The sequence below is a fragment of the Poecilia reticulata genome, chromosome 9 (genome assembly GCF_904066995.2).
Source record: "Poecilia reticulata chromosome 9, P_reticulata-male-v2, whole genome shotgun sequence".
In the NCBI taxonomy this organism is placed as follows: domain Eukaryota; kingdom Metazoa; phylum Chordata; class Actinopteri; order Cyprinodontiformes; family Poeciliidae; genus Poecilia; species Poecilia reticulata.
In genome coordinates this window covers 26,160,752-26,304,930 of record NC_088838.1, presented here as the reverse complement: position 1 = coordinate 26,304,930, position 144,179 = coordinate 26,160,752, and the positions used below count along the sequence as shown (strand labels likewise).

Here is a 144,179-nt window from a genome sequence, read left to right as displayed (position 1 = left end):
TGCATGAAAACTATTTTATTAGAGCTGAAACAAACAAATTATTTTAGTGATTTATTAATCTATTATTCTGACGATTAAGCACTTAATCTTTAAAAAAAAAAAGTTGGAATTTTCTCCACATTTTTCATTGACTGCCTTTTTACTCAACATTAGAAATACATTTAATTTTTAATTTAATTTTTTATTTTTTTAGTAATAATTTCTATGTCATTATAATATAAAAAAAACCACACAATTTCGCGATTAAGTGATTTGTTTTTTACAATAATATATATTTGATAATGTATGTAGAAATTATTTTACTGATAAAACAAACAAAAAAATTGCTCTTGGGGCCCCCTGGTGGCCGCGGTAGGTACCGCACGCTTCACCGGTTTCATAAGCTGCCATGCAACGTGTGGAGCATCCAAACGTCCAAGTCAGAAGTTAAGAAAGCAAAACAATGTCTCAAAAAGGGGCTTATCCTCCAGGGAGGGAGAAAAGAAAGAGGAAGAATAGAAAAAAAGCCAAGATGTAATGATTTGTAAAAGATTAGTAAAGCTGCTGATAGAAAATTAGCTTTCAGGGTCCAATTAGCTTTCAACAGCCAAACATTTTTGCTAGGGTCTTTGTGTTTGTGTGAGACTGAGTTTAAACTCTAAATGAGTTGATTCTCATGGTGGCTCTGTATATTTCTGAGGTATTTTTGGCGGCTTTGATAATGTTTTATAACAATAATTGAAACTTCTCAATGTTTGACAAGGTCTAGCAAAATGTTTTCACGTCAGGCTACATGGCTGCTACATCGACGAGCTGCTCTATGCTGTAGTTGGGGATTTGTTGTTTACTGCTGAGCAAAATCATTTTGTGGCTAAAACAAACATTTTTAAATTTTTTTTCAACTTCTCAGTTATGTGAAACTTCTGTTAAAATCATTTGAAGGCATAAAATCAGTCCAGTACCGGCACCGGTCCACATTCTCAAGGGAGAAAGACTCACCTGGTATAAATTACATTTTTAGCTATTGGAGTAACGCTTAATTTAATTTATTTAATCAAAGAATGTCATGAATATGTAAATCAGTAAATGTCTAAATAATTAACAAAAACCTTGAAGTATAATCATCTCAGGATGAATTATTGTTCTTAACATTCAACAGACGTAAAGGAGATAATACTCTGAATATTAATGTCTCAATATGACGCAAAATGTATCAATAAAAACAGACTGATTTTAAAAAATGTCTAAAGAAAAATAAAGTTTTTAAAAGACAAGCTGCAGTCTGAGAGCTTCTTACCTCTCAGGTGAGTCTGAGGAGAAAACCTGGAGCTGCTCTTCTGTCCAGATGATAAAATGTTTCTGAAAACGGTTCAGACAGGTGGGTATTTACCCACTTTACTGAGTGGGCACTGTTACGGCCCAAGGCCTTTTCCTCTGGGTCTCTAACATCCATGTCTTTAATTGGTGCTGATTGGAAGTAGAGGCAGCTGGCCAGTGTCTCCAGATCCACCTTAAGACTCACTACTTCCTCTGACTGATCAGCTCTTTTCTTTCTGTCTCCCTGCCACTCTCTCCCTTTGTCCCTTTCTTTCCCAACCAGTTATGACTTTTGTTAAATAAATTCCTTTTTAAGTTATTCCATGCATTGCTTCCCTTTCATTTGTTATGGTTTAAGAGCCAGACCATAACAAATTGGGGGCTCGTTCAAATTTATGTTAGTTTTGTTGAGTTAGTTAAGTGGTAAACATTGTTTGTTAATTTAACTGGGAAGCTAGTGTGGAAATCTTGAGTTTAGTTTTGGGAAAATGATTTTTTTTTTTCTCTCTCTTCTCTGGTTTGGTGTAAGTTGCCTGATTTCGTCCTTTCTGATGAGCTCATTGGTAAGTTTTAATTGTTGACTGATTTGTGCAATTCATTATGTCTCATCTGAACTGATTCCCCTGTAGGCCTCAGCGTGTCTCCCCTTTGGGATTCATGTGCTCAAAAACAGTAGTGTGGGATCATATGGTTGGAGCAGTTGTCTCGGGGGCACGGCCATAGTGTTGGGGGGGTTGCCAATTTTCTTGGCGCCTTTTCCACTCTATTGGTATTAAGTGCATAAATACCCACCGTCCCTGATCTCTGAAGACTAGGGTTGAGCTAGAAAGTTTCTGATAGGCAGTTAGAGGGGAGGTTTGGGTTGATTGGTTTGTGTTGCACAGATTGTCAGCAATTAAAAGTTTGAAACACTGTTTTGTGATTAAGACTTTAGTCATGTCTGTGGAAGACTTTAATAAATCTCCATCGGCAGGATTTTTGGAGCAGTGTTCTAGAGAACAACTAGTAAAAATTGCTGAACACTATAAAATAAGTGTCGGTGATAAAAGGTTGAAAGACAATGTTAAAGCAATTTTAAGGGAGAATTTAATTGAGATGGGTGTTTTGTCGTCACCTTCCAGACCTGACGATTTGGGTGCTCAGGTTGTAAAGTCTGACGTTTTGGATTTTGAACAACAAAAGAGATGTTAAGGTTGAGAATGCAACTGGAGAAAGAAAAGGAGTTGGCTTTAGAGAGGTTACGACAGCAGGCAGATTTGGATAAGGCTCTTGCTTTGGAAAAAATGAGACAGGAAATTGAATTGGCAAGAATAAATTTGGAAAGTGAGAAATTAAATCTGGTGAAAGATGGCAAATTGTCTGCGGAATCTTGTGTTGGGGACTCAAAATGCAAACCCTCTGATGTATTAAATGACTTGCGTTTGGTGCCTAAGTTCAGTGAAAAGGATGTTGATACTTTTTTCACTTTGTTTGAAAGGGTTGCACACACAAGAGATTGGTCTGATTCAGACCGCATACTTTTGCTTCAGTGTGTTTTGATTGGTCGTGCTCAGGAAGCGTTTTCTATGTTGAGCTTGAATGATGGCCAAGATTATGCCAAGGTTAAAGCTGCAATATTGAAAGCTTATGAATTAGTCCCTGAAGCATATAGACAAAAGTTTAGAAACTGGAACAAAGGTGACAAAACTTATGTGGAGTTTGCAAGAGATTTGGAAATTCATTTCAACCGATGGTGCACTTCCTCTGAGGTTAAGACACTTGGTGATCTCTGTAATTTAATGGTTTTGGAACAATTTAAAAACTCTGTTTCTCATAAAATTGCAGTGTACATTAATGAACAGAAGGTTAAAACTGTGTCAGAAGCTGCAGTCTTGGCTGATGATTTTGTTTTGACACATAAAGATGCAAGTGGAGAGCACGCAGAGAGCACACATTCTGGAGGTTCTTTTTTGGATCGCAGTAACCATGATCTGGACAAAATTTGTAATTATTGTCACAGAAAAGGTCATTGGAAAAAAGACTGTGCTTTGCTGAAATCCAGAAATAAAAATGGAACTCAGGTTAAACCAGCAGCGTTGCTGCATCAGTTTCTGTGAATGTTCCTCACAAAATGGCTGAAGTGTCATCTTCTGGGAAACCTGACTTGAGTTCTTACAAACCATTTCTGTTGGAGGACATGTTTCTTTGGTTGGGAGTGACGTTAAGATGCCAGTTACAATCTTAAGAGATACTGGTGCATACGATTCATTCATTTTGGCATCCGTTTTACCTTTTTCAGATGAGTCTGACACTGGATTATCTATACCTGTGTTGGGTATGGGCATGTCTGTGTTTTGTGTTCCAGTACATAAACTTGTGCTCCATTCAGAGTTGTTTGAAGGAGAAGTAAGAATGGGTGTGAGACCAGCGCTGCCTGTGATGGGTGTTACAGTTATACTGGGGAACAATATAGCTGGAGGGAAAGTCTGGCCTGATCAACCAGAGTCTCCAGTTGTTGTTTCAGTACCTTGATCAGCAGTGGTCCTGATGAAATGAAAAATCACACCCTGACATTTTTCAAGCATGTGCTGTGACACGGGCAATGAAAGCATCCAGTGATGTACATCAGGATGAAGATGTCAGAAAAGATGAACAGATTTCCTCTTGTCTGTCTAATATTCCTCTGTCTATTCCACAGGATGATCTGGTGCAGGAGCAAAGATCCGATCCCACCATACAGCATTTATTTCAGTCTGCATTACCTGTTGAAGAGATGCAGAGCCATGCTCATGGATACTTTGTTGAAAACAAGATATTGTTAAGGAAGTGGATGCCATGTGGTGAGAATGGTATTGGGGAGCCAGTTTATCAGGTTGTGGTACCTTTGAAATGGCGTGACATGGTCTTGCAGGTGTCCCATGATGAATCAGGACACATGGGAGTTAGGAAAACCTACGATCGCATTTTGAGAAATTTTTTTGGCCACGACTGAAAAAGATGTATCATCTTATATTAAAACTTGTCACACCTGTCAGCTCACTGGTAAACCCAATCAAGTTCTAAACCGGGCACCACTGCATCCTATTCCAGCTATTGGTAAACCGTTTGAGCACTTAATAATTGATTGTGTGGGTCCTCTTCCCCTTCACGTTCAGGTGCAAAGTACCTGTTGACTGTTATGTGCCAAAGCACCAGATATCCAGCAGCATACCCATTGCACACACTTACTGCAAAGTCTGTGGTGCGGGCTCTTATGCAGTTTATTGGCATTTTTGGGATACCTAAAGTCATTCAGAGTGACCAAGGATCTAATTTCTCCTCTCATTTGTTTGCACAGATTTTGAAGCAGCTGCACATTAAGCACAACCAATCTACAGCATACCATGCGCAGAGCCAAGGAGCACTGGAACGATTTCATCAAACATTAAAATCTTTGCTCCGGGCTTATTGTGTTCAGATTGATGCTGATTGGGAGGATGGTCTGCCTTGGTTGTTACTTGCAGCAAGAGAAGTAACACAAGAGAGTATGGGCTTTAGCCCTAATGAATTGGTGTTTGGTCATACTGTGCGTGGTCCGTTAACAGTTTTGAGAGATGAGTGCCAGGATGCTGCACCGCCACAAAACCTGTTGAGTTATGTTAATGGGTTTAAGCAGAGACTCTTTACTGCTACTCAGTTGGCAAAAGAGAATCTATCGTCTGCACAGGAAAAAATGAAGCGTTTGTATGATAAGAAAGCTGAACGTCGTGTTTTTCTTTCAGGTGACCAAGTACTAGCTTTACTTCCTGTTGTGACTTCACCATTTCAGGCCAAGTTTCTGGTCCGCACACAGTTTTGAAACAGCTGTCTGATCAAAACTATCTTATTGCGACTCCAGAAAGGCGGAAGAAACAGCGAATAATTCATGTTAATCTATTGAAACCTTATCATGTTCGTGCTGATAATGTCTTGGTGGATGAAGTTCACCCTGTGTGCATTGCTGAAACAGGGACATCTGCTGGTAATGAAGGGAATGGTGATGGGTTGCCTGTTCCAGATTCAGCCATTTTAACTGGTCGACTCAAGAATTCTGAATTATTGGAAACATAGATGCTGTGCTAAGTTATTTGCCAGAATCTCAATGCTTTGAGTTGATTCAGTTGATAAAATCCCATCCTGATTTGTTTGCAGATGTCCCATCCTGCACGCACCTGATCGAACATGATATTGAGGTGGGTGATGCACAACCCATAAACAACGGTTCTACAGGGTTAACCCAGAAAAACGTAAACATCTGGATGCTGAGGTTGACTACATGTTAAAAATGGCATCGCTCAAGCATCATGTTCAAGCTGGTCTTCACCTTGCTTGCTAGTACCAAAATCAGACAAAACCTATAGATTTTGTTCCGATTTCAGAAAAGTCAATAGCATAACTAAGCCTGATTCATTTCCTCTACCTCGTATGGATGACTGCATTGACCAGATTGGTAATGCTAAATTCATCAGTAAGATAGACCTACTAAAAGGTTATTGGCAGGTCCCTTTAACCAAAAGGGCACAAGAAATATCTGCCTTTATTACACCAAGTGGATTATATTCATACAATGTTATGCCTTTTGGCTTGAGAAATGCGCCAGCAACTTTTCAGCGCTTGATGAATAAAGTTGTTGGGTGTTTAGAAGGCTGTTCTGTGTATTTAGATGACGTTGTTGTCTATTCTGATAGTTGGTCATCTCACATGGAACGACTCACTGCTTTGTTTGACCGTTTGCGGAATGCACATTTGACAGTGAATCTGGCCAAATGTGACTTTGCCCGAGCAACTGTTGCTTATCTTGGTCATCAAGTGGGTCAAGGTAAAGTATGTCCGGTTAGTGCAAAAGTTGAAGCGATTGCAAAATATCCACTACCAACGACTAAAAAGGAACTCATGAAATTCTTGGGTTTAGTGGGATATTATAGAGCCTTCTGCAGAAACTTTTCCACTGTGGTTGCACCTCTGACAGACCTTTTGAAAAACAATGTGAAATACATTTGGTCCTCTGCTTGTCAGCAAGCTTTTGAGGATGTGAAGATGATGCTGTGTAATTCTCCTGTCTTGCTGGCTCCTGATATGACTAAGCCTTTTCAGCTCCAGGTCGACGCTAGTCATGTTGGTGCAGGGGGAGTCCTTTTGCAACTGGATGACTTTTCAATTGAAAGACCTGTGAGTTTTTTTCTAAGAAATTTAACAGACACCAGCTGAATTATTCAGTCATTGAAAAAGAGACCCTTGCTCTTATTTGGTCTTTACAGCATTTTGAGGTCTATGTGGGTTCAGGGCCTCTGACTGTATTTACGGATCATAATCCTTTGACCTTCTTAAATTCTTTTTGCTGCCCAAATCAAAGGCTTGTGAGATGGTCATTGTTTCTGCAATCTTTTTCCTTAGATATTTATCATATCAAGGGGAAGGATAATGTCATCGCGGATGCCTTGTCAAGAGCACCAAGACAGTAACATTTTTTTCTTTCTTCTCTCCTACCTGTCTAATAGTCACTTCAAGGTGCCAGTGGTTGTGTATGGATGGGATCGGAGAGAATCTAAGTTTTGTTTCATTTCAGCTGGTCTGAGATATTAGTGCACTTAATTTTGTTTTTCTCTATTTCCAGATGTTAATGCACAGGTTGCCCAGGGTTCCAGTGGGGACCCTGTCTTGAAGAGGGGGGGTGTTACGGCCCAAGGCCTTTTCCTCTGGGTCTCTAACATCCATGTCTTTAATTGGTGCTGATTGGAAGTAGAGGCAGCTGGCCAGTGTCTCCAGATCCACCTTAAGACTCACTACTTCCTCTGACTGATCAGCTCTTTTCTTTCTGTCTCCCTGCCACTCTCTCCCTTTGTCCCTTTCTTTCCCAACCAGTTATGACTTTTGTTAAATAAATTCCTTTTTAAGTTATTCCATGCATTGCTTCCCTTTCATTTGTTATGGTTTAAGAGCCAGACCATAACAGCACACACCCAGTCAGGGAAACACCTGAGTGGGTGTTACCCTGACTTCATTTAAATCTTTGAAGATGGAAAACAGTTTTACTTTCTTATTAACATGTTTTGTAGAAAATAAGAAGTTAAATTGTGTTTTTAATGTTTGTTTTTTAGTAAAACTCAGAATAAACTGATTTCTGTGTTTATTTTATGAATAGAAGATAATCCAAAATTATACATTTACAAACAAAAAATTAAAACATTTTATTATGGTTATGGTCAGATAACAGCTGAAAATTAATCTTTTAATTTTAAATTTTCTTATTTTTATAAAATATAGTCTTTTTGTCTTTATGCACAAATATGTATTCAAATTATGTAGTTTTTAAAATCCTACATAGTCGCACATTCCTTAGATCTGATAACATAAAATCATAACTTTGTTCTTACTGTACATGTTGGTTTTTGTTGGTTTTTTATTTTTTATATAAATAAATTTTTAAATCTTTCTGTGATTCCTCTTTGCTGAGTTTTATGTTGGAGGCTGAAATCCGGTTGAACAGGTTTAGATATAAACAAACTGGATGATGATGATGATGTTGGAATTCCAAAGAAATTCCCGAATGAACCTTCCCATAAATCCGATGATTTCTTGTAACTCAGCATCTTTCTCCTCTCCACGGTTTGGATTATTTATTTTAGTGATCAGGTCTGAATCTTATTGGTTTTTACCAAAGATTCTCAGTCAGATCAAATAAAATGTCTCTTTATCTCAAGTGTGTTTGAATATTTAGCAACTAAAGTGTAAAAATTAAAAAGCAGAAGGATCCACAAAGTGTCACAAGCTAAAAATGTGGAAGTGATGGATTTTTTATTGCAGAGATTTCAAAGGACCAAAGTGAGGAAAAGTTTACAAAGTACGAATACTTTTATGTGGCTTTAGCTCTACAGACTTTATTGAAAGATTAAGTAAATGTTGATTATTATGGCTTGGACTCAACAGTAACTTTAATCAATCAACACGTCAATCAGAACATTTCCAGCTCCAGACTGAATCTGGGAAGGAGGAGCGACTCTCAGTCCTTTACATTAAGGTCAGCTGCATCAGTCCAGCAGAAAGCAAAGGTTTCCTCTGACAGGTTCTGCTCACCCATCTGGACCTCTGTTTGCTCCTCAAACATCTCTCAGGTCAGCAGAGTTTATATTCACATTTTAATCAGGTCTTTGGCTGCAGCTGCTTTCATGGTTTATTTTATTTTGATCCTGAGATAAGAAGAAGTTCCAGCTGACAGAGAATAAAACCATCAGAGCAGCAGGTAACTCACCAGGTTGTTTATGATTGGTGTTTTTGCTTGATCAAGATTTCAGGAGAAGAAACTTTGTCTTGGAAGTTCGTTCACTTAAAGACGACGTCTGACGTCTAAATGTTGAGAAAAGTTAAAGATGCTTCCTGTCATATATCTAATTCAACACAATAAGAATAAAATCAACTGGAATAAGTTAAATGGTCTTCATCAGAACAGTAACTTGGTATCAAGTGATGATGAAGAAAGACTCAGACTCAGCTGAAATATTTGCCAGCCTCTATGAAAGTTCAGGAGCCGAGTCCAGTGTGTCCAATCTTCACCGCTACCTGACAGTGGACAGCACGTCTCTTTAGCGGCTTGTTCTGGAAGGGGATGTTTGTCAACCACTTCTACTGGAAACTGATGGGTTTCAACACAATGAACAAAGATGATGAACATGTAGAGATGTTCAGGAAGGTTTATGAAGCTCAGTATGCAGCCATAGACTTCTGCCTGCAGAACTATACAGATTACATGAAGAAAGATGTGGAGGAGACAGCCAATTGACTCAGTGCTGATGACAAAATGGCCATTGCTCTTAAGGTGACAAACGAACCTGCAGTGCCATCAAGTGGTTAAACTGCAGCACTGCAGGACATTTTCAGATGAAATACAAAAATGTAAGTTTGAACTTTGTTATGTATATTTTATAAATATTGAAACCTTAATAAGTGGAGCTGGATGAATCCGTCCAAAGCAGTTTACCGTCTGGATAAGAAAGACTTTTCCCCCTCCACCAATCACAGCCGCTCTGTGAGGAAAAACCCGCCTGATAAAAGACACTTTGCGGCCGCATTTGCGCAGAATCGCGGTGCCGCGGCTGCGCAAATGATCAATTTTCTGGATCGTTTGTAGTAAGTTCGGTTATTGAAGTAATCTGAAAACAATCCTGCTTGTGTTTACTGCTGCTGTGTGTCAGTCCTGTCTCAGTCAAGCACTTAAATCTTTTTTTCGCGCTACATCATGGAAAGAGTGGAAGTATTCAGTGAGTGGCGGGGTCCTTCTCAGCCTCAGAGCCTCTAAAACATGTAAACTTTCACTTTTCCCCCTTTAAATTAGACTTTATTTCTCTGAGCTGCACACAGCTGGTGACTCCTAGCAACGGTTGCTGAGCTGACGCAACGTTCTTGGATGGAATCTGGTCCTTTATGACATCACAGAGTTTTCTGAGTATTTTGTCTTTCCTTCTGCCACTTTCTTTGTGAGAGACAGTTGAAGTTTGGTGAGAGACTGAGATAGTTTGCGATTTAAACAAAATTTGCTTTACCTTCCGTTACAAATCCAAGAAGCTATGAGCCACTTAAAGAATCCAAAGCCTCTTGCATTACCGGCTTTAACCGGGGATATGATCACACCGATGATGGAGGAGTTCTTTTGTCCTTTTCATTGGATCAGATAATGGATTTGGCCATGGGGAAACCTGATTGTGACACAAAGTCCAGCTTGAAGGATCTGTTGTTGAAGTTACTGGATAAATGTTACACTTTTATTCTCTGCAATATCCCTAAACAGGACATCAGATCCCAAGATGTGGACACGATCTTGGGCAATGCGCTCCTAACATCATTTTCAGACATCTTTTCGATTACAGGGAAGATTCATCCCATGAGCTTTGACATTTTCAATGAGTTATTCATTAAATATGTCAAAAAATCATTGAGCTCTGTCTGCTCCACGCACGATCCTGATACTTCTGTGGTCTGCCACTTGTCTTGGTCGGAGGCCGTGGATTCCATCTTTCCACATGCACTCCAGCTGACAGAGGAATTATTACTGATTTACCTTGAAGAAATATTGAGACAGAACTAGAATTTGCTAAATACCTGCAACGGAGAAAAGAAATCAGGAATCAGACTTGGAGATGGTGAATGAATTCATTTTGGAGGAACTTTCAAAGACCACTAATGAGAGGGAATCAGATCTAAAGATGGTGGAGGAATTTATTTCTCAGGAGTTTTCAGATCCCAGTTTAGAAATCTCAGATGATTCATTGGATGCTCTTCCACCAGCTGATAACCAAGGTTCCAGAGATGAAGAGGCTTCTGTTGTGCTATCGGAAGAGGCACCAGCTGAAAACCCAGGGTCCAGAGATGAAGAGGCTTCTGTTGTGCTATCGGAAGAGGCGCCAACTAAAAACCCAGGGTCCAGAGATGAAGAGGCTTCTGTTGTGCCTCTTCCCATAGCACAACAAAAGAACGAAGCAGCTGGAGTCGAAACGAAGAACCACCTTCAAATGACGGAAAAGATCAAGGCAAGGGAGTTTCACCAGCACCAGGACATAAAGAAACAAGAGTTTCATCAGTGGAAAACGTTGTTTCCACTGAGCAGCATCTCTCAGAGGAATCAACCCTCTCAAAAGGGATTCGGTTAGTTGATGCAGAGCTGGAGTCAGTGGTTACCACAGAGCTTGAGGAACCGCTGCCAGTGACCTCAGACGCAGAAAAGGAGGAGCAGCAGTCATCCATCATGCTGCTTATTAATACCATCGTTACCAAGGCCATAACAAAATCTAGGACAACCTGCAAGTACAAACACCTCCAAAAAATCACAGAGAGGTTGTCTGAGAAAATCTGGGCCGAGGTCAAAGAGCAAGACCTGAAGAATATTCAAAGTAAACTGGACAGTCTCAGCAAAGACATTCTGAGAGAAGTCACCAAAAAGATAGGCTGCTCAAGAAAAGACATTTTCTTACTGTTGGGCTTAAACAACTCTATGGTAGACGAGGCATTAATTTCTATTTGTAAAGAAAAAATAGTAAAAAAAAACAAGAAACCCAACCTCATCAAACATTTCTGGACCTCTATAGGCAAGACTTTCAAGTCCCTATAGATAATTTTCTTATTTTTATCCCATCCTATAACACAAATGTATGTTGGTGTTTACTGTTTCCCCTGAGACAGACTGGCGACCTGTTATGTAGCGACTTGTTATGTATTTCTCATTTGCACAATATTTTGGTCAATTCAAACACAAAGGGTTCAATTGTTAGGGGCTGCACAGTGACACAGTTGTCTTGCAGCAAGAAGGTCCTGAGTTTCATGCGTGGGTTCTCTCCGGGTGCTCCGGCTTCCTCCCACAGTAAAAAAAAAAAGCCTGTCAGGTTAATTGGTCTGTATAAATTATCAGTGTGTGTGTGGACATTTGTCCAGACTGTCTCTGTGTTGCCCAGAGACAGACTGGTGACCTGTTATTATATAAATCTAATTTGCCCAATTTTTTGGTCAATTCAAACAAAAAGGGTTCAATTGTTAGGGGCTGCACAGTGATGCAGTAGAAAGAGCTGTTGCATTGCAGCAAGAAGGTCATGGGTTCAAATCCTGGGCCGGTGTATTTCTGCATGGAGTTTGCATGCGTGGGTTCTCTCCGGGTGCTCCGGCTTCCTCCCACAGTAAAAGAAAAGCCTGTCACATTAATTGGTCTGTATAAATTCTCAGTGTGTGTGTGTGTGTGTGTGTTTGTCCAGTCTGTCTCTGTGTATAACCAGCAGAGCAGGAGTTTAAAATAAACTAATCAACCACCGCTGTGTTCAGGGAGGCTTATTAATAATTGGAAAATAATATCAAATATATATACTTTTCTACTTATGTATATAAATAACTGGCTGAAATATTTGCCAGCTACTATGAAAGTGTGTATATATATACACTGCTCAAAAAATAAAGGGAACACTTAAACAACACAATATAACTCCAAGTAAATCAAACTTCTGTGAAATCAAACTGTCCACTTAGGAAGCAACACTGATTGACCCGACGAGGGACCCTGTTGTCAATCAGTGTTGCTTCCTAAGTGGACAGTTTGATTTCACAGAAGTTTGATTTACTTGGAGTTATATTGTGTTGTTTAAGTGTTCCCTTTATTTTTTTGAGCAGTATACTTATGTATATAAATGAACTGGCTGAAATATTTGCCAGCTACTATGAACGTATGTATATTATATATATATATATATATATATATATATATATATATATATATATATATATATATATATATATATATATATATACATACACACACTTTCATCATAGTGTGTGTATATATACACACACATATATATATATTAAAAAAAAATTCCCTTCTCACCTCCGCGGGTAGTCTGTTTCATCCTCTGAGCTCGGGTCCTCTACCAGAGGCCTGGGAGCTTGAGGGTTCTGCGCAGTATCTTGGCTGTGCCTAGAACTGCACATTTCTGGACTGAGATGTCTGATGTTGTTCCTGGGATCTGTTTGAGCCACTGCTCCAGTTTGGGGGTGACTGCCCGAGGGCCCCAATGACCACAGGCACCACTGTGGTCTTCACCTTCCAGGTCTTTTCCAGTTCCTCCCTGAGGCCCTGGTATTTCTCCAATTTCTCATGCTCCTTTTTCCTGATGTTGTAGTCACTTGGTATTGCTACATCCACCACAACGGCTTTCCTCTGTTCTTTATCCACCACCACAATGTCCGGTTGGTTCGCCATTACCATCTTGTCTGTCTGGATCTGGAAGTCCCACAGGATCTTAGCTCGGTCATTCTCCACCACCTTTGGGGGTGTTCCCCACTTTGATCTCGGGGCTTCCAGTCCATATTCTGCACAGATGTTCCTGTACACTATGCCCGCCACTTGGTTATGTCGTTCCATGTACGCTTTCCCTGCCAGCATCTTGCACCCTGCTATTATGTGCTGGACTGTCTCAGGGGCCTCCTTGCACAACCTACACCTTGGGTCTTGTCTGGTGTGGTAGATCTGAGCCTCTCTGGTGTTTAGGGCCTGTTCCTGGGCGGCCAGGATGAGAGCCTCTGTGCTGTCCTTGAGTCCAGCTTTCTCCAGCCATTGGTAGGTTTTCCTGACATCAGCCACTTCAGTTATTTGTTGGTGGTACATCCTATGTAGGGGCTTGTCCTCCCATGATGGTACTTCCAGCACCTTGTCTTCTGTTCCCCATTGCCTGAGACATTCGCTGAGCACATCGTCCGTTGAGGCTTTGTCCTTGATGTATTTATGGATCTTGGATGTTTCATCCTGGACAGTGGCTCTCACACTCACTAGTCCTCTGCCTCCTTCCTTACGGCTCGTGTACAGTCTCAGGGTGCTGGATTTGGGGTGGAACCCTCCATGCATGGTTAGTAGCTTCCTAGTCTTAACATCCGTGGCCTTCATCTCTTCCATTGGCCAGCTAATTATTCCGGCAGGGTATCTGATTACTGGTAAGGCATAGCTGTTTATTGCACGGATCTTGTTCTTGCCATTGAGCTGGCTTCTCAGGACTTGCCTTATTCGTTGGAGGTATTTGGCTGTGGCTCCTTTCCTTGTGACCTCATCGAGGTTGCTATTTGCTTGTGGTATTCCCAGGTACTTGTAGCTGTGCTCTATGTCTGCTATTGTTCCTTCTGGGAGTGAGACCCCTTCTGTGTGGGCGACCTTCCCTCTCTTTGTAACCATCCGACCACACTTCTCTAGTCCGAATGACATCCCAATGTCAGTGCAGTAGATCCTGGTGGTGTGGATCAGTGAGTCGATGTCTCGCTCGCTCTTGGCGTACAGCTTGATGTCATCCATGTAGAGGAGGTGACTGATCGTGGCCCCATTCTTGAGCCGGTATCCGTAGCCAGTCTTGTTGATGATTTGGCTGAGAGGGTTCAGGCCTATGCAGAACAGCAGTGGGGACAGAGCATCTCCTTGGTATATGCCACATTTGATGGACACTTGTGCAAGTGGTTTGCAGTTGGCTTCAAGGGTGGTTTTCCACAGCCCCATCGAGTTTGCAATGAAGGCTCTTAGAGTCCTATTGATGTTGTACATCTCTAAGCATTCAATGATCCAAGTGTGTGGCATTGAGTCGTAGGCTTTCTTGTAATCAATCCAAGCGGTACACAGGTTGGTGTGTCGGGTTTTGCAGTCTCGGGCAACTGTGTGGTCTACAAGGAGTTGGTGTTTGGCTCCTCTGCTATTTATGCCTATGCCCTTCTGTGCCTTGCTCATGTATTTATCCATGTGCCCGCTTATCTTAGCCGCTATGATGCCTGACATGAGCTTCCATGTTGTAGAGAGACAGGTTATTGGCCGATAGTTGGATGGGACTGAACCCTTCGAGGGTTCCTTCTGTATCAGGATTGTGCGCCCTTCAGTTAACCATTCAGGGTGAGTCCCATTTTGTAGAAGCTGGTTCAGTTGAGCTGCCAGTCGCTCATGGAGGGCAGTGAGTTTCTTAAGCCAGTAGGCATGGATCATGTCAGGTCCTGGTGCTGTCCAGTTTTTCATACCCGAGACTCTGTCTTGGACATCTGCCACAGTGATGGTTACCGGGGCTTGTTCCGGGAGGTTGCTGTGGTCCTCTCGTAGAGAGGACCACAGCAACCACTGTGCATTGCTGTTGTGGGACGCCTCCCTTTCCCATATGCCTTTCCAGTATTGTTCAGTCTCCAGCCTGGGTGGGTCTGCTCTGTTGTTATTACCCTGCCATTGAGAGTACACTTTAGCTGGTTGGGTGGCGAAGAGCCGGTTAATCCTCCTGGCTTCATTCTCTCTCGTGTATCTCTTTAGGCGGCTGGCCAAGGCTTGGAGCCTTTGTTTGGTAGTTTCGAGTGCTTCAGGTATGGGCATCTAGGTGTACTTCTTGGGTACTGATCTTTTCATTGCACCCCTTTGGAGCTCTGACAGTTGACTCACTTCCCTCCTTGTTATCTTGATCTTAGCCTCTAACCGTCTTTTCCATGGTGGGTATTGGGTCTCATGGTTGCTCTTATAACCAAGCATCTCAAGGATCACTGATGCTCAGTTGTATATCAGCTCATTGGTTTCTGTTATGGTGTTGGTAGGGATCGATCTCAATGCTGCATTCACATCTTCAATGAGACTTTCTGATGGTACTTCACTCAGCCGTTGTAATTGGCGTCGGGGTCGTCTGGTGTTCATTCGGGCCATGATTCTCTCTCTCAGGTCATATATATATATATATATATATATATATATATATATATACACACACACACACTTTCATAGTGTGTGTATATATATACACACACACACTAAAGCTACTTTCACCCCTGCCTGGAACATTAGGCACCAGCGCCTCCAGACTTTATTAAGGGATAAAGGGTGTACAGAAAATGGATGGGTTCAGTTTTTAAGTTTTGTCTAGACCTTTTTGAGATTAATTTCAAAATTTCTGAGTTTTTGGCAGGCGTTTTTTTTCTCTATCTACTATGGCTCTAATATGCCATCATAACTGGCATATTAGTTATGCCAGTTATAACTAATATGCCCAGAACCAAGAAGGTCCTGGGTTCAATTCCTGGCCAACGCCTTTCTGCATGGAGTTTTTATGTTCTTCCTGTGCATAGTGGGTTCTCTCCGGGTACTCCGGCTTCCTCCCACAGTCCAAAAACATGACTGTCAGGTTAATTGGTCTGTATAAATAAAGACGCAGCCAGAAATGTTTGAAAGATTTAATAATTTTTCATGTTTCTCCAGAACTTTCTCTCAGTCTCATTTCCTCAAACCAGTTTCCAGGTTTTCCACATGAACCACAGATAGTTCGTTGGGGTTGACGTCTCACTCTGACAGGAATCCGTGGACTATCCTCTGCCTCCCCCTGGTGGTGGTTGTCAGTTCCTGCGCTGCTCCTGGTCTTTTCTGCGCTGTTTTTCCTTCTGTTTCTCCAGTTTGTCCAGAGCTTTCCTCTCTTTCTCCGCCGCAGTTTGGACGTCTTTGATGCGGCGCTTCAGAGCACTGCGGTCGGTCGAACTGAGCATGCCCAGACCCTGCAGGGGAAAGAGACAGCAGAGGGTCAGAGTTCCTCTGGAGGGGTGATCACATCATCAGCACCCTCCTCATCGTCACCTTCAGCTTGGTGCTGTCCATCTGCAGGAGCTGCTCTCCATCAATGTCTCTGGCGCTGAACTCTGGGATGTACTGCTCCATGTGGAGTCCTCGGAGCCACTGACAAACCTCCTGGGTCGACCAGGAGGAGATGGAGGAGGAAAGCTCATCACAGGGCTGAGGAGGAGGAAGAGGAAGAGGAGAGGTTTGTAAAGTTACACACTAAAAAGTCTGTCATTGAGGGCTGCACAGTGATACAGTTGGTGCTGCCTTGCAGCAAGAAGGTCCTGGGTTCAATTCCTGGCCAACGTCTTTGTGCATGGAGTTTTCATGTTCTCCCTGTGCATGGTGGGTTCTCTCTGGGTACTCTGGCTTCCTCCCACAGTCCAAAAACATGACTGTCAGGTTAATTGGTCTGTATAAATTCTCTCTAGGTGTGTGTGTTTGTAATACCTTGTGGGGATGATTTTCCTGACACATACTATGTTGTGGAGACCAGTTGCTCCTTGTGGGGACCGAAGCCTGGTCCCCACAAGGGGAAACCCTGTTTTGGGTCAGGGGTCAAAGTTAGGACTAAGGTGGGAATTGGTCAGGGTTAGGAAAAGGGCAAAGGTGGTTTAGGCTGTAGAAATGAATGGAAGTCCACTAGGGACAGGCGTGCGTGCGTCGTGCGTGCGTGCGTCGTGCGTGCGTGCAGACGGATGGAGGGTCTGTCATTCTGTCATTGAGTAAAAAATGTCAGTGTTCATCTTTCAAAGTCATATTTTCACCATATTATTCCTACATTTATAAATGTCAGAAATCCAAACTAAATATTTAATTCACAAGCTAAATATTTAGTTTACAAACTGTACATTTAACTGTCCAATCAAACATTTAAGAAACTCTTTAGTTTCCAGCTAAGGGTTTAAATCTGAGCTAAATACTTAGTTTTCAAACTGTTTGTTTCAGATTCCAGCTAATCATAATCATTTCATGCTGATGTGCTAAAAGTTTTAGTATTTCTATTTAATATTAACTGCAAACTTATATCAAACTATCCCAACATAAGATGCTCAACATTCTCGATTTTGATTTATTACTGTTAAGATTTATTCTGTTATTTATTACTTTGTTCTTCTAATATTATTATTTTGACTCCATTATCACATGACAGTATTCTTGTCATATTATGACGTTATTCTCATAAATAAATATATTTAAAATCCTGGCCTGGCCTTCAGAGCGTCACCTCATCAGAGGACTGGGACAGGGTGTGGTACGGATGGGAGGATCTGGAGGACGACTCTGGAGGAGGAGAGGTGGAAGAGGAGGTGGGAGGAGGAGAGAACTCCTCACTGAGAGCCGACTCCTGGACAGAGAGCAGAAACAACATCAGTATAAATTATATTCAGTTTTTAATTGCAAGTCATTTAAAAATCACAATTTCTTCTGCATGAAAACTATTTTATTAGAGCTGAAACAAACAAATTATTTTAGTGATTTATTAATCTATTATTCTGACGATTAATCACTTAATCTTTAAAAAAAAAAAGTTGGAATTTTCTCCACATTTTTCATTGACTGCCTTTTTACTCAACATTAGAAATACATTTAATTTTTAATTTAATTTTTTTTTTTAGTAATAATTTCTATGTCATTATAATATAAAAAAACCACACAATTTCGCGATTAAGTGATTTGTTTTTTACAATAATATATATTTGATAATGTATGTAGAAATTATTTTACTGATAAAACAAACAAACAAAAAAATTGCTCTTGGGGCCCCCTGGTGGCCGCGGTAGGTACCGCACGCTTCACCGGTTTCATAAGCTGCCATGCAACGTGTGGAGCATCCAAACGTCCAAGTCAGAAGTTAAGAAAGCAAAACAATGTCTCAAAAAGGGGCTTATCCTCCAGGGAGGGAGAAAAGAAAGAGGAAGAATAGAAAAAAAGCCAAGATGTAATGATTTGTAAAAGATTAGTAAAGCTGCTGATAGAAAATTAGCTTTCAGGGTCCAATTAGCTTTCAACAGCCAAACATTTTTGCTAGGGTCTTTGTGTTTGTGTGAGACTGAGTTTAAACTCTAAATGAGTTGATTCTCATGGTGGCTCTGTATATTTCTGAGGTATTTTTGGCGGCTTTGATAATGTTTTATAACAATAATTGAAACTTCTCAATGTTTGACAAGGTCTAGCAAAATGTTTTCACGTCAGGCTACATGGCTGCTACATCGACGAGCTGCTCTATGCTGTAGTTGGGGATTTGTTGTTTACTGCTGAGCAAAATCATTTTGTGGCTAAAACAAACATTTTTAAATTTTTTTTCAACTTCTCAGTTATGTGAAACTTCTGTTAAAATCATTTGAAGGCATAAAATCAGTCCAGTACCGGCACCGGTCCACATTCTCAAGGGAGAAAGACTCACCTGGTATAAATTACATTTTTAGCTATTGGAGTAACGCTTAATTTAATTTATTTAATCAAAGAATGTCATGAATATGTAAATCAGTAAATGTCTAAATAATTAACAAAAACCTTGAAGTATAATCATCTCAGGATGAATTATTGTTCTTAACATTCAACAGACGTAAAGGAGATAATACTCTGAATATTAATGTCTCAATATGACGCAAAATGTATCAATAAAAACAGACTGATTTTAAAAAATGTCTAAAGAAAAATAAAGTTTTTAAAAGACAAGCTGCAGTCTGAGAGCTTCTTACCTCTCAGGTGAGTCTGAGGAGAAAACCTGGAGCTGCTCTTCTGTCCAGATGATAAAATGTTTCTGAAAACGGTTCAGACAGGTGGGTATTTACCCACTTTACTGAGTGGGCACTGTTACGGCCCAAGGCCTTTTCCTCTGGGTCTCTAACATCCATGTCTTTAATTGGTGCTGATTGGAAGTAGAGGCAGCTGGCCAGTGTCTCCAGATCCACCTTAAGACTCACTACTTCCTCTGACTGATCAGCTCTTTTCTTTCTGTCTCCCTGCCACTCTCTCCCTTTGTCCCTTTCTTTCCCAACCAGTTATGACTTTTGTTAAATAAATTCCTTTTTAAGTTATTCCATGCATTGCTTCCCTTTCATTTGTTATGGTTTAAGAGCCAGACCATAACAAATTGGGGGCTCGTTCAAATTTATGTTAGTTTTGTTGAGTTAGTTAAGTGGTAAACATTGTTTGTTAATTTAACTGGGAAGCTAGTGTGGAAATCTTGAGTTTAGTTTTGGGAAAATGATTTTTTTTTTTCTCTCTCTTCTCTGGTTTGGTGTAAGTTGCCTGATTTCGTCCTTTCTGATGAGCTCATTGGTAAGTTTTAATTGTTGACTGATTTGTGCAATTCATTATGTCTCATCTGAACTGATTCCCCTGTAGGCCTCAGCGTGTCTCCCCTTTGGGATTCATGTGCTCAAAAACAGTAGTGTGGGATCATATGGTTGGAGCAGTTGTCTCGGGGGCACGGCCATAGTGTTGGGGGGGTTGCCAATTTTCTTGGCGCCTTTTCCACTCTATTGGTATTAAGTGCATAAATACCCACCGTCCCTGATCTCTGAAGACTAGGGTTGAGCTAGAAAGTTTCTGATAGGCAGTTAGAGGGGAGGTTTGGGTTGATTGGTTTGTGTTGCACAGATTGTCAGCAATTAAAAGTTTGAAACACTGTTTTGTGATTAAGACTTTAGTCATGTCTGTGGAAGACTTTAATAAATCTCCATCGGCAGGATTTTTGGAGCAGTGTTCTAGAGAACAACTAGTAAAAATTGCTGAACACTATAAAATAAGTGTCGGTGATAAAAGGTTGAAAGACAATGTTAAAGCAATTTTAAGGGAGAATTTAATTGAGATGGGTGTTTTGTCGTCACCTTCCAGACCTGACGATTTGGGTGCTCAGGTTGTAAAGTCTGACGTTTTGGATTTTGAACAACAAAAAGAGATGTTAAGGTTGAGAATGCAACTGGAGAAAGAAAAGGAGTTGGCTTTAGAGAGGTTACGACAGCAGGCAGATTTGGATAAGGCTCTTGCTTTGGAAAAAATGAGACAGGAAATTGAATTGGCAAGAATAAATTTGGAAAGTGAGAAATTAAATCTGGTGAAAGATGGCAAATTGTCTGCGGAATCTTGTGTTGGGGACTCAAAATGCAAACCCTCTGATGTATTAAATGACTTGCGTTTGGTGCCTAAGTTCAGTGAAAAGGATGTTGATACTTTTTTCACTTTGTTTGAAAGGGTTGCACACACAAGAGATTGGTCTGATTCAGACCGCATACTTTTGCTTCAGTGTGTTTTGATTGGTCGTGCTCAGGAAGCGTTTTCTATGTTGAGCTTGAATGATGGCCAAGATTATGCCAAGGTTAAAGCTGCAATATTGAAAGCTTATGAATTAGTCCCTGAAGCATATAGACAAAAGTTTAGAAACTGGAACAAAGGTGACAAAACTTATGTGGAGTTTGCAAGAGATTTGGAAATTCATTTCAACCGATGGTGCACTTCCTCTGAGGTTAAGACACTTGGTGATCTCTGTAATTTAATGGTTTTGGAACAATTTAAAAACTCTGTTTCTCATAAAATTGCAGTGTACATTAATGAACAGAAGGTTAAAACTGTGTCAGAAGCTGCAGTCTTGGCTGATGATTTTGTTTTGACACATAAAGATGCAAGTGGAGAGCACGCAGAGAGCACACATTCTGGAGGTTCTTTTTTGGATCGCAGTAACCATGATCTGGACAAAATTTGTAATTATTGTCACAGAAAAGGTCATTGGAAAAAAGACTGTGCTTTGCTGAAATCCAGAAATAAAAATGGAACTCGGGTTAAACCAGCAGCGTTTGCTGCATCAGTTTCTGTGAATGTTCCTCACAAAATGGCTGAAGTGTCATCTTCTGGGAAACCTGACTTGAGTTCTTACAAACCATTTCTGTTGGAGGGACATGTTTCTTTGGTTGGGAGTGACGTTAAGATGCCAGTTACAATCTTAAGAGATACTGGTGCATACGATTCATTCATTTTGGCATCCGTTTTACCTTTTTCAGATGAGTCTGACACTGGATTATCTATACCTGTGTTGGGTATGGGCATGTCTGTGTTTTGTGTTCCAGTACATAAACTTGTGCTCCATTCAGAGTTGTTTGAAGGAGAAGTAAGAATGGGTGTGAGACCAGCGCTGCCTGTGATGGGTGTTACAGTTATACTGGGGAACAATATAGCTGGAGGGAAAGTCTGGCCTGATCAACCAGAGTCTCCAGTTGTTGTTTCAGTACCTTTGATCAGCAGTGGTCCTGATGAAAATGAAAAATCACACCCTGACATTTTTCAAGCATGTGCTGTGACACGGGCAATGAAAGCATCCAGTGATGTACATCAGGATGAAGATGTCAGAAAAGATGAACAGATTTCCTCTTGTCTGTCTAATATTCCTCTGTCTATTCCACAGGATGATCTGGTGCAGGAGCAAAGATCCGATCCCACCATACAGCATTTATTTCAGTCTGCATTACCTGTTGAAGAGATGCAGAGCCATGCTCATGGATACTTTGTTGAAAACAAGATATTGTTAAGGAAGTGGATGCCATGTGGTGAGAATGGTATTGGGGAGCCAGTTTATCAGGTTGTGGTACCTTTGAAATGGCGTGACATGGTCTTGCAGGTGTCCCATGATGAATCAGGACACATGGGAGTTAGGAAAACCTACGATCGCATTTTGAGAAATTTTTTTTGGCCACGACTGAAAAAAGATGTATCATCTTATATTAAAACTTGTCACACCTGTCAGCTCACTGGTAAACCCAATCAAGTTCTAAACCGGGCACCACTGCATCCTATTCCAGCTATTGGTAAACCGTTTGAGCACTTAATAATTGATTGTGTGGGTCCTCTTCCCCCTTCACGTTCAGGTGCAAAGTACCTGTTGACTGTTATGTGCCAAAGCACCAGATATCCAGCAGCATACCCATTGCACACACTTACTGCAAAGTCTGTGGTGCGGGCTCTTATGCAGTTTATTGGCATTTTTGGGATACCTAAAGTCATTCAGAGTGACCAAGGATCTAATTTCTCCTCTCATTTGTTTGCACAGATTTTGAAGCAGCTGCACATTAAGCACAACCAATCTACAGCATACCATGCGCAGAGCCAAGGAGCACTGGAACGATTTCATCAAACATTAAAATCTTTGCTCCGGGCTTATTGTGTTCAGATTGATGCTGATTGGGAGGATGGTCTGCCTTGGTTGTTACTTGCAGCAAGAGAAGTAACACAAGAGAGTATGGGCTTTAGCCCTAATGAATTGGTGTTTGGTCATACTGTGCGTGGTCCGTTAACAGTTTTGAGAGATGAGTGCCAGGATGCTGCACCGCCACAAAACCTGTTGAGTTATGTTAATGGGTTTAAGCAGAGACTCTTTACTGCTACTCAGTTGGCAAAAGAGAATCTATCGTCTGCACAGGAAAAAATGAAGCGTTTGTATGATAAGAAAGCTGAACGTCGTGTTTTTCTTTCAGGTGACCAAGTACTAGCTTTACTTCCTGTTGTGACTTCACCATTTCAGGCCAAGTTTTCTGGTCCGCACACAGTTTTGAAACAGCTGTCTGATCAAAACTATCTTATTGCGACTCCAGAAAGGCGGAAGAAACAGCGAATAATTCATGTTAATCTATTGAAACCTTATCATGTTCGTGCTGATAATGTCTTGGTGGATGAAGTTCACCCTGTGTGCATTGCTGAAACAGGGACATCTGCTGGTAATGAAGGGAATGGTGATGGGTTGCCTGTTCCAGATTCAGCCATTTTAACTGGTCGACTCAAGAATTCTGAATTATTGGAAAACATAGATGCTGTGCTAAGTTATTTGCCAGAATCTCAATGCTTTGAGTTGATTCAGTTGATAAAATCCCATCCTGATTTGTTTGCAGATGTCCCATCCTGCACGCACCTGATCGAACATGATATTGAGGTGGGTGATGCACAACCCATAAAACAACGGTTCTACAGGGTTAACCCAGAAAAACGTAAACATCTGGATGCTGAGGTTGACTACATGTTAAAAAATGGCATCGCTCAAGCATCATGTTCAAGCTGGTCTTCACCTTGCTTGCTAGTACCAAAATCAGACAAAACCTATAGATTTTGTTCCGATTTCAGAAAAGTCAATAGCATAACTAAGCCTGATTCATTTCCTCTACCTCGTATGGATGACTGCATTGACCAGATTGGTAATGCTAAATTCATCAGTAAGATAGACCTACTAAAAGGTTATTGGCAGGTCCCTTTAACCAAAAGGGCACAAGAAATATCTGCCTTTATTACACCAAGTGGATTATATTCATACAATGTTATGCCTTTTGGCTTGAGAAATGCGCCAGCAACTTTTCAGCGCTTGATGAATAAAGTTGTTGGGTGTTTAGAAGGCTGTTCTGTGTATTTAGATGACGTTGTTGTCTATTCTGATAGTTGGTCATCTCACATGGAACGACTCACTGCTTTGTTTGACCGTTTGCGGAATGCACATTTGACAGTGAATCTGGCCAAATGTGACTTTGCCCGAGCAACTGTTGCTTATCTTGGTCATCAAGTGGGTCAAGGTAAAGTATGTCCGGTTAGTGCAAAAGTTGAAGCGATTGCAAAATATCCACTACCAACGACTAAAAAGGAACTCATGAAATTCTTGGGTTTAGTGGGATATTATAGAGCCTTCTGCAGAAACTTTTCCACTGTGGTTGCACCTCTGACAGACCTTTTGAAAAACAATGTGAAATACATTTGGTCCTCTGCTTGTCAGCAAGCTTTTGAGGATGTGAAGATGATGCTGTGTAATTCTCCTGTCTTGCTGGCTCCTGATATGACTAAGCCTTTTCAGCTCCAGGTCGACGCTAGTCATGTTGGTGCAGGGGGAGTCCTTTTGCAACTGGATGACTTTTCAATTGAAAGACCTGTGAGTTTTTTTTCTAAGAAATTTAACAGACACCAGCTGAATTATTCAGTCATTGAAAAAGAGACCCTTGCTCTTATTTGGTCTTTACAGCATTTTGAGGTCTATGTGGGTTCAGGGCCTCTGACTGTATTTACGGATCATAATCCTTTGACCTTCTTAAATTCTTTTTGCTGCCCAAATCAAAGGCTTGTGAGATGGTCATTGTTTCTGCAATCTTTTTCCTTAGATATTTATCATATCAAGGGGAAGGATAATGTCATCGCAGATGCCTTGTCAAGAGCACCAAGACAGTAACATTTTTTTTCTTTTCTTCTCTCCTACCTGTCTAATAGTCACTTCAAGGTGCCAGTGGTTGTGTATGGATGGGATCGGAGAGAATCTAAGTTTTGTTTCATTTCAGCTGGTCTGAGATATTAGTGCACTTAATTTTGTTTTTCTCTATTTCCAGATGTTAATGCACAGGTTGCCCAGGGTTCCAGTGGGGACCCTGTCTTGAAGAGGGGGGGTGTTACGGCCCAAGGCCTTTTCCTCTGGGTCTCTAACATCCATGTCTTTAATTGGTGCTGATTGGAAGTAGAGGCAGCTGGCCAGTGTCTCCAGATCCACCTTAAGACTCACTACTTCCTCTGACTGATCAGCTCTTTTCTTTCTGTCTCCCTGCCACTCTCTCCCTTTGTCCCTTTCTTTCCCAACCAGTTATGACTTTTGTTAAATAAATTCCTTTTTAAGTTATTCCATGCATTGCTTCCCTTTCATTTGTTATGGTTTAAGAGCCAGACCATAACAGCACACACCCAGTCAGGGAAACACCTGAGTGGGTGTTACCCTGACTTCATTTAAATCTTTGAAGATGGAAAACAGTTTTACTTTCTTATTAACATGTTTTGTAGAAAATAAGAAGTTAAATTGTGTTTTTAATGTTTGTTTTTTAGTAAAACTCAGAATAAACTGATTTCTGTGTTTATTTTATGAATAGAAGATAATCCAAATTATACATTTACAAACAAAAAATTAAACATTTTATTATGGTTATGGTCAGATAACAGCTGAAAATTAATCTTTTAATTTTAAATGTTCTTATTTTTTATAAAATATAGTCTTTTTGTCTTTATGCACAAATATGTATTCAAATTATGTAGTTTTTAAAAATCCTACATAGTCGCACATTCCTTAGATCTGATAACATAAAATCATAACTTTGTTCTTACTGTACATGTTGGTTTTTGTTGGTTTTTTATTTTTTTATATAAATATATTTTTAAATCTTTCTGTGATTCCTCTTTGCTGAGTTTTATGCTGGAGGCTGAAATCCGGTTGAACAGGTTTAGATATAAACAAACTGGATGATGATGATGATGTTGGAATTCCAAAGAAATTCCCGAATGAACCTTCCCATAAATCCGATGATTTCTTGTAACTCAGCATCTTTCTCCTCTCCACAGTTTGGATTATTTATTTTAGTGATCAGGTCTGAATCTTATTGGTTTTTACCAAAGATTCTCAGTCAGATCAAATAAAATGTCTCTTTATCTGAAGTGTGTTTGAATATTTAGCAACTAAAGTGTAAAAATTAAAAAGCAGAAAGATCCACAAAGTGTCACAAGCCTGTTATCTGTTATTTAAAAATGTGGAAGTGATGGATTTTTTTATTGCAGAGATTTCAAAGGACCAAAGTGAGGAAAAGTTTACAAAGTACGAATACTTTTATGTGGCTTTAGCTCTACAGACTTTATTGAAAGATTAAGTAAATGTTGATTATTATGGCTTGGACTCAACAGTAACTTTAATCAATCAACACGTCAATCAGAACATTTCCAGCTCCAGACTGAATCTGGGAAGGAGGAGCGACTCTCAGTCCTTTACATTAAGGTCAGCTGCATCAGTCCAGCAGAAAGCAAAGGTTTCCTCTGACAGGTTCTGCTCACCCATCTGGACCTCTGTTTGCTCCTCAAACATCTCTCAGGTCAGCAGAGTTTATATTCACATTTTAATCAGGTCTTTGGCTGCAGCTGCTTTCATGGTTTATTTTATTTTGATCCTGAGATAAGAAGAAGTTCCAGCTGACAGAGAATAAAACCATCAGAGCAGCAGGTAACTCACCAGGTTGTTTATGATTGGTGTTTTTGCTTGATCAAGATTTCAGGAGAAGAAACTTTGTCTTGGAAGTTCGTTCACTTAAAGACGACGTCTGACGTCTAAATGTTGAGAAAAAGTTAAAGATGCTTCCTGTCATATATCTAATTCAACACAATAAGAATAAAATCAACTGGAATAAGTTAAATGGTCTTCATCAGAACAGTAACTTGGTATCAAGTGATGATGAAGAAGACTCAGACTCAGCTGAAATATTTGCCAGCCTCTATGAAAGTTCAGGAGCCGAGTCCAGTGTGTCCAATCTTCACCGCTACCTGACAGTGGACAGCACGTCTCTTTAGCGGCTTGTTCTGGAAGGGGATGTTTGTCAACCACTTCTACTGGAAACTGATGGGTTTCAACACAATGAACAAAGATGATGAACATGTAGAGATGTTCAGGAAGGTTTATGAAGCTCAGTATGCAGCCATAGACTTCTGCCTGCAGAACTATACAGATTACATGAAGAAAGATGTGGAGGAGACAGCCAATTGACTCAGTGCTGATGACAAAATGGCCATTGCTCTTAAGGTGACAAACGAACCTGCAGTGCCATCAAGTGGTTAAACTGCAGCACTGCAGGACATTTTCAGATGAAATAACAAAAATGTAAGTTTGAACTTTGTTATGTATATTTTATAAATATTGAAACCTTAATAAGTGGAGCTGGATGAATCCGTCCAAAGCAGTTTACCGTCTGGATAAGAAAGACTTTTCCCCCTCCACCAATCACAGCCGCTCTGTGAGGAAAAACCCGCCTGATAAAAGACACTTTGCGGCCGCATTTGCGCAGAATCGCGGTGCCGCGGCTGCGCAAATGATCAATTTTCTGGATCGTTTGTAGTAAGTTCGGTTATTGAAGTAATCTGAAAACAATCCTGCTTGTGTTTACTGCTGCTGTGTGTCAGTCCTGTCTCAGTCAAGCACTTAAATCTTTTTTTCGCGCTACATCATGGAAAGAGTGGAAGTATTCAGTGAGTGGCGGGGTCCTTCTCAGCCTCAGAGCCTCTAAAACATGTAAACTTTCACTTTTCCCCCTTTAAATTAGACTTTATTTCTCTGAGCTGCACACAGCTGGTGACACCTAGCAACGGTTGCTGAGCTGACGCAACGTTCTTGGATGGAATCTGGTCCTTTATGACATCACAGAGTTTTCTGAGTATTTTGTCTTTCCTTCTGCCACTTTCTTTGTGAGAGACAGTTGAAGTTTGGTGAGAGACTGAGATAGTTTGCGATTTAAACAAAATTTGCTTTACCTTCCGTTACAAATCCAAGAAGCTATGAGCCACTTAAAGAATCCAAAGCCTCTTGCATTACCGGCTTTAACCGGGGATATGATCACACCGATGATGGAGGAGTTTCTTTTGTCCTTTTCATTGGATCAGATAATGGATTTGGCCATGGGGAAACCTGATTGTGACACAAAGTCCAGCTTGAAGGATCTGTTGTTGAAGTTACTGGATAAATGTTACACTTTTATTCTCTGCAATATCCCTAAACAGGACATCAGATCCCAAGATGTGGACACGATCTTGGGCAATGCGCTCCTAACATCATTTTCAGACATCTTTTCGATTACAGGGAAGATTCATCCCATGAGCTTTGACATTTTCAATGAGTTATTCATTAAATATGTCAAAGAATCATTGAGCTCTGTCTGCTCCACGCACGATCCTGATACTTCTGTGGTCTGCCACTTGTCTTGGTCGGAGGCCGTGGATTCCATCTTTCCACATGCACTCCAGCTGACAGAGGAATTATTACTGATTTACCTTGAAGAAAATATTGAGACAGAACTAGAATTTGCTAAATACCTGCAACGGAGAAAAGAAAATCAGGAATCAGACTTGGAGATGGTGAATGAATTCATTTTGGAGGAACTTTCAAAGACCACTAATGAGAGGGAATCAGATCTAAAGATGGTGGAGGAATTTATTTCTCAGGAGTTTTCAGATCCCAGTTTAGAAATCTCAGATGATTCATTGGATGCTCTTCCACCAGCTGATAACCAAGGTTCCAGAGATGAAGAGGCTTCTGTTGTGCTATCGGAAGAGGCACCAGCTGAAAACCAGGGTCCAGAGATGAAGAGGCTTCTGTTGTGCTATCGGAAGAGGCGCCAACTAAAAACCCAGGGTCCAGAGATGAAGAGGCTTCTGTTGTGCCTCTTCCCATAGCACAACAACAGAACGAAGCAGCTGGAGTCGAAACGAAGAACCACCTTCAAAATGACGGAAAAGATCAATGCAAGGGAGTTTCACCAGCACCAGGACATAAAGAAACAAGAGTTTCATCAGTGGAAAACGTTGTTTCCACTGAGCAGCATCTCTCAGAGGAATCAACCCTCTCAAAAGGGATTCGGTTAGTTGATGCAGAGCTGGAGTCAGTGGTTACCACAGAGCTTGAGGAACCGCTGCCAGTGACCTCAGACGCAGAAAAGGAGGAGCAGCAGTCATCCATCATGCTGCTTATTAATACCATCGTTACCAAGGCCATAACAAAATCTAGGACAACCTGCAAGTACAAACACCTCCAAAAATCACAGAGAGGTTGTCTGAGAAAATCTGGGCCGAGGTCAAAGAGCAAGACCTGAAGAATATTCAAAGTAAACTGGACAGTCTCAGCAAAGACATTCTGAGAGAAGTCACCAAAAGATAGGCTGCTCAAGAAAAGACATTTTCTTACTGTTGGGCTTAAACAACTCTATGGTAGACGAGGATTAATTTCTATTTGTAAAGAAAAATAGTAAAAAAAACAAGAACCCAACCTCATCAAACATTTCTGGACCTCTATAGGCAAGACTTTCAAGTCCCTATAGATAATTTTCTTATTTTTATCCCATCCTATAACACAAATGTATGTTGGTGTTTACTGTTTCCCCTGAGACAGACTGGCGACCTGTTATGTAGCGACTTGTTATGTATTTCTCATTTGCACAATATTTTGGTCAATTCAAACACAAAGGGTTCAATTGTTAGGGGCTGCACAGTGACACAGTTGTCTTGCAGCAAGAAGGTCCTGAGTTTCATGCGTGGGTTCTCTCCGGGTGCTCCGGCTTCCTCCCACAGTAAAAAAAAAAAGCCTGTCAGGTTAATTGGTCTGTATAAATTATCAGTGTGTGTGTGGACATTTGTCCAGACTGTCTCTGTGTTGCCCAGAGACAGACTGGTGACCTGTTATTATATAAATCTAATTTGACCAATTTGTTGGTCAATTCAAACAAAAGGGTTCAATTGTTAGGGGCTGCACAGTGATGCAGTAGAAAAAGCTGCTGCATTGCAGCAAGAAGGTCATGGGTTCAAATCCTGGGCCGGTGTATTTCTGCATGGAGTTTGCATGCGTGGGTTCTCTCCGGGTGCTCCGGCTTCCTCCCACAGTAAAAGAAAAAGCCTGTCACATTAATTGGTCTGTATAAATTCTCAGTGTGTGTGTGTGTGTGTGGACATTTGTCCAGACTGTCTCTGTGTATAACCAGCAGAGCAGGAGTTTAAAATAAACTAATCAACCACCGCTGTGTTCAGGGAGGCTTATTAATAATTGGAAAATAATATCAAATATATATACTTTTCTACTTATGTATATAAATAAACTGGCTGAAATATTTGCCAGCTACTATGAAAGTGTGTATATATATACACTGCTCAAAAAATAAAGGGAACACTTAAACAACACAATATAACTCCCAAGTAAATCAACTTCTGTGAATCAAACTGTCCACTTAGGAAGCAACACTGATTGACCCGACGAGGGACCCTGTTGCCAATCAGTGTTGCTTCCTAAGTGGACAGTTTGATTTCACAGAAGTTTGATTTACTTGGAGTTATATTGTGTTGTTTAAGTGTTCCCTTTATTTTTTGAGCAGTATACTTATGTATATAAATGAACTGGCTGAAATATTTGCCAGCTACTATGAAAGTATGTATATATATATATATATATATATATATATATATATATATATATATATATATATATATATATATATACACACACTCTTATTATAGTGTGTGTATATATACACACACATATATATATATTAAAAAAAATTTCCCTTCTCACCCTCCGCGGGTGGTCTGTTTCATCCTCTGAGCTCGGGTCCTCTACCAGAGGCCTGGGAGCTTGAGGGTTCTGCGCAGTATCTTGGCTGTGCCTAGAACTGCACATTTCTGGACTGAGATGTCTGATGTTGTTCCTGGGATCTGTTTGAGCCACTGCTCCAGTTTGGGGTGACTGCCCCGAGGGCCCCAATGACCACAGGCACCACTGTGGTCTTCACCTTCCAGGTCTTTTCCAGTTCCTCCCTGAGGCCCTGGTATTTCTCCAATTTCTCATGCTCCTTTTTCCTGATGTTGTAGTCACTTGGTATTGCTACATCCACCACAACGGCTTTCCTCTGTTCTTTATCCACCACCACAATGTCCGGTTGGTTCGCCATTACCATCTTGTCTGTCTGGATCTGGAAGTCCCACAGGATCTTAGCTCGGTCATTCTCCACCACCTTTGGGGTGTTCCCACTTTGATCTCGGGCTTCCAGTCCATATTCTGCACAGATGTTCCTGTACACTATGCCCGCCACTTGGTTATGTCGTTCCATGTACGCTTTCCCTGCCAGCATCTTGCACCCTGCTATTATGTGCTGGACTGTCTCAGGGGCCTCCTTGCACAACCTACACCTTGGGTCTTGTCTGGTGTGGTAGATCTGAGCCTCTCTGGTGTTTAGGGCCTGTTCCTGGGCGGCCAGGATGAGAGCCTCTGTGCTGTCCTTGAGTCCAGCTTTCTCCAGCCATTGGTAGGTTTTCCTGACATCAGCCACTTCAGTTATTTGTTGGTGGTACATCCTATGTAGGGGCTTGTCCTCCCATGATGGTACTTCCAGCACCTTGTCTTCTGTTCCCCATTGCCTGAGACATTCGCTGAGCACATCGTCCGTTGAGGCTTTGTCCTTGATGTATTTATGGATCTTGGATGTTTCATCCTGGACAGTGGCTCTCACACTCACTAGTCCTCTGCCTCCTTCCTTACAGCTCGTGTACAGTCTCAGGGTGCTGGATTTGGGGTGGAACCCTCCATGCATGGTTAGTAGCTTCCTAGTCTTAACATCCGTGGCCTTCATCTCTTCCATTGGCCAGCTAATTATTCCGGCAGGGTATCTGATTACTGGTAAGGCATAGCTGTTTATTGCACGATCTTGTTCTTGCCATTGAGCTGGCTTCTCAGGACTTGCCTTATTCGTTGGAGGTATTTGGCTGTGGCTCCTTTCCTTGTGACCTCATCGAGGTTGCTATTTGCTTGTGGTATTCCCAGGTACTTGTAGCTGTGCTCTATGTCTGCTATTGTTCCTTCTGGGAGTGAGACCCCTTCTGTGTGGGCGACCTTCCCTCTCTTTGTAACCATCCGACCACACTTCTCTAGTCCGAATGACATCCCAATGTCAGTGCAGTAGATCCTGGTGGTGTGGATCAGTGAGTCGATGTCTCGCTCGCTCTTGGCGTACAGCTTGATGTCATCCATGTAGAGGAGGTGACTGATCGTGGCCCCATTCTTGAGCCGGTATCCGTAGCCAGTCTTGTTGATGATTTGGCTGAGAGGGTTCAGGCCTATGCAGAACAGCAGTGGGGACAGAGCATCTCCTTGGTATATGCCACATTTGATGGACACTTGTGCAAGTGGTTTGCAGTTGGCTTCAAGGGTGGTTTTCCACAGCCCCATCGAGTTTGCAATGAAGGCTCTTAGAGTCCTATTGATGTTGTACATCTCTAAGCATTCAATGATCCAAGTGTGTGGCATTGAGTCGTAGGCTTTCTTGTAATCAATCCAAGCGGTACACAGGTTGGTGTGTCGGGTTTGCAGTCTCGAGCAACTGTGTGGTCTACAAGGAGTTGGTGTTTGGCTCCTCTGCTATTTATGCCTATGCCCTTCTGTGCCTTGCTCATGTATTTATCCATGTGCCCGCTTATCTTAGCCGCTATGATGCCTGACATGAGCTTCCATGTTGTAGAGAGACAGGTTATTGGCCGATAGTTGGATGGGACTGAACCCTTCGAGGGTTCCTTCTGTATCAGGATTGTGCGCCCTTCAGTTAACCATTCAGGGTGAGTCCCATTTTGTAGAAGCTGGTTCAGTTGAGCTGCCAGTCGCTCATGGAGGGCAGTGAGTTTCTTAAGCCAGTAGGCATGGATCATGTCAGGTCCTGGTGCTGTCCAGTTTTTCATACCCGAGACTCTGTCTTGGACATCTGCCACAGTGATGGTTACCGGGGCTTGTTCCGGGAGGTTGCTGTGGTCCTCTCGTAGAGAGGACCACAGCAACCACTGTGCATTGCTGTTGTGGGACGCCTCCCTTTCCCATATGCCTTTCCAGTATTGTTCAGTCTCCAGCCTGGGTGGGTCTGCTCTGTTGTTATTACCCTGCCATTGAGAGTACACTTTAGCTGGTTGGGTGGCGAAGAGCCGGTTAATCCTCCTGGCTTCATTCTCTCTCGTGTATCTCTTTAGGCGGCTGGCCAAGGCTTGGAGCCTTTGTTTGGTAGTTTCGAGTGCTTCAGGTATGGGCATCTAGGTGTACTTCTTGGGTACTGATCTTTTCATTGCACCCCTTTGGAGCTCTGACAGTTGACTCACTTCCCTCCTTGTTATCTTGATCTTAGCCTCTAACCGTCTTTTCCATGGTGGGTATTGGGTCTCATGGTTGCTCTTATAACCAAGCATCTCAAGGATCACTGATGCTCAGTTGTATATCAGCTCATTGGTTTCTGTTATGGTGTTGGTAGGGATCGTTCTCAATGCTGCATTCACATCTTCAATGAGACTTTCTGATGGTACTTCACTAAGCCGTTGTAATTGGCGTCGGGGTCGTCTGGTGTTCATTCGGGCCATGATTCTCTCTCTCAGGTCATATATATATATATATATATATATATATATATACACACACACACACACACTTTCATAGTGTGTGTATATATATACACACACACTAAAGCTACTTTCACCCCTGCCTGGAACATTAGGCACCAGCGCCTCCAGACTTTATTAAGGGATAAAGGGTGTACAGAAAATGGATGGGTTCAGTTTTAAGTTTTGTCTAGACCTTTTTGAGATTAATTTCAAAATTTCTGAGTTTTTGGCAGGCGTTTTTTTCTCTATCTACTATGGCTCTAATATGCCATCATAACTGGCATATTAGTTATGCCAGTTATAACTAATATGCCCAGAACCAAGAAGGTCCTGGGTTCAATTCCTGGGCAACGCCTTTCTGCATGGAGTTTTTATGTTCTTCCTGTGCATAGTGGGTTCTCTCCGGGTACTCCGGCTTCCTCCCACAGTCCAAAAACATGACTGTCAGGTTAATTGGTCTGTATAAATAAAGACGCAGCCAGAAATGTTTGAAAGATTTAATAATTTTTCATGTTTCTCCAGAACTTTCTCTCAGTCTCATTTCCTCAAACCAGTTTCCAGGTTTTCCACATGAACCACAGATAGTTCGTTGGGGTTGACGTCTCACTCTGACAGGAATCCGTGGACTATCCTCTGCCTCCCCTGGTGGTGGTTGTCAGTTCCTGCGCTGCTCCTGGTCTTTTCTGCGCTGTTTTTCCTTCTGTTTCTCCAGTTTGTCCAGAGCTTTCCTCTCTTTCTCCGCCGCAGTTTGGACGTCTTTGATGCGGCGCTTCAGAGCACTGCGGTCGGTCGAACTGAGCATGCCCAGACCCTGCAGGGGAAAGAGACAGCAGAGGGTCAGAGTTCCTCTGGAGGGGTGATCACATCATCAGCACCTCCTCATCGTCACCTTCAGCTTGGTGCTGTCCATCTGCAGGAGCTGCTCTCCATCAATGTCTCTGGCGCTGAACTCTGGGATGTACTGCTCCATGTGGAGTCCTCGGAGCCACTGACAAACCTCCTGGGTCGACCAGGAGGAGATGGAGGAGGAAAGCTCATCACAGGGCTGAGGAGGAGGAAGAGGAAGAGGAGAGGTTTGTAAAGTTACACACTAAAAAGTCTGTCATTGAGGGCTGCACAGTGATACAGTTGGTGCTGCCTTGCAGCAAGAAGGTCCTGGGTTCAATTCCTGGCCAACGTCTTTGTGCATGGAGTTTTCATGTTCTCCCTGTGCATGGTGGGTTCTCTCTGGGTACTCTGGCTTCCTCCCACAGTCCAAAACATGACTGTCAGGTTAATTGGTCTGTATAAATTCTCTCTAGGTGTGTGTGTTTGTAATACCTTGTGGGGAGGATTGTCCTGACACATACTATGTTGTGGAGACCAGTTGCCCCTTGTGGGGACCGAAGCCTGGTCCCCACAAGGGGAAACCCTGTTTTTGGGTCAGGGGTCAAGTTAGGACTAAGGTGGGAATTGGTCAGGGTTAGGAAAAGGGCAAAGGTGGTTTAGGCTGTAGAAATGAATGGAAGTCCACTAGGGACAGGCGTGCGTGCGTTGTGCGTGCGTGCGTCGTGCGTGCGTGCAGACGGATGGAGGGTCTGTCATTCTGTCATTGAGTAAAAATGTCAGTGTTCATCTTTCAAGTCATATTTTCACCATATTATTCCTACATTTATAAATGTCAGAAATCCAAACTAAATATTTAATTCACAAGCTAAATATTTAGTTTACAAACTGTACATTTAACTGTCCAATCAAACATTTAAGAAACTCTTTAGTTTCCAGCTAAGGGTTTAAATCTGAGCTAAATACTTAGTTTTCAAACTGTTTGTTTCAGATTCCAGCTAATCATAATCATTTCATGCTGATGTGCTAAAAGTTTTAGTATTTCTATTTAATATTAACTGCAAACTTATATCAAACTATCCCAACATAAGATGCTCAACATTCTCGATTTTGATTTATTACTGTTAAGATTTATTCTGTTATTTATTACTTTGTTCTTCTAATATTATTATTTTGACTCCATTATCACATGACAGTATTCTTGTCATATTATGACGTTATTCTCATAAATAAATATATTTAAAAATCCTGGCCTGGCCTTCAGAGCGTCACCTCATCAGAGGACTGGGACAGGGTGTGGTACGGATGGGAGGATCTGGAGGACGACTCTGGAGGAGGAGAGGTGGAAGAGGAGGTGGGAGGAGGAGAGAACTCCTCACTGAGAGCCGACTCCTGGACAGAGAGCAGAAACAACATCAGTATAAATTATATTCAGTTTTTAATTGCAAGTCATTTAAAATCACAATTTCTTCTGCATGAAAACTATTTTATTAGAGCTGAAACAAACAAATTATTTTAGTGATTTATTAATCTATTATTCTGACGATTAAGCACTTAATCTTTAAAAAAAAAAGTTGGAATTTCTCCACATTTTTCATCGAATGCCTTTTTATTCAACATTAGAAATACATTTAATTTTTATTTAATTTTTATTTTTTTAGTAATAATTTCTATGTCATTATAATATAAAAAAAACCACACAATTTCGCGATTAAGTGATTTGTTTTTTACAATAATATATATTTGATAATGTATGTAGAAATTATTTTACTGATAAAACAAACAAACAAAAAAATTGCTCTTGGGGCCCCCTGGTGGCCGCGGTAGGTACCGCACGCTTCACCGGTTTCATAAGCTGCCATGCAACGTGTGGAGCATCCAAACGTCCAAGTCAGAAGTTAAGAAAGCAAAACAATGTCTCAAAAAGGGGCTTATCCTCCAGGGAGGGAGAAAAGAAAGAGGAAGAATAGAAAAAAAGCCAAGATGTAATGATTTGTAAAAGATTAGTAAAGCTGCTGATAGAAAATTAGCTTTCAGGGTCCAATTAGCTTTCAACAGCCAAACATTTTTGCTAGGGTCTTTGTGTTTGTGTGAGACTGAGTTTAAACTCTAAATGAGTTGATTCTCATGGTGGCTCTGTATATTTCTGAGGTATTTTTGGCGGCTTTGATAATGTTTTATAACAATAATTGAAACTTCTCAATGTTTGACAAGGTCTAGCAAAATGTTTTCACGTCAGGCTACATGGCTGCTACATCGACGAGCTGCTCTATGCTGTAGTTGGGGATTTGTTGTTTACTGCTGAGCAAAATCATTTTGTGGCTAAAACAAACATTTTTAAATTTTTTTTCAACTTCTCAGTTATGTGAAACTTCTGTTAAAATCATTTGAAGGCATAAAATCAGTCCAGTACCGGCACCGGTCCACATTCTCAAGGGAGAAAGACTCACCTGGTATAAATTACATTTTTAGCTATTGGAGTAACGCTTAATTTAATTTATTTAATCAAAGAATGTCATGAATATGTAAATCAGTAAATGTCTAAATAATTAACAAAAACCTTGAAGTATAATCATCTCAGGATGAATTATTGTTCTTAACATTCAACAGACGTAAAGGAGATAATACTCTGAATATTAATGTCTCAATATGACGCAAAATGTATCAATAAAAACAGACTGATTTTAAAAAATGTCTAAAGAAAAATAAAGTTTTTAAAAGACAAGCTGCAGTCTGAGAGCTTCTTACCTCTCAGGTGAGTCTGAGGAGAAAACCTGGAGCTGCTCTTCTGTCCAGATGATAAAATGTTTCTGAAACGGTTCAGACAGGTGGGTATTTACCCACTTTACTGAGTGGGCACTGTTACGGCCCAAGGCCTTTTCCTCTGGGTCTCTAACATCCATGTCTTTAATTGGTGCTGATTGGAAGTAGAGGCAGCTGGCCAGTGTCTCCAGATCCACCTTAAGACTCACTACTTCCTCTGACTGATCAGCTCTTTTCTTTCTGTCTCCCTGCCACTCTCTCCCTTTGTCCCTTTCTTTCCCAACCAGTTATGACTTTTGTTAAATAAATTCCTTTTTAAGTTATTCCATGCATTGCTTCCCTTTCATTTGTTATGGTTTAAGAGCCAGACCATAACAAATTGGGGGCTCGTTCAAATTTATGTTAGTTTTGTTGAGTTAGTTAAGTGGTAAACATTGTTTGTTAATTTAACTGGGAAGCTAGTGTGGAAATCTTGAGTTTAGTTTTGGGAAAATGATTTTTTTTTTTTCTCTCTTCTCTGGTTTGGTGTAAGTTGCCTGATTTCGTCCCTTCTGATGAGCTCATTGGTAAGTTTTAATTGTTGACTGATTTGTGCAATTCATTATGTCTCATCTGAACTGATTCCCCTGTAGGCCTCAGCGTGTCTCCCTTTGGGATTCATGTGCTCAAAAACAGTAGTGTGGGATCATATGGTTGGAGCAGTTGTCTCGGGGGCACGGCCATAGTGTTGGGGGGGTTGCCAATTTTCTTGGCGCCTTTTCCACTCTATTGGTATTAAGTGCATAAATACCCACCGTCCCTGATCTCTGAAGACTAGGGTTGAGCTAGAAAGTTTCTGATAGGCAGTTAGAGGGGAGGTTTGGGTTGATTGGTTTGTGTTGCACAGATTGTCAGCAATTAAAAGTTTGAAACACTGTTTTGTGATTAAGACTTTAGTCATGTCTGTGGAAGACTTTAATAAATCTCCATCGGCAGGATTTTTGGAGCAGTGTTCTAGAGAACAACTAGTAAAAATTGCTGAACACTATAAATAAGTGTCGGTGATAAAAGGTTGAAAGACAATGTTAAAGCAATTTTAAGGGAGAATTTAATTGAGATGGGTGTTTTGTCGTCACCTTCCAGACCTGACGATTTGGGTGCTCAGGTTGTAAAGTCTGACGTTTTGGATTTTGAACAACAAAAAGAGATGTTAAGGTTGAGAATGCAACTGGAGAAAGAAAAGGAGTTGGCTTTAGAGAGGTTACGACAGCAGGCAGATTTGGATAAGGCTCTTGCTTTGGAAAAATGAGACAGGAAATTGAATTGGCAAGAATAAATTTGGAAAGTGAGAAATTAAATCTGGTGAAAGATGGCAAATTGTCTGCGGAATCTTGTGTTGGGGACTCAAAATGCAAACCCTCTGATGTATTAAATGACTTGCGTTTGGTGCCTAAGTTCAGTGAAAAGGATGTTGATACTTTTTCACTTTGTTTGAAAGGGTTGCACACACAAGAGATTGGTCTGATTCAGACCGCATACTTTTGCTTCAGTGTGTTTTGATTGGTCGTGCTCAGGAAGCGTTTTCTATGTTGAGCTTGAATGATGGCCAAGATTATGCCAAGGTTAAAGCTGCAATATTGAAAGCTTATGAATTAGTCCCTGAAGCATATAGACAAAAGTTTAGAAACTGGAACAAAGGTGACAAAACTTATGTGGAGTTTGCAAGAGATTTGGAAATTCATTTCAACCGATGGTGCACTTCCTCTGAGGTTAAGACACTTGGTGATCTCTGTAATTTAATGGTTTTGGAACAATTTAAAAACTCTGTTTCTCATAAAATTGCAGTGTACATTAATGAACAGAAGGTTAAAACTGTGTCAGAAGCTGCAGTCTTGGCTGATGATTTTGTTTTGACACATAAAGATGCAAGTGGAGAGCACGCAGAGAGCACACATTCTGGAGGTTCTTTTTTGGATCGCAGTAACCATGATCTGGACAAAATTTGTAATTATTGTCACAGAAAAGGTCATTGGAAAAAAGACTGTGCTTTGCTGAAATCCAGAAATAAAAATGGAACTCGGGTTAAACCAGCAGCGTTTGCTGCATCAGTTTCTGTGAATGTTCCTCACAAAATGGCTGAAGTGTCATCTTCTGGGAAACCTGACTTGAGTTCTTACAAACCATTTCTGTTGGAGGGACATGTTTCTTTGGTTGGGAGTGACGTTAAGATGCCAGTTACAATCTTAAGAGATACTGGTGCATACGATTCATTCATTTTGGCATCCGTTTTACCTTTTTCAGATGAGTCTGACACTGGATTATCTATACCTGTGTTGGGTATGGGCATGTCTGTGTTTTGTGTTCCAGTACATAAACTTGTGCTCCATTCAGAGTTGTTTGAAGGAGAAGTAAGAATGGGTGTGAGACCAGCGCTGCCTGTGATGGGTGTTACAGTTATACTGGGGAACAATATAGCTGGAGGGAAAGTCTGGCCTGATCAACCAGAGTCTCCAGTTGTTGTTTCAGTACCTTTGATCAGCAGTGGTCCTGATGAAAATGAAAAATCACACCCTGACATTTTTCAAGCATGTGCTGTGACACGGGCAATGAAAGCATCCAGTGATGTACATCAGGATGAAGATGTCAGAAAAGATGAACAGATTTCCTCTTGTCTGTCTAATATTCCTCTGTCTATTCCACAGGATGATCTGGTGCAGGAGCAAAGATCCGATCCCACCATACAGCATTTATTTCAGTCTGCATTACCTGTTGAAGAGATGCAGAGCCATGCTCATGGATATTTTGTTGAAAACAAGATATTGTTAAGGAAGTGGATGCCATGTGGTGAGAATGGTATTGGGGAGCCAGTTTATCAGGTTGTGGTACCTTTGAAATGGCGTGACATGGTCTTGCAGGTGTCCCATGATGAATCAGGACACATGGGAGTTAGGAAAACCTACGATCGCATTTTGAGAAATTTTTTTGGCCACGACTGAAAAAGATGTATCATCTTATATTAAAACTTGTCACACCTGTCAGCTCACTGGTAAACCCAATCAAGTTCTAAACCGGGCACCACTGCATCCTATTCCAGCTATTGGTAAACCGTTTGAGCACTTAATAATTGATTGTGTGGGTCCTCTTCCCCTTCACGTTCAGGTGCAAAGTACCTGTTGACTGTTATGTGCCAAAGCACCAGATATCCAGCAGCATACCCATTGCACACACTTACTGCAAAGTCTGTGGTGCGGGCTCTTATGCAGTTTATTGGCATTTTTGGGATACCTAAAGTCATTCAGAGTGACCAAGGATCTAATTTCTCCTCTCATTTGTTTGCACAGATTTTGAAGCAGCTGCACATTAAGCACAACCAATCTACAGCATACCATGCGCAGAGCCAAGGAGCACTGGAACGATTTCATCAAACATTAAAATCTTTGCTCCGGGCTTATTGTGTTCAGATTGATGCTGATTGGGAGGATGGTCTGCCTTGGTTGTTACTTGCAGCAAGAGAAGTAACACAAGAGAGTATGGGCTTTAGCCCTAATGAATTGGTGTTTGGTCATACTGTGCGTGGTCCGTTAACAGTTTTGAGAGATGAGTGCCAGGATGCTGCACCGCCACAAAACCTGTTGAGTTATGTTAATGGGTTTAAGCAGAGACTCTTTACTGCTACTCAGTTGGCAAAAGAGAATCTATCGTCTGCACAGGAAAAAATGAAGCGTTTGTATGATAAGAAAGCTGAACGTCGTGTTTTTCTTTCAGGTGACCAAGTACTAGCTTTACTTCCTGTTGTGACTTCACCATTTCAGGCCAAGTTTTCTGGTCCGCACACAGTTTTGAAACAGCTGTCTGATCAAAACTATCTTATTGCGACTCCAGAAAGGCGGAAGAAACAGCGAATAATTCATGTTAATCTATTGAAACCTTATCATGTTCGTGCTGATAATGTCTTGGTGGATGAAGTTCACCCTGTGTGCATTGCTGAAACAGGGACATCTGCTGGTAATGAAGGGAATGGTGATGGGTTGCCTGTTCCAGATTCAGCCATTTTAACTGGTCGACTCAAGAATTCTGAATTATTGGAAAACATAGATGCTGTGCTAAGTTATTTGCCAGAATCTCAATGCTTTGAGTTGATTCAGTTGATAAAATCCCATCCTGATTTGTTTGCAGATGTCCCATCCTGCACGCACCTGATCGAACATGATATTGAGGTGGGTGATGCACAACCCATAAAACAACGGTTCTACAGGGTTAACCCAGAAAAACGTAAACATCTGGATGCTGAGGTTGACTACATGTTAAAAAATGGCATCGCTCAAGCATCATGTTCAAGCTGGTCTTCACCTTGCTTGCTAGTACCAAAATCAGACAAAACCTATAGATTTTGTTCCGATTTCAGAAAAGTCAATAGCATAACTAAGCCTGATTCATTTCCTCTACCTCGTATGGATGACTGCATTGACCAGATTGGTAATGCTAATTCATCAGTAAGATAGACCTACTAAAAGGTTATTGGCAGGTCCCTTTAACCAAAAGGGCACAAGAAATATCTGCCTTTATTACACCAAGTGGATTATATTCATACAATGTTATGCCTTTTGGCTTGAGAAATGCGCCAGCAACTTTTCAGCGCTTGATGAATAAAGTTGTTGGGTGTTTAGAAGGCTGTTCTGTGTATTTAGATGACGTTGTTGTCTATTCTGATAGTTGGTCATCTCACATGGAACGACTCACTGCTTTGTTTGACCGTTTGCGGAATGCACATTTGACAGTGAATCTGGCCAAATGTGACTTTGCCCGAGCAACTGTTGCTTATCTTGGTCATCAAGTGGGTCAAGGTAAAGTATGTCCGGTTAGTGCAAAAGTTGAAGCGATTGCAAAATATCCACTACCAACGACTAAAAAGGAACTCATGAAATTCTTGGGTTTAGTGGGATATTATAGAGCCTTCTGCAGAAACTTTTCCACTGTGGTTGCACCTCTGACAGACCTTTTGAAAAACAATGTGAAATACATTTGGTCCTCTGCTTGTCAGCAAGCTTTTGAGGATGTGAAGATGATGCTGTGTAATTCTCCTGTCTTGCTGGCTCCTGATATGACTAAGCCTTTTCAGCTCCAGGTCGACGCTAGTCATGTTGGTGCAGGGGGAGTCCTTTTGCAACTGGATGACTTTTCAATTGAAAGACCTGTGAGTTTTTTTTCTAAGAAATTTAACAGACACCAGCTGAATTATTCAGTCATTGAAAAGAGACCCTTGCTCTTATTTGGTCTTTACAGCATTTTGAGGTCTATGTGGGTTCAGGGCCTCTGACTGTATTTACGGATCATAATCCTTTGACCTTCTTAAATTCTTTTTGCAGCCCAAATCAAAGGCTGGTGAGATGGTCATTGTTTCTGCAATCTTTTTCCTTAGATATTTATCATATCAAGGGGAAGGATAATGTCATCGCAGATGCCTTGTCAAGAGCACCAAGACAGTAACATTGTTTTTCTTTTCTTCTCTCCTACCTGTCTAATAGTCACTTCAAGGTGCCAGTGGTTGTGTATGGATGGGATCGGAGAGAATCTAAGTTTTGTTTCATTTCAGCTGGTCTGAGATATTAGTGCACTTAATTTTGTTTTTCTCTATTTCCAGATGTTAATGCACAGGTTGCCCAGGGTTCCAGTGGGGACCCTGTCTTGAAGAGGGGGGGTGTTACGGCCCAAGGCCTTTTCCTCTGGGTCTCTAACATCCATGTCTTTAATTGGTGCTGATTGGAAGTAGAGGCAGCTGGCCAGTGTCTCCAGATCCACCTTAAGACTCACTACTTCCTCTGACTGATCAGCTCTTTTCTTTCTGTCTCCCTGCCACTCTCTCCCTTTGTCCCTTTCTTTCCCAACCAGTTATGACTTTTGTTAAATAAATTCCTTTTTAAGTTATTCCATGCATTGCTTCCCTTTCATTTGTTATGGTTTAAGAGCCAGACCATAACAGCACACACCCAGTCAGGGAAACACCTGAGTGGGTGTTACCCTGACTTCATTTAAATCTTTGAAGATGGAAAACAGTTTTACTTTCTTATTAACATGTTTTGTAGAAAATAAGAAGTTAAATTGTGTTTTTAATGTTTGTTTTTTAGTAAAACTCAGAATAAACTGATTTCTGTGTTTATTTTATGAATAGAAGATAATCCAAAATTATACATTTACAAACAAAAAATTAAAACATTTTATTATGGTTATGGTCAGATAACAGCTGAAAATTAATCTTTTAATTTTAAATTTTCTTATTTTTTATAAAATATAGTCTTTTTGTCTTTATGCACAAATATGTATTCAAATTATGTAGTTTTTAAAAATCCTACATAGTCGCACATTCCTTAGATCTGATAACATAAAATCATAACTTTGTTCTTACTGTACATGTTGGTTTTTGTTGGTTTTTTATTTTTTTATATAAATATATTTTTAAATCTTTCTGTGATTCCTCTTTGCTGAGTTTTATGCTGGAGGCTGAAATCCGGTTGAACAGGTTTAGATATAAACAAACTGGATGATGATGATGATGTTGGAATTCCAAAGAAATTCCCGAATGAACCTTCCCATAAATCCGATGATTTCTTGTAACTCAGCATCTTTCTCCTCTCCACAGTTTGGATTATTTATTTTAGTGATCAGGTCTGAATCTTATTGGTTTTTACCAAAGATTCTCAGTCAGATCAAATAAAATGTCTCTTTATCTGAAGTGTGTTTGAATATTTAGCAACTAAAGTGTAAAAATTAAAAAGCAGAAAGATCCACAAAGTGTCACAAGCCTGTTATCTGTTATTTAAAAATGTGGAAGTGATGGATTTTTTTATTGCAGAGATTTCAAAGGACCAAAGTGAGGAAAAGTTTACAAAGTACGAATACTTTTATGTGGCTTTAGCTCTACAGACTTTATTGAAAGATTAAGTAAATGTTGATTATTATGGCTTGGACTCAACAGTAACTTTAATCAATCAACACGTCAATCAGAACATTTCCAGCTCCAGACTGAATCTGGGAAGGAGGAGCGACTCTCAGTCCTTTACATTAAGGTCAGCTGCATCAGTCCAGCAGAAAGCAAAGGTTTCCTCTGACAGGTTCTGCTCACCCATCTGGACCTCTGTTTGCTCCTCAAACATCTCTCAGGTCAGCAGAGTTTATATTCACATTTTAATCAGGTCTTTGGCTGCAGCTGCTTTCATGGTTTATTTTATTTTGATCCTGAGATAAGAAGAAGTTCCAGCTGACAGAGAATAAAACCATCAGAGCAGCAGGTAACTCACCAGGTTGTTTATGATTGGTGTTTTTGCTTGATCAAGATTTCAGGAGAAGAAAACTTTGTCTTGGAAGTTCGTTCACTTAAAGACGACGTCTGACGTCTAAATGTGGAGAAAAAGTTAAAGATGCTTCCTGTCATATATCTAATTCAACACAATAAGAATAAAATCAACTGGAATAAGTTAAATGGTCTTCATCAGAACAGTAACTTGGTATCAAGTGATGATGAAGAAAGACTCAGACTCAGCTGAAATATTTGCCAGCCTCTATGAAAGTTCAGGAGCCGAGTCCAGTGTGTCCAATCTTCACCGCTACCTGACAGTGGACAGCACGTCTCTTTAGCGGCTTGTTCTGGAAGGGGATGTTTGTCAACCACTTCTACTGGAAACTGATGGGTTTCAACACAATGAACAAAGATGATGAACATGTAGAGATGTTCAGGAAGGTTTATGAAGCTCAGTATGCAGCCATAGACTTCTGCCTGCAGAACTATACAGATTACATGAAGAAAGATGTGGAGGAGACAGCCAATTGACTCAGTGCTGATGACAAAATGGCCATTGCTCTTAAGGTGAAAACATTTCTGGACAGTAAGTATCACTGATATAACTGACTGGTGATGGTAACAACAAGGCAGACAAAAACAATCATGTTGTGTTTGATGCAACTGAGATTGCAGCGGGAGAAATCAATTTGCTTGTGAGCCACACACTGCTAATCTGTCAAATGAAACATGTATTAGGAAAACTACAGAAACACGTTTCAGCAATAAATGCTGCACAGAAATCAAAATAGACCAATGTGTGGAAGGCTATGGAGCCGCATATCCCGAATTCACTGAATATGCCAAGGCAACACATGTCACCTACAATGAGGACTTTGCAGAGGTGCCGATGCCTCTGCATCAGGTGGGATGTGTAAGGATTTCCATACATTTCTCCAGGAAGTTGCCCACCTGCACAGATTATCTATGCCACATATGTCAAAGTCAAGGCCCGCGGGCCACATCAGGCCCGCAAATCAATTATCTATGGCCCCCTGAATGATATTTAATATGAGAACCGGCCCGCAAGCCAGAGCCGCCCGCTCGTGTTTTGCCCGCAAACACTACATTTCCCATAATGCAACGGTAGCCCGCTAAGTGACTACAGCGCACCCAAACGGCTTCATTATTCATTATTCAGAGACACACCCCGAACATTGATGAACTTGTACAAAAGATGAGACACCTCCAAGTATCAGGCTCAGCCTCAGACAAGTGAGCATCACAGAGCAGCAACGTATTTTCAGTTTATAAGTTTCAGTTAAATTTTTACATTTGTTTCTACAAGACGTGATTTTTCTTTGAATGAAGTATTGTTTTGTCTGTGTGCCATATATTTTTGTATTTTATTTTATTTTATTTATTTTTCAGTTGAATGGATTCAGGTAAAATTGCAGATAAGAGCCATGAGAAAGAATACAACTGATTTGATTTATTTTTTTACTTTACTATTTGAAAGCAGTGATCGGTAGGATCATAGAGCAGCACAGTAATGCATTTTCAGTTTATAATGCATGCACTTTGATTTATGCATTTATCTTGATATTAAGAAACATATTTTGTTTTTAAAAACAATAAGGGTTATAAGGGTTTTACAACCCTCCTTGGAAGAGAAAATTCTAACAAGAATTGGCACAAATGGATTACTGTTTGTTTTCTGTTTCAGTTATTAGGCATTTTGATTAAACGGATAAATCTTGTTGAAGTTTAAGCTCATTTAATTGCCCTAAAACGCACCCCTCCTTCTTCGCTCCGGTTACATAACATTTACGCCTTAAACACAAGGCTACCAGTACATTAGATCCTGGTGTTGTGCAGAGAAACGCATGCCTGCCGAGAATTCCATGCCCAGTCGCGGGAACGCGCATTGTTCTAAAAACTCTGGTAGAGAGAAAATATGACCGAAGAGACTACTTTTGTTACATTATGTTTCTTAACCATGAAAGCCCTAAAACGGTGGGTTTTATTTCGCAGACGAATTGAAATAGATATGGCTTTGACACCTTTATTGAGACATGTGAGTCGAACAGTTTCTGATGAATATGGCTAATGGTTTGCTATTGCTGGGCTTCAGATGACGTAGCATCGAAGTCACCCAATGCAGCCCGTTTACTTCTGTTGATCAAAACGCCTAAAGTTGTTCTAACCGTTCTAATAGAGAGAAAGGTAAACGTTATTTTTGTGTTTCGAAGGTAATTCGAAACACAAGGTAGTCACAAGGGAGTTGATTTTAAAAACTTGCCGAAAAAAAAAAAAAGTCAAGAAAAGTGGATCAACAATCTACGGCTAAAAACACAAGGTGCGAAAGCTAACAATGCCAGAGTTTGCAGCGCCCACTTTCTCAAGGAAACGATCGCATTGTTTAAATTGTATTTCAGATATTTTATTGGACAGTTACTTAGAAGGACAACAATTAAAATGTAAGGTAAGATATTTTATTTTTACTCCCTGGCGTGGTAGTCCCCAGAGTGCTAACTTTGTTAGCATCTAGCTCAGTGCTGAGTCCCGGACAGAAAACATGTTTATTTAGCAGGACTTTGATGCGGAAGAAGAAAAAAAAGCTGAATAAATTAAATTTAACCTACCCAGCCATACAGTCGGTCAGTCAAGTGAGCTGTGACTATTCCCCACATGGTTCGTGTCTGGACACGACATGGGGTTTCTGTACATCACAGCGAATAGTTGACCTAAATTGGACCTGAATCCAGCGACCTACAACTCAACATTACCATACAACTCCAGCATGCAAGCCAGCATTTCCAGCATTTGGTTTTCTGTGTGTCAGTTTAGTTCCTGTGTTGCTAAGCTGCCCTTGATTGCTTCCAGCTGTGTCTCTTGTTCCCTGATTATCCCTTGTGTATTTAATCCCACCTGTGTTCTCTGCTCCTTGTTGGATCCTGGTCTTGTCTGTCGTTGACAAGTTCTGTTCCAGTTGCTACCAGTGTTTGAGTTCCTTGCCTAAATGCAAGGAAATGTGCTGCCTGGACTTTTTGTGCCCTTTGTTTTCACCATTAAAACCATCATTTACTCTGCAACCTGGGTCCACTGCATCCATCCTTACCATCATCAAAACCACAAATCATGACATAGATAAAGCTATCTATACAGATATAGATGTATGTGGAAAGAGGGAGCACAGTAGACATTAAAGTTATATAAATTGACTTTACATATAAAATATAAGTAATCCTAGTCAAGTACACATTTTGGTTGACAAAGGCACATTAAGAGCAAACGCACCACGTGAAATATCTTGCTGGATGGCACGTTGGACTGTTTCACATTTCCACCTTGAAACTTTCATCCCTTTGCTTCTCATAAATGCGCTTGGTGAGGGGATAAAATGTTAACATTCTACTGAACCAATTATTACATTTTTGATAACACATTTTTTCTTGTTTTACTCACCTTATTGCCTCCAATGGTGACTTTATTAACAATCCCCACAATTACCTTGAATTTTTCTGAATCAATCTAAGAAAAAAATAGACAAGTAGAAAAAATAATTACAACACTTTATAAACCACAAACTGATGTAACATCAAATGTCATTAACATTTTTAAAAGCCTTCCACACAAACCTTTAACCTGGAACTTTTTTTGAGCCAAACCCGTGACATTTCAAAGCTGTCAATTAGTGTGGCTTGCTGCTGTTGATTCCAATTATTGACCATGAGATGAAGGTAGACATTAATAACCTGAAAAGAAAGATTCATGTTTTAAAAAGAACAAGTTTAATGCATAGCTCCATCTATCCATCCTTCATCCATCGTCTTAAGTTTTATTGAAATTAAGGTACCTCACTCTCCAGCTCTTGTCCAGGACAAATTCTGACAAAGTCCCAGCAAAATAATTTGTATTGTCCTATCTTTGACAGGAGGACATGTGTGCCTTTATGTGTTCCTCTCCATACCTTGTTTAACACTAAGAAATATTTCATAAAAAAAAAGTTAGACATAAATGCAGAAGTACATTTAAAATATTATGCCAATGTAGACATTTCATAATTACATATTTTATCTAAAAGTTTGAAAATGTCAAAACACACATTCTACCACTGAATTGCTGGGCTTCAGATGACGTAGCACTGACATCAACCAATGCAGATGGAGGGCACGAAGTAAATGCAGCCCATTTATTTCTGTTGATCCAGCATCAAATGTCTAAACTTTGTGTTCTGTGCGGTTGTTCCAACGGTTCTAATGGAGAGAAAGATGAACGTTATTTTCGTATTTTTAAGGTAGTTGGTCACAAGGGAGTTAATTTTAAAAAACAGGAAAAAAGTGGATCAACAACCTACAGCTAAAAACAGGAGGTGCGGAAACTAACAACGCCAGAGTTTGCAGCTCCCACTTTCTAACATGTAAAGATTGCATCGTTTAAATTGTATTTTCAGATGTCTTATTGGACAGTTACTTGGAAAGACAAGCATTCATATATAAGATAAGATATATTATTTTTACGCCCTAGTGTGGTTGTCCCCATAGTGCTAATGTTGTTAGCAGCTAGCTCAGTGCCGAGTCACGGACAGTGGGACTTTCATGCTAAAAAAAAAGCTAAATAAATTAAATATTACCTACCCTACCCAGCCATACCGTCGCTGTGAGCTGTGACTATTCCCCCACATGCTTCGTGTCTGGCCACGAAGCATATTCGTGTCCAGACTCAAACATATCTACATACATCTGTAGATCATTTGAATAGTTGACCTACATTGGACCTGAATCATACTTGACCCAATTGGAAACTAAATGGCTGTATTCTCCAGGTTTTTGAAAACTTTCTTCTGGCTCGTGGTATAATATAAGGTCTGCAGCTCCAGGTAGTTATGTGAATCGCCTAGACACCGGGTAAATTCTCAAGATTATAATAGAAGTACTTTTTCAAGATGTCTTGTCTGTTCCAGTCCATTTAGGGAATTAGCGTACTTGTTGTGATCAATTTTGCTTTGTTTTGAACCGGAGAAATCCACTTGCGGCCCTCCATCTGAATTTCACGCGTCATATGGGTCACTTGTCTGAAATCCAGCAATAGATTATGCAAGGTCAACGTAATCTCTACATGACATAATACCTGTGGAAATCGTGTCAGATAAGGTGGTTGGAGGGAGTGTTGGAGCCGAATCGATTGGAAGGAATGGAGCCGAGGTGGTTGGAGGGGCTGGAGCCGAGGTGGTTGGATGCACTGTAGGAGCCGAGTTGGTTGGAGGGACTGTAGAAGCCGAGGCAGTTGGAAGGAATGGAGCCGAGGCGGTTTTAAGGAATGGAGCCAATGTGGCTGTATGGGGTGGAGTCGAGGTGGCTGTACGGATTCGAGCCGTGGTGGCTTGGGAGGAACCGAGGTGGTTGTAGGGAGTGGAGTCGAGGTGGCTTGAGAGACTGTAGGAGCTGAGGTGGTTGGAGGGGCTGGAGGAGCTGATGTCGGGGCTTCTGTTTTTGGTATTGTTATCTTGTGTGGAGTTCGTGGCTTTTCTAGTTTAAAGTGTTTGAGGTGATCAATGTTGATGTTTTTATACAGTGCTCCATTGTCTGCAATAAGGTCAGCATTCTTTCCCTGGAGGGCTGAATGCTGACAAATGGTCCATGAAAGTCAGACTCCAACTTACTCCCTTTTCTTTGTTGGCTTCTTACATTTTGTCTCAACACCAACTGTTTCACACTTTCTGCTAGCTGAGTGCAGACTTTTCTCTGTCAAGGTTTGTGATCTGGTCATATTTTCCTTGATGAGATCTTTTATGGCATCCAGATGCTTTGCATTCAGTCACAGTCTCTTCCTCCATAAACTGTTGGCCTCTGTTGTTGTCCTGTAACACACATCAATGTGGAGTTGATATGTAATTGTAATACAATTGAAACTTCACTTTTTAATGTTTCAAACCTCATATTTCTCAATGATCTCAAATGGATACCGAGCTTCCCTTCCAAACATTAAAAAGAAAGGTGAAAACTTTGTGGTCATTTGTTTTTTTTGTCCTAAGTCCAAACATTACTGTGTCCAGATACTCGTCCCAAGTTTCTGGTTTGGACCCCACAAGTTTGTACAGAGATCTGAAAAGAAACAGTTTAATATTGACATTATACTATGATTTAACTTGTGAAATTGGGACTCTAATTGTAGATGAGTATCGGTTACCAGTGGGTAGTGCCGTTCATCCTTTCTACCAAACCGTTTGTCTGTGGATGGTAGGGTGCGCAGAGACTCGTTTTAATCCCAAGTTTTTCACAGACGTTCTTGTTTGTCTGTCACAACCATTAAAAAAAAACATAACTCAAAGAACTGCATGTCATATTTATAAAACAGAAATGTTGATGAAATAAAACTTTACCGAATTCACAAACACTGTGCCTTGGTCTGTTAGAATTCTTTTTTGTGCCTCAAATTGAAAGAGAAATTTAAGTATTTGTTTTGTGACCTCTTCTGCTGTTTTTTAGGTAATTGGGTATGCCTGTGTCCATTTGGTCTAGTAGTCAGTCATCACACAGATGTATTGATTTTCACTTTCTGTGGTTTTCAGTTTCCCTATTAGGTCCATTCCAACCAGCTCAAACGATTGTGAAACCAGTATTGAAAGAGAGGAAAAAACGTATAACAGATTGGATTTAAACATTTTATTTAGCGTTATGTTATGGTTGTCAAAGTAGAGTAACAGACTATAGTCCTTTTTAATTATTTCGTTACGACCGATACCTTTATATATACATGTATATACTCACACACGCACACACACACACACACACACATACATATATTATATAAAAGCAGTCAGAGGTACGATGAAATACATTTGTTGTTAAAGGGGAGGCTAAAAAAATTTTCCCCTGACTGATACAAATGAAGTATGCTTGGTGAGAAAGCAGAGAATAACCAAAACATTAATGCTATCTTGTGAAAGTGCACGAAAGGTCCGTCTGGGACAGACGCACGGTCGAGACAGCCATACAGAAACATCCATTCTTACAAAGGTAAGTTGATGCTTTTAATTGCCTCCAAAGTCTCCAGAAGTGGATCTTTATCTGCCGCCATCTTTACATTTCTCAATGTCTTCCTTAATTCAAGAAAAAAAAAAAGCCAGAGTACAAGCGTGGGTGCATTGGAACAAAATGACCTCACAGTGCAAAAAAAATAAACACAGTGAATGGTATTCACATGGATCCATCACTGATTTACAGCAGTGTTAGTAGAAATCTATTAGAGATTAAGCTGGTAATAAAATGTGCATTCCGGGAAAATGTAGATCTATTCAACATTTTTTAAAACCTATGTCTTACAGATATTAAAATATTTCATCCCACTATATGCTGTCACCATGCAATGACCAGACTGACTCCCTTTTCCTCCCTGCCTCTCTATATGCTCCCCCTCCCCGCCCTCCTTCATCTCAAATCTGACATCCAGAGTAGCGCTGAAACGGACGGACGGCTCTTCCCCCTCCTTCTCACGCAAACGCCCGGATGAGAGCAGTAGCAGCAGGCGACATTCAGGGCACCATGGTCGCATGATTTGGCCGAGTCGAGAGGGTAATCAACCCTGGTTGGACTGGAGCGACAGAACCGTCAGCCACTGCTGGAATCTTGACATTTTCGACGCAGCCCACGTAGACGCTGTTCTGAGAAAATACACGCAGAAGACAGACAGGCGTGGAGAAGTAGGAGGCGGATAGAGAACGGTGGCACATTTCTCCGCTTGCAGTGTCTTATTTCGTTGGTAAGTACATTTTGTTTAACGTTAGAAACTCCCGCTGGCCATGTGGATTTGTGCTTTCGGTGGGATTTCTGTCGCGGTTAGCGGCTCTTGTGTGCTTGGCGTCTGTGTGGGCTATATTTTAGGAAGGAAACGGGCCTGCTGAGTGTGAATACAGCGTTTAAATGCACAAATATTCAAATTAGCTGGCCACAATAACCACAGTGAGATATTACATTTCTCTGTTGCTTTTTCAAACTCCTCGCCATTTTTGCACGTTTAAGATCTAATAAGTGTCAATCTTTCATCTCCCTATAATTTTAGTGACAAATGTTTCCAAATATGCGTGAATGGAGTTGCACGTGTGTTGACTCTACAGCTGACAATAGCACCAACTCATTTCCCTTAATTTATAGCTTGTCTGCTGAATTTTAACGATTAAGAGAAGCTGCAAATTCCGACTTAAGACGAAACCAAGCATCCAAGAGATGCATCCACCTCCTATCAAGTCAATTAGTTGTTTATCACTCGAGTTTATTTCCCTCTGTTGGGCTTTTCGGAGTAATCTTTGTTCTGGGCATGCGCACTAAGTGACGCCGAAGTCTCCCCGTTGCCCAATAATAGTAGTGACATAAGAGAAGACTGTTTAAGTGCCAGAAATGTTTGAGGAGACTTTCCCTTGATCTTTCTGTCTCCCAAAACCGGAATGTTACTGTCTCAGTGTTTTAATAATGTCAGTTTGAATTGTTTTCGGGAGCTCCAAATACACAGGCAAGCAGGACATCATATGCAGTATAACAAGTTTGTCATTATTGCGTCTCATTATTTCAGTGGCCATTTTCTTCGAAGCATATCCACACCCAGAGTACAGGGTTGGGTAAAGAATAGGCACGGGCCAGTTACCTGTATCAAGGTATATTGATTTTTTAATTTAATTTTATTTTACTGGAATAAAATAAAACGGCTAAAATTATCTATGATGCTATTGCTATGGTTTAAACTCATTTTAGTGCCCTAGAGGAAGTACCATATTTTGTTTTAGTTGAGTGTTTTTGTGAATTGTGGAGATAAGTCGGAAAATGGTTGCATATAATTACATTTTGTTATGTATTATTGTGTGGAGAGTTTGTATTACAGACTGATTCCATGTATATTGGTTGTAATTCCTGTACTGGCCAGTTGACCCTAATAAAGTATGCCATAGGTATGCCTCATCAAACCAAAATAACCGAGCAACCTTCTGTCAGTAAATGTTACATACTGAAGTTGCATAGCCGTGTCGGCGTGCACTAGACTTTAATCACTCTATTAAAAGTTACTTTAAATTATCACTTGTCTTGGTTTTTATGAACTTATAAACATAATTGCTACACTACATTCTGGGAGAGAAAGGTACACCAACTGAAAACATCGGGTACAAAATTACAAAAACTACAAAATACTATAAAAACTAAATGACCAGTCCCTGTTGGCTACATTGACTCAAAACACCAAATTCTGAAGCCAGAGAATGTGTTCAATTTGTGAACATGGTCCCAACTATCAAGGGACCATGCTTTAAAGTGATGGTAGATCAGCTCTATACCTTTGGGGAGTTGCTGAGATGCTCAGAGGAGTTGTTCAATTTACATGGGTTTTGTAAATTTGCAAAAGGTTTGTCATCATGCCTGCGTAAGAAGTTTTTTTTGTCAGTGGTGTGACTGGAGGCTCGAGATACCATAAGGCTGGGGTGTCAAACTCCAGTCTTCAATGACCACTGTCTTGCATGTTTTTTTTTATTTATTTTTTTATGTGCCACTAGTTCAACACACCACAATCAAATTTACCAATGTAGACAAGTTCTTCAGAGTCCTGATGGCTTAATTATTTGATTCAGGTGTGTTGCATCAGAGGCACATCTAAAAGCTGCAGGACACTGGCTCTCAAAACCTGGAGTTTAGCGCCTATGCACAACAGGAGCTGTGTCTGCACTCTCAGTAAAAAGTTGTTCTTGTGGGTGTGGGCTGGGTTCCACTTGGACTGACCCTTGTAACAATCCTCTTTGTGGTGGTCTTGCATAAGATCATTAAGGTGTAGTCACGTAGGAAAGGGTCTCAGTTTTGGGAACATCAGGGTTTCATTTGTGTTTTTTTTTTTTTCAAATGACATGTTTTGTTGTAATCTTCAAGCTGTGACTTTCAATGTCCACTGGAGTGGTTCCAAGTCTGAGCTCATGGTTCTCAACAGAAAAAAGTTGTTCGTCCTTCTAGGTTGAGGGTCAATCCAGGCTTGAATGAGCTGCAATCTTCCAGAATAGGGTGGAGAAGGAATCCCAAGATTTCCCTCATTGACCTGTAACCCTAATTTGTAGGTGCAAACCCACCACACTGACATTGGAACCGACATTTGAGATACTGGACTATTATAAGTTCCTGGGTGTCACCTCAAAAATGAACTGGATTGGAGCCACAACACTGATGCTCTTTAAAGGATGGGTCAGAGTAGACCTTCCCTGCCAAGGACATTGAAATCTTTTGGAGAACCTTTTTGATTTGGGTGCCATCAGTTTCAGTGTAGTTTGTTAGAGAAGCAGCTTATCAACAACTGGGAGGAAGTGGGTAAATTAGCTCATCAGGAAGGCCAGCACTGTCCTGGGATGCCCTCTCAGCCCAGTTCAGATCCCACCCCATGCACAGTAAACATTTATAAAGCTCTATAAAGCTACAAAAGATCTTTAGAAGTCATAGGGTGGTACTTAGTTTAGATGCTACTATCATGTGTTTGACAAGCTGTCTCCATATTTCTTAACACTGATAAGTACGCTAAAAATATTTTGAGTTATTTTCTACTTTCATGTTGTGGATCAGATAGCAGCCAGAATGAGGTTTCATGGGTTAATTATTGATTAGACTACAGCGATAAGAAAGTATGTGAAAGAAGAAGGTTTGGTTCTGCTTTGGCCTTATGTTTTCTTTCAGTTATTGTTTCCTCATGAGAAACTTTTCTTATAAACTGTTTGACACAGCCAGGCCTCCCCGCTGGGAGAGCCAAACACTGATTGCTGTATCTTGGCTCGTTTTAAAAGCTGTAAGACAGATATGGACCTGCAATACGATAAGGCAGTTAAATTAATGACTTCCTTCTTTTTACATGCTTGGCATGAACATAGGAGTGGACTGTCTGGAGTTTTGTTGACACGTTTCTTAGGAACATGTTGCTGGCCCCTCCTTATACCATCTCAGCAGTGTTTGACAACATACCAACCCATTTTTGGACCATGCTTATGTAATCTTACCATTTGTACCCTTTTGTTAAGCAAAGCAAGGTCAAACGAGAAAGTGAAACTGGTTTCTGTCTCCATACATTCTTGTTTACGGCTTTAAATGTTTTGCTTCCTCCAAGCTTGCTTGCCTGGTTTTCACATCAAAATATAGCTCTCACATGTGGACAATTGGATGCTTTGGTTTTTAGGAATCAGGATTTCCTTCTGTTTCGGCCAACAGATTTAGCCATGTTCAAACATGAATGCGACTGTTGGCGTACGGCTTTTTATTGAAAGTTTTTAGAACTTCGACTATTATCTTGGAATTAAGGCGGGTTTAGAAAACGCATACTTTGACTGTACTTTGACCTGCCTTTTGTGAGTATAATCCTTTTGGAAAACAAAAAGGAAGGAGTGATTCACTCTAAATTGCTGGTTCTGTGTAACAGTGTGCAGCCACAACGTAGGCCACATGGTTAAAGGAGGCAATCCTATCCATAAAACCAAAAGCCTCATCACAAACGCAGAACTGCATGTTTTATGTGAAGATAACATGGGTAATCTGGTAATCTCATGCAGGTTTTGTTGAACTTAGGTGTCAAAAGAAGTTGGTGTTTACATGCACGGACGTGGTATTGCTCTGTTTTCATATTCAACAGAATGTTAAAGAGAAATGAGACTGGTTTTCATGGGGGTATGCTTTCTCAGTACACATGTTATTAGGAAGTCTTATTTTCTAAGAACCGTGGGCTATTAATGCGTCAACACTTTATTTCAGGTCAGTGTTAAATTCACCTTAAGGCTTTTTCCCACAGCAGGCGTCCTTCATATGGGGAATAGGAGCAGGTCACACTACATTACTTTCTAGTCTTACTCTATGCAGGATGTGTTTCTCTAAAAGGACCTTTATTTGTTTCTTTCAAGGTATGCTATGGCTAAGGTTAATAAAGTATGATACTTATTTACTTTTCTGTCCTGCTTTTAACATCCATGTGTTTCTCCAGCAGTCACTCTGGACAGGTCACCAATCCATCACAGGGAGACACACAAGAGAGACATCAATGCTTGCACACATTAAGGGCAATGTGGCGTATCTTAATGGACATGTGTTTTTTACTGTTTCAGGTAGGACTCAGCAAAAACCTATGCATGCACTAGGAGAACGTGTAAACTCCTGGATCGATGGAGTTAAATAAAGTAAGGTTCTGGAAGAAAAATTCTTTTGATTCTGCAAAAGACTTGAGACTGGGCTGGAGGTTTATTCATGCAACCAGAGCTAGAATGTAATGATTTGGAAAGTTGAAGTCCAGACCTAAATCTAGTTTAGAACCTGTGTCCCGCTCTAAATGAACTATTAACTTTTTTGTGAGGAATAATTGGCAAAAACTTCAGTTTATAGATGTGCGAAACTTGACATATCCTAAGCTTGTTTTGGCATCGTATACTAGTAGGAACGGAATGTATTTTTAAATGAGCAAATAAGCTCTATAAACGTCACATTGTATAACGATAAAAGATTTTGACCCTGAGAACTAAGAAGAGTAAGGAGGAAAAAAACCAGAAGCATTGTAAATGCTCTTTGGTTCGGTTTCCATGATGGCGTGGCTCCGTGCAGGCTGGCCCTTCTGCCAGTGGGTGTGTCAGAGTCTGTGGGTGGCAGGGCAGTTGGCACAGGGATCAGGAGTGTCACAGTCGGAGAACAGTCTGCCTCTCTGATCAGCCCACCTCACCCAGAGAACACAATGACTCAGTTATGTCGGAGCCCTGTTTAGCTATGGCAGTGTCACATGATGAGTGTGGATCTTCATGCTGCGTGTGTGTATTGTTGTGCATGTATTAATTATGCTAATCCATGCTGTAAGAAAAGGCTGGTTAGAATAATTGATCATGTGGTGCAAATATTTGGCCAATATTTCTGTTAAAAATTAAGATATTGAGTATTAAAAATGCACCTTGTGTGTTTGAACAAGCAGCTAGTTCTGTAATGAGGGAACTGAAGACCTCTTATTTAATGCGAGTCATGTTTCAAGGGTCAGAGTAACAAAAAGTGAAGGGGAAAAAACACAAAAATTAAGATTTTAATTGGACCAAATGTCACCCTAATTTCTGCCTCTTTTGCCAAATTCATATTGTTTGTATGCAAGTGCTTCTAGTGAGCTCTTGTTCAGTTCCAAGCATAAGGAAAATGCTTGTTAGCTGAAATAATTGTCAGGGTTTAGTTTTTACATAGCCTGGCATTCTCTGTCTTGGAAACAAACCTCAGACACCCTGTGATTTGCTGTTGACATTTCCTGAGTGATTGTTTGTTGTATCTTTAACCTTCTTCTAAAAAATGTTGGCATTTACTCCGAGAACTCATTTTGTAATTGGGACCTGCCCATGCAATGCATGGCAGGAACCTATTTTTCTACACCTGTCACCCTTACTGCGGCTCAAACCGCTGCATGCACCCCCACAAAAGTGGTATCAAAACTTTCAGCTTGATCCCGAGAAGTGCGCTATTATTTTTAGTGGAATTCTGAGTTAAAATGGTGACATAAATAGCGAAAAACGACAAAATCCCATTCAAGTCAATGGAGGCTGCGCTCTGACTCATCCACACACAGTCACAGCTACAGTCGTTAACTAGACATATTAAATTCCTGAAGAAATTAAACTGGGGTCTGCCCAATGTGTGGCCATCGGTTTGGACCCAGCGTTCCAACGCTTAACCAGTAACGCGTCCGTGCAAGCCAGCAAGTTTGCACAGCTGAACTTGCCCCTGGTAAAAACCAGGAGCCCATCCATACTGACATGGTCAACCTGGTTCACCGCCAAAGTGCTATAGATGACCTGGTTTATCGCAACAGCGCAATGGCTGAACCTGATGGTAATTAACGACTGTTTCATCCCGCCTTGACAGCTGATGATTTAAAGTAATTTTCAGTCAACGGATTGAAATGTGGATCAGAATCAAAAAGACATGGAAAATGGGTCTAACTTAGCATTTTCTGAAAATGGTATACAATTAAATTAATTTATACCATTAGTGTTTTCATTAGATTTGATTGATTCTCTCCATATCTCATGGAATTACTTGTCCACAAAGAATTAAACAGTACCTAGGTCCAAAATGGTTTGCTTGCAGGCATAAATAAAAGTAGGAAGGAGTGAAATATCAATGGAACAGCCACTTTGGCAAATATATCATTAAAATGTCACAAAGATCATGCCTGAAATATATCCATGGGTCCTTTGTGCTTGCAATACAATTTTATTGTGAAAACTGCAATTAAATATATTGTACAGCTCTAAAAATACTTAACTGCAAATTTTAAAAAAAGTTTGAAATTTGTGAGTGAGAGGTGGAATTGGCTCATACCTCCATTGATCCCCGTTTGCACTCCACTTGGCCCCTGAGAGCTGTTTTGTGGTCTTACTGGTAGCCTTGTGTGTATCACTGCACTGTCACACAGAGCGTCTCTTGTTTGGGCGCTGGCCTCGCGTTAACTATGCTAATAACGAGGCTTACTGCTAAACTGTGAGGCATTGTGGTTTTGTTCCTAAAGGTAGAATAGATGCCATGGATGTCATTATCATTTCCCTTTTCTTCTTCCTCATGTTCATTCATAGATCTGCTTTTGGAACCTCTTAGCTTTAGTGAGTCAAAACCCTGCCTCTAATGCCTGAGGCCAGTGAGGTTTAGGAAAATGTTTGGTGGCAAAGCGTTGCAGAAGATGCTGACAATAGCATGGAAAATCTGCTCTTAAAATAGCAAACCATTTTGTGTTTGTGTTGTTAGTAATTTGTCCAATGCTTACAAATTACCACCATTTTGAAGAATGTTCTTGGCTACACTAGAGACTAAGGCTGTGGTGTTGATGATGTTGTGGCCTGTTGGTATTTTATGGTGAGAATGGCTGGACGGGGCAGTACTCCATGTAAGGATGAGCAGCTGGCTGACTGGTCACTGCACTCGCTCATGTGACAATGCTATTTCTAGCCAATTCATTCCTTCTCCTGTCTGCCTTTAGCAACAAGAGCGAGTGGTGGAAATGTGACACCTCAGAGGAGTGAGCCTGGTTGGTGCGGGCATTTGTCAGTGGCCAGCGGTTTCTGTCTTCTTTTTTTTTTTTTCCACAACACCACCTTGTGTGATTTTATCCAACTGGTTTCAGCAGACAATTACATTTCAATCATTCTGTTTTGAATAAAACAGAATGATGAGAAATGATAAGTTGTGCAGACCGACATGCTTTGATGTATTTTTTGAAAAATGTTTCTTGTTAAACAGCTTCTGGCATCTTTGTGCTTCAACTAATTTTATTTTCAACAATTTGGTTGCACTGAACTTTGTTAACTTTGACGCAGTTTTGCTAAGAAACAGCATTTGCAACAAAGAGCGGTGTTAGTGTGACCTGGTAGCGCTTGCCGTAGGGTGTTTATTGATTTTTATGATTATTGTTTTGACTGTTCACCCAAGCAAGCTTACATTGGCTGGATCCCATCACCAGCTGACTTCCTGGTGTAACTGTATTCAAAATGTATTTGCGAAAGGTTTTAGGCTAAGCCGTACTGCTAGTAAAAGTTCATGTAAATCATTTCCTTACAAAAAAAACACTCGGACAAAAAAAAAAGATAAACTAAGCGGTTAATTTTACCCAACTTGAGATGTCATTCTGTTGTGAAATATTATTGTGACCCAACAAAAATGTTGACCACCAATTCAAAATAAAACTATTATGATAAGCAGATATGAAAATATTCAAGAACAACAAAACTTAGGCCTATGGTGGTCTGCTTCACAGCTGTCCAAACACACATCACTGTCGGAGCAACTTTCATACAGTGACACAAATGATGCGTTTGGTGACTTTAATGGGGTAGATTTTCTTGCATGTTTAATGGTTTGCAAAAAACAAACAAACACATATCCAGAGTTTGAAAAGCTTGTATTTGCTGTCGATTCAAAATGATGTAGTTAATATTTGTCGAATTGTCCTAATCACTGTAATTCTCTCTGAAATCCTTTGCTTTTGGGGTTTCTGGTGATCAGATGTTGGACGGTTTTTTTGGTACATATTTTCCCACTTTTTCAGAATTGGCCACTTCTCAATGGGGCTAACACATAGGGAGTTTTTTGGCCACATGTCTAAAGTTTTCCAAATTTTACATGCTTTACTTTATGAGATGGTGCTCCATCATACTGGAAAATACACAGATCATCAACGACTTGTGTCTCCATTGGTCAGATGGTGTTGTGATCTCACTGTTTACTCATTCTCTTGTTCCTGGGCAGAATTGTGAGTAAGCTCATTCTCCATGGAGGAAGCACAACTGTACACATAGAATGTATCAGGATGTGTCATTGTTGGCACAGCTACACACAGCTGATAGTGAGTTTTTCTTCAGAAAAAAAGTCTTCTGCTGAAATTCTGTCTTTTTTTTTGTCTTTTCTTGGTGTAAAGAAGTAGCTGACACAGTTATCCAGCAAGTCGGATGCTCATTGTGTTCAGATGCACTTGCATCCAACTTCTTCCAATGTTAAGGAAACTCAGCACATGTTGCAATCAGGATTCAGTATTTCCTCCACAGGAGGAGACAGTGTAGAAAGGCAATATCTCTGTTTTATGACGCAAAAGGAAGAATGCTAATGCTGATAGAAGTTTACAAGGATTTTTAAGGAGAATTGTTGCTTTTAAACAATCAGCAATTAGATTGAGGAAACAAAGTGATTGTATTTGTTTCACTGCTGCCTTTTTGGCTTTAACTGAAAAAACAACATCTATTCATACATCGCTTGTTATCTGAATAATTTTCTAACTTTATTGTTTTGTCTGAAACTTTTCCTCCGGGTTCGGGTGGAGTCATTCTTTTGTTTATACTGAGAATTGAACTAACGGGGGAATACGATGAATAGTCCAGTAGAAATCTCTTTGACCTTGAGTTTAACAATAGTACATGGAATAATTTGGTGTGTTTTAGACCTCTCTTGGGTGTAATGTTAACTTCTCTTTAGAAAACAGCTGGTATAAAAATTCTTCTCACCTGCTAAGATCCCCTGGGAAACGGCTGAAAGTGCTCTGTTCACAGAATAAGCTGATGCCGTTCTTGAGCAGCAAATGTTTCCCCAGGGTAATGTCAGAATGAAAAACTACGGGAGATTAGGATGAAATGTTGGTGAAGATCTCCATGGTTCCCTCTGCTGCTTTGGTGAGGATATTCTTTATAATGTTTATATTCCGCTTTATGACTTTAGAACAACAAGCACACAAATAATACAGAGAGAGATTACCCAGGTTTTGTCTGAACCATTGTCAACAAACCAGCCATGTAATCTAGAACCATAAACACTCCTCTTGCTTGGTAAAAAAAAAATCATCATAGGGTTGATTCTTTCTGCCAGTGTATTTTAAGGATTATAGCTTCCTGATTTTAAAACATATCGGCTATTTCTGTTTTACAGCAGGTTGTTTTATGGAGGGTTGTAAAAGAGTAAAAGTGTTGTTGCAGCATAGAAGGGCATAAAAGGTTGGCTGAAATGTTTCAAAGCTGCTTTTTTAACTCAAGGATGTGGAAAATAGCTTTTGCTTATTTAGTTTGACCTGGTAGGATGTGTCTCATCAGGATTTTCTGATCTGAGCCAACACTCCTTTCAGCGTTTGCAAGGGTTCATTGCTTTTCTCTTGAGAGTTTCTCCTGTGGTTGTTAGGTTGTGGTTGTTAATTATGTTAACAACCACAACCTATGTCATTTAGGTTGTCATTTAAGACAACTCCTTGTGCTCAACTGTAGATATAAGTAATGTTGAATACTTCTTTTTTTTTTTTTTACTCTGTGACGGCACAACCCAGTCGGACTAGTGTATTAAAAACATGACTTGTGTTATCAGAGAAACACTTCTGATTCTGCATAATGTGAAGATCACAATTACATTGTAATATCATTAAGCAATATAGTACATACTCCATGGATGTCCGAGTCCAATCCCAAATCTCTCAATCAAGGCATTTTAAATGATCAAATCACAGCCTCTATCAAACCCCCTTGATAGTTGAGGGCTCAAAAAAATAGCCCCCCAACTATCAATAGCACGAGAGCTGTGCAGTATTCTCAGCCTAGTCCCTAACAATCAAGTGTTCTTCATCTTTTACATCAATTTGTACAGTAAAAATTAGACTGTGCTGATTGCTGTTCAGAGTTGTTGGTGTGGACGAAAGCTTTGCAAAGGGCAGATAAAACACTTGCGAATGTTGGGATATGTTTACGAAGGAGAGATCCAACTGCATTTGTAACTTTTTTTCTTTAAATCAGTAACTAGAACTGTACTGAAATGTTTGGAGCTGACCTATCTACAGATAATTTTGAAATGAGTTAACATGATAACTTTAGTCCAATGATTTAGAAAAAAGTCAGCAAATGCAAGATGTACAGTAACGAACTATATCAAATCAGATACAGCTGGAAGCAGATATTTACATATACAGTGGGGCAAAAAAGTATTTAGTCAGCCACCAATTGTGCAAGTTCTCCCACTTAAAAAGATGAGAGAGGCCTGTAATTTTCATCATAGATATACCTCAACTATGAGAGACAAAAGGAGGAAAAAAAAATCCAGAAAATAACATTGTCTGATTTTTAAAGAATTTATTTGCAAAATATGGTGGAAAATAAGTATTTGGTCAGTTACAAAAGTTCATCTCAATATTTTGTTATATACCCTTTGTTGGCAATGACAGAGATCAAACGTTTTCTGTAAGTCTTCACAAGGTTTTCACACACTGTTGCTGGTATTTTGGCCCATTCCTCCATGCAGATCTTCTCTAGAGCTGTGATGTTCTGGGGCTGTCGCTGGGCAGCACAGACTTTCGACTCCCTCCAAAGATTTTCTATGGGGTTGACATCTGGAGACTGGCTAGGCCACTCCAGGACCTTGAAATGCTTCTTACGAAGCCACTTCTTCGTTACCCGGGCGGTGTGTTTGGGATAATTGTCATGCTGAAAGACCCAGCCATGTTTCATCTTCAATGCCCTTGTTGATGGAAGGAGGTTTTCACTCAAAATGTGACGATACATGGCCCCATTCATTCTTTCCTTTACACGGATCAGTCGTCCTGGTCCCTTAGCAGAAAAACAACCCTAAAGCATGATGTTTCCACCCCCATGCTTCACAGTAGGCATGGTGTTCTTTGGATGCAACTCAGCATTCTTTCTCCTCCAAACACGACGAGTAGAGTTTTGACCAAAAAGTTCTATTTTGGCTTCATCTGACCATATGATATTCTCCCAGTCATCTTCTGGATCATCCAAATGCTCTCTAGCAAACTTGAGACGGGCCTCGACATGTACTGGCTTAAGCAGGGGGACACGTCTGGCACTGCAGGTTTGAGTCCCTGTCGGCGTAGTGTGTTACTGATGGTAGCCTTTGTTACTTTGGTCCCAGCTCTCTGCAGGTCATTCACTAGGTTCCCCCATGTGGTTCTGGATTTTTGCTCACCATTCTTGTGATCATTTTGACCCCACGGGGTGTGATCTTGCGTGGAGCCCCAGATCGAGGGAGATTATCAGTGGTCTTGTATGTGTTCCATTTTCTAATAATTGATCCCACAGTTGATTTCTTCACACCAAGCTGTTTACCTATTGCAGATTCAGTATTCCCAGCCTGGTGCAGGTCTATCATTTTGTTTCGGGTGTCCTTTGACAGCTCTCTAGTTTTGGCCATGGTGGAGTTTAGAGTGTGACTGTTTGAGGTTGTGGACAGGTGTCTTTTATGCTGATAACGAGTTCAAAAAGGTGCCATTAATACAGGTAACAAGTGGAGGACAGAGCAGCCTCTTACAGAAGAAGTTACACGGCTGTGAGAGCCTGAAATCTTGCTTGTTTGTAACTGACCAAATACTTATTTTCCACCCTATTTTGCAAATAAATTCTTTAAAAATCAGACAATGTGATTTTCTGGATTTTCTTTTCTCCTTTTGTCTCTCATAATTGAGGTATATCTATGATGAAAATTACAGGCCTCTCTCATCTTTTTAAGTGGGAGAACTTGCACAATTGGTGGCTGACTAAATACTTTTTTGCCCCACTGCATCTGCTTCCAGGTAAATGTAAAATTTAAAGCAAAATTTAAATCGGTGGTCCCCAACCTTTTTATTACCGCGGACCGGTCAAGACTTGGAAATTTTGCTGCGGCCCAGGGGGGTGGGTGAAGGGTGTTAACCGTCAGATAAGGCTTCTGCATGTTGGTGTTCCCGCTAAATCCTTAATATACCCAATTTGGGTTGTCTTGGCCCTTTTATCGCAGCCTGTGGGGTTTTCCCTGACTGGGAACGAGAATACAACCTGTTGAATGTGACAGCGCGGGGACGCAAGAACAGAGGGGAATCCCAAACAGCTGACATATCTCGCAACTGAGAGTCCGGTGGATATCGAAGATGATATGTGGAAATGTTTATTATTAAGTCTAAAGGTCATTATTATGCTTATTCAGTTAAAAATGTTAACTATGAAAAAACATATTCACCTCCAAATCATAGTTCAGCAAATAGAGCAGCTGCTCCCGTCGTCTTTCATCCACCGCCTTTTCTTTTTGTTACGTCTTTTATCTCTTAAAATCACAAACTATCACTATTGCTTCTACATCGTCATCCGTGTTTGGTTATTCTAAATTCCCGTTTGCTATCTTGGGAGTTTAACTGAATTATCATTGCGATGTTCGTGACTGGAATCGGTTCGTGTTGCTCCTGCCTTGGAGACACGAACCGATCGAACCTGTTGTACTTTTATCAGCTCTGTGGTCACAGAGGTTTGGAGAATTGGCCGACAATTCTTAAATCTTGCCATCTAAACCAGACTTAAGACTCTCAAGTTCTACTCATCTCCTCTCGACCACTGCCCAAACGCTCTCTGACTCTGGTTGCTATGGTAATGTTTACATATCCCTTCAAAATAAGGTACAGATGCACCACAAAAACGAACATTTTACTTTCGTGAAAACTTTAACTCACGATACTGACTAACGGGAGCCCTGAGCTTGTTCTCTGCAACCAGACGGTCCCATCTGGAAGTGATGGAGACAATAACACCCGAGCTGTGTTGCTTATATCCACAGCCTGCTTGGTTTCTACGTGGCGAAGCAGCTTGAAGCTTCATTGCCTTTTTAGCAGCCGGTCGCCCCATGTTACGCAGAGCGGCTTGTAATGTGGGACTCACCTACCACTCCGGGATAAATCCATTCTCCTGTCTCTTCTCTGGGCCTTTTCCCCTTTGCAAAGAAACTTTCCAAAGACATCTGATCTGCTTCTTACTTATTTTGCTGCTTGTGGGCTCAGTGTTGGCGTTCAAGTGACCGAGAGAATCCGGTTAAAGGATTTTCAAAATAAAAGATCCTCCAGACTGAAATAATACATAAAACGGAAATATGTAATTATTTCTTGCGCGGTCCAGTACCAATTGGTCCACGGACCGGTACCGGTCCACAGACCGGGTGTTGGGAGACCACTGGTTTAAATGACACAACTTATTTTTCTTCACTTTAAAACCTTTCTATTTTTGGTCCCTTGGTAATAACCAAAATATTTCTATTTTTGGCCTATTTCTCAGTGTAACTGAGTAAGGTTTGTAGACCTTCTTGTTCACACGCACACACACACACACACACACACACACACACACACACACACACACCTCTTCTGCTCTCCTCAGAGATTACCCATGTGATTTAGATTAGGACTCTGTGATGGCCACTACAAGACAGTAATTTTATTGTCCTGAAACCACTTAGTAAGGTACTTAGTGATATGCTTATTGTCATTATCCATTTTGTAGATCAAGTTCTTTCCAAGTCTTAACTCAGGATTTTCTGCATGATGACATCTATTTTGTGAAGTGCACCAGAAAAACAGCCCCACAGCATGATGCTGCCACTATTTTACACCGTACTCCATTTTTGGAAAATGGTTCTTTTATTTAGTGTTGGGACTGTGCTGAACGTTTTAACTGAGTTAATTGCAGGGTCTGTAATTAATTAAAGGATCTGGCTGAAACTTTACTATGTAATTTTAAAAAAAACATGCATTTAATTATGTTAACATTGTTAATGCATTAAAATCTATGAAATTATCAAAATGAATGCCTTAAAATTCTGGTCCCACTTTTCATATACATGGAAATATCTTGATATGGCATTAATTATTGAACTGGCCATTCTTAATGTTAAGTGATTCAGAACATTATAGGCTCTAAAAACATTTACAATGACGCCCTATTTTTTTTTCCACCAAACAAGTTTCCTGTATTTGGAAAATTAAACTTTCAGGATCTCGATGGACAAATCTAAGCAAAGGATCAACAATGTAGGAGGGTCTATAGCTGCATATGAACAATGCTATGTTAAGGTAGCTCTATTCTTTTTTCCAATTTGAAGAAACTGGGATCAAATGACTGTAAAAGGCAGCTCTGTGTCATCAGACATTTACTGCCTGCATCTTCCAGTAAGTCCTGTAACCTTAATAGATAGCAGCAACATTGCACTGTAATAAATGCTGTGAGCTGTTTATATTTCAAATGACATTTATAGCAACTAAAATACTCCCTCCATGCACTGTAAATTGTAGTGGCTTCAAACAAAACTAGGTGGTTTAATATCTTAGATTAGTTGATTAAAACTGGATCAGAGGTGATCCCAGCGGAAAAACTGTCCGTCATTATCACGTAGCAGACTGCTTGCCACAATGAGTTCACCTCAGAAACCAACTTGCTGTAGCGGCATTTGGATACAAAAAAAAAGTGGAACCTCTTGCATGTAGCTTTACAAAATGCTGACCCCTTTGGGCACAGTAATACATTTGTGTTACTCTGTTTTATTGGAAAATGGCAACGCGTTCAAAACAAGAGCAGAGTTCAGACTGTAGTGGGGATTCATGTAGTGCTTGCCGAGTTTTGATTATTGTATTTACTGTTTGTTCTGAGGAGGCGGTGGTGGCAGCAGAGTTATTCTGGTGTTATTCTCTGGTTTTATGCTGATGTGCAAGCTTTGTTCACAAACGGGAAAATAAAAGGAAGAAATGGTGAAAGTGAGGTGAGGATAAATGGAGGTTTGTAAAGTTTTATGAACCGCAGCAGAACATACAGCTGAACCTGGGTGCTGCTGAAATTGAGAACTTCAAAATGTGTGATCATCTAAGTTTGGAAAGCATGGGATTTTGAAATGAAAAGAAATGTTGAAATAGGGCTTTTGATCAGATTAGTTATAGTCAGATTTATGCGAAATATTTCCAGAGGCCCTTCATGACTGAATTTAGCTGGGATTAACTTTTGCTAGACTTGATTCTTGATTGAAAAAAATAAATAAATACATGCAACTTGGTTTCTTTTCTTGGTGTAGCAGCTTTTAGTAGCAGTTTGTTTTTTTTTTCTTTCTTTCCCTTTAAGTCATGATGTGAATTTGTCATTCCTGCAACTTGACCTGCAGCCACCGGTAACGTTTGCAGTCAGTTTCTGAGCTTTGCTCTTAGTTTTCTCCCAGAACACAGTGCCAGTGTAATCCACTGACTCGCTGACTTGTGAGCCTAATCCGACCCGCTTCGTATGTTTGCTTCCGGTGTGTACGTTGAAGTCAAATACTACTGGTTCACACGCGTGTGTCTTCAAACGCCTGGCATTCCTCCGTCGTGGAAGTACACAGGACCCCCATGTCCCACCCCGCTGCCTCCGCTACGTCTTTCAGAACATGCGCTCAGCGGCAGGTCTAATCAAAGTGCTCTGTAATGCTGTTAGCTGGGTCATGTGCTGGAAGCCCGGATTAAGAGCAGGAGGGCACAGGCCAGTAGCTCAGCTTAGCCGGGTCCGATCACGCTCTCACTGTACCGCTTTCCCTCTCCACTTCTCTACTCATCGCTTAAAGTCACATGTGATGGACGCTGGGATCCAAGTACCGGTTCTGCTGGTTACTGGAGAGGACAGTTGGCGTAACCAAACATTCTGCCGTATGCACAGTTTGTACAGTTTAAAAAAAGGCCATGCACATAATGTTAACCGGCTTCAGCCGTTTATGGGCATGCTTTTTGTCCTTGTGTAGCCTTTCACCACACACTGATGTACTGGCAGGACGCGAGCACCCTGCAGGATTTTCCCAGACAGCTCGTACTACCAAAGGCAATATTCAAAACAAACATAGTATGTGAAACAGCGCCTTTGTTTTTAAAGTGGGAATATTAGACGGACTTTTCATTTAATGTGCTGTCCAGAAGAAAACTTCTTTATACATTTCTTTAAAAGACCCAAACTGTGGTGCAGAGTTCTAAAGTTGAATTTATCAGTTTTTTCTGATTCTCTGAGTTGATCATATCTGTTTATTGCATGGAAAACTACAGTGCCATGAAAAAAGTATGTTTTTTTTTCTGCTTGTTTTTTTTTGTTTTTTTTTTGCCAGATTTAAATGTTTCATATTTTGAAATAAAAAATCAAGATAATCCTAGTAAACAAAGAGAGGATTTCTTTTTAGCTGATGATTTCTGTTATTACAAGTAAAATCAGCCTAGCCTTGTGTAATGGGTGAGTAGGGATGGTAATTGCACAATAAACAAAAAAAAATTGCCATCATTTGGATTTGGATTCCTGTAAATGGTTCCTGTACATTAGTGTACACATTTGTTTGACTTTTCTTTACACAGTTAAAATAGCTACATTAGAGGGATTTCAAGTATAAAAAGCTTATGAAAACTTGTCACAGCATGTCAACCAGATTTAAGTCTGGACTTTGAATAGGCCACTCCTATTCATTCCTTTTTGACTTAAATATTTATGACTGAAAACCTTTTGATGGCTTTCAAAATGCTATTTAAACTCTAAATTGTCTGTCTTCAGTTAGAACATTTGCATAGGTTCTGACAAAATGTGTTGCAGTCATCAAGGGTTCTTTGATGCATGAAATAACATGGCAAGTTGACACTTTTAGACTTCAACAATCACATCAAGACTTCATGGATGAGTAAGCAGAGAGATGTTGAAAGAAAACGCAAAACAAAGGTGGTGATGTGTGATTTTTCTCTTTAATTTAGCTTTTGCACCTTTCTCTTACAGTCTCTCAGCTTGTTTGTGCTAGTTTTTTTCTGTACTCGTTAATACCTGCACTCACTTTGCCCTAGTAACACAGTTGAAAACCTCAGAGCATGCCAACTCTAGATTACCAGTTCTAGCAGCTAAGACAGAGGTGGGAAGGTTGGAGACCCTGGCAGTGTTTTGTGAGAACTCTACATTGTACATTTCAGAGGAGATGATCTTGGAAGAGAAGGTGGAAATGTAGAAAAAAAAAGAGGGAGGACAGATGTGAAGAAGTTTTTGCTCAGCGGTCAGCTCGTTGCTGGTTTGTGGAAAAGAACTGGAACCGTCCGGCTACAGCAGATTGTGGAAGGAGGGGAGAGGAGGTGGGTGGGGGAGCGAGCGAGCAGTGGAAAACTGGGAGAGAGGGTCCAAGGGTAAGATGACTCTTACCTTCAGCAACATGGACACAGATGGTGGAAAGACGAGGCCAGCCTCAAAAAGCCACAGTTATTGGTAGGTCCTGATCCTCATTGTGTCGGTCGTATGATGTGAAAGCGAGCCAAAAATACTGTCTCTTGCAGTTGGATTGCTGGCTCTATTTTTGCTTTAATGACACATTCTGATTGTTCTATTGGGATCTCGTTGTGAGTACGAGTTTATTCTAAGAGGTGACTAATCGTGTCTCTGAGCCTAAAAGCATTATTATGAACACTCTCTTTGTGTTGCAGCTGTTTGGGGTTTGCATGTTCTTTGTGTGTGTGCTCAGCCGACTCTCAAATAATACAAAATCCAATACTTGGGACATATAAAATATCTGTTTGTATTGTTTTGTTCCTAGCCACTGTTCTTTTTTTAGACTTCTTGGAAACAAGCATGGGTACAAACATTGAGAACAGTGCAGTGTGTCTGTCTCAGTTACTTAAAACAGCCATATAGACCCTCGGACAGGGAGGAGCCGCTCATGTCACTGTATCATTTCAGGGTGAGGAGTCAAACCTGTGTCCACTGAAACCAGAGAGAGCTGACCTGCAGAGTATCTCAACTTGAGGATTACACAACTCGAAAAGCCAAACGGTGGCTCGATTGTGTCCTCTTCTGCCAAAGCTCGGTCAATTGTCTTTTAAGATTTGAATTTTTTGTCAACAAGGAATCTTGTTTGGGATTCAGCTGATATGTGAAATAATATCCTAGGTTGATCAATTTGAAAAGGAATGCAAAAACGTATCTACAAAACATATCTTAAATGTGGTTTTCTAGGCAATTGTTTTTCCTCCACAAAAACGAAAAAACAAACTTGTACCACAAATTAAAATGCAGACAAGTTTTTGCACTTCAAAGTATAAATTGACGCCTTCGTCATGTTTGGTATGAAGTAAAATCAAGGCATTTTATAAAATTATTAAGTACTCAGTATCAGATATGATCAAATTTAATTGGAAAGAACCAAAAATGGACCCCAGTTCAATCAGAGTTAATCTCTAAAGGAAAACAATGATTTTATGAAAGCATTTAGTAGCAATGTAAAAATAGAGGCTGTAATTTTAAACAGGCTTTTATTTAATAAATATTTTATTTAGTAATTTACTTAATTTAATATTGAGTTTAAATACACAATTGAAAAGGATCAAAATGCAAAGATAGTTTTGTGCGGATATTAACACAAAAGCAGGCAGCTAATCTGTCAAATACGGAAGAATAATGGGGCAAAAATAGCAGACGAGCAACATGTTTAACTCTATTAATGAATGGTGGTTGTGCTACTGTGAAATAGTTTGGACATATTTCCAAACGCTCTGTTTATTCTCGCCTAACGTAAAGTACTTTAATACTACTGACTAGTTAAGTCTCTGAAAATTTGAGAAACTTTTCCAATATGGCTCATTAAGGAGTAATTAGCTCTATCTGACTTGTTTCGAAATAGCGGAGACAGTCAGTGACTGAAGCAAAAACCCGGCTGACTTTGTCACACAGACGCATAACTGCTGCAGACAGCATGGAAGAAAAGATAAAGTAGAAATTATTTAACTTGTAACCTTAATGTTCAGTTTTAGTCCAAGTCATGGATTACATTGAATTTGTAAAATTTTTTCTCCACCTAATGAAGTATTGAGGAATACTGTACATCACTGCTTCCATCTCTCTGGGGTTCAACACTGGTGGAGCAACTTCACCTCATCTTATTTTCTGTTGCTGCTGCTTCTTTTTAGATCTACTTCAGCTTGTTCACATCCCACCTAAAGATTTTGAGAAAGTCCATCCCAGAAACCATCTCTACAATCAGTCAATAAGCCTTCTGCAGAAGTTGGTGGATAAGATCAAGTCTCACTATTGGTTCATATTTCTTTTATCACACCTACATCACTTCTGCAGTGAAAGCCTGAGGAAAAATACATTAGGCTGGGAAGAAATGACTTATTCCCACATCAATTTGATCTGCAAAACTCAGCAGTCCAAGATGGAGCTGATTTTGTGTGGAACAATTCAAATGATATTCAGTCATGCTTTTGCTCCCTGAAACAACTCTGGTTGTCTTGTTTTCAAGCTTTTATATGCAAATGGTTCATATTGCCCCATTTGGAAGATAACAAATGATAACCTTAATTTAAGGGTGCATGGATTATTTACAAAGTGAAACCCTGGAAATAAGAGGTTTTGTATCTTTATAAAGGCTGAAAGCAGAACCACTTGCAATGCAGTTTTATTTTGTAGGAAAATTTCTGTCCCTGTAGCATTATGTCTTTAAATAGGAGGCTGAAAGAGATATGTTTGAACAATAAATATTTCAGAATTAAATTTTTTTTTTTTTACCTTTATGTCACAAAGAAGTCTGACGGATGATCTGCTCGGTATAGATGCGTCCTTATTTACTGTTTTGCTTGATTCTGCATCGAAAAAAGAAAGAAATGAAAGGCTTTATGGAAATATGAGCATAGGGCAAAGCTTTGAAGATGGTGTTGAGAAGCAACATGCTCAGTTGTTATCATTCTTAAGAGACTCCCCTCCTTCGTGATCCTAGCCGACTGATCTGAGCATTGTGTGTGTTTGTGTTTTGGTGTGTTTGGGTTCCTAGAGACGGCGCCTCCCCACTGTGAAGCGAAGAGTTGGTGGGGGCAGGTGCAGCTGACGCAGATTGGCTTTTTTGTAGGCAGGACCAGATCGCGTGGGGGCTGGGGGCTAGAGGCAGAAAGGGACATGATAAGTGAGAGACTTTGGAGGACAAAGCCGCAGGACCTCAACAAGTGCAAGACCTCTGGAATAATTAACTGGTGCTTTTAGAGTTCACAGATGAGATGTGAGGATGAAGGTACCTACGGGTGAATTATACTGTTATGGAGTTAGTTTTATCTTACGTGGGGAGTTTTTAAGCAAATGTTCATATTAGTATAAAGATTTAGATGTGTAGGTGGCTTTTTACTGCTTATCACTTTGTAAATCAGTGTAGTAGAGCCTGAGCTCTGCAGAGGACCTCGGCTCATTTACAAATTCGTCACCTTTATCGGTGTTGCGACTATTTTATGAAAATTTGTAATAATTATGCAAACAATGCAGTTTCAAGCCGATGATGTTCCTGACAAACTGGAGACCGTTTTATTTATTAGATTTTTTCCAGCGTCAGAAATAGTTTTCATAATTTCACTGAGTCACAAAATGTTTTCTCTTTAAAAAGCTGTGCTAATAGTGAAAATCACCAACACACAAAGCAAGATAAAACGCGCTACCCAAAGACACAAGATTTAATGACGAGCATAACAAAGAAAAATTTAGCTAAACACAAAAATTCTATATTTTTGGCTTAGCGTAGGCTATGTACCTGCCTAATTTATGTCTGCTTAGGATCCTGCATAATGTAGAAGTATTAGGACGATACCTGTTGCAAATCAGTAAGTTAGCAAATTTAACAACTGTCCTTTTTATTAAATGTTGTCACACACAATACACAGCTTGCTGCCTGAACAAACAGCAGACCCCGCCATCACACCGCTGTTTATACTAGTGGTGTAAATTCTGTAAGATGTTTTTCTTATTTGAACTTGAGAGACTTACAGTCTTTTTAAAACTTTTATTGTGATGATGTGAATTAATTTCATGTTTTGTTGGTTGTGCAGCATAAATACTTGTTGAACCACAGTCTCATTTAATTATATTGGCCATCCTGCTGACTATAACCAGACATTTAAATAAAATAGGGAAAATCCAGGAAATCTGATCATTCTGAATAATGTAAGCATCGGCACAAAAGTTCTTAGTGTTTCATGCTACCGGCTACTGAAAACAAAATACTACTAATGTTGTGTCCTTCTGGATGCAGTGAAGAACAAAGTATCTTCAAACAGCTTTCCTTGCAGTTTTAAAGCCCCAATACAGCAGGATTTAAAACACATTGCTTCTCAGTGGTTGAAACATCCCAGCTGTATTTTTTACTTTTTTCTGATTGTGTCTGAGGCAAAACAATATGAGACGCTGTGACACGAGCATTTTGAATTGTCTCCGGCTGAAAGGTGTTATATAAATAAAGTCGCCTCGCCTTGGAGAAGTCAGTAGATGGTCTTTAATAACCCTGTAACCAAGTATTTGTTTAATTCTGATTCTGTTTCACCGTCATAAAAAAATGATAATCATTTCATCCCCATTGTGTCTGAATGATCTTTCTGCTGGTGTTGCGTTCTCTGCTGTGTCTTGGAGAACTATGGTACTCGAAGAGTGAAGTCTGGTCCTACTTTGTGTCTCGTCGCCTACAGCGAGTCTGGTCTTTTCGCTTCACTGTGTCAGCGAGTGAGTGCTCCTATTCCTGCCCACCGGAGCTCAGCGACATAAAGACGCACTGTTCAGCGTGTCGATAAAAGGGACAATTGTGGCAACAAGAGAAAGGCAGGGAAAGTAAATGGAGGACTGTAACCAAATACTGTTGAGATGGAGTCGTTGTTCTGGTGTGACGACCTTTTGTGGCAAGAAGAAGAAGAAGTAAACGATTCTGTCTGAGTTCAGTGAAAAGCACCTGAGATTGAAGACTAAGCCCATTCTTTTCACTTGCTGTTAAACTGTTGCTCTCTAATGGCACTCTCCAGCTCTTGTGTGCCAAAGAGGCTTTTAGATTAATCTGCTTCCTCTGTTTTGTTGTGGGCAAGCTAAATGGAGGTGCTCCTTAATCAAACTGTATGCTTCTCTCTCCCAGAGGTGCGCCTTCTTCTCTTAATCTATCAGTGATCATTTCCATACTCCGACCAGCAGAACACCTCGGCTTCTCAGATGTTTATTCCCCGGTGTGTTGAGTGCAGATACGCTCCTTTAAGAGGCAGTCTCAGCTCAGCTGGCTCCGCTGCACATTTGCCCCCACCCCCAAGCTTGTTAGCTGGTGCTCTCCTCCTCCTCTTCTGTCCTGCAACACCACCTCAACCTGCTGATTTCCTCATGCTCCTTCTCACTGCTCCTCTTCTCTTGTCATCAGCTGCTCTCTTTTCCACGGATGTCTTAAATTCAGACTCAACCTGTCCTTTCCGTTCTCTCTCTCTGTTTCTCTGTCATTTTGTCTTGAAGGGTTCATTCGTCTTTCTCCATCTTCTGTTTAGGTAAGGAAACACGAAGGTGAGTGGACTATATTTACTGCCTCTGACGCTTTGTTCATGCTTGCCGGTTTGTCCTCATTGTCCTTAATTATGAGTCTTTCTTTTTAACTTGGTACGCCATCTGTTAGCTGCAGCCACTCTGTGTCCTTGGAGGCATAGACAACAGTTTTTTAATGCTTCAGGTGCAACAATGCTGTCGTGAGTCATCATGTGACCCTGTGTGTGTGTGTGTGTGTATTCATTGTAGTTGTGCTGAAAGATGAGTCTGCTTGCTGAGAGCAGCGGGGTTGAATCAGCGTGTGGAAAGCGTAGCTGCGTGTCAATGCAGACTTCAGCTCGTGACACTGTTTTGCACCAGCTGTGGTGCAGTGGCATCCCAGGCAGATTAATGAGCATCATACAGCAGTGACAGCAAATGGTTCGGACAATAATCACACTAAGTAGTTTGCACACAAGGTTTTTTTTTGTTTTCTTTTTTAATGGCTGCCACACCAGACGCTGCAGGTCGGTTTACTCTGGACTGTTAACTTAAAGCTAAACTGATGTATGTATGATGGCAATATTGGAATAAAAGCAGAAGTAAAAATGTTTAGAGTGTTGAGCTCATGGGACAGAAACTGATTACAGCTGGAATGCAAATTGAGTTGTCTTCTTGTTTTACGGGGTACATGTGGTAACTCAGTTGACAAGACAAAATGTCCTTCAGGTGACACTTCAGGTAATTGTGAACTCTAATTAAATAGTTGGAGCCAGACTTCAAAACTTGAGCTGGATGAGAGTCACATTGTGGTATTAAAAGCAATACAATAACAAAATAAGCAGCATAGTGCTGCAGGGTTTTAAACTTCTCTCTGTTTTGCAGTTTTCTGTTTGTCTTGTTGCATTGCTCCCAATTTCAGATCTGCAGTTTCTACAGTTCTTGTAATTTTTTCTTGTTAATATTCTGATTTCTCTTTAGAAATTGTAAGTAAAACATGATGTAAAACAAAAAATCTTTACAGTCTTGTTACAAAATTAGCTATATTTGTTTGCAAAACGGCGGTCCTTTATACAATTTGAGATTTTTAGGTGACTTCAACCTCTGTCCTTCATAGAATATACTAGAATTTGAAATGTTGGCTAACATCTTGGTGAACTAACCATAGACATATCTCAGTGTGCCACAAATTACTTTTACTTACTTACATCTCTTGAGACTTTTTTTGCTCAATAACAACTTCAGCAATGAAGAGTGTCATTCGCAGAAATCTGCAGTGAGTGGTGTATAGTGTGTTTATAGTCGGTGGTCAGAGCCAAATCGAACTGAAAACAACAATTTCTTTCCTCAGACGATTTCTCAGTCGCCTACTAAATGTTGAGATACTAGATGTTCTTGTAGCATTTCAAGATACTCTTAAGTTAAACAAGTTAAATAAAAATAATGGTAAACATGAAGTCCACATATTGGATTTTTATTGCTTTGTGTTAGTTTGGTCTTGTTTTAATTTTCTCCCCAGCTTTTTTCAGTGCTGCCATGCCAGATTGTTGAGATAAGTTGTCTTGTGTCAAATCTGAAACATTTGGGAAATGTTGGTCTAAGTGAGCAAACAAAATTTCTTTCAACACAGACAAGTTGAGTCTATTCCAGCTGGAAGTTGCAAAACAAATGGGATTTGCCAGTTGTTGCAGTTCTCATTGCAGTAGCATTAAGCTAATAACTAGGCCTGTCGCGATAAACGATAAATCAATTAATCGCACAATAAATTAAACCTATCGACCTCATTATCGGCTTTATCGTCTCTTCCTGCCTTTTTTTCTTTCTATTGATGACACTGAATGAAAAAAGGCTCAGCTGCGGTGTTCTCCACAGACCCTCCCTTCCTCATTCCCTTAGTGTAATGCTTTACTAGAATCTACCTGTGATGCATGTGGCTAGAGTCAGCGTAAAGTCCTGACTGAATGAAAATCATTTTTATGTCACGTTAACGAAGAACAGCTGAAAACTTACCGGATTTATCAACTGCGGTAGCAATTTGGCTCCAACTCCTCCCCTTGTCATTTCTATATTATTTGCACGAAATGTTGAATAAATATTAATGTTGTTTCCACATATCATCTAAAATGTCCGCTGGACTTCGTGTTGCGCCGTGTCAGGTGTTTGGGATTTCCCTCGTAATTTTCCCTCAGAAAGCATGGAGGAGAATACGCGCTTTCTGATTGGCTACCTGTCGCATTAAGCTCCCAGTCGGGGGAAACCCCTGATTTAGATCGGAGCGGCCCCGACGACCTACCGTAACACACCATACATTGCAGGATGATCGGTTACGAAATTACTAGCGAGAATCTTGGATAAGCCAACGATCTAAGATTATCTTAAGGGGAAAATAGGGGCAAAAAATCGTGTAGTGTGAACTACTACATTAGGTTGTCTGATGTGCCCATCTTCTCTATTTAAATCTAGTGATTACTGAAGGGCAATATAGTATACAGACTTCATAATCTGCACTCTTTTGGTTGAATGCAGTATTTATTTCCACTTTGGCTTTATGTTGTTTAGTTTTTATTCAAGTACGCTTTTTGTTAATGGAGACTGAGAATCCATTTTATTTTTGTTTTTGGTTGTTTTGTTTATTTAGTTTATCAGTTCCAGTGTTATGTGTTCTTTTGAAAATAAAGTGTACCTATCTATGGCAGGAAATCGCGTGCATTATTAGTCATTTCCATTAAATCAGTGTCAAAAGATCTTGAAACAATATTATCGTTTATCGCAATAATTTTTTAGACAATCGTCCAGCAAAATTTGTTATCGTGACAGGCCTACTAATAACTGTGTTCCTGTCCATTCTATGCAATTAGAGGAAACATACTAACAAATACCATTATACAAAATCGCATCACTCTTGGTGAGTTTCAACAACTGAGCGAGTAAAAATATATATAATACAAAGTATAGTCATTAAGGGCTGGTAAGAAAATATCTTAACATGTTGATATATGTTGGGGAACAGCTGAGACTCACTCACTGGTACAACTACAACCATGAGGGCCACTGTGTAAGTTTGGAGGCCATGTTTGAAGAAAAGGACAAGCTACTGGCTCGTTATTGTAATGAGCAGCACAGGGTCGTTTGTCAGGGTAAGAAATGCTATTTTGAAGAACCTTTTGATAATTCCTGCTCAATGAATTTTTTTTTGCATAAAAAGTCATATCACAAAGACACAGTTTTATCTGGTTTACTTAATGTTTGATATCCTTAATTATATATATATATATAGCACCAATGCACATACAAATGCCATCTAGAGGCAATTTGTAAAGAGTAATTTAAGATCAGTCTTGCATACATTCCAGTTGATCTTAGTTATCAACTGGAATGTTGATAACATTCCAGTTAATAAACTTTAACAGTTTATTAAAGTTCAGTTTATAAACTGAACTTTAATAAACTGAATAAAGTTCAGTTTATTATTCAAATTAGTTTTAAAACCCAGCAGATTACATCAAGCTGTTGACTTTTACCATTCACTTTTAGACGAGCAAGTAGCGACAGACACCGAGACTGTTGGTGTAAAAGAACTGAAGGAAAAAGATGCAACAGCGAAAAGATCAGTAGATTTTTGTTACTGACAAAGACAATGTCTTGAATTAAAAATAACAACTTGACTTCACTGTTGTCTGAATATTCTGACACATTTCCCCTGTGAGGCTTGTCTGTGACTCTGAGGCTTGTCTGAAGCCAGAGATGCTCCTAAACATTCGTCTTTGACCTCTACTCCATTCTCAATTGTCACCAGCAGACATACAGTCCCCAATTTAGTCCTGTTTGCCCGTGTTGTGGATGTGCCTGCGTCACAGCTCTCATTATGTGAACTGCTTGCCACCTGACACTCGCAGAAAGAAACTGGGTCTGCCAGAAATAAGTTGACGAGCAGGGCACTTCATACAATGTGTCACTCAGGTTTTTTATTAGAGGAGCTTTTAAATCTAAATTTTCCTAAATCTCTGATGTGCTAATTGTGGCGAAACAATTTGTGGTGGGTGTTATTAGAGGACAGATTGACATTGCAGCAAAGTAAACCCTAAGGGTGGACCACAATGAGTTACTGGCAAGTTTCTAAAAGCAGTGTTGTCTAGCATTGCCACAAAATTGGGTCAAAAATGACTAAACACAGAGAAAATACAGTTAAAATGACCAATAAAGTATCTGTTTATTTAAAAGTATCTAAATAAATACTGTTCATTTGTCAACAGTCCAAGGACACTGAATTTGATTGCACTTGATTCCTTAATCCCTAAATTATATTTGGATTAACTGATCCAGTTAAGTAATGCCTGTTGGAAAGATGTCTTGTGTAAATTTGGTGATAAATTTTTAGGTAATTGGCAGTGTTGCTAATTAAAAAAATGTTTTAATTAAGTGCATGAGCTGATAACTTGGTTCCACATTTAGCTAGATATTGCTAATTTTAGCTCATTATGGCTGTGGAAGAAGCCAGTGTTCCCTGTGACCTCCAGGATGCTCATTTGATTGAAGAGCTGAAACATTTTCTCTTATGAACCAAATAGCACGCGCTTCCAATTCCAATTTGTATTCAAAATATCACCTTCCTATTCAGGTTATTTTTTTTCTCCACTAGCAAGGAAAAAAAAAGACTCATTTATAGCACTCTTACTCGAAATGCAGAAAATTGTTGCCATGACTGATAATGAATCTACATTTTTTGATTTTCTTTTTTGCAGATTGTATCACAAAACCGATTTTTAAAAATAACCCCATTCTGGCTTATTCTGTACTTTTTTTTTTTTACCAAATTGTTTCACAATGACAGTGATGAGGACTGCAGGGGCATCTTGCCAGATTGTCCTGTTTTCTTTAGCTAATTTCATTAGCTCAGCTGTAGATGTTGGGTTGCGGTCTCCTCTGACTTAAGAGATTTTAAGACATAATTTTTTTGGGTTACTTAATGTCTGATCTCATTAGTGCTATTGCAGAATCTGAATAGCTATTATGTGCTTCAAGCTGTGCTTCACAATCAGACTGTTTTGTTTAGGGATAGTTCACTTTTACACGCAGATTCAGAAAACTATCAATCCCAGACGGCTATTCAACTGCAGTTAGAACTGTTCGTTATGATGACTAAATACTATGTTATGGTTAAAAAGAGAATCAGACAACGATCCAACAATTATTTCAATTTTGGCATAGCTGCACTTTAATTTTTGATAGCATTTTCTTCATGTCTTTTATGTCTGAAAAGTATCTGGTCCCTTCTTTTTAGAAATTAGTTGGGTAGATGCACTATTCATCACATTTTATCTTCTAATTATTATTTATGATTTTTTTTTTTTCTTGGAAATGTTGCCTTTTCCCAGTTTTTTTTATTTTTATTTTTTTATAGAGGCTAGATAAAATCTAAAAAAAAGCGAGGGGAGCTAAAATACCTTAGCCACAGTGTTACTTGGCATGCTGTTGGCTGGCATCCTCAAAGTAGCCAATGCAGGAGTGCCATTAATTTTCCTTGGTGCTGATTGGCTGTGCCCCCAATAAGCCCAGAAATAAGAAAGACCATGGATGTTTTATTCTCTGGTGCTGCCAAGACGGCTTCCACTGTGCTTATTAATATATATTAAGGGACATTAAAATAGATTCTAAAAGTGATTATAACTACCTATCTCAAGTATTTGCAGATTTTTGCTATTCGGAGGCGGTTGTGGTCCCTATTATAGCAAAATAAGTATTGACTGGGGAAAAAAAATGAATTGGATCGCAGCGATCATGGGGAGTTAAAAATTTCACTGACGAGTAATTTTTATGTTTACAGCTGGTAGTGCTAGAGTACAGACTGGTCTTCATGGTGTCCAGAAGGTGTCGGGTGCAGCTGTCATATTGAGTTATACCGTTAAAATAAATGGGGTTATAAGTGGGCCACTTCCTCTTTCTCATTTCTTCCAGCGTATTTTTGACATACAGTTAGCGGGAGCTCTGTCTGTCTGCTCCTTCTGTTTGAATTTGGAGTGTGTGGATGTCCTCTGTGGAGAGTCACGCTCTCCTCTGGCCTCTGTGGTCTAGTTCTCCTGGGGCAGCTCCGCTCGCTGGATAAAACATTTACACACCATATCATCAGTCCTTCCAAACCTTTAAAATTCACTCCAAAGCAAATTGTTTATCAACCAACAAACAGACGTGTTAAAGAAGTCCATACATGTTTAAAAACTGAACAGTTTCAATAACAAAACTATGAAATGAATTTCGTAGGTAACACCTTTTGAAGGTCTTTAGTTTGCTAAAGGGAATCATTTTGTTTCAGTGCTTTCATTTGACAGAAAACACTGAAAGAATTAAGCAAATTAACAGCTCTAGATGTGATGAAATCCTAGCTGGGAGAATTTTGCTGAATCTGAAACCTACAGACTGGACCTTAAATTACATAGTTTCCACTCTTCTCCCAGGTTTTGAGAGCTTGAGTTCTTAAATGAAATGGAAAACAGTAATTTTTTTCTTAACTCAGATTCTGGGTACATCTGTCTTAGTTGCAGTCCATATTGTATAAAAAGGCATCAAGCTCTTGAATAGACTGTGCCTGTTAACCCTGTTGTTTCATTACCCCTTTTTTACTACATTTTGTCCTTCCACACAACTTCTTTAGCGATAACCTTTGTGGCTTGCCATCCTTTTGGAGGCCATCAATGACCATCTCCTGGACAGCTCTAAAGTCAGCAGTTGTTCTTATGATTGTGTAGAATAATATATTAAATTTATGCATTAAAAATCTTATGTAATACGATTTTCTTAAAAACTGAATGTGCTGGTGTTATTGTTGACCTTTAAGCTATAATCAATCAAAATGAGCAGAAGTAAACGCTCAAATGACTGAAATAAACTTTTGACATTGATACTGTGATGTTGATGAATTTTTAATAGATTGTGAAGCTCTAACGCAGCTTAGAAACTTGAAAAATCCTGTGTATAGATTTTACTTGAGGCTCATGCCAGTTTAAGAACAATAGGTTATCTTTACACTTTTTACCTCTCTTATATCTAACATGACTTGACTTTTATAATAAATGTGCAGACACTTGAGCCTCGCCTGTATCATGATCCTAATTTTGTGGGGAGCTCCGTTGCAGATGTGATTTAGAGACACTTTCTGTGTCTGTTGTGGTTCAACAAAGGATAAAGGAGAGCTGTGAATGACCTCAACTGTTCCAGATGGAGAACTCTGTCGGGAGGAGGGAGCCATGACTGGCTGGGGGTTATTTAGAAATGAGGGGCCTGCCCCCCATGCGACAAGGAGCACGCAGTCGCTCCATGCCGAGAGAATGTACTAATTCAGCCTTCAAGCTGGCTACATTTGATGCCTCGCGTTAACAACAGATTTAAACCTTAGAGGGACATGTGATGTCATTAACTCCTTTGCAGCGACTCTAACTAGGTTGCGGAGAAGTGATTTGTGACGGTGGGTTCTCGGGGACAAGAAGCTCCGGTGTTGGTTGGCCATGTGTACTTAAAACATGTTGATTTTGTTATGATGTAAACAGCCCGCATGGGAACATCTTTGCAAGTTGTTTCCAGCAGATCTAATGTTATCAGCTGGGAGATGAACTCATCTAGAACATTGCTGAAACCCGCTTAACTTGGTGCCAAAAGAAAAACCCTGAAGAAACTTTTATTTTCTTATGATATCCAATAAAAGACACGGATTACAAATTTTCATCATCATAGAAGCTGACTTGGAGGAAATTTTAATAATTAGACTTTCCAAATCTTATCTAAGGATAGTGTATGTATAAATATACACTATATTTAAAATATAGTGTAAATATACACTATATTTATACACTACGTTAGCTTTTTAAGTCAGACCTCAGCATATTCGGGAGGCGTTCTTTCCACCTAGAGAGTACAAGAATCCAAAGCAATTTGGTGATATTCCCTCTGCCACATATTCTGGCCCATAAAAAAGGCATTTCTTTTGTGAGAACATAAAATCATCCCTGTTGCTCCTGCTGCATTGCAGTCTTAAATTAATGCAGCATTTTTTTTTTTGCTCACTTTTTAACTGCAGCAAAGCCTTCGATTCTGTTTGAACTTGTGCTCCGAAACTGCTTTCTAAAACTGTTGTATAACTTTGTCATTCTGCGAGCTCTGCTGCAGCAGTGCTGAGGGTGAAGGAGAGAATGATGGGAGGAGAGTCTGAGACACACAAACATCCTCGTCTGTCAGCGAGTGTGACAGCCGAAGTACTAACGTTTCTGCTACTTTTTCAAAGAGATCCGTTTGATCAAACTGCTTGTAGACATTTAGATTTCATACTTGAATCTATTTGCTACATTTATTCTCCTCTGTTTATAGTTTATTGGGGCATCCATATGATATAACTCAATAATTCACAAATTTTATCTTATTTTCTTTTTCCAAGTCTTATAGAGATCACCTATCATCCATCCATCACCAAACTATTACCTGTCTATCTCTACATCTGTTGGTCCATCTATGGTTGATCTATCCATCGGCCCATCCGCCTCTAGCCATTTGTCTTTTCCTTTGGCTTTCCATCCACCTATTATCCATTTGTCCCTTATTTTATCTCCATTCGTCAGTTTGTCTATTGGACTGCCAGTCAAATGGACACACCAACCCATCCACCTTTTGGCTTGTTCATCGCCTGTTGATTTGTCCGTTTGTCCACTCACCGATCCACTCATCCATTATCCAAAGTGTATAATTTTGTTGTCAGATTACTTATGAACTGTGTGTCTGTTGTTGGGAGCGTTGCTCTTCTCTCTGTCTGTGGACACTAAGGTCTTTTCATTGTCAGTGCTGACAGCCACAACCCTGAACGGTCTGGACTGATTTATCTGGAGTGTGCTGTATAATTTCCTGTTGCACCAATCAAGATGTTTCCCTGCTGGAGAGCTCTCCCTGTCTTATCGAAGCCAATTTTCCCTGCGTTTGGCTTCTGTCTACTCTTGCTTCCTTCTCGCTCTCTGTGCCCCCACTCCTCTGTTTTAGTTTTACCGAGCAAGTCACATGGAGGTGTTGTCAGACAGTAGCTGAGTAATCATGGCTTATGACGCTAATCTGTTTCTATGTCTCCTCTCTTGTCTCTGGCAGGTGAAAGAGCAAGCACACAGGCTACCTCACACTAAGCTATGGAATGCTTCCTGCTCCCAGCATCACTAGTCTCCAATATTTGGACTGAGCTCCAAACGCTTAGTTAGCAGCTGTGCTTCTCCCCTTGAACTCTTTCCAAACCAGGGGACGAAGAAAAGGAGTGGACTTACCAAGTCCTCCGCTGAAGACGAAACGCACCTTTTTCCTTTTAGAATAATTTACCTGCATTTTTTTTTCTGCTTGGATTTGTGCTCTGATAAAATCATATCAAGATGGATATGGAACCGTATTTGTGGATGGTGATTGTTGGCTTCATCATCGCCTTCATTTTGGCCTTCTCCGTCGGGGCCAACGATGTGGCTAACTCATTCGGCACGGCAGTGGGCTCCGGCGTGGTCACTCTGAAGCAGGCCTGCATCCTGGCGTCCATCTTTGAGACGCTGGGCTCGATGCTGCTTGGGGCCAAAGTGGGAGAGACCATTCGAAAGGGCATCATAGACGTCAGCCTCTATAACGACACAGTGCCCATCCTAATGGCGGGTGAGGTCAGCGCCATGGTCGGTAAGTACATCTTTTTATTAGATTTTTTTATTGCTTTAGTTTATTTGAAATGTATATAGACAGTGTTGCGTCAAACCAGACATGAAATTCTTGCACGCTTTTAGGATATGTGGGTGTTTTGATGCAGGAGGGACTGATGTGTTCATAAAAAAGAACCAAATATTCAGGAAATGTTTGCAAACTTCTGAATAAGGAAAAAAAAATCTGCTAAACATTCTGCTTCTGATTATTCTAGCATTTAGCAAATAATTTGATGATCCTAACTCGCCTCAAACAGGAAAGGTTTTACTGTAAATGCACTTTTTGGACCAGAACAGTCTTAAAATGTATTTTGCATAAGCTTCTTCAAATATTAATCTTGCAAAACCACACATTTATCTCAAAATATTATATGAACCATTTTTCTCTGACGTAAGATGAAGCAAAATCAGCTTATAGCACCGTGTCATAAGGAGATTCAAAGAAATCAATATAAATCTGCCGTAAAATAACTTTAAAAAACATACATGCCTATTAAAACAGGATATTTAATTTAGAAAATTGAGATTTTAAAAATAAAGACTGATATGCAGGGGATTCCCACATTACTTAAAAAAACTAAACACATGGAAAACAGACCAGGTAGACTGGTCTGTTGCTCATTTTGGGAAACATTGAGCATTTTTAGGAAATGCTTTCTCCTGCACTGTTTAGACACATTTAGAAAAACTTTAAACTTCTTAAATTGATGAGACGATACAAGGAAACGTCCACCTTGTTTAACTGGTTTTGATGCTTGACTGGAGGTCACAGAGGCGGTACTGTAAAATGTTTACATCTTTAGCCTCTGTAATATTTGACGGGGAATGCGTAAGGCTCTATCTTATTCTATTTTTTTTATCAATAATAAAAATTAAAATAATTTCAGGTGAATTTTATTTTGTTCATGTTGGCATAATCTCCGTACCTTTTACACTACATGTTAGTGCATCAAAAACTGTTTATTAGTTGTTTTAGGTCTAGAACATACGTTGTATGTTAATGTCTAAAAAGTTTATATTCAGTTAAAAAATAGTTTATTCATCCTAAACAGAAATATTGTTGTAACTCATATATTCAAGTATCTTCAAAGAGTTATTGTGAATGGTGATACTGTGGACATCTCTGGTAGCAGCCTGCCTATCAACGAATTTGGCCATATGTTTCTTGCCTGTTGTGATCGATGCAAGAGATGGCTCAACTTTCTCCTCCTCTCTCTCCTCTCTTGTCGCACTCTGCATTCATAAAGCGATGGTTTCAACTCCACTGAGATCTGGAGGTCATAGTTCAGGTATTATTTGAGCTTTAGGGATGCTAAGCATCTAATCAGATGCTCCTGGTTGTAAAGAAAATGCATTGTTGCCACGGTTACGAAGCGCAGGCGTCAGAAAAAGTAAAGAAGAGCAAAAATCCTTCCTGCTATACACCATTCAAAACTGGAAATACTATTTGTCTAAAAAAGCTATAGCTCAACCAAAAAGAGATGATTAAAAAAATTCTACAAAAAGAGCAAATAAGATTTTTATCAACTCCTGCATGCTGCCACCATGAGTTTCATCTAGATCAGTGGTTCTTAACCTGGGTTCGATCGAACCCCAGGGGTTCGGTGAGTCGGTCTCAGGGGTTCGGCGGAGCCTCTGCCGCGGAGGTAAAGACACACTTGTGTAAAGTCGTGATGACGCGCCGCTTTGCCATCACTTGCTGCAGAGGATCACGTTACATTCCTTGGCCAATCAGTGCTGCGGAGGAGCACTGATTGAAGGAGTTCCACTCAGCATGGATTTGAACTTGTGTCTTTAATTACTTCAGCAAAGCTCACAGTTTTTACCAAATTCTGTAGCTTTCGGTGAACTTCTAAATCTGCTCCTTAGTCGCATCTTTTTGGGTTTGGTACTGCCTCTAGTGGCGTGGGGGTGGTAACACAACTAATATAATTACATTAGTAAATCAGAATACCGCAAAGTCTTTATTATTTATTATTCATTTTTCAGTCTCTTAAGAATATAGAGCTAATTAAATGATCTAACCAAAACCTTAAAGTGGTTCCAGCTCAACTTTGCTGAAAACACTATATTTTGAAGAACTGTTCTCAGAGTCTCTACCTTTTAAGAAGACTTGGTGATCTTGGGGTGACCCAACTAGACTAGTTGTCTTGAATTTGGGGGGGGGAAATTTAATTTATCACTACAGAAGGGTTCAGTGAATGCGCATATGAAACTGGTGGGTTCGGTACCTCAAAAAAGGTTAAGAACCACTGATATAGATGTTTCTGTTTGGGTCACAGGGTCAGCTGTCTGGCAGCTCATCGCCTCCTTCCTCAAACTGCCCATCTCCGGGACTCACTGCATCGTTGGAGCGACCATCGGCTTCTCCATGGTGGCCATCGGCACAAAGGGTGTGCAGTGGATGAAGCTGGTCCAAATCGGTAAGGATGTCTGGAGAAAAATCTGTGCATTGTGTTGCTGTTATACAGAAATTCATTAAAGTAGAAAAAAATGGAGCAAAAACATTTGAACTGAGATTTTCTGTGTGTCTTGTTAATTCCTAATGAGCTTTTCTTTCTCCTCCAGTGGCTTCTTGGTTCATCTCACCTTTGCTCTCTGGACTCATGTCTGGACTCCTCTTCATGCTCATCAGGCACTTCATCCTCAATAAGGTGGATTTTTGTTTCACAAATAGTTTCATTCCCATACTAACTAAGCCTAGACTATCAAAGTCTAGGTGGTGGACAGCTGTCATTGTTTTTTTGGATTTCTGGAAGTGATTTTGTCACAGTTACATAAAGGTATGACTGTCTCCTCAGGTGGCGTGAGTTTAAACATTACAAGTCAAACTCTGGCTCACGTGTAGACATAACTTGTCCAGAGAACTTCAGCACTGATAAAAACCCATTTTGATTTGGCAACACATGCAAATCTGATGTTATGCAACAGGCCGATAGCAGGCTCACCAGGAGGATAAAAACGGTTGCAGATCATTTTAAGGTCACCACTGCAAACGTGTATAAGAACGAAGCTCATGACAGTTTATGAAGTAAACTAGTGTCACTGCTTAAATTTCTGTCTAAATAGTTTTGCTTCCACTTGATCACACTTGGGTTTTTCCTTGTTGTTGAATTGAAATCCCAGGTCATTCACTCACTATTTTAGATGGAACGATGCTTAATGATTTTAAAAACATAACTGAAGTAAAGCTACAATACTGGAATAATGATTTAAAACTTAATCTCTGCTTTGTTTTAAGGATGATTCTGTCCCAAACGGTCTGCGTGCGCTGCCTGTCTTCTATGCCTCCACCATCGGGATTAACACTTTTTCTATCATGTACACTGGAGCCCCAGGCAAGTACTGGACAATAGTTATTCTTAACTGATATAATGTTTTATGTATCATGACAAAGAACAGAAAAATAGTTGGTGACTGTACTTGCAAGATAAGGAAATATTTTCTCCGTGCTGCTTTGTGATGCGCAGTGCTTGGATTAGAGATGCTACCAGTTTGGGCCATCTTCCTCATCACATTAGCCGGGTCGCTGGTCTGTGCAGCTTTGGTCTGGATATTCGTCTGTCCTTGGATGAGAAGAAAAATAGCAAGTGAGTATCTGCATGTTTTTGTGTGCGTGGTTCCAGCCATTTTTCAGCATCGGATCAACATCCTGAGAGGTCTCAGTCTTTTCTAGTGAAGTTCTGATGCTAAATAACAGAGTTGAGCTGCTGTGGGTTTTGTTGTTTGTTGGTTAGAGTCATTAAAACCACCAAAGTACCCTGTGCTCTTATTATGTTTGCGTTTTATTTCCCCTCAGGAGTAGGTATTCTTTGTATGTAGCTACTATGCCAGATGAAAATGGTTAGGATCAATGCCTGCAGTGTAGAAAGCTTTTTAGATCAAAGCCAGCAATTGCTTTTCCTAATGGGAGAAGCAGCCCACAGCATGGAAGACGATTATAAAACTCATGACACAGAAAACCAAAATGGTGGAAAGACCGTCTGGAATAGAGGAGGGAAGCCTGTCTGTTTAGGTTGGCTTGGTGTTGAATACATAAGAACTACCTGGTTAGATTAACACGCCAGGCCCTTTTCATGCAATCACTAACTTCCTTTGTTGAAAGAATGGAACTTAAAGACTCAACTTTACTCATAAAACATTATTGTTCAAATTAAATTTAGTTCTCTCCGTCCTTTAACTCCGCCACAGTTTTAAGTCTGAGTTGACCTGTTGGCTAGAATATCATGACCTCTAAATGCCTTTCAGGATTATGCACCGTAGTGTGGTCTTAAGCTGGTTATTTCTATAAAATGAAACGATTTAAAAAGTGTTTGTGTACTTACAGTACAGGAGCACGTCATCAGGAGTACCAGCACTGGGATTAGTTTGGATCAGCAGCAGGATTTTTCTAAGTCATGAAGGGTGCCAATGCAAAAGCAGAGTTGTACTGTTGTTACGGTTCATTTTTATATTTCTTTGGAGCAAGTTATAAATATTAATGTGTTTTCTCTCTTAACAATTGCAAAATGTTCTACTGTGCCACTTCAAAAAGCAGAACCAAAAGAAAACAAAGCGCTCTGCTTTTTGGGAACTTATTAAATGATGGGGAGGTTGGAGAGAAAACTCTTAGTTACACTATTCCTCGCCTACACCGTTGCCAACAGAATGTAAATTTCTCTAGCACAGAGAAACATTGCCTAAAGTCAAAATCCAGCTACTTGCATCATTCCAGTATCACATTTGACCCGGTGAAATATTCAGAAATGTATTGGTTGACACTTTTTTTTTTTTTTTTTTTTTTTTTTAGAATTTATTCATTTCATTTAAAACAAAACAGATGCTATACATACAAAAAAGAATATACAAAACACAAATAAAATGAAAGGTAGCAGAAGAAGAATAAAATTCTTATTAATTAATATCTGCCCCTTTTTTCCAAAATAAACAAATTCAAACAATGATAATTTTCAATTAATAAAACATAACAAAAGAAAAAAAAAAAAAAACATCAACTCCTTCTTGTACAACAATTGTTATGATTGCACATTATACAATTGTATATGTCTTCAACAACTTAACTTTTATCATTCTCTTAAATATATCTTTCGAGCCAGCATTTTTATAATCACTTTCCAGATTATTCCACAATCTTATACCTTGTACTGATGTACATCGGTCCTTCAAATTTGTTCGAATCTTGGGCTTTACAAACATTTCTATACCCTTAAGATTGTAATTACTTACTCTCTTAACACTTCTTTTATGCCCACATTTTCTCAACTACACATACAATCTATCCATCAAAATGTAGGAACTTTTGTGTCTGTTTTCAATTAAAATTCTTACAATCATTGTACTACGCAGGGATTTCTGTACAATACCTACAGGTCAGAGAAAATGCACATACAGCTTACCATACACTTCCACTGTAACACTCCTCCCAAACCTCTGTCAAAACAGCAGGTCAACAGGGCATTAAACCCGTTATATCTCCTTCAAAAATCATTAACAAAAGGCATTTTGGCCACTTGTGTGTCAAGAATTTCTTTGAGTTTTAGTATAGATTCTTGTCTTTTTCTGTTTGCCTCAAAGGAAAAGTGTGTGCTGTGGCTTTCCCCTCTGACGCTTACCTGGGAAAAGTGGAAATCACCGTAGTAACTAGCAACTCAGCAATTTATTGGTGTCTGGATCTTGGATTTAATTAAGATTACCCCAAATTAAATGGTATCTAATTAAAATGTAAGTAAAATTAAGTTAGATGATATATAGAATTCAACATTTCCAGGTAAAACAAAAGCTTTTAACTTAAACTCTCAGAATAAAAATCACAGACATTCTTTCAAATAAAAGTTAAGCTGTAAGGCTTCGGTTATTACAGGAGGAGCATTTCAAAGTCCCAACGGGCTTGAAAGAACAAGGCTGATTCATGATCAGTTTTTGGTACAATTTCACAATCATTTGAAGGTTTTCTAGTTACTGTGTTTGCCTTGTCTCATAAATCCACCTGTTTAAATGTATAAGCTGCTAATTATCCAGTTGTCTACGCTCTTTAGTTTCTTAGTTGTCTCATTCTTAATTACAGACACTAAAACCTTTGTTTCCGACCCTATGTGGTAACTCAAACAGGGATGTGAACAATCACCTATTGCACCTCATTTCTTCATTGTAAACATTGCATTATTTGCAAATATTTTGTCTGCGTGACTTCTAATTATCTCTGGATTTTCCTCAGGTCGCCTAAAGAAGGAGCAGGCTCTGTCCAGGATATCTGATGAAAGTCTGGACAAAATCCCTGAAGAAGAAGAAGAGAGCCCCGTCTTCAAGGAGCTGCCTGGGGCAAAAGGCACAGACGAGGCCGTGGTGCCGCTCACAGGGGGCAGCAGTGACAGGAGCACTCGGGACTCCAGCGGAGAGCTCTCCAACATGGCCAATGGAGGCACCGTCCTGCCCAACGGCAGGGTGTACGGTAAGAACGTGTCCCTGTAGAAAACACTTTCTGAGATGCCTGGTCTTCTGTGTGTTTTATGGGGATGTAATGTGGCAGACAAAGAAACACATAAGAATAACTATGTTTATTCTTACTGTAGTGACCAATTGTGTTGCATGGATATGTATTTGGCCTCTCTTACTTGAATACCCCTAAATAAAATAAAATGTAGCCAGTTGCCTTCAGAAGTTGCCTACATTGTAAAAAGAGTCCAAATGTGTATAATTTAACCTTAGTAAAAAACCAGCTGTTCTGCAAAGGCCCCAGAGTTTTGTTAGAGAACATGTGTGAACAACCAGCGGCAGATTAGACAGGTTTGGTTCTAGAACAAAATCCAGATCTTCCTGCTGCAAACCTACCAAGACATAACTGTCCACAGGTCAGCAAGGAGAGGATTAAGCCAAGAAATAGTGAAGAAGTCTACAGTTCATGTGGAAGACTCTGTTCACTGGAGAAGTTAAATTAAGTTTATTTGTACAGCATGTTCCACCATCAAGGCAGTTCCAAGTGCTTTACACCATAAAATCATTGATAACACTTTATTTGAAGGGGTGTGGATAAGACTGGCATGACACTGTCATAAACATGACACCTGTCATGAACATAAAGAAGTCTTTATGAATGTTTGACAGTGTTCATGAAGTGTCATTTGGTAAATAATGACACTTTTACTGCGAAGTTGCTCTAAAAGTTTCATTAAAAGTCCATTAAAAGTGCCAACTTTGCATGATTTTGTAAATTATGATAATTTAATGCAAAGTTGGCATTTTTAATGGACTTTCAATGCAACTTTTAGAGCAACTTTGCATTAAAAGTGTCATTATTTACCGAATGACACTTCATGAACACTGTCATAAACATTCATAAAGACTCCTTTATGTTCATGACAGGTGTTAAGTCATCTTTATGCCAGTGTCATGTCAGTCTTATCCACACCCCTTCAAATAAAGTGCTACCAAAACATGATACAGTAACCAATTATGAAACGGCAATAAACATTACGTTTTGTCAAATGTCATCATCAGAATCATCAAGCAAATATACATCAAATATGTTGACCAATGTGCCAGTTATTATAAATCAAGTGCGACTCTGAGGGTTTCTTATTCTTGATTTAAATGAACTGTTTCAGTGATTTGAAGTGGAATAGAACTTAAATGTGCAGCCAGAGAGATGATGGACATATTTAGATTAAAGCATATTTATGTAAGAGTGGTCGGTCCAGTTAATGCCCTTGGCCTGAATCCAATTTTATAGTATGTGTCTCAAACCATTAAGATTTCAAACTGAATAGGCAAAACTAAAATAAAACTGACTGCTGAAAGGGCTTTGCATGTTCTCCCTAATGCCCTGCTTGTTTCCACCTTTAAGGTCGAACCCACTCCATGACCAACGGCTGCCTCAAGTCGCCCATAGCTAACGGCAGCTTCACCTTCGACGGCCACATGCGTAGCGACGGCCAGGTTTACCACACGGTCCACAAGGACTCCGGCCTCTACAAAGACTTGCTCCACAAAATCCACCTGGGCCGCATGGACGATGGCGACCGGTCCGGCACGCAACAGCCTGACAACAATTACCGTCTGCTTCGCCGCAACAACAGCTACACCTGCTACACAGCTGCGATATGCGGCATGCCCGTCCAGCCTGTCAGGCGCTCCGAGTCCCGCGACGACAGCGAGAAGCTGGTGGGAGAGGGCGGCGGCGGCGGCAGGAGCAACAGCGTGTCCTACTCCAAAAAGCGGATACGTTACGACAGCTACTCGTCGTACTGCAACGCCGTGGCCGAGGCTGAGATCGAAGCAGAGGAGGGGGGAGTGGAGCTGAAGCTGGCCACGGAGCTGGAGGGGGTGGGGGAAGAAGGAGCTCCAGCGCCGGTGCCTCTTGATGACTTGGTAGAGGAAGAGCATGAGGAGAAGGACAAGTCCGAGGTGTTTCTGCTTTTCCACTTCCTGCAGATCCTGACCGCCTGCTTTGGCTCTTTCGCCCATGGAGGCAATGATGTCAGGTGAGAAGAGTTTGATGGTAACTAATAATATTTACTCAGTTACACTTACTTGAGAAACCTTTTTGGGGAAAAAAATTAATCTTTTAGGAGTACTTTTACTTCCACAGAGGAAAAATTTATTCTATAGAGAATCACAATTTCTAGCCCTGGGATCCTGAATCGTTTCAAAGTGTTCAAAAGCCAATTTTAAATCGAATGAAGAACAAACATGTTTTCACCAAAAGCTCACCAGATATGAGCACACACCTGCATGTTTCATTAGTTTCACACTGAAAGAAATTGATTTGGAAAAATAGTTATTTTGCATGTTTTCATTTTGTAATTGTTATTTATATGAATTTTCATTTTGATGTTTAAAATGTCAACATTTCCACATAACTTTATAATTTGGTCTGTCTGATAATGTCATTTTTATATTTACATCAGTTACTCAGTACTTGAATAGCTGTTTTATCTAATGCTTTTTTTGCTCTTGAATAGTTTCTTGACCAGCTACTTTTTACTTTTAAAAACAAGTAGAATTATGTTGAAGTAGTGCTTCTCTTATTTGTGGACAGTTTTTGGTGATCACTTTAACTCAGGTTGGCTCTTTCAATCAGAGACACCAGATAAGCTGAAGGCATTATTTTCTCATATTTGCAGTAATGCCATCGGGCCCCTGGTGGCGCTGTGGATGATTTATGAACAGGGCGGCGTCTTGCAGAACGCTACCACTCCGATCTGGCTGCTGTTTTACGGCGGTGTGGGCATCTGTGCCGGCCTGTGGGTGTGGGGACGGCGCGTCATCCAGACAATGGGGAAGGACCTGACTCCCATCACCCCTTCAAGGTGAGAGAGCCTCCTTATAGGACACACGGTGCGAAGGCGTCTGCTCGTACGCGGCTGGGTGGTTGTTCATGTGATAAAGATTGAATTTCCTACTTGATTGGGTTGGCTTGCCCCAATGAGGCTGACACAAACAGGTTCATCCAATTCTGCAGACTTCTGTGGTGAGTAAACACACACAGCTTTAATAGGACCAGCACTCAGGGTCATGGAGAATGTTTAGAGTAATTGATCGCTTAGAGGGTAGTTAATAATCCACAACAGCCAGACAAAAAAAAAAAAAAACACACACAAACACATGGAAACAGTCACTTCCATTGTGCGGTTGTAAACGCCTCATGGGCTACCTGTGACTCATTATGTTTAAACTGAGCATGCTCCAATTCACACAAACACTCCTGTTACTGACTAAAGTTACTACGCCAGCTGCTCAAACAATATTTCTAGAGTCATTGTCGCTTCATATAGATCTGAACCAATTTATCTGCTGTACTTTGTTAAATTTTCAAACTACTTTTAACATCTTAGCATTCTAGATATGTTAAAGTGTTAAATTGTATCCAATAAGTTTGCATTCAGAAGCCTAGAGGTATATGATGGAGATCTTCAGTTTGCTTTTAATTTGCTAACATTTTGAAATTGGCTTGAATGATCCAGAGAACAGGTCAAATTGCTTCAATTAAGAACTTATGCAGATGTATAAGACTTTCTTTGGTTCTTATTGTTAGAATCCTCCTAAAAAGCAACTTTTTGTAAGCAGTGCAGTATATGTTCTGTTTCTGATTTGACCTGTTACATAATGCATGTGGATAATTGGGTCGTTTTTCAGACCACAGTAAATGAACCCCTGCAGCTCGCTGTCCAACAACTCACGCGTTAATCGCTCCCTGCTCTTCACTCGTCTTTGCTTCCATCTCTCTGTCTCTTGCTGTCTCCACGCATTATCTAAAGAATGTGTGCACGCAAACCTCAGCAATGTCTGTTTAAGAAAAAAAACAAAACAGCCCTTTGCCTGCGGGTTGCACGAACTGTGTTGAATGTGCTGTATGTCCGCTTGCATGCATGCATGCTTATTTAGGCCTAATTGCTCCAGCAAGCTTCTATGAGGTTGTGTGCGCGCGCAAGTTGTTTTTGCCTGGCAGGGGCATCACAGAGGGTTACAGGAAGTTGTTTGGCATTCCGGATGAAGCGGAGTAGGATGAGGGAGTGAGGGAACAAACCACAGTGGGAACTTCTCCACTCAAACCACAGGGAGGGACGACAGCCTGGCGACTCCTCTTGCACTTTTCCTTTTTTTTTCCCTTTTTCCCTTTCTTTGTCGTCTTTTTCTACCCTTTAGTAAATATCTGTTGATCTCTTCATCCTTTGGTCTTTTATTCATCTTTCTCCTATAAATCTGTCTCCCTTTTCCCCTCAGTCCTTCCCACGCTCATGCTATCTCATTATTTTCCCTCTTTCTTTATTTCTCCACCTTTTTATTTGCTCCTTTCTCTTTGTGTGTGTGTACCCTCTTTTTTTTCCACTTAATCTCTCTCCTTCCATCCCCACACTGACTGGGCTGCCAGTATCCTAAGACAAATTTGCTCTGGTTCACAGTTCAAAAGCCTCGCTTTTCTCCAGAGTTCGCTTTCATGAATCAGCCTGACAAAGAAATTTGTTTTGGGGCAAAAACAGAACATTGTGTGTGTTTGTGTAGTCTGCAATACATGCCCTGGCATATATTTAAGCAGCCCCACTAATCCCCGGCGCAGTGAGGTATTTTCAAACCTGGAGTACGGATTTTCGTCATTCCCCTCAAGCCTCGGCCTGATCAGATCGGTGCAGATGTTGCTTGTGCTGTTTGAGTTTTCAGCAGTTTGAAGCAACCAGATCTTCATACTGCCAGATCAGTCGGTCAGTTCAACCTCAAGTTAGAGAATCGTGTTTGCCAATCTTAATAGTCAAGCTTACTTCACTCTAAAGTGAAGTAACTTTTCTCAGTGCATAGGAATTTAATTTGAGTCCTGTCTAGTTATCCATTGAGATAAAAGGGGAGCTTTATTGTAGTACATTTGCTGCACATTCAATATAATATTTCTAACACCTATAGTAGGAATGAGCAGTATGACGGGAAAAAACATACTTTTGTGGTTTTCATTCAAAAATGGAAACCTGTGTGAAAGCCTGACCTGTAAAACCTCTAATTTAATGGTTTATTGTGACAAAATGGCATTTATTTTGTTCACTTTAGTGCATTATCAGTTTCTGACACAATATTGACAAATGTCAAATCATAATTGTCTAACAATAAAATTTATCAGGAAATCCACATCAGCTAGTTGTCTACCTATTTAGATTAACGTTTAGCAAAGTTGATTTGTCAAAAACGCTTAGACTAGCATCTATGTCTTCTAAATATTTCTGCTTGCTGCAATGCCTGAACTCTACCAGCTCACTTCGATTGTTAATCTCAGTCTTCAGAGATTAGATTTCCCCAGTAGGATTCTTGGTGAGATTGAGGGGAATATTGGGCGTACATTATGCAGATAATAATGTCTTACTGAAAGAGACTGCAACAATATTCCATTTTTATGCCATTTTACATTCACAGAAGGCTTAGGAATATATCTGGACTAAAGCCCCATCAGCGACTCAAATAGCCTCTGAAACATGAGTGTTTTACCTGAAGCAGTTCCCGCTTACAGAGGGATTGAAGCTTTGCTCAAGAGTACCTTTGGTGAAATCATTGGAGCCCTGCTGGGATACAGATTAGCCCTGCTGTTAGTGACCAGCGACTGGAATGACATTTTAACAATTATATCTCTGCAGCTAAATGAAACCCACCCAGAAATTTGCTTCAGTGTTGCTGCTTTTTATTTAGGAAATATCAATAATAGAAGTAGTACAAAAGGAATCCTCTTGTTTCAAGCTGCTGCTTTTGTGCTCTGTAATTTTTTTAATTTTGTAATTTTCTGACACATGCACATAACTTTTGCGTGTTTTCTGTGAATGCATTAACGATTTTCTCTTTCAGTTCATCCGTTGTTCTAGAGCCAAAGCTCCCTGGAAACGGGGAGTGATTTCTGGAGAAATTATGTCTTCTTGTAAGCATTAGGCTCTTCAGAGTCACACCGATATGTGATCACATGCCACCATACCTGAAATTACCTACAGACACTCAGGACCTCACAGAAGTGCTCTACTCTTTGTGTGTGGCTGCCTAATGAAGGGCTTTAGTAATTACAGTTTGATTGTTATTGTTTGACTGTGTGATGTGTAAACATGTAAGAGCTGTTGAAATGTGTGTGGAGATGTGGATGCTGGGGAGGCGGTGCCTCCAGCAGCTCCGTCCAAGTCATTGCAGTGAAGAACGTCTCCCCTCCCTCCTTCCACAGTGGGTTCACTATTGAACTGGCCTCTGCACTCACAGTCGTGTTGGCTTCAAATATCGGAATCCCTGTCAGTACCACACACTGCAAGGTATGACCGAGTGGCCCCTCCCACTCCCTCAGACTGACCTCTTGACCCCTGCAGGTGCCTCCAGGGAAGAGGGGAGCTCACACTTTCTCCCAGAGCGCCGGGCCTTAGATTATCCCTGGAGACGGAAAGGAAATCCTCTAAAAATTGCTGAATTCTAACATTTGAATTTATTGTCGTTAAAATTTTCTGATTTCTGGCAATTTTTTGATGGCTTTGACAAACTTTTTTTTGTTTTTTTTTTACTGAAAATATTTTTGATTGAGCTCATCTCTAAACATGGAAAGACTACAATAGAGATCACATATGACAAATGTATTAATTTAAGAAAAAAAAGCAGAGTAAAAAGACTGAGATTTGGTAGATTTTTTGGAGTATTTTAATTCCTGCTGTGTCATTTATATAAAATCCTCAGTATTAACTGTTGAAGCTGGGTAAGCAAATTTCAGTTCACACCTTTAGGGTCGAGCAATAAAGCAAAAAACAATATGTATCACGATAGGCATGTGATCAATATCGATATATGATGTCGGATCAAATTTTCAATAATTTCACTGAACTGCGCTCTAGAACCGCATAGCATTCTGGGGGATGTAGGCTAGGTAAACAAGGTTGGCGGCATCAACTAACTCACTCACTCTTTGGTTGCCTAGCAACAACCTGTTGAGTAACATGCACAGCAGCAGTTTCAGGATTCACCAGCATGCCTCATTACTCTTAAATAAAAAATAACGGCTTTGAGTGACAAGAGGAAATGAGTATAACAGCCTGAAAGGAAGCTGTGGATAAAGCAGGAAAGATCACTTCACCGGTTTGACTGCATTTCATATATTTAAAACAAAAAGCTAATCAATAATTATAGATATTGACTGACATGAAACCTTTTTATGCAATACATTTTTGTATTATACAGTCCAATCAATTTCCCGTCCTGTTGCAAGCCTGTATACCCATAAATTGATTCTATTTGCATGAAATAAATCGGTGAGAACTGATGTCATATCCGCTTATAGAAGTGATTGTAATTGTGTTTCCACCATGAAAAACAACAGGCTGTTGTTTAGTGAAACCAGTTCTGTGCTAGCAGTCTTTGCTGGGCTGCAACTAGTTTATAAGCAGTTGAGTTTTTTTTCTCATCATGACTAAACAATTGATCAAAAAACTGTGACACCCACAAAATTATAAAATACATGCAATTTCTAAAAAAGTTTTAGAAACAGTTTGAGGTTTACATACGAGATCTTTTTGCTTATGATAATTACATAATCACAAAAGCATACCGTATCAAATATGACCCATAAAAGAGAAAAGATTATTTTAAAAACCAAGTTTTTTTTGTTTTCTCAGGTAAATAATAAAGCAAATTTTTACAAATCATTATTTTCAAATAAAATTAAAAGTGTTAGAAAAGCCATAAAATCTGGTCAGAAATACGTCATTTTGGTGTAATAATGACCACTCTTTCATTCTGTTTTTGAAAGAAACATTCTTGCTTTAAAAGTAGTTTATTTTTTAAACAAGATTAAGAAGTTTTGCTTTGCCATTATTTGGACACAAATATCTCTATAATATACACTTTTAAAAAAAAACTTCAGCTTTATCATTTCAAATCATTGCCAAAGCTATTTCATCCGCAGCCACGCCTTTATCAACTTTTCCTTTAAAAGTCCGGTTAGAGCAGAAGCCCACCGGGCGTTTTGCCCCATCCAGCCGTTCTCGGACAGCCCTGGGCCTCAGTGTGCAGCTCCTCTCCCCTGCTCTTTTCAGGAACACCAGATCCAGACTGGAAGGCGAGGCGGACCGGTCCAGACCCAGTCCTGCCTGATCCCCGCCCCCTTCTCCCTCCTCCACACCTACATTACTCTGTTTCATTTCCACCAGCTCTCCTAATGCTGCCCACTCAACACTGGCATGGTTTGGCGCGTGGGTCCCCACCCTCCTGTGCTCGGTCGTAAGCTGACTTCCCCTCCACTGTCCCCCACCACCGGCAGGCGTCCTCCTACCCGACCCCACCCGTCACACTTTGTTTTCCACTATTTTTACCTCTCCCTCTTCATCTTTCTGTCTCCACTCATGTGTCTTCACAGCGGATTTTGCATTGAAGTAATGAGTGCGCTAACAGTGCTTGTTGCATCAAATGTGGGCATCCCAATAAGCTCCACCCACTGCAAGGTATTGGAGTCCTTGGTGGTGAAGCTGTGAGGAGCCTCCACCATGAGAGCTCTTCCTCAGCGCTTCATCTCTAGCTGTTGATCACTCAAATCAATCGCAACTCCTGAAGTTGAAGTTTTGATCTCTCCTGCAGTTTTCCTCCAGCAATTTTTCTTAAAGGGAACTTTGCAACATCAAAGATTGTACTTGGTTTGATGTTGGGGATTAAGTTGTTACTCTTAAAAGTATTTGTAGTCTAGCCTACCTTAACAAATTATTATTTTCACCCTGAAATTGTAAGGGTTTAATGCCATATTTAAACTTCAATTAATGAAAATGAGTTGCTTTTTTGTGTAGAATAATAATAATTAACCTTCATATTGAATTATCTCTAATTTTTATTTACTTATCTACACATGATTTTATGTTTGATTCCATACCAGTAGTAAATCATTTATTCGATTTTTGAAAGATGGCACTTTTGGATTTCAGTCATAAAAACTTCAAATAATCTACATACTAAAACTGTCATGAAATAGTGCATCTTTATCATAAATATTTCTTTGGGACAATTCTGTATTGTACAGATTTTCTGCCTATAGTTATGTGAATCAATGTTCCCCAGTTATTTAGTAGTTGAGTTATTGAATTGGGCACCTTTGGGTGTCCATATCCTGAAGCTTGAATTCCCTGAGGGGAAACTGCAGGAGACTCAAAACTGGTGTCCAGTTACTGATGATCAGTTTGTCTAAATATCACTATTATCACCATCAGCACCATTCCTTATCTCCATTTCTCACATACAACCCTATCATGTTTCTTCCCTAAAATTTTGGATAATCTGCTGCTTTGCAAAGATGCTAAATCTAATGATGGTTAGAGGTTTATGATTGTGGTAATTATGTCATTTTCAAATGATTCTGTCTGGAGATGTACAGATGTTTTTGGTGAAATGCCATCTAAAAAACTAAATTCTAATTTGGAAATTGATTGGATTTAAAGCCATTTGTTATTTTAAACTGAGAGAGTGAATCTGAGATTTCTCCGTGTCCTTCAAATCTTTGGCGATAAATTAACGTCATATCCGTGCATCTCCAGTGGTTCAGTTTGTGTGAAGGAGAGAATGTGAGGATTTATGGGCATTGATTGGGTTTCATTAACTTGCGTCGAGTCCGACTGATCTTTTTCTTAGATCGGGCTTTTCTCTTCTTGTTGAGGCTAAATCGATGCCCAGTCCTTGGTGTGAGTCAATATAAGATGATTGTGTACAGTGACTTTGCTGTTTCAGAGGATCTGTGGGCAGGTGACACTAAAACTGAGGTTACTGCATGCAAATGATCTAAAAACAATTTTTTTTTTCTGTTAGAGTATTGAGGTTCATGTTGGTGACAAACAATTTGACAATAATCTCCCATACGAACCTCCAGGCCTTAACGTTCCTCACTGTCCGTCCGACCTTTTATCTACAAAAGTGGACAGATTTAAATGTGCTAGGTGAGGTCGGCAGAGATCAGAGTGCGCTCGGCGTCTCGCGTTTCTCTGGCTGAATGCGAGCAGACGGATACGGCGTTACCTGCTGCTCTGACTGACAGCAAGTCACTGCACATGATTCTCAAACATGTCTGAAATCGTATTTTTTCTTCCAACTGAACTGGGTTCCTGCTATTAAAGGTAAATAAAAAATGCATAAGTGAAAGTCTGACACTGAGTGTGTTTCACAAGCTAAACCTGCTTGCGTCAGACTTTCACATGGGAATTTATTTTTTTGGTTTAGCCGGTAATAACCTCCAGGCTTGCCGTTACTAACGCATATTTGAGTCTGAAATGTGAAGAGCTGCAGGCTGCACACGCTCTTCTATTCACAGCTGACCTCTGTCACCTCTCTACCAGCTCAGATATTATTAGGAGTTTTACTCAGGCTTTTCTTTTTTAGAAGGCTGATGCTAAACTTGATTGCGAAAGGATAAAAACCTTTACAGGTTTGCAGATATAAATAAATAAATACAAAATCTAGTCACAAGCTTCTGGTTGCACAGAAGTGTAGCATTCAATCTGTTTAGTTGTTGAAGAAGCTAGTAGCTACACAGACCGATTTGTTGGCACCCCTGGCAAAGATGTGCAAAAAGCATGAATAAATTATTCTACAATACATCCCTCATTGACTGAGTTACCTCCTGATACATTCAAGTTCTGCATAGAAATACAAAAACTGTTTGCTTTTAAAGAGAAAGCGACGACGGCGATGTCTCCTAATGGAAGTGAAAATATTCTGGGCACACAGTCCTGAGAACCGCAAAGACACCCTGCAGCTCTTCACGGTCTCTGCAGCCTTCAAGCGCGTTCGGCTCTGCTGCTGATTTGTCTTTCTGTCTCTTCTCCCCGTCGGCGCCGTCCAGGTGGGCTCGGTCGTAGCCGTGGGCTGGATCCGCTCCCAGAAAGCCGTGGACTGGCGCCTCTTCAGGAACATCTTCCTGGCCTGGTTCGTCACGGTGCCGGTGGCTGGCCTGTTCAGCGCCGCCGTCATGGCCCTGTTCGTCTACGGCATCCTGCCCTTCGTCTGAGGGGGGACGTGGCCGGGAGGGCGAGCGGTGGAGAATGGAAGAGGGGAGTCAGAGAAGGGGTAACGTGGAAGGAAATCGTAGCGTGGGTGTCGTTGAGGGAAGGCGAGCAGGAACTGGAGTGAGGAGAAGAGTTTGAGGAAGCTGCAGAGGTTTACAAATGGACTTTGGTTGTACTGTGAGGTGATGTGAGGAGGGTTGGTTCCCGCGCTGCCTGGCTCTGTTGTCCGGAAATCCTCTCAACTCATTTGAGTTTCAATCAGTTCATATTTATTCTCTTTTTGGGGGGATATGCATCATTCTGTCTGCTGTAAATACAAAAATAGGAAATTTACCTTTTAATTAAAAAAAAAAAAGAAATTAAGAATTACAACAACAAAAAAGTAACCATACCAGTGAGCACACATCTGATATCCGAACAAGGAAAAAAAAAAGTGTACATATTGTCGTTCTGACTGAGTGTGATCTGTTGTATTACGGCTTGCTTTGGCACAAAAAAATAAGAAAAGACATGCGTGTGGTTAACCAACCCATCCATCATGTCAGATTTTAAACACACCAGCTAGGTACAACCGGGGCCAAAAGGAAAGGACGCCTCAGAAAAAGAGAGTCGTGCAACATTTTATTTTCCATGATACCATAGAAACCTAATTTACTAAAGAATTTGATTTTCATTTTTGTGGAGAGCTCCTGTATGTTTTTAGAGATGAGTCTGATATTTTTTAATGATGTATTATAATGTAATTTGTATTGTAAATACTGTCCTTTATGGCGTTTGGCAGTGGGATCCTGGTTTGTTTTTATTGTTGTAGAGAGGGGGCGGGGGGAGGGGCTCTTCATCTTATCGTCGTCATACAAAGTATGATTCATGCCTGAGGTTCAGAGTAGGGAAAAATAAAAAAGTGTGGTTTGGTTGGACACGGCTCAATTTGAGGAAATGAACCAGAAAGGTTGGGTGGGGAAAGACAGGTCACTCTCCTCAGTCGATCCATGCCAAAGTCAACATTTCAGCATGCCAATTTAGAGTCGAAAGATGCCAAAACACTAAAACTGAGCTGAGGCGTGCGAGCGCAAACTGACGAGGTCCCATAACATATCTTTATCCTTATGCCTTTATTTTCATACATACAGCTGAGTCACTGTCATATCGAACCCTACTTTCACATGATAAATGGCATCATGTCAAACACTAAAACATGTAAAGGACGAGGACTCCAGCAAAAAGCAGCATAGCTCCTCAAATGTGTTCGGAGTGCAGAGGCGTCTTCTGCCTGCCGGTGCTAAAGGTTCAGCTTGATTCCATACAGTCAGAGTGAAGGCTCACCTAAAGCCTGGTGCAGGATTTCAGGCTGCTCATAACGCTAAATATCATAAGACATCTGTCTTGAAGAGATGGTCAGGGACTACAAGAAGTGAGGCTTTGTTAGAAGTTTGTAAGCAGTTGATTTCTAACCTGCAGAAGGAAACTGATTTTTAAAAAATGTTATGATATTGCCTCTGAAGCCAGAATTCATAATCAGGCTCCAGCTGCAACTCAGAAAAAAAACTAAACTGTTTGGTAGTGGTATCTATGGTAACTGTTAGCAATAAAAAATGATCACAGGAAAATTCAACTCTGAAGGAACAGTTTTACAAATAGTGATTGTGGAGCAGTGTGTCCCATTGATTTGTGTTTATACCTCCACCAATCACGTTCAGTAAGCCTGGCGGCCATTTTGGATGTTGAACCTAGGGCTGTTGGATACCTCCAAACGTTCAAAGTCTTGATTTCAGGTTTGATTTCAATTGGCATTCTTTGATGTTGGAAACTTTGACTTAAATGTACGACTGTGATCTTAATTTTATGTAAATCGCAATTAACTGGGATTAGAGGCTACCGCTAATTGCTAATATGAGCAGAGTCAGTTCAAAAACACACTTCTGAAGTCTTAGCAACCCAACTCTTAAAAATATCCCAGCATTTTATGTGTAAATTATTTCTAAGGCAAAGAAAGGGTCGTCTTAGGTAGTTTTGTAAACTAGCCATTTTGAAACTTAACCATTACAAATTAATTTATTTTTCCTAAGAGGTTTTAATTCCTAATGTTCATAGAAACATTGAAATCTTAATTTCAGTGGATATTTAACACCAGATAATCCCATTGGCTCTGCTTCCACTCCCTGGTTGGGCAAATTTACTCTTGTGAAATATGACAGGTTATGAGTTACAATCAAACTGAGTCATGTCAGAGATATGGTTCCTTTTTTAAGTGGTCTCTTAAATTGATACAATCTGATATTTTAAGCATCTTCCTCCTGCTATAAGTAAGAAGAAACTTTGAATTTACTTCCCTCAGTAACGACTTCTAAATCTGCCCTCCAAAATAATTTCTTGGTGAATCTCCACTAGCATTACCATAATAGCATTAGCCAAAATCACATTTAAGATTTTAAGATGATAGGCTTAAAATCTGGCATCACTCATATGAGCAGTTAGCTTTGGCCTCTGGATGAACGTGTTTGCGTTTAACCTAAATGGAGACGCCATGTTTTTTACTGCAGGAAAGATTTTAGCTTTCTATTATCCGTTTACAGAACCTGACTTCTAAAATCCTGAACCATCCCTTTGATCTCATTTTGTCTGAAAGTGATTTAGAAAAAAAAACAAAAAAACTGATCATCACCAGCTTTTAAAACAAGGTTACCTAGGTGACCTGCGGATGAACAAAGTCTAAAGTTATTTTTGTTTGAACAAACTCTATGCCAGCTGTTGGATGTTTTTGTTGTTTTTGTGGTGTGTTTCCTGTTTTGTTTTTTTTTATTTTCTTCATGAACAAATCTATGCTTAAGTAGCCACATGCCTTGTAACGTGTTTTACTTTGTGCAGAAACGGTAAAATAATTCAGTACTGTGGTGTTTACATTGTAACCATATTGTAGAGTATCTGTTTAAAAAAAAAAACTGTTGCCTAATGATGCCAATGAAAGACAAACTATTAACCATGAATTTTTAAGTGCAAGTAAAACGGAATATAACCAGAAGTGTCTAGAGAGAAAGAGAGCGTTGAGAGGAAGTGTGTTTGATTTTTTTTTTTTTCCTCAGCGGTTTTTGTAGTAGTGCTGATCATGATCCCTGTCACTTTACACTGCTACTGCAACGTGTTAACACTACATGTGTGGGTGCAATTCAGTGATGAAAAGAATAACTAGAGAAATCTCATCAAAACTATATATTTTTCTACCATATCTGAGTTTTAACCTGGGTGAGCTTCCGCGCACTTTTAGAGGGAGACGCCGTGGGCTTGAAGTGGGGAGAAACTGCGGAAAATATTCCCGTCCACGTCTGTTTTGGCACTCGTGCCCACTCCCACCGGGCCCAGAGTCTTCCTCCAGCATGTAGATTGACGTGTCGATCGCGAGTAGATCAGATTTTGAAATGACCGTTTTTATTTTTGAACTATAGATGAAAACACTTTGTAATTTTGTTTCCCTACTGCATTGACTTTGGCCGTGAGCTGCCAGAGGAGGACAGATCTACTATGACATCATGTCTGAAATGCAAAAAAAAAAAAAAGTTTCCCCTTCAGGGTTTGCTCCCTGGTTTCTGAGCAGCTGACCTCCCTTGCAGCTCATGACCTTTTTACTCTGTCACAGATCGTGCTGCACAGAGGTCTGCACGGAGCCGGCATGTTCACTTCCTCATGATTTCTAATTTCTGCTGTGTGTTGTGAGGAAGAAGTGCACCTTTTGAAGAAGCTCTGCTTTTGTCCGAAGCAGTCAGTGTAACTTGTCATGTGGAAAAACATAAAAGTACAAAGCAGAAAAATTTCCCAGTATAATTAATCGGAATTTTCTTTAAAAAGAAAAAAAACCTGCTTGCTCATATTTTTTGCATCTACTGAATGCATCTCGTATAAGACTTGCAGGCACACAATGTACGGCAGGCAGTTTAACTTAGAATGCATGGCTTTCAATTTGGGAAAAGAGCAACACACGCTGCTCTCCACACAGATAGGCCTTCACTGAGATTTGACCTCGCGACCTTTCAGCAGGGAGAGACTGTAATCAGCACACAGAGCAGAATCTCATTTTACAGAGATGGAATTAAAATCTCACTTCGGCATTAACCCTTGCATCCATTTCAGCTGCTTCCATAGCGCCCTCTACAGGTGCTAGACATATTTAAATATTTTTTTTTTACTGCAGTAGCATATATCTAAACTGAAAGCTTCTGTAACAAATAGTGAAATTATTTCCCCATATATTTTTTCTGAGTGTGGAGGGCACTTCGGAGATGAATGGTGTTTTGCTTTTTAACAGCAGGAGGCTGATATTCTAGCTCCTCATCTTGTGGCGTTTCAAGTGAACATCAACACGCTGTGCAAGCCTCTTGTGCAACTCGCTTTCTCTTGGTTTCTTTGTTCTCCATGCATTCATCGCCCTCATAGGCCAAAAGGGGGCACATTGCTCAGTTCTAGGGGAGGAAAAGTTGAACTATTAAATAAATTTAAAAAAAACATTGCATATTGTTTTTGAAACTTTGTTAATAAATTGATTTATCTGACATCAGGTCCAAAACTTTCTGTGTTCAAAAACATTGCAAAGTAACCTCAAGACAGAAACAACTTGAAATCTTGTAAATGAAAAATGTTTTTTAGTTTGTTTTTTTTCTAGTTCAGTCCAGTAAATTCAGCCGATAGATGGCGTAGTTTGCCACTTTCCTCACCATAAAGAGGGGCATCATTTTGGCAACTGGCTAAATTGTCATTTAGGGAGTAAGTGTGCTTCTGTTGTATTATAATAATTTCATAAACAGAATCTACACAGAATGTGCCATTTTCTTCTCGCTCCCTGAATGTACATCACAAGCTGTTAAAGGTGCAACTCGTCACAGGACTGGGGTAATAGCGCCCTCTCCTGGTTGCATAGAACCATCTCTCATTACAGATAAAAGAGAGGTTAAAAAAATCAGACCTTCATCTGAACATGGCGTGCCATCGTCTGTTTCTCTGGTCGTTTTTGTAATAAAACGTGCTCCTTGGCCGGCCTGCAGGCTTTGCAGTTCTGTGTCGTCTTCTTACTGTTTACTGCTTCTCAACTGTCCAGTCCTTTTAAAAGGTAAATAGAAGAAAAAAGAAAAAAAATGCAAAGAAATTCAGGATAAACTGTAGCTTGCTTCAACAACGACAAAAAAAAAAAATCTTATGCTCTTCTGATTTGCATATATCGTACTGTAATGTTTTATTTAAGAATTTTAGTGGGAAAAAAAATGTCATTTAAACTAAATTATGGGAATTAAAATTACAAAGGATACCTAAAACAACTGAGTTGTGTTTTTATTTTTTGGAGTGATGTCTGTATGCCGAACTGTTTGTTTCTCCAAGTACTTATCAGTAATGCAGGTAAGAGGTCAGGTCACTTGGTCTACGGGTCATTATGGGATGGACAGAGTTTCAGTTATTCTGCCTTTCGGTGAGAATTTGACCAACTAAAACCATAAGTGCAGAACAGATTTTAAAATGTAATTTTCTTTTAAGTTCGCTTGTTTTCACAGTACAAGTTTCAACCCTAAACTTTGTTGTATTGTGGGGGGATTTATTTTTATGAAGTAGAAACAAATGAATTTGCATTCAGTTCTCCTGAGTCTGTATAGCCTCAAGAGCCATTTTCACTGTAATTACTTCAGATCCTGTTTGTACAGCTCTTCAGTGAAATGCCCATTATTGTTTGGAGATGAAATCAAGACTCTTACCTCAGCTGCATACAATACAAAAGCAGTACAAAGACGGCTGAAAGTGACAAATTGTGTAAATAAAGATCAAATTTTATTTGTATAGCACATTTCAGCAGCAAGGCATTTCAAAGTGCTTTACATCAATAAACACAAAAATACAGAGTTATGCAACATTGAATAAAAATAAAAAACTCCAGTGGAGGGGACTCCAACCCGCTCCCCTTTTCAACAGAGGGGGGGCATTAAAAACGTAGACAGTGAGACAAGAAATAAAAAGAAATTAAAATGCATCTAAGCATCTAAGAAATTAAGATGCATCTAAGAAACGTTCTTTCCTTATAACCCTCCATCTTGTATTAAGCAATCCTGATTAATTAAAGAGGTTGAAACTTTTTCTTAAAGGTTCTGGGTATTTTTGAGTGTGTCTGTTATTCAAACGTGATTAAAGCTGAAAGTCGGAGGGAAAAAAAACGCATTAAAAAGATTGAGACCATGTGAAACATGCTTCCATGACTTTAGTCGTGTTTTCTCATTTCCCCCCTCTGCTTCGCGTTCTCTCCGTCTCCTACGGATACCGACGTGGACAAAGGCTGCGTGAATCTGCCACATCTTTTCAGGCTAATCTTATTTAGATGTTGGCACATACTTTCCCAGCAGCGTGTCTGTGTCTGCTCGGCTCGGTTTAATTTAAGAAACCTCTCCAGTAATGCTTGGACAAAAAATAAATTTAAAAAAAGGCTGGATTAATTCAAGCACACAGCAAGTGACACCGCGTACATTTAACGGGATAATGGCTCCTATTTCATGTCGGTTAAATCAGTAACCAAAAAGAAATGGAAACCACAACCCCCCTGCTGTCTGGGGCTTTGAAAGGCTTTTATAACGATGGAGGGCGTTGTTTCTGTTTTGTAAAAGGTATTTGTTTGTGGTTTGTCATCCTAATTGACAACAGGAAGTCTTTTGGCTGTTTATAAAACGCGGCTTCTGCAAATTATAACAGCTCCCATCAGGGAGTCGATTATAGAGCTCAGGGTTTCGAACAACTGTTTTAAATTACAGCTTAGATTTAACGAAAATGAACTAAAACCTAGATAAACACGTTTGTGGTCCTTTTTTTTTTTTCAATGGCAAACCGGCTTCAGTTTATGTTGAACTTAACACACTGCAAATAGTATCAACAACCCCTGGGACATTTTTATTACTTTATAAACAAATTGAATTGTCAAATATCTCAGGATTGTGGCTTGCCTTTTGTATTTAGTTCCATTTACTGTTTCAATCCAAAACAATTACCTCTAATTAGTAACCATGTGTGTCTAATTGAATCCCGGTATGGCTGCAGCTGCTGGGTTGAAGGCCTCAGAGGTTTGCTGGGAAACATTCTGGTGAGTCTACAATGCGCTCTTGGGAGTAATTTTCTTAAGTTGAACACTGAAGGTTCCACATTCTCTCTAATAATAGATAATAGTTCTCTGGCGTCCCAAAGCCTTAGAAATGGCTTTGCAAGCTTTTCCAGACAGACCAACGTCAACACATGTCTTTAGATCGTTTAGTCTACTTCATGTAGTCAGATGGGTTCTCTTTGGGTGATCCCCTGATGTTGCATAATTGTGTCTTCTTTTTTAAATTAAAATCCAGAAATATTTATGTGCAACAAAAAAAAAGTGGTGCCTTTTTACAGCACTGTATGAGTTTTGCTTTAGCAACTGAATTACAGGAATAAATGACCTTTATATTAAAGTGAAGATGCACCTCTAGGCTGTATTTGATCCTGGTTCAAATATGTGGCCATTACTGTGTTTTATAAAGTATGTAATGCTTTTGACATTTCCCAGATAACATTCCAAAAACTTGTTTTCTTTGTAAGTGAATCTTCCTGTGAGAAATAACACAGCTGTGCTCAGGTCAGGGAAACAACCTGAGCGTGGAAACACATTTTTTCTCTCAGTACAATCTGTAATTTAATAAACGTACCCAAATGCACAATTTTTAATTTTCATTAAAATAAGCAGAAACAAGATTAGACTACATAGTTTCTTCTAGTTCTTTAGGACATATAAGGTAAAACCTTTTCTCATTGAATTATGCAAGTTATTGCTGGTTAATGTAATTTTTTTAAAGACTGCAGAGAGCAGCTGCTATATTATTATTTTTTTTACTTTGTTTTTATAATGTAAAGCACTTTGTACCGCCTTGTTGCTGAAATGTGCTACGCAAATAAACTTGCATCAGATGACAGGACTACATGAGATTGAACTCGACCTGTAAGGTATGTGTTTATTTTATTTTTTTTGTTATACCATTATTCTGTACATGCTCGCCAGGAAAATTGGCAACTGGGGGGAAAGAAATAAAAGCCAAAAAAAATAAAAACCAAAATTAACCAGACAGCAGGATTTCAGTTAGTCTGTTTCCATCCAAAAAATGTTTTATTGTCCTCCAAACTGAAAAGGTTTACCCTGTTGTTTGGCTCTTCTCCTGAGCCAAAAAACATACATTGCATTTCTTCAGTTTAGCAGTGGAGGCATACAAAGATCTTTTTGGACTCTTAGAGAGACGGAAAGAGCAACATAGGATCATCTCCTTCCAAGTCACATGATGAGTAAATCTTTGTATTCATGAGATTAATTTCAGAACACATGAAGCCGGAGGAAAGAAGCGTCTGGTCTCCTGTGAAAGACAAAGAGAGGAGAGAGAAAACAACCGTGTGAGGAGACCAAGGCTCGCGTTGCTTCTGTTAGAAAAGGCCTGAAAACGGGCACAACCAAGAGATCGCTTCGTCTCCTTCGCCTCGGAGATGTGTGTTTCGCTTCTGTGCAGAACAGCTGTAGTGTACATAAATGGACACTGGATATGCAAATTCAAAACCAAAGTGCCCACAGTCGATATAAAGCCAGGTCACACGACCAAAAAAAAAAAAAAACGGTGTCACACAAAGGGGAGGGGTTTTGAGACTTTGACATAAGGGTTAACAAAACAGTCAGTGTGTGTGCAAGAGAAAGTGTGTGTGTGTGTGTGCGCACGTGTGGTGGAAAGATGCCGGTGAAGCGGCACCGAACAGTTGAACGTTAGTCAGGGCCTCCCCGTCTGGTGACTGTGCAGTTTAAAATGGGCACATGGTGATTTAAGCTCATGCTTCAGTTGTGGTAAACCATCCAAGCACTTTAATTTATATCTATAAATACACAGCAGCGTTTTTTTTTTTTTCCTTTTTCTTTTATTAAGCGGAGGGGTTTCATCGGCCTCCTCTCCTGTGAGTGTGTGACGAGTTTTTGTCTCTGGAAAACAGCGGACTACGCTTTCTGCTAGAGGAAACACGGGTTATGTGGGGACTGATTATCAACTTTCATATAGAGTTTTTTTTTTTTTTTTATAATATATTTATATAGTTCTCTTTTGTCTCACACACCCGACACGCTTGCTTGCTTTCACATTCTCTCGTCTCACTACTTTTATTCAATGTACACAAAGTAAAACATGGGGTGGAGTTGGGGAGCGACAGAATTGAAATGACAATCACTGAGAAAAACAAAACAAAACAAAACAAAAAAAGCCATGAAGAACTGCAGTCTTTGTCATCCATTGGCAGTTGGACTGACGGAGCAGTCGGCTAGTCACAATGGTGGATTGAAGGGGGAAAGGGAGCGGCCATGTCATCAAAGGGGCGGCGGGGGGGGCTCTTTCTTGGCGGGTGCCGTTTTAGTCGCCGGTTTCGTCTTCTTCGGGGCGGGGCTCGTCTCCTTGAGGTTGAGGTTCTCCAGGGCCACGTCCAACGTCATCACCTCCACGCAGCCCATGGCCTCGAAGTCGGCGAAGTTTCGCAACGAGCCGTGACAATCGTCCTCGTCTTCGGAGGAGGAGGCTGAGGCGTCGTCGTCGGGCAGCAGCGTGGAGAGCAGCAGCTCGGTGACGAACAGGCTCCTGTCGGCCCACTGGGCCTCGCACGCCTGCCGCTCCACCTCAGACAGCCGCGGTTCGCTCAGCCTGCGGGACGGAACGGGAAACGGTTATGTCTTCACACAAGGATCAACTTAGAGGTCTGGTCTACGCATTAACCCTTTAGCATTTTTACAGATACCTGTGTGGAAACACAGTTTGGAGATCATAAGTCATTCTGAAATGTGTGTCTGTCTTCTTGGAGGAAAGGTATAAAATTCAAAGTGACTTAAAATGTTTTAGATGCTTCAAAATCCTCTAAATGTATCTTACCTCACAGTACTTTGAATGCGATTGGGCCTGTAGTGATTTTTATTTTTAAATAATCCACCTGCTGTTTCAACACTTTACTGCATCATAGAGATGGTTTGTTCATATTGAGGTATTTAAGATCAAACATTGACATTTGGCGTTCTGCTGTTAAACCAAGCATCACAGAACTAATTATGGCAAATCAAAGTATCTGGATCCTGTGGTTTATGAAATTATCAGTAAAAAGCCACAGCGTCAGAAGTAATGAGTGTCAGACGGAGGGTAGATGTTCCTACCTGCTGAGTAGAAACTGGGAGCTGTGTGCCGTGTGCTGTGTGTTGGGCTCAGTCGCCCCCGGGTGGGGGCTGGGGTTGGTGGTGTGGTTGGCGCTGGGGTTGGGGTTTGCGGCGGTCGAATTCGTATTGAGGATGGCGTTGGCTCGGCCGCCCCCTCGGCTGGCGTTTCGGGCCGTCTCCAGCTGCTGGCGCGCCACCTGCGCCTGCTGGCGCTCCAGCTGGAGTTGCATCTGAAGCTGCTGGAGCTGCGAGGCGGAGGGACCCGAACTGAGCTGGCCCCCCGCCGAACGCCGTACCCCCGACAACTGGGACAGGAGCTCTACGAGAAGCAGACGCACAGAGTTCAGAGTCAGAAAATGTGATGAGAAGACCTTGTTGAGCGCAAGATCATTACCAGACTGCAAGCTCTCACGAAGAAAAACAAAACGCAACACAGCAGCAACGTCAAATCGTTAATTTCTTTACTGGTGTGAGCTACACATTCACAGACACATTTCCTCTTCTAGAACCAGAGCCGTGGGATCAAAGCTCAGCAGGTACAGCGGGTCATTAGAAAGGACACTGGCGCTCTGTTTGGAGCTGAACACCGGCCCTCATTAAGACGCAGCTGGGGGTGGCTGAGCGAATGCCAAGCGCTGAACCAAATTAAAATCGGGAACAGGATAAACAAGGAATTACCGCAGCAACAATTCCCTCCCACACAAAACAAACTTTTTATAAGCCACTGAAACATGTCTTAGATATATATAAAAAAAGAAAAAAAGATGAAAACTAAGCAAAGAAGTTGGAATAAAGATGCTTTTACTGCTCTCAAACTTATCCTCTTTAGTAGCGTAGACACTGACACGACCAATTAATTTGTTAAAGGGTTTTAATATCAGGGAGTCAAGATCAGGTTTTTGACTTTATTGCAAATCCCCATCTTTCATAAGGAGCAGATTGTGAAGCAACATGATATCTGGACTTTTTTCCTACAATTTAGCAATTATCAGGTTTTAAATATCTGCTAATTACTTATGCGCTCATCGACATGCGAGGAAGGCAACTGTGCTATTTTATTTATCAACAGAGTGGGATGAGGGTCTGCCTGAAGTGTTCACAATAACTGACAATGTGTTTTTCATATGGCTGCACTGATATTAAAATTTGGGCCGATATTGAAATCCCATATTTACCTTTTTTTTTTTTTTATAAATATTGAATTTTAATATCGTTTCATTTTTATTCATGTTAGTAACATCTCTAGTTTTTGCACATGTGGAAACATTTGGCCGGCTCTTCTTTGCAGAATTGTTTTAATTCAGCAGCACCGAAGGGTTTCTGTGCATGAACCACACACATCAGAAGTTGATATTTGACAGGGACATTTCTGAGCAAAATACATCTTAAAAAAAAAAACAACTTTAGCAGCTTCTGCAGTAACGTCGGTCCAGCAGAGCCTGCAGCTGTCTACTCGCCTGCTATGGGATCCATGGCCTCTCTGCTGTAGTTGGAGCTCTGTGAGGAGCTCTGACTGGTGGAGAGCCCCCCTGTGGTGCTGCTGGTAAAATGCATGTTAGACCTGCGGGCTCGCGGGCCCCCCAACCCGCGCCCGGGGTGAAACATCCTCCTCACGTGCCGCACACCGCTGGACTCGTCGTGACGCTCGCCGTTAAGGGAAAAAAACTGGAAGCTATATGAATATAAAAACAGCTACATCTTGTCAAATGTTCTCATGAGAAAACATTCTTGTTAACAGTTGAAGAGGATATTCACATTGGAAAAACTGGTTCTTGTATATTTGCTTACTGCAGCAGTAAAACAACTAGAACGTGCTTCCTACAGCCTGACAGAGCTTCAGCACCAGCTGTGATTTGAAAACATATTTGCATCCTGCTCCAGTCTTCCCAATCACAGAGAAACAGGCTGCACAACTCAAACCAAACCAAACCAAGACACATTTTGTAAAGCTTTCTGAAACCCCTGCTCTGAGTTTCATTTCAGAGTATTTCTGCCTCTTTTGTTTTCTCTGAAGCATTTGTTCAAAGTGTCCTATAAATAGACCATGAGGCTGATGCGGTCAGACCTGAGGCTATTCTAGAACCAAGGTATTTCAGCTCCTTCCTCACAAGCAAACCAACTGATTTCATTACGAGCTGCACAACATTTAACAACATTTAATAGCGAACGCTTTAAAAATGGTTCAGGGTTCTTAGAATTGTGCAGGTGAAATCACTTTCTGAACTTTGAACTACCAAATAATACCAATACAATACTTTATTGTACCTGAGGCTTAGAGAGAAATAAAGCATGTCCAATTTACAGACTAAATGGGTGCAATCTAGCTGACTCAAAAAAAAAAAAAAGAAATTTTTCTTGAGTTGTTCTGAATATACATGTGACAGTCAGAGTGATGAAAGGATATCAAGTCTCTCGGGGCTCTGTGTTCAAGTGTGAGATGAGCAGCAAAGTCATCTGTCACGTGGTTTGGGTCGCCACCTGGCAGCGCTGCACATATGGGGCATATCTGGAAAACAGCAAGAGGAAAAAAAACATGGTGATATTAGTTGAACCACACATAATGACCAACTGGGTCTTCTTCAGAAATATTACAGCAATAGACCCCAACATTACATCCAGACAAGATCCCCTTCGCTACGAATTGTTGATGTGGTAGTTATCGCCATAGTAATAAAAACTGTTCAAAAATTACAATCAGAGCCTCACACAATTACTGATCTATAAGCAAAGCTCACTCATTAATAATAAACTACCGTATTTTCCGCACTATAAGGCGCGCCGGATTATAAGGCACATAGAATAGACGCTACAATTAGATTGTCACCCTATACGGGATGCGATTTGTTCCGTATTCTACAAATGTAGATGTGTAATAAAAAAGAAGTGGCCCCCAAGTACTTTATGTACTAGGCTGCCCCAGACGTCGTTTCACTCACGGTGTTGATGTTGCAATATTGTGCCCAACTGCTTTCTGGGTAACACAGACCAACCGACACGCTGCCGTTGCCGTCTCTGTCTCTCTTCCCCCGCACCCCCGCCTTTAAATGTATAGGGGCTGGTCCTTTGGTAACCCTAGTCGAAGCACCCCGGATGAATATCTAAAGCCACTTTGTTGACATAAAGAATGTCAACAAAACAGTCTGACTCGGGTCGGCGAGGAGAGCCTTCCGCGTCTGGGCCGGGGCGTGGCCGGACGATGGTCACCATTCTCCGTTCGCGCACAGCATGTTCATGGAGAAGGTGGTGCTACATGATCTGGAGACAACCTGATTCTAGACGGTCGGTAGGTAGATAGGTCAGTTAAACTTTATTAACAAACCAGCGTTCTGACAACTATCCCAGCATGCATTGCGCGCTTCTTCTTCTACGGGCGAAAATGAAGTCGGCGGCTGCTTACTGTAGTTGATAGACCGTTTTGTGGCTTAATATTGGTCCATATATAAGAAGCACCGGATTATAAGGCGCACTGTCGGCTTTTGAGTAAATTGAAGGTTTTTAGGTGCGCCTTATAGTGCGGAAAATACGGTACTTCAGCACACTAATTAAGATAATTAAGGAATTGTGAATAAACATTTATTGATGCTCTTATGCAGCCAACCGTGTATAAATATGTGAAACAATTGCAATACTGTTAGTTTTAAAGGACTGCAAACGTTAAGAGTTTAAACCAGAATGTTTTCATCACAATACTTTTGATACTAATAAAAATTTTAATAACTACATGTGTAGTCCACACTACATACAGTTGAAACCAGAAGTTTACATTAATTTAAGACAAAAAAAAATCTAATTCTTTCATTATTTTGGTAGTTGGTGAATAGAAATAATTTCAGTGATGCCAACTGTCTGAATTTAAATCAGACCAAGCTTCTCATGTTTTCAGACACTGAGGGGACAAAAAAAATGTTTACATCTCTATTTTTATTTACTCAAAGACCACCTTGATCTGTCACAGTTCTGTCCAGATCAAGGATCTGTCCAGATCATGTCGGAAAAATTACATTCATGTAATTTTTCCGACATGAATGTAGCATCGAATGAGCACAAATAACCTGGATTTGGTCGGTCTAGCATGTTAGATTGTAAGTTGATGATCCAAACCATTTCTGACTATTTTTATAACGGTTTTTCTCACTCAGATCAGCATAAAAATTGTTTCTATTTTTGTCTGCTGACAAGCAGTCTCTGTAGCCAACGGTGAAAGACATTTATTAAAGTAGCTTTTTGTGTACGTAAGGTTTAATTTAGAATTTATTTTCTTTATTTGTTGTGATATTTTCTGTCCATATAAACCAAATACTCTACACTTCAAGCCTTATCCTCCTGAGATGTCTGGAGTGATGCAGCAGTACATACTCAGTAAATCTTAAAAGCCGCGCAATAAAATAAATACAAATAAAAAAATCAATGCATGTGTTGATGGAAGCTCTGTCATCTAAACCCGAGTCAATTCATCCAACAGAGGAACTTAAATCAGCTTTCATCAGACCTGTTTATGAACTGAAGTGGAAAACGTGTGGCTCACATTTCAAATAAAACGTTTCAGAACAAATTAAGAGCAGAAATGTGATGCTTGTGAGCTGTTCAATTTCTTCAGATTTAAATGTTTTTAGCTGAAATTATATTTCTGTTACAACAGAGACTAACCAGAGGAGGTTCAAACATTGGAATAAAGAGAAATACAGTTAAAAATACGTTACATACTGCTGTCTACCTGAGAGATCAACGTATCCTTTACTCATCCTGGAAAATTGTCTGATGGAAATTAAAGCCCTCCTTTCTAGTTAGTCTGTGTTTCAGCATCAAGATAAACCACCACACTAATATAAGAAATGTTGGAGTTAGGACTTCCTCTTAATAGTGGAATGTTGCCCCAACTTAATAATTAAACTGTACCGTCTTAAGTTAATTACACAACAGGTAGACCTCATTAACTGCTTGTTTAATTCACAAGAAACTGTTGAAGGTATTCATCCTCTCTACATTACCCCTTTTTCACATCCTCTGTCTCCATCTTTGACAACTCGCATGACAATAAGTTCCTCTCTGCACATGTCAAACAAAACGCAGGCAAGATCAGTGAAAGGCTTGATGATCATTTCCAGCAGTGTACTGAAAGTGAAGGGTTCCGTTCTTCCAGGAAAGGAAGATAAAAAAGGATGACATGAGAAAATGTTTCAAACAGTAATTGAATCCTAATCTTGTGTGAGTTCATGCGTCTCCCACACAGATGAAGTAACAATTAATTAGAATGACTAAATAAGCTACATTTGAGACAGTCAGGATCAACACACTCCCCTCTATTACATGAGAGCTTTGCAAATCAGTTTCTTCTCACATCTTGGGATATTTCTCCACTGTGGCCTAACAGATAGATAGTGTTGTGCAAACAATGGTCAAATGGCAGGACGGCAAAATTGTCATAATCTGCATGCAAAACTGCAACACAAGAGAAAAATATAAAACAATACAGCACAGCGTTGACTTATTTCACAGCAATAAACCATTTGTTTCCCTGTTTATAGTTTCTGCCCGTAAACAACCTGACAACACTTCCCATCAGAACTGGCTTTGAAACCAAGACTTAACGACCACAAATTATTTGCAATCCATTTATTTTACTCAGACTGCAGCTGGAAGCATTTTCTTTTCAGCGGTAAAGTCGAGCCAGACATTTATACGGGGCTACACGGAGACGACTGATCTGAAGGCGCCCACTCACCACTTCGGTGGAGGTTTCTGTGTGCTCTGCAGCCACGTGCTCCTGCAGGGAGATCTCTGTGTAGCCCATCCTGCCGCAGTAGGGACAGGTGAAGGCCTGAGGCTGCTCCACCGAGAACGCCTCTCCGCCATAGTACAGGTCTGAAACAAAGACAAACTGCTTTCAGCTCTGGGATGCACACGAGCGTTCCAGAAAAAAAAACTATCTGTGATTCTAATAAAGCTATTAAATAATATCTTCAGATTGTCATTTCATAGACCTGTTGTCAACGGTGACGCCCTGCACCCTTTAGAGATTTTTTTTTTTTTTTTGGTTCAACCTTCCTGAATCAAATAATTAGGTCACTAAGCAGGACTTGACCGCATGCTGAGGCAATAATTCAATTACTTGATTGAGACGTGTAGAGTTAGGAATGCATCTAAGAGTTACATGACAGGCTGGAGGTCGAGACCCAGGTAGACGATGCAACTGTGATCCTGCACATCAAGTTAAAATGTCATTTAAACCACATTTGTTTCTATGGGTTCTTACATAAATCATTCTGATTACTTACTTAATTTTTAACATCTGAATGAAAGTGGAGTCAGGTAACACAGTAACAAATATTACTGGATGATAAAATATAAATAGTTGTTTTGAGATCATTATCAAGTATGATCTCAAAATTATACCATAATATTATACGGCTTATATATGGCTTATTATACCATAATAAGCTTGCATTATTATGGAATAATAATGCAAGCTTGCCTTCTCAAAAGACTAAAAATACCTTTAATTTTGTACAGAACACTTAAAACAGAAGTGAAAGACATTTTAAATATCAAAAATAAAACAACCAAGCACAACAAATAGAAAGGAAATAAAAACCACACACAACCAAAACCGGAAATAAAATAGATCATATAAAGTCTCTAAACAAAATTGCCCTTCAAAAGACATCACAATAGAATGAATCAAATGATTAATTGCTTGTTGTGACAGCCTTAACTGGAGCAAACATAATTTGACTTAGTCTGTTAAATAAAGAAAATAGATGTATGGACAAAAAGAGAAGGATAGACAGACAAACCGATGGATCCATGGAAGGACGGACGACCAAACATACAGATGAATGAACGGACAGCTGGATGGACACACACACATGGATGGACGGGTGAAAGGATAGATGGATGTCAGTCAGCGCCACTAAGGATTCTACTGCTCACAAAGTTTTCCAGAAAATGCTCAAGTTTTTCAAGGTCGTCTGCATTTATAAATGTAAAAATGCAGAATAAGAACTCCAAGACCCAATCGCTTAAATAACTAACAGTCCAGTTTTTTTAGAAACGCAGGCCGACAGTTTAACCTGATCGCATCTTTACTGTGCCTGCAGTCGTGATGAGGATGGTACTAACAGCAAGGAAAAATCTATCTTTTTCCACACAGACATGGAAAATACTAAAAATAAAAAGATGATGTCTTTTTAAGTCTGTCTAGGAACGACAAGTACTGCAAGTTCATTTGGAAACTAAAGCCTCTCAATTTAAAATATGTAAAAAAAAAAAAAAGAAGATAACACATTCCAAGATTCAATCAAGTCAGATCTATGCAAAATATCCAGCCGCCAGGTTTCAATCATCTATGACATGGTGTTCAGAACCAGAGAGACAAAAGCAAAATACCTACAACTACACCAACATTAGGACTTTAATTCATTAAATTCATGTTTTCTGGACAGAAACAAACTGCACCTTTATTCAGTTCTGTTTACAGAAGCAGAACTACCAATGAATACAAACGTCGTATTCCTAAGACTGGCAAATAACTTCAAATTAAAAATACAGATGAATCACGCTGCCAAAATGTAACATCGTGTTCACTTTAGCTTCACGTACCGAAGTCAACTCTTGTTAATATACACTGCATGGGATGTTCTGTGGTGTGTCTGGTGGTGGTTGCACCGCTTTCGTAGCATGATGCACACAGGTCGTAGTCGTAGCAGATTAAACACTTGTACCGTCGACCTCTGAAGTTGCCCTTTAAACACGCGTCGCAGCTCACACCTGAAGGAGAACACATGCAAAAGTTCAACAATATGAATGACCGTATCAGACTGTCGCAGCAGACATTTAAATCTATTATCTAATGCAAGACAACAAAAAAAAAACTTTTGTTTTTATGAACAACTGTTACATTTGATGCAACACTTATTTCTTTTATTTAGATACAGTGATCATCATGCTACATTATGCACAGTCAAGAAATACTTAGACACATCAGTACGTAGAAAAAGAGGAACGTTTCACAAGCTAAATTCACAAAAACGCGTGAGTTAAAAAATGCTGACCAACCGATGGTTGGTCAACGTAGCATATTTAAACCAAACAGCCATTTACTGAATATTTATATAGCTATTACATAATTGGAAGAAATTCTGAGATTCGAGGTGAACTCAAAGATACCTAGAATCATCATTTGTATATTTTTTATTTTCATTTGTAACAGCATAACTAAAGCTTATTGCTGTGGTTCTGGTCTACCAAAATCCTGTTTGGTGGACTTAAAGAAGAGAAGATGTTGGTGAGGGATATGGAACTAAGGTTTAATTACAATATTCGTTGGTACTAGTATGATTATGATAAACTCATAATGATCTATTGCCTAAAAAATGTTTGAAAAAAGTAACTATTGCTGTGACAATATGTCAGAATTATCAAGCCCCACAAGCACAAATACTGAGCCATAAAAACATCCCCATTTAAAAGCAGGTTTCTTTAGGACACTAGTGACATAATGAAGTGTGACTTGTATGACTACACTGCAGACAATAACTGCATTTAATCAGATCAAATCATATTATTTAAATGCATTGATATTTATTAATGTTTATATGGAACAAAAATGACAAAACCAGTAAAAATAATTGAAAACATTCCATTTTATCCACCTTAATTGGAATTTTTCATGACAACACAGTAATTCAAAATTATTCACAACAAATCCTCACTTCTATGATTAGTTTGTTGTTTTTAATTACCTGAAGAAACAAGAAATATCAGTTAATTTGACACACAAGTACTCAGTCTGGCTGTGATTTAAAGAAAACCCCATCTCAAAAATGAGCCCTAATCTTTACTTAAAAAAATTATTTAATCAGAGTCATTCCCACTTTTGGATTTGAAATACATGATCTAATGTACTGCAATTAAATAACAAACAAAACTTGGTAGTGCCACCGACAAACTCAGAAGCTAAAACATTTCGTGCAAAATAAAGCAAATAGTCTAAATTTAAAGCACCCATTTAAAAACGTTTAGAAACTGCCCAGCAGCAGAAATCTCACCTCTGATTTGTTTGTTTAGGCAGCTGAGATCTCTGAATTCAATAATCTTACAGAAAAAAGTTGAAGGGAATTAAATCTGGGAGCACAAATACTTTTCCGTGTTCTGTTTTCCAAACAAACTAATGAAAGTATGAACCTTGGCCGACACTAGACCTGCCTTTTAATCTGGCAAACATTTTATTCACAGTCAATACGCCTTTCTTAAATTCAGGACAACTACTCAACTCTCTCAGATAAATAACTTGACGACAACTGACAGCAAAGTTCACAACAACAACAACAACACAAACATGGAAACAGAGGCCGTCCAGGGCCGAACTAACCTTTGCAACTAACCAGCTACCGTTGGGCAAAAATGTTAACTGACAAGCCAGTGCATTGTTCCTGAATAAACCTTATAGTAATATCGCAGTTAATACATCTGTTTACATTTTATTCGAGTAAACAACTCCAAGCCAAACAAGGTTGGTGACAAGGACGAGGTGATTGTTAGTTTGCAGTTCGTTAGCTAACGAAGCTGAGATCTACAGGCCAACTTTCACCAGGAACGGAGCTAAAGCAGCTAACAGGAACAATTTCCAAGCTTCCACTCCTCCAACGCCATCTGGGATCCGCGCTGCCCTCTAATGTTGCCTATTTTCGGCACTCCCCTTGCTCCTCAACGATCACCTACATTACCACATAGCATAGCTGGCATGCTAAGTTAGCACTCGGCTAACTTAAACTAGCCTCTTCCGCCTATGTGACAGCGCTGACTAAAGTGGAATTATGAATATTTACTCAAAGTAACTGCAAACAGATGAGCCGTTATATTAAATATTTGTTTTAAGACCGGCAAAATTGGTTGTTAACAATTTAGCGCACACACGCTGCTAACAGTAGCTAACGTTAGCTAAGACGAGCTGCAAATAGAGAATTTGTCGGCTAGCAGGAGTTAGCCGACGGTGCACTGTGTCAACGTTTTTATTACAATTTGCGGGGTGCCCTCCGGTCTGTGCTAAAATTAGGTCTTACCTTCATGACGGGACATCCTACGAACACTGACTCAGCCCCCTATTTGGGCTCCCGTGGCTTGCAATGCAGAATAATATGAGAGAAGAGAAGAGAAGCCGGGGCTAGTGCCTGTCCCTGGCCTCTTCCCTCATGAAGGATCCGGTTTGGCTTCACTGCTCCCCTCCGCCTCCTGCTGTGTCACCGGCCAACTGGTTTGGCCACATGGGGGCGCTGCTGTCTTACTTTTGGTGCCACAGTTGCCATAGCTGATGTAAACTGAAGCGGCAATTTTCTAAATATCTGATTGCACTATTAAACTGTACAAGCTTTCTCATATTTCTAAAAATACGTACAGATTAATACAATTTCAAGCTTATATGCATAAATAAACACACACGAAACGCATATAAAATAAAAAAGACACTTAATTAGAGTCTAAACATTAAATTTCAATTCATCCGTACATTATCAGATTTGATCATTTGAGTAGTGATCAGATGCTCGGATGCTCAGATGCCCAACCACCTCAGTCTCATCCAACTCCTTTGAATGCAGACTAGAGCTGATAGCAGCGATACAGTCTGAGTTCTGGCTGGATATTGGAGAGTTTCTAATCTTCAAGGGCCAAGTCTGTAGAGCACGTGTCAAACTCAAGGCCAAGGGGCCAAATCCATACATTTTTATGTGGCTCTCTAGATTCTAGTTAGCAGAATCTAGTAGAACACCTAGATAGATTACAAGACTACAGTTGTGTGCTTAAATGTTATTTCATCAATCAAATCAAAGCCCGGTGTTTCTGTATATTGTCAAATTACATCAGTGTGAAAAGATGTTCACTAATATTTGATTAAAGAGGAACTCATTTAATGCAAAGACGGCTATTTAGTAAATGTTTTAACAGTTTATTACAGGGTAGTTAATGGGTAGTTTTATCAATACATCCTGTCACAACTGGCCCTTTGAAAATGAGTTAGACACCCCTGCTGTGGAGGCATTCTGATCACACACCCACACCCCATCAGGATGCACCTTTCATGAGCTCTGCATGAACAGCACAGCGCCTCACCCTGCCCTCTGTTAACAGCTATATATCCTCTGTTTACATCCAGAAGAAGGAAAGCACAAATAAATTGTGGGGGTGGGGGAAAATAGCCAGTCCGTCCCAAAGACGACACATATGTTTTTGATTACAGTTTTATGATTATGGACGGAATACCGCTGGAAATCCCAGAAAGATAACGAGGAGAACATGCAACCATCGAGCAAAGGTTCCGTACCTCACATGCAAAGCAGGCACTATACTGAGGTGAGGCAGCAGTGTTTTCCATCACACCAACCAGTCGCCCTTTGAGGTATTTCCATTAAATAAAATTGGAAATACAGTTTTCCATGTCTTGCTTGTTTGCTACAGTGTCATTATTTCGTTGTACTCGATCACCCGCTTTAGCTGAAAACATCAAGGTCATCTTGAAACGTCACAATTGGAAACCTATAATTTAGCTCAGTTTAGAAATTTCAGAAACAAGTGGTGTGCCGTCTCTTCCAAAAGTGTCTGCAGATGCTGCAAGCTTTGCTCTAAATTTGATATTTCACTGCTGCAGTTTCTAACAAAGGCTTTAAAGGATGAATCAAAGCTCCGCCTGACACCTGACAAATGTTTAAACAGGATTTTTCTGCTGTCCTCGACAACCTCTGCTCTGTGTGATTATTTAAGTTTCGTGCAGTGGCTCCTTGCCGCGCAGACCTCACAGAACAAACTGAGGACAGGTCGGCACGGTGCAGAACCGACCTGGCTCCCAGACCGAGACCTGACATCTTGCTGAGTGGACGGAAAGAATAACACGAGGCCTTCACTGAAGGCTCCTCTAGCAGTCAAGGTAAACATGAATGCCAGGCTCTGACATCACCACATGTTCTGAGAAGTACATGGAGCTCTTTCTGGAGACGTGCCGTCGGTTTGCTTTGGTGTCGTCGTCATGCTCATGTGAAACACATAAATACAACGTCAGAGGACTTTCTGGAAAACGTACTGTTTGCTCGTCTTACTCAATGTTTACAGCAAACTATGTATTTAGAATCCCTGCTGCTTTCACGATTAATGCTAAACTGTGATTCCTGTTTAATCTCTTCCTCCGTGGAGCGTCTCTGAATTTAGACGTGCTGGAAATGCAACGAGTCTTACACCACAGAGGCTTCCTTGTTCTATAAAAATACTTTTAAGAGTACGATTTAATGCTTTTTGTTATTTCTGCAACATGTTTTGCAGAATCTTAATGTCTTCCAGGATTACTTCTAAAGTGACAGTTGCAACGCTGTTCATTGTTCTGCACCTTGAAACAGAGAGAAAGAAAATGTCAGCTATATTTGCGGAATGTCTTTTACTCTCACTTCAAGAAATAAGATGTTTGATGAATATATATATATATATATATATATTTTTTTTTTTTTTCCTCAGTGTGTGGATTTAATCTTATAATTCTGGCATGTTTACCAGAATCTCTAAACATGCCTCTCAGACAGAGTCTTGTCGAGAATTTAAGGATTTTTAGAAGACGAAATATCAACAGTTTCAATTTTAGGATCCGACCTGTTTGACGTTATTTGGCTAGACATATAAAAGAATAAGTTATTCACAGAAAACACACCAAACTATATAAAATTCAGTGCTAAGGCACCGCCTGTCTCTCGCTCTCATTTATTAACTGTTTTATTAGAATCCTGGCCTTTGGATGGGCGGGCAGACATGAATAAATGCACTTACTACTATTTTCCTCTTTTCAGAGACATTACAAGCTCCAGGGAAGAGTATAGAAAAATTCACATAATTTCAGTGACACTGGCTGATAGTAATAGTGTAATCAGACTTATTCACTCAGATTCCTGCGTCCTTCCCGACTTACCACGGAGCCCGAAGAAGTCCGATCCAAAACGTTTTCCAGCGCTTCCAAATTCTGAGTGACGTCAGGTAAATTATTTATACACTAGCGAGGGTACATGGCCTGGACGTCTCCGCTTGAACTCCAGTGACCTCCTCAGACGCTATGGTGAATCTTTATAAGCACACAGTTATTAATAGGTAAGGGGCTAAAAATAGAAGAAATTATTTTCAAACCATGCTGTGTCCCTGTTCTCATTTTTAAAATACATTTAGGACATTGAGTTTTTTTTCTCTTTTCTAGTTTTTTTTCCTTTTAACCAACTTTTGACAAAGAAAATGTAACATTAAACTGACCTTTTGTTTGTAAAGGTAATTATTGTCAGTATCTGAAACATGAACACACTTCAGGACACGACATCTTGTTCCGCACAGCTTTTGTTGTTGAAGGTTGGAGACTATAATTAGTTTATGCAGAGCTACATCTGTGTCATATGTGTGTTTCATTTTAACAAGGTGTTTCTGCTAACGATAAAAGAAACTAGGTCCTTTTTTGAAAATTGTCACATATTTAACTAAAATAACAGAAACAAATTGTGTTCTTTAAGGCTGCTACACAACAAATTAATCAAAAAGTACATTGTGAGTCAGGTGTTAACATAAAGTAACACTGATGAATCTATGAGTTTTAGGAACTTTTTTTAGCTCTACTTACATTTAATTGAGAATTCAGTTGACGAACGTGAAATTATCGAGGAAAACTTTTACAGCAGGAAGTTTGTTTCTCCTGCAAAAGGGTTACATTTGGCAAAACACACAAATGATTGTTTATTTAGATTTTTTTTCACCACATTTTCATGAAACAAAAATTGAAATTAAAAAAGAAAATCATGGAAGTTATATCTGCTGTGTGCAAAGTCGAAGGTTTTCCACTTCACCTCGCCTTTCCATACAAATCAAGTCAGGTCTGCGTCGGCATTTTTGTCTTATTTTCATTAGTTTCCAAAAATCAGCATTTTCATCTGAGTTTTAAACATTTGTTATCCAAGTTTGCTCACTTTTTTATCTCACTTGTATTTTGAGAAAGCACAATTTTGTCAACAAGTCCTCTGTTGACGAAATCAGTGATGAAAAATAAGAAACAGATCAACACATATTCATGTGTTAGAATGGCATAGTCAAAGCACAGACCTAAATGTAACTGAGACTCTGATGTGCAGAGATTTTTGTGTTTTTTATTTTTATGTTTTTGATTTGGCGGCACCTTTGCAACATCAAGTTGCACAGGTGATGATTTTTTTTTATTAGTGCTATTGAAAAGCTTTGTGTTTTCTTTCAGCTTCACAGTCACGAGCTGCCATATATCTCAGGACTATGATCTCTAAACCCTAACAAAAACATATTTACTTGTGTGGTTGCAACGCATAGAACGGGAACCAGATACCAAGGGGGGCTGCTGCAGTGGCAGGTGCCACTTCCTTTTTGGCACACCCTGATGTATGAACACACAAACACTGACTGTATTGTAGACCCCCTTGCGTGAGTGAGCCCATTCTTTGCCTCCAGCATTGAAACTGGTCTGCGCTCTAAGCTGGTGGTTTGGCTGCGCGCCAAGAATAGGGGAAAGATGCTTTCAGTGTGGGTATGGGTAGGGGGTCTCCATCCCCCACGCAGCACGGCCTTTTAAATATATTCCACGGTGGGGTGGATTGTTTCCATCCCATGACGCGGCTCAGAAAATCCTCAGCTTTTATCACCACAAGAAAACAAACTCACTGCGTTTCCCCTCCTCCTTTGTTTGTTCTCCCCACTTTGTTTCTGCCATCTACTGATCCCGTGAGCGTCAAACAGCGACAGGGCATCTGACAAGCCATGCCAACGGGGCTTGCGTCACACACAAAAAACGTGAGGAACTACTACTCTTTCTCCATTCAAGAGACGCCACGCCCTTCGGCGTAAACAATCGGGGGCTTGACCAATAAGATCCGCGATAGATCAGCCGATGATCAGATGACTACAACGAGAACGTATTTAAAACTGAAAAGGGGGACGTTCAGCCGGCAGATTCAAGTAGTTGTAGAGTCGGTCTCCTGGAGGCGAGCATCCAAAAACAGGACGCGCCGGTTCTCTGTCCCACTTTGTCACTGGATCAACATTCACTGCTTTACCTCAAGGAGCAGCAACAACAACAACAACAACAACAAAAAACCCACCCAGAACATTTTAGACTCGCTTACAGCTTTTTTTTTTTTTAAAGTGTTGCTTCCTCTGTGATTGAGAAATGAATCTCAAGATATTTTTATTATGGACTTTTCTACAGTATGTGTCGTCCGCTTTAGGGGAAAACAGTGTTCTTAAAGGTAAGCGCTCCAAGTCTATTGTTCATTCATTTCTTTGTCTGCTTTTTTTTTTTTTAAATGGCATTGCTTGATTCTAACATAGCTGACAATAACCTTTAGTGATTTCTTAATAAATTCACAGTTCCCGCCCTGAATGGGATGAATGTATAACAGAAAACCCATCCAGAATAAGCGATCCAAAGCAGAAAAGCGGGATGGATCCAATGAGCCAAGACTGCGACGTGTCCTTTTTTTAGACTCTTGAAGGGAGGTTCTCTCCACCACGCCACGTCTCTTCCCCCACCTCTGTTCTGTCTGTTTAAACCATTCGGACATGTGTTCCGCTGAATCCGCGTTTTTACTACTGACCGCTCGGCTGAAGTCATTCTGGCCACTGTGTCCAATTAAAGGGTGTTTACGTTGAACAAATTGTGGTGATGGTCAGCCACCGCGCGGCGAGCTTCTGCTGGCCTTGTCATTAAAATCCACTCGGCCAGTCAATTAAACGCTGAATTAAATTGGATCTCCTGCGTCCGGATGAGGGGGAAGCAAGTTTTATTTGACTCGGTTCTGGTTGGTTCCAGAGAATCTTTGCGCCAGAGCAGCAGGGTCATTTCAGAAATGTGGCATTCAGGTCTGAATGAGGCGCGTAAAATGCCGTAATTACGAGCTGCAGCGGTGTGAGAGGGAGTGAAGTGCCCATGCAGGTTTGCGCTCCTTTTGTGCAGCAGATGTCTGATGCATCAGCCGGTCGGCCGCTTCAAGTGCCAAAGTTTAGACCCTCAATAGGCTTTAGTTTAAAGTCACATGATCCAAATCGGTCTTTTTTTTCTAATACCAACTTTTTTTTTTTCTTTTTAAATGTTTTGTATCATTTTTCTTGTTGCATTTTTGGTTCGGTGATATACAAGCCAATTCATGACGGGGAGTGGCTTTACAAGCCACCACATCCACAGTATATAAATAAATGCAATAAGTACTATTGCAATGGTTTAAAATGAAATTTCATTTTGTGCTGCCAAGACAGTTGCATCCACTCACTGTGACTTTGCAGCAATTCAGCATGCATGTGTTGATTCTGGAATAGAATGACTCTTTAACATCCACTTCAAACTGAGTAGCGCACAAATGACGCTTGCTGTTCTAGGAGCACTTTTGATATTTGTGGCTGTTGCCATTATTTGGTCGTAGTTTCTCATGGAGCACTTAAATTGAACGACCACTTGATCCGTTCCAACGTTTTTAATTGCGTTTTTTCTCACCAGGTGAAGACGAGGGGTTTGAATCAACGGACTGGGAGGCTGTCCATGGCAGGATTAAGTACAACATGAGGAAAAGTTTAGACTTGGACCAAGAAGGGTGCTACCTGCAAACTGGCAAGAAGGCCTGTTTAGAAGAATGTGGCTTCAACTCTACAGCCAAGACCATCTTCATCATCCATGGCTGGACGGTAAACGCCTGCTTTACGTTAATCTAGTTTTAAAATCCACCTCAAAGATTGAAAGGAAGTGAAATGTCCAATGAAGACGAAATCTGCCTCTGTTCTAATTCTGTTCATGTCCCTTCAGATGAGCGGCATTTTCGAAACCTGGATGCATAAGCTCGTCTCTGCAGTGATGCAGCGTGAAAACGAAGCCAACGTGGTGGTTGTCGACTGGATACCTTTGGCTCAGCAGCTCTACCCCGACGCAGTCAACCACACACTTGCTGTTGGGCTAGACATTGCCAAAATGCTCGACTGGCTACAGGTGTGTGTGTGTGTGACATAACATCCGAAAAGACTTCCTCTTGTGAATCACAGTTGTAGTGAAAACTGCATAAATGCTAACAAAGAATATACTCATGAACCACATGGTTTGAGAAAACATTTAAGTTTCCCTTTTCGAGTGAGTCACTAGGTTTTACATATACTGGCAAAAGCATTGAAAGGATTTGTCAAAGATTTACTTTGGATTTTATGTTTTTTTTTTTTTTTTTTTTTTTGCAGAAACTAGCAATGAAAATAACACTTTTGCATGCACATATTCCAGTCACGTCTCAAAAACCTCACTGCTGTGTAGTTTTAACAGTTTTCATGTTCAGATTGCAACTGGTTCAGCAGCACTGCAGACTTGATTAATCAATTTTATGGCAGCTGTTAATAAATGTTTTTTTCTTTTTCTGTGTACACAGGAGGAACATAAGCTCCCTCTGGAGAATGTTCATCTAATTGGATACAGTTTAGGTGCTCATGTAGCTGGTTTTGCAGGAACGTATGTAAAAGGGACTCTTGGTAGAATCACTGGTAAGACGAATGCATTTAATCCCTTTTAAATAAACTTTGCTTAGAAAATGTTAAGATTCTGTTGGCTTACCACTTTGGGTTTCTTGTAGGTCTGGATCCAGCGGGGCCCATGTTTGAGGGTGTGGAGGAGCAGAAACGCCTGTCCCCTGACGATGCCGACTTTGTGGATGTTCTGCACACGTACACTCGGGAGGCTTTAGGTGTGAGCATTGGGATCCAGCAGCCAATTGGTGATATCGACATCTATCCAAACGGTGGTGACGTACAGCCTGGCTGTGCGCTCGGTGAGATGTTGGCGGCAGCAGGAAGTGAGTCCTTAAAGACGGTCCATTGTGACCTTTTTTGTAATTTTAAGACCTAAACTAATGGGCGTTTCAATTTCCTAAATGTTGTGCTTAATTTCTGTTTTCTCCAGACTTCATGGAGGTGATGAAGTGTGAACATGAGCGAGCTGTGCACTTGTTTGTGGACTCCCTGATGAACAAGGAGCACATGAGCTACGCCTACCAATGCACCGGGCCAGATCGCTTCAAGAAGGGGATCTGCCTCAGTTGCCGCAAAAACCGCTGCAACAACATTGGCTACAATGCCAGAAAGATGCGCAAGAGACGCAACAGTAAGATGTACCTGAAGACCCGAGCCAAGACTCCTTTTGGAGGTAAGAAAACGGATATGACCTGGAAATTTACTACGACTTTATCTTATACTCTGTACACTTGTAGTAAGTGATAAGCGATTCTGCCATAAACCAGAGGAGGTCCCGTGACATGTAAACTGCTACTGTGTACACATTACTGACTAAACATTAACGGTTTTCTCTTGAAGGATACCACTATCAAATGAAGATGCACGTGTTCAACAGGAAGCAGTTTGATAATGCAGATCCAACATTTTACGTGAAGCTGTACGGTGGTCATAACGACACGGGAAACATCTTTGTTGTGTAAGTTCAAGATCTAGCCTGAAAAACCAGTCTTGCTGGAATGTTTTGACATGACCATGCGTGAAGCTTCTTGGTTGAGCTATGTCAAAGCAGCTGCCTGCTTGGTTCTCTTGGAAACCTGCTAAAAGCCATATAATGTATATTTGACTTGGATCTGGTTGCTTCTGGCTCTAAAAGTTGCATGTAACTGATTTTGCTCGCCTGATCTTTGCTGTTCCTCAATCTTCAGATGCTTTAGCAGGTTTCCTGACGATCCCCCAATGTCTCTTTTGCAGCCATGCTGATCCTATTGGCCTGAACTTCACCAACACTTTCTTGGTGTTCACTGAAGAGGACATTGGTGATCTGCTGAAGATCCGTCTGAGCTGGGAGGGGGACTCTGAATCCTTGAGCTCTGTCATAAAGTACTTCAAGAACTCTTTCTGGAACTGGAACGCCAAGGCTGTCAAGCCTGTGCTGGAAATCCGACGGATTCGTGTGAAAGCTGGAGAATCTCAGAAAAAGTAAGCAGCAGATGGCAAGGTCTATAACATGGTTATCAAGAGCTGGTCTCTGATGCACTGCAATTGCATTAATTGCCAAATTACCATCTCGGTGTGTAAAAGTTCTCTAGAGGCCTGGTGACAGTTTGCTTTTGCTCTTTTAATGTCTAAACCATGCAGGGCCTTGATCTGGCATGTTGAGAGAGCACTGTATTAAAGTTCTTTTGTTTGCTGCAGGTTTGCCTTCTGTGCACAAGACCCTTCAAAAACGGAGATCTCTCCAGGAGAGTCGATAACCTTTGTTAAATGCCGTGACGGCTGGGAAGTTAAACCTAAAAAAAGGTATCCAACTTGATTTTTACAGATTTTTGTCACACTTAAATTTTTTTTTTCCATGTCTAATTCCGAATCTCCTTAAAGGTTACCAATGTAAGAAGTTGAGACTTCAAATGACCAATACACAGTCACCACGGGGAGCCCCAGTGTGGGTCAGAGGAGGAGGAGGAGCATCTTGTCACTTCTGCACTTTTGTTGGATTTATTGGTGCACTGGGGAAGGAGGCTTCAGGACGTGAAAGTTTCTTGGAATGAGGACTTTGGGGGTCTTGTCTACAAGAAAGGTGGACTGGGTCGTGGCCTTGGAGGTCCCGTCTGCATTGAGACTGCTGGGAAAGTCGTGGAACGTTACTCTTCTGCGGATTAGTGAAGTGGAGCTTCGTGCCAGGAAATGCCAGCCATTGTAGTACATACTGTACATTTTTAAAAATTATTTATTAAAAAATAAAGCACTGCAAGACCAACATAACTTATCAGCACATCCCATAATGATGCATGTTTAATTTTTCCAGATGCAGTATTTGTGTGTGTGTGTCTGTGACCAAGAACTGCTGAGAGATTACTGATACACTGTATTTTGACCCGTTAAATACAACATAGTGTTACAAAGTGTCATTTTTGGGGTGTGTGTAAATACTGTAAATATTTTTGCAAAATAAAGTAATTTGTAGAAACTTTTCTTGTAATTTGTTTCCCTTTTAAATGTCGGCTGATATTCTCAGTCATTGTACAGCAACTCTAATTGTGGCTGTGATTTGCAATAGACTTTATATTTGTTTGTTTTTTTAATGGCATTTGACCTCTTGGTAAGTGTTAAACCAGTTTTTCTGAATCTAGTCTCCACAATATTTTGGGGGGAACCAGATTCATAAATGTATGGGGAAAGAGTTGAGTGGTGCTTGAACTGGGACTAAATGAGTAAACTGGACTGATGGGATAACAAGAGAAGTGAGAAACTCTTTTGCTATCCTAGGAACCAATCAGTTCAGTTTTAAAGATTTAATTCTGTTTCAAAACGTTACCTTCCCCCTCTCCTCAGGAATGCAGTTGGAACTATATTGGATCTACAGAAAGCATTTGGTGGGGTAATGCAAACTTAAAAGTGGTAAAGTTTAAATGCCTTCCAAATGAGAAGTATATGATAAAGGTGGTGATAGACTGGATGGAGAGGATTGGGGTGATTTATGACAGAAAATGTAAGACTAAAAACTGTTTTCATAAACATTCCACTAGTGATGAACAATATTAGTGCTGTTTCCTCAAAATAAGAATGCTTTTGGTTCAAATCCTGACTTTGGTTCTTTCTCCATAGAGTTTGCACGTTTACTTGCATCTGACTTCTTCCATTTTAGGTTGTTACTCCAAACAGCCTCAGGTCTTAGTGTGTGCATAGTTGTGTGTCTCTGTAATGCCTCATAACAGGCTATAAACCTGTTCAGGGTGAACCCACCTCTCGCCCAATGCTGCTGGAGATCAGGCACCAACACTGTTATTTTCCACACACGGGTGGAAAATAACCAATATGGACAACATTTAATATCAGTTCCTTAATGGGACAGCTAAGGTCAAATGGTTTGGAGAAGAAGTTGGATTAAATATTTACATTTTACTCATAGTTAGCATCTGAACAGCTTCAAACCTGTACTAACATACAGAACTGAGACAGAAGTTGGAGTTCAATAATTTGAAGTCATTTTATGCTGAAAAGTGCTTCCGAAGAGGTTACTCATTTGTGTCACTCGATATGTTTTCATTTTGTCTGAATAATTGATCAAACTGACTTTACCTCAAGCTAAACTCACTCAAAAGTTCCTTCACCTCAACATAGGAATGCTGCAACGGCTCATTACTAATTTGAACTCTTTGACAAATGAGTCTTAGTTTTAGAGTTTTTCCACTGATTCAGTAAACAGACTGGTTTATGGTTGCATCTGCCTCCAATGTCATGTCTAGAATGAATGTTTATGTGTTGTTCTTTGCACAGGTTGAACTGAAATGTGAATTTCCCCTGTGATCAACAAACTAATTTCAGTTCAATTCAGTATAAACTATAGCATGTGCATCCAGTTTTGTTTTGACTGTAACTCAGAATATTGAATTTCAAAGAACATCTTTTGCCCCATGCAGTGGTGATATTTTAACATCTATCATTTTCTCGTACATTTAATTAGAATCAGCTGTGTCAGCTTTATTCACCAGGAATTTGATTTCAGTTTCGCTTTTTTTTTTTTTTCTTCCTTGGATAAAAGAAACAAGATTGCTGAAATACTTTGTCATCCTCATGACCTGTCTGGTCATGTTGCGCTGAAATCCCAAAGTATTAGTAGCAGAGCAAGAATGTTTTCATGGGTACCACACATAATTGTGAAATTACATTTACTGTGTGTTTCTGGTTGTGATTAGACTCATGAATTTGCCTTATTACTTCTGGAAACTGATGACTTATTCTACAGAGAAGGAGACACAACAATCTCTGCAGGAGGTTGATAAGTCTGGTTGTGTGGGGAGGCTATGTTCCCCCCTCGCCATAGCATCAATTTGCTTGGGTGACTCACTTCTCTGTTATCATTTGGAGAAGGAGTATATTAGTTTGCTTAATGCCATCAGTTTCTTGTAAAAATCACAGTCTGTGTCTGTGTCTGGCTTTTCAAGGGAGTTTCCAGGGATCAGACCTTGGAAGAGCCTCAGTTCTACAAGGATTGTGAACTTTGACTAATAAAACTTTAATATGTATCCACCAGCTTTGGCTGATATTTTAGCCTCTTCTTCTTTGCAAAAAGACCGTCTGTTAGTATCAGTTTTTCAGTCTTCCCAGACATTCTTAAATACATCTAGGTCTGGATTTGACTGGGACATTTTAACACATGATGTACATTTCTCGAAACAGTACTGAAGGGTTAACCTCCATCACAGTCTCAAGTGTTAGGTAATCTCTTATAGGTTCTCTTTGAGTACTTACCTGTATCTGTCCATCTTCCCTTTCTCCCAGTCAAGAAAGAGCATGATCCTCACAGCATCATGCTGCCACAACCGGGATTTGCTGAGTGGATGGTGTTCAGATTGACCTACAATCCCACACCTTGTGCCTTCGTGTAGACTAAAAAGTTTCATTTTGATTTAGTCTGACCTTCTATTACTTTTGCTTTGAAGCTTTATAGCCCAGCTCTGACTAAAAAAAAAAAGAAAAAAAGACCATTAATTAAAATGCGTTGACGTTTACAGTCATAATGCAGCAAAATATCTAAAAGTTCAAGGGGTGCGAATTCTTTTGCAATGCATTGTACATATGAATTGTGCTTAAAACATGATGAAATCTTAAGGAAAACTTTGAGTGTGAGCGTCTTGGGGCTTTTATCCAGACACCAGATTTCAAGGGGTCCTGGGCTTATTTTGGCCATTTTCCAAATAATTTACTTACTTAACTTACCTATCTTACTTACTTAGCAGCAAATTAATAAAAGTCCAACTTTGAAGCCAGCTGGATCTCCATTCATTTTACTCATGACTTAAACCACAAGGGAACCTAAAATAACAGGCATTTAGGATAAAAATCTATTTGCACTCATAACAAATTTAGAAAAAAGACAATATAGCTTCATCAATGCTGAAAAGATAAATAATCCTAGATCTTTGATCGCTGGCCATGATCCCTAAAGAAGATTTCTTTGGAATGATGACTATAGATGTTTGGAAAAAAACTAAATTTGCCACAGAAGTGGGTTAAAATATTTCCCTCCCTCAAGAGGGTGCTACTGCTTGCACATGTTTAAGATTTTTAAATTCAATAGATATAGTATAATAAACTTATTCTAACAATTTCTTTGCAAAGAGGTTCTTCTTTTACTTGTCTGTGCTCGTTCCTCAAAGACAAATACCAAAATTCAGGGGAACTCCAGATTCAAAACAGAAACTTTGTGTCATGAAAAAAGACACAGCAGGGTTTTACAACAAATTGATGTTTCTCCTTCAGGGCGATCGTTGCTATTTCTCAATAATCAGAAACTGTTCTGCATTCATATACACATGATGTACTGTAACATTCTCTCTTGTATTCTGCTATCCAGTCAAGTCTAGGCACCGCTCTCCTACCATACGGCTTCTGTTTTTAGATCTTGAGAAAACAGAACCTGCTCTAATGATTCTTTACCAATATTCCAAGTAAGGATAGTACACTCTTGTTTTAGTTTCTTTCTGGGAAAAAGGGAAGAAAGAAGTGAAGTCCATCTGTCAAACATTTCAACATCATTGTGTGCATCTTCCATGTATGTGCTTGTCATGTTCTTCCTGCTTATGATGTTGCAAGGATTTATCGTCATCCAATTTGGTTGAGTAACATTTGCACAGCATGTGTTAAAAGATCATTGGGTGACAGATCTTAGGAAATCCTTTTTCTTTTCTTAAAATCCAGTGATGTCTCAACTATCCAGCCATTGTCTATACCTGTTTGTCCTTGCAGGGGGGCTGGTACCTATCCCCAGCAGTCATTGAGCAAGAGGCAGGGTACACCAGTCCATCACACGGCAACACAGATACACAACAATGCTCACACACACCTAAAGTTTTAGAGACCAATTTTATTGAACAGTGGAAGGAAGTTGTAGTAACCAGAGAAAATCCACACATGACTGGAGAGAACATCCAGAAAGACCGTATGCTGAAAGACTCAGGATCTTCTGGGTCCAAAGCAACAGAACCAACTGCTTCACTGTTCAGCCTTATGTCTCAACTAAATAATAGTTATTGAGAGGTCTTCATGGTTTGACAATATTCTCCACTCTTCAAAAGGTCTGTAAGTAATTTCTTTTTGCAGTAGTAGAAAAACAAAGAAATGTTAACCTTTAAATAACTGCCTGGTCTAAAAAAATCCTTTTTATAGAGGACACCCTTATTATTCCTACAAAACGAATGTGACACAAGTCTACAGGAGACCAGAGTATCTAGGAACCTAATCCAGAACGTCCTGTTTCCCTGGGGTATAAATATGATGCGACACAGCACTCCATTTCTCTTTGTCATTCCTCCACATATAAAAGGCAGAGAAAATGTAATTTATGTCTTAACCTTCAAGTTGGAAAACAGCTTCAAGATAATAGTTGTTACAGAAGAAGCGTAAGTGATGTCGCTTTTTCAAAAGATGGTTATATTTTCATTTATTTATTGCTATACTACACAGACGATTGGCAAGACTACAAAGTATGTAAAGGCAAAACAAATAGCAAGCATGACCTTCAGACATGTGGCATATTTTGGAAATTGCATTCAGCCTATGTTTATAACAAACACAATGAGTTATCCGCTTTTCCATTCGAAAACAGCTCCAACAGGTCAGTGCAGTGAATCATATGCCTGACAGAAATTTTAGATCAAGTTCAATTTTTTTAAAGTAAGTAAAATCAACCAAGCAAGGTTTGAAATTAAATGTTTTTCTCTAAGTCAGTCATCATGCAGCGTCCCTACAACACGTGAATATGCACATGTTGTATGATTACTTCAGAGCCACGTCCCTCGCAGATTAAAAGGAGGTGGTGCACAAATTGCCACATCTTGGTTTGTCGGCATTCAGTTATCTGGGATCCTGCAAATACACACCAAATAATGAGGGAGGAGGTCACACTGCCTCATCCCAGGGGTAACATACCGATTTCATGTTTAGAGAGGCAGACAGTTTGAATAGCACTCCATAGACTCTCTGTAGTGTGATGGATGCCGGCAGACACAGCATTTAATTTGTCGAGTGTGAGGTCTGCTGAGGCCTTCTGGCAAGACTTGAAAGCGTCCAGGTCACATGATCTCTCTGTGTTTCCAAGTAGGTTATCTTTTGAAAATCTCTGGACGAGAAGGGAAGAATCTGACATGAGAATCAAGTTTATGCTTAGCATGTGACGTGATGATTAAACAGGCGTTCAGCTATTGCTTCAGACTCCACAATACATTATGATCTGCTTTTACTGTGGAGAACAGGGGAAGTCAAGAAATCGAATACCACATATTAATAAGAGCTACACAAAACACAAACAGCAAGAAAGGAAAGTGGATAAGAATTAATGCCATATTTACAGGAGGTTATAATTATACAGCTTTACTTTTATGGAGGATTGTTGCCTGTAGCTGATTTTCCAAATGACACAACTTTCCACATTTACGTGCATCAGTGCTTGACACCAACTGTTACGGTGTCACATTTGTGCCATTTTTGCTGACATCAGCCATCCGTGGCGTGCGTGGTTTGAGCTGTTTGCATCATCAAGAGGGCAGCCTGAACAGTATGTAAGAATGCCCAGCTGTTGTTTGGACCATAAATTATTGCCTTGTTGAGTTATGTGGAAGAACAACAGTAAAATTCATATTTGAGGTTCAAAAGATGACCTTTGTACTGTGGAGGGGAGTAATGTTGTCAAATATAGATAAAAATCTCATCTCTTGATCCAATAAATTGTCTAAAATGCAGTAAAAAATTCAAGTCAAAACTGAATCAATTTCTTAATTTTAAGCTATTTAATCGTCATAATTGTTGAGTGATATGTTTTTCTGATCCAGACTTGATCAGTAAAATAATGAAAAAAAAAGTGAACAGTTGGTCACGCACCTCCCTCAGAGTGCTCCTGTCAAGGTATCAGGAATAATGATATAAATCATCTTTGTAAGAAGTGATTGATTTTAAAGTAACAAATGTTATGAACTAAACTTGAGGTACTGTTTTAACTCAAGCTAATTCAAAAATGTTTAAATAATTGAGTGACATTAGTTGCTACAAGATGACATTGTTGTCTAAAGACTCATTTATGAATTTTGATATGGTTTCCATTCATTCATCCATCAGTCGTCTGGTTCTGTTTGCCTTTGCAGGATCAATGGCTGGGTGAGAGCTTGTGAATATGAATTGGGACAGAGGGTATATACACAGCACGACAGAGTGACACACTGGGCAAGCAACCATGCACACACTTACACACACTTACTCATACGGACAACCTTGATATCCATCAGTGGACTGTTGGAAGAAACAGGAATATCCAGAGAGACCAATGAACACATAGAGGGAAAATGCCAACTCTACACAGAAACACCCTGTGATTCCAATGCAGGGCCTTCTTGGTGCAATAACTGCACCACTGCATAGCCCAGGTGATGTGGCATCCTTCCATAAAAATGGTTTACACTTTTAAAAATAGATTTTATTATATCCAAACACAAGAACTGGTGCTGTTCACTGTCCTTGTGCCAGATCCTCAACGTCCTGACTTACCTTTGCTGCTGTCTTCAGTGACCCTTCACTGACTAAAGAGTTACAGCATCCAACCATAATCATAAGTGCATCACAAAATGACGCATAAAGCTAAAGTAGAGAGAATGGGGCAGCTACAATAGAAACAATAGGCTCAACTTCTCTAGCAACACTTTCTGTGAAGAAATCCCCCCAAGGTCCTCAAAATAAACATTATTTCTGCATCTGGATATTATCTTCTGAGAAAACAATAAGCCGGCAATAAGATCCTGACAACATGACCTCTGAAAAAGTTCATTCTTGTGAAGAATTCAAGAAGCTACAAGAAAATCCAAAAGCACTTCTTTTCACCGAAGGAGGTAATTTACAGATTTCAGAAAAATCCCTTTCCAGGGGAAATCCAGGATCTGATGTTCACATGCAATGCTCTGCATTAGCTTACTTGTAATACCTGTTTGCACAGTCAATGTACTACTTTGGGAGTCACTAGCTTTGGCTTGCTTGAAATATCATTAGAACATAGTTTAGAGAGCTAATGCGATGTTTTTGTTAAATGTTGGTGAATCTGGGAATTAGTGGGTGTTATTTTCTAATACCTGCTTCATGTTTACATTTTTAGTTTCCTGTTTGATTTTGTTTAAGGTATCAGTTTTGCACATGTTGACATTGGGGAGCCAGAAGTGACCATATTTGGAAAAGGGGATGAAAGTGGAAAGTGGGACCTTAAAAGTTTAAAAATCAGTCCCAGAAGTAATTACCAGTAGTAAAGGAACAGAGAAATAAAACTAACAGAAGCCTAATTAAACCACTGAGTGTGCCATCTTGCTCTGTACACAGCAAGAACAGTCAGAAAAAAGTGTTACAAAGTACAAAATCAGTTTTTCCCTGGTCACACATTGCTTCTGGAGTCTGAAATAGTGTTTGTGGGTTACACTATCGTAAGATTGCATTAAAACCCCCAAAAATCCACTGCTTGTTTTTTTATCCCTTAACTCCCTACTTCTTAAAATATTTTCTTTGGCAGTACATGCATACATACATGTTTTGCACTGGGACTGCAGCATGAAAAATATACTACTTCCTTCAGTTGACTAACCTGGCAAATGCCTTCCTGTAAAACTCAAGCAAAACAAAATATTGCTTCCTGCACAATCTGGACTTTCTCTCGTTGACTTGAATTGTCTCCGGTCGATTTTCGACTGGGCCAATCGGTGAACAGACGTCAATTTTCTTTGCTGTGTTAGAATTGCAGCCTCCCTGTAGTTTTAGCAATTTCAGCGGAGGAAGTGAATAAAGTCAATTGATGTACATGCCATGAAAATCTTGTATGAAACTCATTGTGTTCTCTGTGCACCCCAGAAAACCTTTCAATGAGCCTGCAGGGAACGTCGGTATGAAAGACATCTTGGACTCTAATTCTGACATAAAGGTTGTGGGAAGCAATAGGTAGCTTCACCAATAGCTTCACATTTAGTTGATTTGTTATGGTCACAAAAGTGGATACAGTCCAATAAAGATGCCTTTTTTTTTCTTTTTTTTTTTACCACATCTTTATACCAATTGCAAATTTGGTCACCCACTTTCCAGGTGAGTGATTCTACAAATATCTACAAATACAGAGTTGTGGTGAACAGAAATATTAACAGGATTTGAAAGGGATTTATGTAGGAACTGAGAAAACAAGTAGTTGGAAATGAGACTTTAGAGATGTAATATCCTTTAGCTAATATGGAACATTAACTACAATAAACAATAAAATTACAATATTGGATTAAAACCATGTAAATTCACTCTTTTGGCCACTTCAGGCAAGCTATTAACCAAATAGCTAAAGTTGGTTGCTATTTCCCATCCAGTTTACTCAAGTAGAAGTAACGTTTTACTGTCAATTATGAATCCTGATGACGTCATTAGGGTGTAAACACCTAACACTGAAACCCCACAGCGCGATGCTCATGTATTATTGATGTTCCGGAGTTGAATCTTTAAGTGTAACTGTTTCCTCCTTTCTCAAGTTTCTCGGTGGAGACCAATAACGAAACTTGGTCGCAGCGTCAAATGTAGTCTAAACACTATTATACAACTGTAAGTGTTTGTAAACACGTGTATGAATTATATTTTACAAATCCAGTGATTTTCCATGTGCTCGCATGTTTTCCCCCACAATCTCAAAATATTTCTGTGCTAATTTAACTAGTGCTTATGAAATATTTGGGGGGGTTTTTTGCATGGAGTTTGCTAGTTTTTCCCATGTATGTGGGGGTTAGGACTTCTTCCCACAGTCCACAAACATAACTTACACGTTAACTGGTCATTCTAAATTGCCCTTAGTATGTGTGCATGGTTGTTTGCCCACCTGTTCATGGTGCACTCCAGACCAGTGATTGCTGTAAGTACAAATACAAACACCCACCAGCGAAGACGACTTCTCCAGTCTTCTTCACGAAGAAGACCAACATGTCTTTTGTTGCAGTTTTATTTTTTTATTATTACTTTCATTGTTTTCTTGTGCTTGGAATACATAAAGGGGATAAATGGACATGTAGAAACTCACAAAAAAATATTGGAGCACCACTCAGTGTATTATGCTGAAGGAGTCCTTGACCTTTTCCGTCTTACCATATGACAAGGATGTGGGTGTTTGAAATTCATCTGAACTACAATAATACTAAAATACTATTTCTAAAAACTTACACTGACACATGATGAGCAAAAAACGAAGCTCAATAAGAAAGAATTATATAAATATGGGACAACCTTAGTGTCAATAATAATAATTAAAAAAAAATTACCCAAGCGCAAACAAGACAGAACCTAAACGATGAAGACTCACAGATTGTGACAACGCCTTAAAGCTACTCAGCTACACAAGAAAAACATGACATTTATGTATTCTGCTGTATCAATGACTCTTAAAGTTTCTTTTAATTGTGACCTTAAATTAAAGCTCAAAGTATAACAGCATAAAAAAACAATTGGATTTGCCAAAAAATACAAAACATAAAAAACAACGGTGGCTTATGATGTTTAGATTGAAATGGAACAAAAGCAATAAGCAGTTGAAGTCAAGAAGCCAAGAATTAGATATTTCGACAACAAAAACTAGCTTCTTAATTTATAAAATCACTTTATAAGTGATTCATTCTTGTTCTAAAAAAGAACTCTGAAAATCAACCCCACAGGTTGTGCCTCTATGCTGGGAATTTCTTTATACTATGTCTGGACCTTTGTAGTGAGATTTTTGCTTAGGAATAATCCAAGAGTGCAAAGAATACAAAGACATGCCTAGAAAAATAATCCGCTTAGAAAGGATTTTAAAAATCTTACATATTACTACTATACATTGTTCCTCATTGTGAGGTCTGAGACATAATTCTTTACACTGCTTTAAATCAAAGAATTTGACATAATGTTTGCATGCAAATGCTAAGGACTTAAAATGAGCATTTTAATGTATTTTTTGATTGTATAGCAAGCATTATTAATGCCAAATTAGCATTTTTCCTAGATTCCTAGATAGACCTTTGCTCCATCTTGGTATTAAAGCACCCAGACAAAACCCAAATGAAACTGTCTTAAAGGGATTACAATGCATATCAGAAGACGATAAAACATGATTTTGTTCCCCGTGCCTCTATAAATGCTCTATTTGTCTTTGTAATACACTGAATGTCTGTCTGTGTTCTGCAAAGGAGCACCAGGCTTCATATCAGTCACATATAAATCATATCAGTTCTAGGCCAGATCAGTGACCCTGAAGGAGGCCTTCCTGTCCTCAACACTGACTGATAACAGATTGTTTCTCTCTGCATATCCTTGGACATATTCATCTATCAGGCTGCTGTAATCTAAATCACTGCAGCACTTCTTTTATTTTCTACTCTGCGTTAAAAATTCTAAAATCAACCAAGCTGCTTCTTTTATCGTCTCAACACTGTTTTGATGTGACAGCTGTCTTTACAGCCACACAGATGATAAGCATGGCTTTGTTTCTACAACAATTCAGCCCACTGCCGTTGTAACTGGACTCCTAATATTCATCCAGGACTGAGGAGGCAGAGCTGACATGCGTCACAGAACACGAACAATGTACTGAATGTGTAGGAGCCAAGTGCAGGTAGGCAGATGGGACACTGAGTTTAAGCCAAAAAAATAAATGATTTAATGATGTGAACCTTATCAGAATGAGACAAAAACAGACATGAGTGAAACAACAGAAGCAAGAAAAACCCAGCAAAGAGTCACAGAGGGTGAGAACAGACTGAGCTAAGGTGGACTGAGAAACTTGAAGAACAGGAAATAACTGAAAATGATCAAAATCCAACACTAGACTCTCAAAAAAAACTTCATGGAGGTAATTAAACTTCAAAACATAAAGTTCTGGAAGGAGGATGTCCTGGAGCCACTCTGTTGAGACAGGGTCTTCAGGACAAGGCAGGACCTGCCAGATACATGAATCCAGTAGGTGAACCCTACTGGGCCCCCAACTTGAAGGCAAAAACAAGATCCTGAGAAGGTGAACTCTCATTGACCCCTTTGTCTGGAGCAGGAATCTGAAGATGACGACCCTTTTGGGTAACCCTGGTCAGAGAATTACCTAGAGACCTGAAGATGTGGACTTTCATGAACTCCTTCATTGGAGATCAGAACTTGAGGAGGAGCACCTTCCTAGCTGAGACCAGACATTAGGAATCAACCCTAATGCCCTGGGATCCCTCGTTGGACACAAGAGATTCTTGAATCCCTTTCCAGAGGCAGAAACAGGAGCTTAAGGTGGTGGAATATGGTAAATGGTAAATGGACTGAACTCATATAAAGTGGTGGGATATGTTGGTTTTATGTTTCCACCTGGTTCCCCTCTTCAAACTCAGTAACTGGAGCCAATGGAGGTTGTTCTCCAAACTTCCACCAGGAGCCGGAGCAGCTGTCTCCATCTATAGCTGCATCGGAAATTGGGTGAGGACTTCTGTCAACAGAAATAAGTTCTTTAAAAAGCTAAAATGGTTTTCAGTTCACGTTTATGACAATGTCCCTCATCAAATGAAAACTTAGTTTTCACAATTAAATATCTTATTTACATACAAAACAGAAATTATTCACATGTAAACAAGTTTAAACTTCAGTTGATATTAAACATAAGAATGTAAACCTTTAGCTTGGATTATGTGGGATGTATTTATTGCTTCGCTGCACATGCCTGAACAGCTGGAGTCTCACATGACTGTAGCGCCTATTTTCTCTGCTTAACAAACTAATCAGCTTTATGATGAAAGTTTAGTTAAATCTCCATAGAAATTTTTACTCAACATGAACTCATTATATTTAAATAACTTGTACTTCACCACAGGAGAAGTTTTATGGTGTAACTAGCGTGGAGTATGACTATTGAACCATTACTGCTCCAAATCCTGCTGCTGTATATAAGGTATTGACTTTGATGCTACATTATTTGATTCACATAATCTGCAGGTTGATTTTTTTTTTTTTTTTTTTTACAACAGATCAAACGCAGATGTGTGTTCACGGTCCGGTTCCCAGCAGCTGCAGATGGATCCCGTCGCAAAGGGGACTTCACTTTTCATCAGAGCAACTTTCCTGTAGACTGAGGATTTA

At 40.0% G+C, this 144,179-nt stretch overlaps 6 protein-coding genes across 10 annotated transcripts in view; 2 read left to right on the top strand and 4 right to left on the bottom strand.

The window, feature by feature from the left end:
- The window catches only part of LOC145552833 (sterile alpha motif domain-containing protein 14-like), a 1,858-nt gene extending 1,822 nt beyond the window's left edge, over positions 1-36 (bottom strand). The window contains exon 1 of the mRNA XM_081610804.1: positions 1-36. This exon is cut by the window's left edge and continues 201 nt beyond it. The gene's annotated coding sequence lies outside the window, so the exon portion shown is untranslated.
- Positions 37-15,979: 15,943 nt separating this feature from the next.
- LOC145552832 (sterile alpha motif domain-containing protein 14-like) lies at positions 15,980-17,874 on the bottom strand. The gene is made up of 3 exons (XM_081610803.1): positions 17,598-17,874; positions 16,388-16,543; positions 15,980-16,308 (listed from the first exon to the last, which is right to left on the bottom strand). The coding sequence occupies exons 1-3, from the start codon at positions 17,739-17,741 to the stop codon at positions 16,153-16,155; spliced, it is 456 nt and encodes a 151-aa protein (XP_081466929.1). The 5' UTR covers positions 17,742-17,874; the 3' UTR covers positions 15,980-16,152.
- A 15,907-nt stretch (positions 17,875-33,781) lies between these two features.
- Positions 33,782-46,959, bottom strand: LOC145552831 (sterile alpha motif domain-containing protein 14-like). Its single transcript, XM_081610802.1, has 4 exons — positions 46,784-46,959; positions 35,396-35,515; positions 34,188-34,343; positions 33,782-34,109 (listed from the first exon to the last, which is right to left on the bottom strand). Exons 1-4 carry the CDS (start codon positions 46,829-46,831, stop codon positions 33,954-33,956), a joined length of 480 nt encoding a protein of 159 aa, XP_081466928.1. The 5' UTR covers positions 46,832-46,959; the 3' UTR covers positions 33,782-33,953.
- A 4,621-nt stretch (positions 46,960-51,580) lies between these two features.
- slc20a2 (solute carrier family 20 member 2) lies at positions 51,581-106,877 on the top strand. 5 transcript variants are annotated; one of them, XM_008418085.3, is made up of 11 exons: positions 51,581-51,902; positions 83,800-84,360; positions 86,663-86,803; positions 86,949-87,034; positions 87,622-87,718; positions 87,851-87,970; positions 90,595-90,828; positions 92,221-92,857; positions 93,500-93,685; positions 99,226-99,310; positions 101,686-106,877. In XM_008418085.3, exons 2-11 carry the CDS (start codon positions 84,072-84,074, stop codon positions 101,848-101,850), a joined length of 2,040 nt encoding a protein of 679 aa, XP_008416307.1. In that variant the 5' UTR covers positions 51,581-51,902; positions 83,800-84,071; the 3' UTR covers positions 101,851-106,877. The 5 variants fall into 5 exon arrangements, with proteins under 5 accessions (XP_008416307.1, XP_008416303.1, XP_008416304.1 ...); XM_008418081.3 differs by lacking the exon at positions 99,226-99,310 and adding an exon at positions 97,057-97,141 and having other exon boundaries at positions 51,582-51,902; XM_008418082.3 differs by lacking the exons at positions 51,581-51,902; positions 99,226-99,310 and adding exons at positions 69,528-69,654; positions 97,057-97,141.
- A 2,933-nt stretch (positions 106,878-109,810) lies between these two features.
- LOC103469987 (E3 ubiquitin-protein ligase KCMF1-like) lies at positions 109,811-122,306 on the bottom strand. Its single transcript, XM_008418086.3, has 7 exons — positions 122,105-122,306; positions 119,643-119,810; positions 117,766-117,905; positions 114,448-114,549; positions 113,501-113,681; positions 112,044-112,362; positions 109,811-111,543 (listed from the first exon to the last, which is right to left on the bottom strand). Exons 1-7 carry the CDS (start codon positions 122,118-122,120, stop codon positions 111,216-111,218), a joined length of 1,254 nt encoding a protein of 417 aa, XP_008416308.1. The 5' UTR covers positions 122,121-122,306; the 3' UTR covers positions 109,811-111,215.
- Positions 122,307-126,903: 4,597 nt separating this feature from the next.
- Positions 126,904-132,015, top strand: lipg (lipase, endothelial). The gene is made up of 10 exons (XM_008418087.3): positions 126,904-127,318; positions 128,563-128,747; positions 128,866-129,045; positions 129,470-129,581; positions 129,671-129,889; positions 129,997-130,239; positions 130,407-130,524; positions 130,800-131,027; positions 131,244-131,348; positions 131,427-132,015. Exons 1-10 carry the CDS (start codon positions 127,240-127,242, stop codon positions 131,437-131,439), a joined length of 1,482 nt encoding a protein of 493 aa, XP_008416309.2. The 5' UTR covers positions 126,904-127,239; the 3' UTR covers positions 131,440-132,015.
- Positions 132,016-144,179: the final 12,164 nt, after the last annotated feature.

What these genes read in the sequence shown, in the direction of transcription:
- LOC145552832 (XM_081610803.1), bottom strand. Translation starts at nt 17,741, where the DNA reads ATGTTGTTTCTGCTCTCTGTCCAGGAGTCGGCTCTCAGTGAGGAGTTC. An exon ending in TGTCCCAGTCCTCTGATGAG is followed by an intron (nt 16,544 to 17,597) that starts GTGACGCTCTGA and finishes CCTCCTCCTCAG; the next exon opens with CCCTGTGATGAGCTTTCCTC. An exon ending in TGGACAGCACCAAGCTGAAG is followed by an intron (nt 16,309 to 16,387) that starts GTGACGATGAGG and finishes TTTCCCCTGCAG; the next exon opens with GGTCTGGGCATGCTCAGTTC.
- lipg (XM_008418087.3), top strand. Translation starts at nt 127,240, where the DNA reads ATGAATCTCAAGATATTTTTATTATGGACTTTTCTACAGTATGTGTCG. An exon ending in GACTCTTGGTAGAATCACTG is followed by an intron (nt 129,582 to 129,670) that starts GTAAGACGAATG and finishes GGTTTCTTGTAG; the next exon opens with GTCTGGATCCAGCGGGGCCC. An exon ending in GATGTTGGCGGCAGCAGGAA is followed by an intron (nt 129,890 to 129,996) that starts GTGAGTCCTTAA and finishes TGTTTTCTCCAG; the next exon opens with ACTTCATGGAGGTGATGAAG.
- slc20a2 (XM_008418085.3), top strand. Translation starts at nt 84,072, where the DNA reads ATGGATATGGAACCGTATTTGTGGATGGTGATTGTTGGCTTCATCATC. An exon ending in TGAGGTCAGCGCCATGGTCG is followed by an intron (nt 84,361 to 86,662) that starts GTAAGTACATCT and finishes TTTGGGTCACAG; the next exon opens with GGTCAGCTGTCTGGCAGCTC. An exon ending in GGCACTTCATCCTCAATAAG is followed by an intron (nt 87,035 to 87,621) that starts GTGGATTTTTGT and finishes CTTTGTTTTAAG; the next exon opens with GATGATTCTGTCCCAAACGG.
- LOC103469987 (XM_008418086.3), bottom strand. An exon ending in ACAGAGCCCCGAGAGACTTG is followed by an intron (nt 113,682 to 114,447) that starts ATATCCTTTCAT and finishes GGCGAGCGTCAC; the next exon opens with GACGAGTCCAGCGGTGTGCG. An exon ending in TCCCAGTTTCTACTCAGCAG is followed by an intron (nt 111,544 to 112,043) that starts GTAGGAACATCT and finishes TCCGTCCCGCAG; the next exon opens with GCTGAGCGAACCGCGGCTGT.
- LOC145552831 (XM_081610802.1), bottom strand. Translation starts at nt 46,831, where the DNA reads ATGTGGGGAATAGTCACAGCTCACTTGACTGACCGACTGTATGGCTGG. An exon ending in TGTCCCAGTCCTCTGATGAG is followed by an intron (nt 34,344 to 35,395) that starts GTGACGCTCTGA and finishes CCTCCTCCTCAG; the next exon opens with CCCTGTGATGAGCTTTCCTC. An exon ending in TGGACAGCACCAAGCTGAAG is followed by an intron (nt 34,110 to 34,187) that starts GTGACGATGAGG and finishes TTTCCCCTGCAG; the next exon opens with GGTCTGGGCATGCTCAGTTC.